The following is a 144179-nucleotide window of genomic DNA, read 5'->3' on the forward strand; positions in this document are numbered from 1 at the left end:
GAACAACAACGATTAGAACAACAACGAACACTCATTAAACACAAACAGCACAAAGGCGCACACAAAAAGAAAATAATAAGATCTATGTTTCCTAAGTATTATGAGAATACAATAGATAAACATAAAAATAAAGTGTTTAAATGAGTAGATGAACAAATTGGAAATGTAGTATGAACGATTCTATGGGTAAAACCCGCCATAGGCAAAATAATGAAAATTAAAATAGAGAATTGGAAGTCCTGAACATAATAAATAGTAATCATCTAAGAACAAAACTGTTAAATTTATTCAAGAAAATTAGAAAAAATAGCAATTTAGACAAAATTTAATTCTAAAATAACAATCTACAAGAACATAAACATCGGTAAATAACCTAACTAAACTCATCCTAAAAACACACTAGATAAAAAATTGAAAATTACATACTAAAAAAGTCTCTGATATGTAATCGTCAGAGGTGCATAGAAAACAATCAAAAAAAAAAAAAAAAAAAAAAAAAAAAAAAAAAAAAAAAAAAAAAAAAACCTAACCTAACCTAACCTAACCTAACCTAACCTAACCTAACCTAACCTAACCTAACCTAACCTAACCTAACCTAACCTAACCTAACCTAACCTAACCTAACCTAACCTAACCTAACCTAACCTAACCTAACCTAACCTAACCTAACCTAACCTAACCTAACCTAACCTAACCTAACCTAACCTAACCTAACCTAACCTAACCTAACCTAACCTAACCTAACCTAACCTAACCTAACCTAACCTAACCTAACCTAACCTAACCTAACCTAACCTAACCTAACCTAACCTAACCTAACCTAACCTAACCTAACCTAACCTAACCTAACCTAACCTAACCTAACCTAACCTAACCTAACCTAACCTAACCTAACCTAACCTAACCTAACCTAACCTAACCTAACCTAACCTAACCTAACCTAACCTAACCTAACCTAACCTAACCTAACCTAACCTAACCTAACCTAACCTAACCTAACCTAACCTAACCTAACCTAACCTAACCTAACCTAACCTAACCTAACCTAACCTAACCTAACCTAACCTAACCTAACCTAACCTAACCTAACCTAACCTAACCTAACCTAACCTAACCTAACCTAACCTAACCTAACCTAACCTAACCTAACCTAACCTAACCTAACCTAACCTAACCTAACCTAACCTAACCTAACCTAACCTAACCTAACCTAACCTAACCTAACCTAACCTAACCTAACCTAACCTAACCTAACCTAACCTAACCTAACCTAACCTAACCTAACCTAACCTAACCTAACCTAACCTAACCTAACCTAACCTAACCTAACCTAACCTAACCTAACCTAACCTAACCTAACCTAACCTAACCTAACCTAACCTAACCTAACCTAACCTAACCTAACCTAACCTAACCTAACCCAACTCAAATTTTCTTCAAAATTTAAACGCACCCCTACGTGTCGTGACGTTTGACACGCGAAAAATCGATTTTCGTGGAAATTTTCGACTTTTCAAATTTTTAATATTGACTTAGAATATTTTCATACAAAAATTTACAACTTTGGTATTTTTGGTCCGTTTTTCAAAATTTTTTCGCTTTAATAGACTCACCCCTTTCGGCTTAGCACTCCCCTGACGTTCGATTGATATCGTTCCATACTAGAACTTGCTTTTTTGGCGGATTTTAGGTTTTCGGAAACGGTTTTTGGACGTCTTTTTCAAAATTTTTCAGGGCGACCCCAGGCGTTGACCGTCTTATTTTGTCCGTCTCGACGAGCCCTATCCGTGGACACCTCATTTGTTGCGATCCGACGCATACAAATCGAGGAATTTGCAGGACAGTCGAAATTTTGGGTCATACCGAGGTGATGTGGTAAATCGATTTCCAAACAAAACCAACTCAAATTTTCTTCAAAATTTAAACGCACCCCTACGTGTTATACATCAAATTGTGCGTAATATTTTTAGTAAACACCCTCGTGACGTTTGACACGCGAAAAATCGATTTTCGTGGAAATTTTCGACTTTTCAAATTTTTAATATTGACTTAGAATATTTTCATACAAAAATTTACAACTTTGGTATTTTTGGTCCGTTTTTCAAAATTTTTTCGCTTTAATAGACTCACCCCTTTCGGCTTAGCACTCCCCTGACGTTCGATTGATATCGTTCCATACTAGAACTTGCTTTTTTGGCGGATTTTAGGTTTTCGGAAACGGTTTTTGGACGTCTTTTTCAAAATTTTTCAGGGCGACCCCAGGCGTTGACCGTCTTATTTTGTCCGTCTCGACGAGCCCTATCCGTGGACACCTCATTTGTTGCGATCCGACGCATACAAATCGAAAAATTTGCCCACCCACCCACCCTTTGGTCATTTACTAAGTAGACTTTTTGGATTTGACCAAAAATTATTATTTTCGTTTTGGGTTGTATTGGCCAGGGTCATCACTGAGGGACAGTTTGACGAAATTTGAGTTTAGTTTAAGGTTCAATTTAGGTCTTATTTGACAAATAATTTAATTTATACATTTTATAATTTTATTGTGACCGCTCCTGACTGCGACGTTGTGGCTCCCGGTATCTGAAAAGTAAATTAACGCATTATAATATATTTTAAGAAGACAAACTTAGTAACTTACCGGGTGCTGCGACGGCTGCATACTTGCTCGGGATCTGAAACGGAAAAAGCACTTTTTAACAAATTTTATATTATTTAATTTATATACAACTTTATACAACTTTTACAAACCTTTATTTTAACTAGTATTTTTACTTTACGCGGTCATAAAGACCTGAATTGTTTTATTTTACTCACTGACGCGTACCTCTAGCGAAATTATGTTTGGATTCAGAACACCAGCCAAGAGGGTCAGTGACACCAACCAACAGAAGTCTCCTGATTCCCCGCCAATCAGAAGACCGGGTAAGGTGAGACGCAGCGTCGGGGAGTGGGAGGCGGGGAAAGCTGGGCTTTCTTCCGCATCCGACTCAACCCCGCCGCGAGCTGAACCACCGAAGGCTCCAAAGAAGCCCGCGCCGTTGCGCCGAGCTTCTGTGGAGGCTTCGGTGAACTCACCTAAAACCCCCACTGCCACTGTCACCAGAGACAGGACAGCCGAAGCCAGAGCCTCCCTTCAGAAGGCCAAGGTGAGCCTTGGCACCGCTCGCAACCTGAGGGGCGACATCAAGACCACCGTCGTAGAGGCTCTGGATCGGCTGTACCAGCTCGTTAAGGAGTCGGAAACGGACAGGAAGGGGAAGGCTCCCAGCAAGAGCATGGTTGAGCCTGAACCTGAAAAGGAGAAGGAAAAGGATAGGGAAGAGGAAAAGAGAGTGGACGAGGATCGGATAGTGGCAGAAATACGGGAAAACAGGAGACTTTTGTTGGAAAGTAACATTAAAATAGAAGCTATGAAGGAAGAGATCGAAAAGCAGCGGAGTTCCTTAGAAAAGACATCATATGCTAGCGTGGCGGCTTCCGTGCCCAACCAGCAGCGTCCAGTCAGGTCGGCCCTCCACTCCGTCGTCGTCTCATCAAAGGATGTGATGGAGACGGGAGAGGAGGTGCTGCGGAAGGTCAGGGAAGCCGTCAACGCTAAGGAAGGATGGGTCCGAGTGGAAAAAATACGCAAAGCTAAAAATGCCAAGATTATCATGGGCTGTGGAAGCGAGGAAGAGAGACAGAAAGTTAAGGAAAGGATTGCGGGCACGGGTGGCCTCCTCATCGCGGAGGACATGAAAAATAAAGACCCGCTCCTGGTGCTCAAGGACGTCCTGTTGCTGAATAGCGATGCGGACGTTCTGAAGGCACTAAGGATGCAGAACGGGAGTATTTTCCGTGACCTCCGCGAGGGGGAGGACCGTGTCACAATCCGGTATAAGAAAAAGGCAAGGAACCCGCACACAAACCATATTGTAGTGAGCGTTTCCCCGATGGTTTGGAAGAGAGCAAACGAGGCGGGATCCGTGCATATCGATCTACAGCACATCAGAGTGGCCGACCAATCACCGCTGGTGCAGTGCACAAAGTGTTTGGGATACGGCCACAGTAGACGATTTTGCACGGAGCCCGCCGACGTTTGCAGCCACTGTGGGGGGCCGCACTTCAGCACCGACTGCGCCGAGAAGCTCGCTGGTGGGGCACCATCGTGCAAGAACTGCCAGCGAGCCAAAGCGGAGCATGTCGCACACAATGCATTTAGCAGCGACTGCCCAGTGCGCAGGCGGTGGGATGCGCTGGCCAGGTCCACAGTGGCATATTGCTAAAGTTGTCCCGGGGATCACCAACCAGCTCACGATCTATCGATCAACAAAATTCCTTTTAAAATACGTTAGGTGGTTAGGTATTAGTTGGTCACTATTAAAATTCAAAATTAAACACTCCAATAAAACTCTTTCGGCAGATAAACCCCCACATAGTATTATTCAAAATTCAAAATTACCACCTCAAGTCATAGCACAAACCGGAGTCAATTTGATGATCAAACTGAACCGTTTTAATGACAAAATTGGATAGCAAAGAAAATGTTGACTCAATATTATGATAATATAGAAAATCAACATTTTAGCACAAAATCCGATAGCAAACAAATTTGGAAATAAAACATTTTAGCAAATTAAAAATATACATTGAACATAATAAAACAGGTAACAAGGAACATATATAAAATAGCAGAAAAATAAATAGCAAACACAAAATTTAGAAACAAGAAAACAGTATTATTTCGAAAATTCAAAACATCTAAATTAAAACAGCACATTGGAGAATCTTTACAAAAGAAAACATAAATTAAAAAGAAAATTAAGAAACGCAAAAACTCACACAACTAACTTTAAAACCCTAAACAACACAGTAAACAAATGAACCAAACATAATACAAAAGGCTCTGATAAGCAAACGTCAGAGGTACAAAGAAAAAAAAAAAAAAAAAAAAAAAAAAAAAAAAAAAAAAAAAAAAAAAAACCTAACCTAACCTAACCTAACCTAACCTAACCTAACCTAACCTAACCTAACCTAACCTAACCTAACCTAACCTAACCTAACCTAACCTAACCTAACCTAACCTAACCTAACCTAACCTAACCTAACCTAACCTAACCTAACCTAACCTAACCTAACCTAACCTAACCTAACCTAACCTAACCTAACCTAACCTAACCTAACCTAACCTAACCTAACCTAACCTAACCTAACCTAACCTAACCTAACCCAACCTAACCTAACCTAACCTAACCTACCTAACCAACCTAACCACCTAACCTAACCAACCTACCTAACCAACCACCTAACCCTACCCAACCAACCCAACCTACCCCAACCTAACCTAACCTAACCTACCACCTAACCTAACCCAACCACACCTAACCTACCACCTAACCTAACCTAACCACACCTAACCTAACCTAACCTAACCTACACCTAACCTAACCTAACCTAACCTAACCTAACCTAACCTAACCTAACCTAACCTAACCTAACCTAACCTAACCTAACCTAACCTAACCTAACCTAACCTAACCTAACCTAACCTAACCTAACCTAACCTAACCTAACCTAACCTAACCTAACCTAACCTAACCTAACCTAACCTAACCTAACCTAACCTAACCTAACCTAACCTAACCTAACCTAACCTAACCTAACCTAACCTAACCTAACCTAACCTAACCTAACCTAACCTAACCTAACCTAACCTAACCTAACCTAACCTAACCTAACCTAACCTAACCTAACCTAACCTAACCTAACCTAACCTAACCTAACCTAACCTAACCTAACCTAACCTAACCTAACCTAACCTAACCTAACCTAACCTAACCTAACCTAACCTAACCTAACCTAACCTAACCTAACCTAACCTAACCTAACCTAACCTAACCTAACCTAACCTAACCTAACCTAACCTAACCTAACCTAACCTAACCTAACCTAACCTAACCTAACCTAACCTAACCTAACCTAACCTAACCTAACCTAACCTAACCTAACCTAACCTAACCTAACCTAACCTAACCTAACCTAACCTAACCTAACCTAACCTAACCTAACCTAACCTAACCTAACCTAACCTAACCTAACCTAACCTAACCTAACCTAACCTAACCTAACCTAACCTAACCTAACCTAACCTAACCTAACCTAACCTAACCTAACCTAACCTAACCTAACCTAACCTAACCTAACCTAACCTAACCTAACCTAACCTAACCTAACCTAACCTAACCTAACCTAACCTAACCTAACCTAACCTAACCTAACCTAACCTAACCTAACCTAACCTAACCTAACCTAACCTAACCTAACCTAACCTAACCTAACCTAACCTAACCTAACCTAACCTAACCTAACCTAACCTAACCTAACCTAACCTAACCTAACCTAACCTAACCTAACCTAACCTAACCTAACCTAACCTAACCTAACCTAACCTAACCTAACCTAACCTAACCTAACCTAACCTAACCTAACCTAACCTAACCTAACCTAACCTAACCTAACCTAACCTAACCTAACCTAACCTAACCTAACCTAACCTAACCTAACCTAACCTAACCTAACCTAACCTAACCTAACCTAACCTAACCTAACCTAACCTAACCTAACCTAACCTAACCTAACCTAACCTAACCTAACCTAACCTAACCTAACCTAACCTAACCTAACCTAACCTAACCTAACCTAACCTAACCTAACCTAACCTAACCTAACCTAACCTAACCTAACCTAACCTAACCTAACCTAACCTAACCTAACCTAACCTAACCTAACCTAACCTAACCTAACCTAACCTAACCTAACCTAACCTAACCTAACCTAACCTAACCTAACCTAACCTAACCTAACCTAACCTAACCTAACCTAACCTAACCTAACCTAACCTAACCTAACCTAACCTAACCTAACCTAACCTAACCTAACCTAACCTAACCTAACCTAACCTAACCTAACCTAACCTAACCTAACCTAACCTAACCTAACCTAACCTAACCTAACCTAACCTAACCTAACCTAACCTAACCTAACCTAACCTAACCTAACCTAACCTAACCTAACCTAACCTAACCTAACCTAACCTAACCTAACCTAACCTAACCTAACCTAACCTAACCTAACCTAACCTAACCTAACCTAACCTAACCTAACCTAACCTAACCTAACCTAACCTAACCTAACCTAACCTAACCTAACCTAACCTAACCTAACCTAACCTAACCTAACCTAACCTAACCTAACCTAACCTAACCTAACCTAACCTAACCTAACCTAACCTAACCTAACCTAACCTAACCTAACCTAACCTAACCTAACCTAACCTAACCTAACCTAACCTAACCTAACCTAACCTAACCTAACCTAACCTAACCTAACCTAACCTAACCTAACCTAACCTAACCTAACCTAACCTAACCTAACCTAACCTAACCTAACCTAACCTAACCTAACCTAACCTAACCTAACCTAACCTAACCTAACCTAACCTAACCTAACCTAACCTAACCTAACCTAACCTAACCTAACCTAACCTAACCTAACCTAACCTAACCTAACCTAACCTAACCTAACCTAACCTAACCTAACCTAACCTAACCTAACCTAACCTAACCTAACCTAACCTAACCTAACCTAACCTAACCTAACCTAACCTAACCTAACCTAACCTAACCTAACCTAACCTAACCTAACCTAACCTAACCTAACCTAACCTAACCTAACCTAACCTAACCTAACCTAACCTAACCTAACCTAACCTAACCTAACCTAACCTAACCTAACCTAACCTAACCTAACCTAACCTAACCTAACCTAACCTAACCTAACCTAACCTAACCTAACCTAACCTAACCTAACCTAACCTAACCTAACCTAACCTAACCTAACCTAACCTAACCTAACCTAACCTAACCTAACCTAACCTAACCTAACCTAACCTAACCTAACCTAACCTAACCTAACCTAACCTAACCTAACCTAACCTAACCTAACCTAACCTAACCTAACCTAACCTAACCTAACCTAACCTAACCTAACCTAACCTAACCTAACCTAACCTAACCTAACCTAACCTAACCTAACCTAACCTAACCTAACCTAACCTAACCTAACCTAACCTAACCTAACCTAACCTAACCTAACCTAACCTAACCTAACCTAACCTAACCTAACCTAACCTAACCTAACCTAACCTAACCTAACCTAACCTAACCTAACCTAACCTAACCTAACCTAACCTAACCTAACCTAACCTAACCTAACCTAACCTAACCTAACCTAACCTAACCAGGTGGAGAACTGGCGACTGGACGCCGATCTCACAGTTTCCGACCACAAGGCAATCCTTTTCGATGTTAGACTAGAAAAATCCAAGGGAGTAGACATAAAAAGAACGACAAGGAAATATAACACACGGAAGGCTAACTGGATAGAGTTTCGACAGGAATTAACACTCAGCTGGGAAAGAGAAGGGGTAAATTTAGAGAGAGTTAGGGAAGTAAATAGTGCAGAAGATCTTGAAGCTAAAATAGGAAAGTACACAAAAGCTATAGAGGAGGCATGTGAAAAACACATACCTAAAGTGTCGGATAAAAAACGAAAGGGATTGCCTTGGTGGACGGAGGAGCTGACACAGAAGAAGGCGGAGGTGAAGAGACTGAGACGGCGAATCTCGACTGCTGCCCAGGTTAGAAGGGAGACGGTTCTCCAAGAGTACCTCAGTGCAAGGGGTGAATACGCGCAGCTCGTTAGGACCACCAAAACGGAGAGCTGGAAGAGCTTCTGCGGAAAGCAAGAAAGGGAAAGTATGTGGGACGGGATATACAGAGTGATAGGTCGGACAACCAACAGGCGAGAGGAGGTACCCCTGATCAAGAATGGAAGAGTCCTGGAGGGTGGAGAGTCCGCGAGGTTTCTGCTGGAGACCTTCTACCCCAGTGATGATGTCGGTGAGGATACTGAAGTTCACAGGCAAGTCAGAGGGAAAGCCGAGGCAGTGAATGGTGGAGAAGATGATGGATCATCCGATCCATCATTTACAGCTGAGGAACTACTCTTCGCGGCGAACAGCTTCAATCCCAAAAAGGCGCCTGGGGTGGACGGTCTGACGGCGGACATTTGTAGAGCGGCGATCAACCACAATCCAGAGTTATTCCTGGGATTGGTCAACAAATGTCTCAGTTTTTCCCACTTCCCTACAGCATGGAAGGAGGCGGTGGTAGTAATTTTGCCCAAACCCGGCAAAGATGACTACGCAACTCCCAAGTCATACCGGCCGATTGGTCTTTTGCCGGTGCTCGGCAAGATATGGGAGAAGATGTTGATCCGGCGGATAAGATGGCACACAGCGGACAGTTTGTGCAAAAGGCAATATGGCTTCACGCCGCAGCGCAGCACCGAGGACTCCCTCTATGACATGATGGCACACATCAAGGTCGGCCTGCAACAGAAGAAGATTGTAGTGATGGTGTCGTTGGACATAGAGGGAGCCTTCGATAGCGCATGGTGGCCCGCCATAAGATGCCGATTAGCGGAAACAAACTGTCCACTGAATATTCGTCGGGTCATCGATAGTTACCTCAGCAATCGCAGGGTGAGGGTGAGATATGCTGGAGCGGAGTACGCCTCCGAAACAACCAAAGGGTGCGTCCAAGGATCGATAGGAGGGCCGACATTTTGGAATGTCTTATTGGACCCACTACTGAAGGGACTTGAGGCAAGGGGGGATTATTGTCAGGCTTTTGCGGATGATGTCGTCTTGATTTTCTCCGGTGAGACAGCTCTGGAAATCCAGAGACGGGCCAATGAAGCTCTGGCCTATGTGTGGGAGTGGGGTGTCGAGAACAAGCTTAAGTTCGCTCCACACAAGACAAACGCGATGGTTCTAACGAGGAAGCTGAAGTACGACACGCCACTCCTACGCATGGGCGGGAGGGACATTGCCATGTCCAGGGAAATAAAAGTGTTGGGCCTTACGATAGACGACAGGCTCACGTTTAATACACATGTAGCTGGCGTCTGTCGGAAGGCTCTCAACATTTACAAACAACTGGCCAGAGCCGCCAAGGTAGAGTGGGGGCTCTCGCCGGAGATAATCAGGACGATATATATAGCGGTTATAGAGCCGATAATCTTGTATGCGGCAAGTGTGTGGTCACCAGCAGCGGAAAAGATAGGCGTTCGTAAGCACCTAAACGAGGTTCAAAGAGGGTTTGCTCAGAAGATGGTAAAGGCGTACAGGACAACATCGCTCAACTCGGCTCTAATACTCTCCGGGCTGCTTCCCCTGGACCTCAGGATCAGGGAGGCAGCCTCTCTTTACGAAGTAAAGAAAGGGCACTCCCGGAGAGTAGTAGAAGACCGAGAGATGGAGTTACCTGTGCCCTATGCACGGGCACCGCATCCAGCGACACAGATGCACCTGGAGTTTGGGCAGATCGAGAGCAGTGCGGAGCTCTCCCAGTTAGACGACAATAGCATCCAAATTTACACCGATGGGAGTAAAATAGAGGGGAAGGTTGGCGCGGCGATATCCTTTTGGGATAACGGCGCGGAAATCTCCTCTAAAAAGTTGAAGCTGGGAGAGTTCTGCACTGTTTTTCAGGCTGAACTACTGGCTCTAACCAGAGCAACCAGGGACATCGCGAAACGGGCACCAGGTAGAGTCTACACCATCCTCAGCGACTCCAGATCATCGCTTGAGACGATCACCCGCGGCGTTTCTCTCCATCCCCTCGTGGTCGAGACCAGAAATAACATCAGAGAGGCAACCGAAAACGGAACTACCATCCACTTGTTCTGGATCAGGGCCCACGCGGGGATGGAGGGGAACGAGCGGGCGGACGTGCTCGCGAAAGAGGCAGCGCTGAGGATGAAGACGAAACCGGATTACGACGACTGCCCCGTGTCATTTGTAAAGCGCATTCTACGCCAGGATACGTTGAGCAAATGGGAGAATAGGTACCAAACTGAGCAGACCGCAAAGATTACGAAAATCTTCTTTCCAAGCGCGACACAAGCATACAGGGTAGTGAGGAGCATTCAACCCTACGGCAAACTCACACAGGTCCTCACGGGGCACGGTGGGTTCGCCCAATACTTGAATCGCTTCAAGTGTCGGGAGAGCCCATCGTGTGTGTGTGATGACGAGGTGGAAGAAACAGTCCCCCATTTGCTGGTGGAATGTCCAGTTTACGCGAAGTCGAGGTTCGACCTGGAACAAAAATTACAAAAGCAGTTAAAAATAGATAATCTTCATGAGTTCATACTAGATAAAAGTAAAAGGAGCAAGTTCCTAGATTTCAGTATAAAAATATGCGAAAAAGTAAATAATAAAAATAAGTAGAGCAAATATTATTTCTTTTATATTTGGAATATAAAATGTAAGTAATAAAAGATAAATATGTATAAGTAAAATAGGATAAGCTTAAAATTAAGTAAAAAAGGAAACTGTAGCAAACCGTAAAATGTAAGTAAAAACTAGATAAGAAAAAAGGAAAGAATAGAGATAAGATTGGAATGTATAGTAGCACCCGATAGATAGAAAGATAGTTTATCAATGTATAAGATAAGATATATAGTATTAGAATAAACTAGATAAGATAAATAGATAAAATATGTAATAGATAAGATATATAGATAAAAATATGAAGTAGATATAAGAAAATTGTATTAGAAAATAAAGATAAGTTGCATTTTTGAAAAGAAAATAGAAAACAAAAAAGAAAAGAACAAAAAGATAAAAACCCCAGAAAAAACAAAATCCCTGAAAAATAAATATCAGGGGAAAGCTGAAAAAAAAAAAAAAAAAAAAAAAAAAAAAAAAAAAAAAAAAAAAAAAAAAAAAAAAAACCTAACCTAACCTAACCTAACCTAACCTAACCTAACCTAACCTAACCTAACCTAACCTAACCTAACCTAACCTAACCTAACCTAACCTAACCTAACCTAACCTAACCTAACCTAACCTAACCTAACCTAACCTAACCTAACCTAACCTAACCTAACCTAACCTAACCTAACCTAACCTAACCTAACCTAACCTAACCTAACCTAACCTAACCTAACCTAACCTAACCTAACCTAACCTAACCTAACCTAACCTAACCTAACCTAACCTAACCTAACCTAACCTAACCTAACCTAACCTAACCTAACCTAACCTAACCTAACCTAACCTAACCTAACCTAACCTAACCTAACCTAACCTAACCTAACCTAACCTAACCTAACCTAACCTAACCTAACCTAACCTAACCTAACCTAACCTAACCTAACCTAACCTAACCTAACCTAACCTAACCTAACCTAACCTAACCTAACCTAACCTAACCTAACCTAACCTAACCTAACCTAACCTAACCTAACCTAACCTAACCTAACCTAACCTAACCTAACCTAACCTAACCTAACCTAACCTAACCTAACCTAACCTAACCTAACCTAACCTAACCTAACCTAACCTAACCTAACCTAACCTAACCTAACCTAACCTAACCTAACCTAACCTAACCTAACCTAACCTAACCTAACCTAACCTAACCTAACCTAACCTAACCTAACCTAACCTAACCTAACCTAACCTAACCTAACCTAACCTAACCTAACCTAACCTAACCTAACCTAACCTAACCTAACCTAACCTAACCTAACCTAACCTAACCTAACCTAACCTAACCTAACCTAACCTATCGCACCCACTAGAGACAGAACATCCGAGGCCAGAGCCTCTCTTCAAAAGGCCAAAATGAGCCTCGGCACCGCCAGAAATTTGAGAGGTGACATTAAGACCACCGTCACCGAGGCTCTGGATCGGATGTTCCAGCTCATCAAGGAGTCTGAAATGGAAAGGAAGGGGAAGGCTCCCGGAAAGACAGTGGTAGAGCCGGAACCTGAGAGAGGACAGGAAAAGGATAGGGAAGAGAGAGTGGAACAGGACAGGATAGTGGAGGAATTAAGGGAAAACAGAAGACTTTTGCTGGAAAACAATAAAAAGATTGACGAACTTAAGGAACAGGTAGTGAAGCAGCAGGACACAGCCAACACGATAACCTACGCCAGCGTGGCGGCGGCCCGGACTGTCCAGCAGCCGACCAGGTCGGCCCTGCACTCCATTGTCGTCTCGTCTAAGGACGCAATGGAGACAGGAGAGGAGGTGCTGCGGAGAGTCAGGGACGCCGTCAACGCCAAGGAGGGCTGGGTGAAAGTAGATAGAATAAGGAAGGCTAAAAATCAAAAGATCATAATGGGCTGTGCGACTGAAGATGAAAGAAGAAAGGTCAAAGAGAGGATCGAGGGTACGGGAGGCCTCCTCATCGCGGAGGACATGAAGAATAAGGACCCGCTCCTCGTGATGAAGGACGTCCTCCTGCTTAACAGCGACGAGGACGTCCTGAAGGCACTGAGGAAGCAGAACGGGGATATTTTTCGTGACCTCCGCGAAGGGGAGGACCGTATCGTCGTCCGATATAAGAAAAAGTCTAGAAACCTGCACACGAATCACGTTGTCGTTAGTGTTTCCCCGGCAATCTACCAACGGGCAATCGCGGCGGGATCTGTGCATATCGACCTGCAGCACATCCGCGTGGCCGACCAGTCACCGCTGGTGCAGTGTACCAAGTGTCTGGGATACGGCCACAGCAAGCGATTTTGCACAGAGTCCGCCGACGTCTGTAGCCACTGTGGGGGGCCGCACATGAGCACCGACTGCGCCGAGAAGCTCGCTGGCGGGGCACCTTCGTGCCGCAACTGTCAGCGAGCCAAAGCGGAGCACGTCGCGCACAACGCCTTCAGCAGCGACTGCCCAGTGCGCAGGCGGTGGGATGCGCTGGCCAGGTCCACAGTGGCATACAGCTGAGATTTCCGGGGATTACCATCCAGCTCGCGGCAACGTGTCACTACCGAAGATTCCTTGTACCAGGAAAGTTAGGTGGTTAGGTGACTAAATTTAGGTCCTCAAAACTTCTAAATTCAAATCGACTCCAAATGCACATCAAAAATTTGGCAGAAAATTAAAAAATTCAAAAATTTAAATTAACATCTATAATAATAAATTGGAGTCAATTTGTTGAACAAATTGAACAATTTAACAAGTAAATTTGCTTCTAGTATTTCAGGAAAACGGCACAAATAGCAAAATGTTAATACTATATTGTCATAATATAGTCACAACACTTTGAGTGTAATGTTACCTGCAAATAAAACAATAGAAAAATAGGTTATTAGTACAAATAGAAAATAAATAGTAAATTCATTTTGGCCAAAACAAAACATGTAAAAATAGATAAAATATAAAAACAATAGATTAAACAAAAATTTGAAATAAAACTTATAGAAAATTAGTAGCAAAATAAGTATAAAATTAAAAAGCAAATGGAGGTAATTTTTTCAAATGCAAAAATATTAACGAAACCAAACAAAGAAATAAAAATAAAAACAACTAACTTTAATCTCTAAAACCAATAGCAAATAATTGAAATCAAAATAATAAAAAAGGCTCTGGTTATGCTAGAGGTAAATAGAAAAAAAAAAAAAAAAAAAAAAAAAAAAAAAAACCTAACTTAATGAAACCTAACAAAAACCGGTTAGGTTACAAAAAACCGGTAACCGGAAATTCCTGAAAAATTACGGTTAGGTTCCTGAGGACATTCTGAAAACCGGTTAGGTTCGTTTCAGAACCTAACTTAATGAAACCTAACAAAAACCGGTTAGGTTACAAAAAACCGGTAACCGGAAATTCCTGAAAAATTACGGTTAGGTTCCTGAGGACATTCTGAAAACCGGTTAGGTTCGTTTCAGAACCTAACTTAATGAAACCTAACAAAAACCGGTTAGGTTACAAAAAACCGGTAACCGGAAATTCCTGAAAAATTACGGTTAGGTTCCTGAGGACATTCTGAAAACCGGTTAGGTTCGTTTCAGAACCTAACTTAATTAAACCTAACAAAAACCGGTTAGGTTACAAAAAACCGGTAACCGGAAATTCCTGAAAAATTACGGTTAGGTTCCTGAGGACATTCTGAAAACCGGTTAGGTTCGTTTCAGAACCTAACTTAATGAAACCTAACAAAAACCGGTTAGGTTACAAAAAACCGGTAACCGGAAATTCCTGAAAAATTACGGTTAGGTTCCTGAGGACATTCTGAAAACCGGTTAGGTTCGTTTCAGAACCTAACTTAATGAAACCTAACAAAAACCGGTTAGGTTACAAAAAACCGGTAACCGGAAATTCCTGAAAAATTACGGTTAGGTTCCTGAGGACATTCTGAAAACCGGTTAGGTTCGTTTCAGAACCTAACTTAATGAAACCTAACAAAAACCGGTTAGGTTACAAAAAACCGGTAACCGGAAATTCCTGAAAAATTACGGTTAGGTTCCTGAGGACATTCTGAAAACCGGTTAGGTTCGTTTCAGAACCTAACTTAATGAAACCTAACAAAAACCGGTTAGGTTACAAAAAACCGGTAACCGGAAATTCCTGAAAAATTACGGTTAGGTTCCTGAGGACATTCTGAAAACCGGTTAGGTTCGTTTCAGAACCTAACTTAATGAAACCTAACAAAAACCGGTTAGGTTACAAAAAACCGGTAACCGGAAATTCCTGAAAAATTACGGTTAGGTTCCTGAGGACATTCTGAAAACCGGTTAGGTTCGTTTCAGTACCTAACTTAATGAAACCTAACAAAAACCGGTTAGGTTACAAAAAACCGGTAACCGGAAATTCCTGAAAAATTACGGTTAGGTTCCTGAGGACATTCTGAAAACCGGTTAGGTTCGTTTCAGAACCTAACTTAATGAAACCTAACAAAAACCGGTTAGGTTACAAAAAACCGGTAACCGGAAATTCCTGTAAAATTACGGTTAGGTTCCTGAGGACATTCTGAAAACCGGTTAGGTTCGTTTCAGAACCTAACTTAATGAAACCTAACAAAAACCGGTTAGGTTACAAAAAACCGGTAACCGGAAATTCCTGAAAAATTACGGTTAGGTTCCTGAGGACATTCTGAAAACCGGTTAGGTTCGTTTCAGAACCTAACTTAATGAAACCTAACAAAAACCGGTTAGGTTACAAAAAACCGGTAACCGGAAATTCCTGAAAAATTACGGTTAGGTTCCTGAGGACATTCTGAAAACCGGTTAGGTTCGTTTCAGAACCTAACTTAATGAAACCTAACAAAAACCGGTTAGGTTACAAAAAACCGGTAACCGGAAATTCCTGAAAAATTACGGTTAGGTTCCTGAGGACATTCTGAAAACCGGTTAGGTTCGTTTCAGAACCTAACTTAATGAAACCTAACAAAAACCGGTTAGGTTACAAAAAACCGGTAACCGGAAATTCCTGAAAAATTACGGTTAGGTTCCTGAGGACATTCTGAAAACCGGTTAGGTTCGTTTCAGAACCTAACTTAATGAAACCTAACAAAAACCGGTTAGGTTACAAAAAACCGGTAACCGGAAATTCCTGAAAAATTACGGTTAGGTTCCTGAGGACATTCTGAAAACCGGTTAGGTTCGTTTCAGAACCTAACTTAATGAAACCTAACAAAAACCTTAACTTTTATTTTGAAACGGTTTTTGGGCGTTAACTTTAAAATATTCTAGGGTCACCCCCAACGTGAACCGGCTTGTTTTGTTCGTCTCTGCGAGCCCTATCCATAGACACCCCATTTGTAGAAATCCGACGTCATCGAATTCAAAAATTCGCCCTCCCACCTACCCTTTTGTGTCTAGGCAGGTAGACTTTTTCGCTGGGCCAAACAATTATTTTTCGTGATTCGATCGGTTAATGCAAGAACTATATTAGGGTGACTAATCAGTGTAATTGAGGTAATTTTAAGGGTCGTATTGGACAATTTTTGACTAGTTTACAAATTTAACTTCGTCGAAAATAAATATTATTTACCTTTGACCGCTTACAGTCATGACGCTACTTCAACCGGCACGATCACTATACAGTTATTTGTATAATACTCACCCGACTAGCGCAGGGTGCCACTCAGCTACGACCTGGAATAGGGATGATGACTGGGTAATGAAATCGAAATTCTATTTAGTCCGTCTGATAGAGAATTAGAAAATATTAGACCCATATTTTTTATTTTTTTCCATAATCGAACAATTAATTACTATGTCTGTCTACCACAGATTAGTTAGCTATTTAATAATGCCATTGCTATGTCCACAGAGTTAATTATGTCCGTACGTGGCCCGCCCCCCACCTGTTTTTAACACGGTTTTATTAGGTCGTCTTGTATGTAACTAAGTAACTATGTAATCTGAATGACACGCACTTCTAATTCTTGTATCATCATGAAACTTGGCAGTTATAAAATATATGTAGATCAGACTCTAAGAGATCAGATGACAATACAATATTATGGTACCATCGAGCTGGTCTGATGATGAAACTGGAAGGTGGCCATAGGAACTCCTAAACGAAACGGCGGAATCGCATCGAGTTTGGGTTTATTAAATGGCAATGCCAGATTTTGTATGGAAAGTGGCGTCTTTTTTTTTCGCGCGGCCATCGACCAAACTTTGTTTTTTGATTACAAAATAGTGTAATAAACCAAACTTACTATGGCATGTATACCTCTAAACTCAGTCTGAACTGAGTTACGAGTATTAGAAGTTTGATGATTTTCATACTACACTCGACATCAAATAAATCGCACCTCCCGCGACAAGCATTTTCAAACATAATAATATGCATCCCCACTTCCCACCAATATTGGCACCATTTAAAAGCCTAGTTCTAACGTTCATTTAATTAAAGGAAAGGTTTTTACCTCAAAAATGTGTCTTTAGAAGGATCCAGAGTCACTTCTTCAAAAAATAGGTAGTTACGCTAGAGCCAACTTTTATGGCTATAAAACTGTTAAGTTGGGATTAATCGCTATACATCTGGTAAAGAGGACACGTGAGATCATTATTTGGTTTTATAACCATAAAAATTGGTCTAATTGATCCCATAGGTGGGCCCAAAGTGAGGTATTTTTTCAAGTCACATTTATGGTATATGTTAATCATTTATTAAGAAATTAAATGTGTCTTTCTTTAAGGATATTTATTGGGCTTTCAAATAACACCAATATTGTTGGGGCACCATGATTGTGTCAGAAGAAAATCGTTAAAGTTCGCGTCACGGAAGGTGCGGTTTATTTGATGTTGAGTTTAGATTTGCTTTTTGTGCGCAAGTTGTGTAAGAAAATGCAACAAAATATTGCGCTATTTTTTTATTGCGCTGATTCTGCTCCATACTGATGTCTGGAGCCTTTAATGGATGGTATTGTTTGTTTACACATACAATCTCACTATTTTGTTGCAATTTCTTACAAAACTTTGCGCGAAAAAAGCAAATCTAGTATGAAAATCATCAAACTTCTAATGCTCGTAACTCAGTTCAGACTGAGTTTAGAGGTACATGTCATAGTAAGTTTGGTTTATTACACTATTTTGTAATCAAAAAACAAAGTTTGGTCGATGGCCGCGCGAAAAAAAAAAGACGCCAATTTCCGGCATTGTCTTTTGTCCTTTCGAGCAATTTAGTGCTAGATAATGTCCAGTATCCTGCCTTTTAATGCAGCAGTAAAAAGCGTGTTTTTAATTTTTTAAGCATTTTTCTTTTAATTCTGATTTTGCCACACTGGACAACCTTATAACATTTACAGGAGGGCGCTAACCGTCACTAGGTTATTAGTTCTGACTTGAGCGCCACGGTCTTCTTTAGAAGACAACACCAACGCGCTCGACGCACGTTTTCTATAGAAAACAATATTATTTTAATCACAACATAGCTTGGCGCCTGGGACAACACGCTTTTGAAGGGCGACTAATAGGAAGTTTCAAATTAGGAAAATTTCATAATATTGGGTCTTTAACTATCAGGGTTGGAAAAAAAACAGTTTTAACTAAGATAGTAAGACACGGGTCTTAACGCGACGTTTACATAAGTACTCACGGCTTGACGTTTAGGCTGCTATCCCTTCTATGATCTGAGGCTGCTATGCTGCAGCCGTAGTCACAAGCAGACTGGCGGCTCGCGTTGTGGTTCGGGCGGGCTTGAACATTTTCAACTACCCTCATATTGTCATTTGTTACACTACAAATATTGATGTTAACACGATACACGAACCCTCACAGTATCCGTCTTCGTACTTCTTGACGGCAAAATTCGCGGTTGCATAATTTATTAATCAGCGGATTCCACACTGGTGAAAATTTAAATCCGTCCTCCCGATTGAAATTTTTATGATTCTTAATTTCAATCGCTTCTTGAACTATCCTTGTGTGTTAATGCCGATCAGTGGAGAGGATTTTTGGACTGTGTAACTCCATCCAGTGATTAACTCCTGTTTCAAGCCGCGGCGGATTTGCTCCTCTGTCGATTTATAACAGCTGCGATGTGTTCTTATACGTAGGTACGTATAAAATGTTTAAAAAAATATATTTTTTCAATTAGAATTTAATCTTCAGGCTCTTCCGAAGTGACATCCATTTCAGTTACAAAATTAAATATATTGTTACAGATATCCATTTTCTAAAATTTTCTTAGCATATCCTATAGCTTAGGGAGCGCGGGGCGACAGATTTAATCATTGTATGCAACTACCTCAGTTTGTATAGAAAACACGCGCGGCACTTCACACTGACAACGCGTCCGCGCGCGTGATTTTTTATAAGAAAATCACGCGCTCCGCGGCGGAGCGCGGCGCAGTGTGATAACCGCCTTATAGCCCGACCAGGAACATAAAAACCCTGGCATAGAGGCGCGTCAATTGCATTTGATAGTGCAACACTGAGTACAGTCGTACCTGTGTTAAATTAATAGGCTAACTTTATGTATCAGGATTTAGGATTACGGGCTAATTTGATATTTTCATAAATTAACGAAAAAATATTATTAAAGGTAACCTGGTTTAAATAAATTAAATGAAACCATCAATCGAGCTAGTAGGATTTATTTTATTATTCATCAATAATCAAATTCAGAACTTGAATATTCAACTGCAATGTCTGCTCATGAACGCTTCAAACTCGGTACTTCTTTCCCAATTCCTTAAAATTCAACACTTAGAAAGTGACAAAAAAAATTAAAATAGGTAGTTGAAACAAACCACAGCTAATTTTCATAGTGGACTGTACTATACGATAAACATGTCAGTCAATTTGACAACCTTTGTCGGAAACATTATTCAATAAAAATATTGTCCGAACCCTTAGTATTTCTCTTCGACAAATACTTTAACACATTGTGAACCACTTTTCTTTCACGACTATAAAAAGATTTTAGCAATTTAATTCACAAAAGCAATTGCGCACATTTAAAATAAAGTTTGTTTACACTTTGACAGCAATAGACTGACATGCAAGGTGACATGTCAATGAAGTTTTCAGTTACTGTTGCCATTAAAAGAAATTAGTACCATTAGTTTTCCGCAACATGGCGAGGGTTTTTATGTTCCTGGTCAGGCTATAATGTTGTTTTAAATTAATCTACCTACAAAATTTCATAAATATTTGAATGTGTGTTTCCTTAAAAAACGATAGTATGGAAAAATTAATGTTCGTGAAATTCTCCATATAAAACGCTAATTTCATAGATAAAGGAGGACCTAATATTTCAATAGAAAAATATAAGTATAGCCTGACCAGGAACATAAAAACCCTGGCATAGAGGCGCGTCAATTGCAATTGATAGTGCAACACTGAGTACAGTCGTACCTGTGTTAAATTAACAGGCTAACTTTATGTATCAGGATTCAGAATTGCGGGCTAATTTGATGTTTTTATAAATTAACGAAAAAATATTATTATAGGTAACCTGGTTTAAATAAATTAAATGAAACCATCAATCGAGCTAGTAGGATTTATTTTATTATTCATCAATAATCAAATTCAGAACTTGAATATTCAACTGCAATGTCTGCTCATGAACGCTTCAAACTCGGTACTTCTTTCCCAATTCCATAAAATTCAACACTTAGAAAGTGACAAAAAACTTTAAAATAGGTAGTTGAAACAAACCACAGCTAATTTTTCATAGCGGACTGTACTATACGATAAACATGTCAGACAATTTGACAACCTCTGTCGTAAACATTATTCAATGAAAATATTGTCCGAACCCTTAATATTTCTCTTCGACAAATACTTTAACACATTGTGAACCACTTTTCTTTCACGACTATAAGAAGATTTTAGCAATTTAATTCACAAAATCAATTCACACATTTAAAATAAAGTTTGTTTACACTTTGACAGCAATAGACAGCTTGATTATTGACATGTAAATGAAGTTTTCAGTTACTGTTGCCATTAAAAGAAATTAGTACCATTAGTTTTCCGCAACATGGCGAGGGTTTTTATGTTCCTGGTCAGGCTATATATACTTAAGTTGTCTAATCGATATGAACAAAACTACTTATTAGGTAGATAGGGAGACAAAAACAATGTATCAGGGCAATCTACAACGTGGACAGTCTAACGTCATGTAGACCCATGATTTGGTAAATGTGGTAAATTTTCCTACGAAAACTACCAGTGTACAGTAAAAAATGCTTACTGTATGGCCATAAAAAATTATAACAGGTTAGATGAAACAACAAAGTCTCTTCCTTTGCAACCATTTAAAAATTTACTAAAAACATGGTTGGTATAGATGACCCACGCTGAACTGTCCCACCAAACTCAATGACAGGGGGGCGCTACCATCGTTCAACTATATGGTTTCCAACATGGCAAAAATCGGAACCAGCGATCCGGTATTGACGGTGGCGCCCCACTGTCAATGTCATGATTTAAACTATGAGTATTTTGTCCTGTGTAATAGATTTTGTAACCTTTGAAATTGCCATGAATACCTACTTATTTACATACTAATTAAATTACGTATTTTTAATTAAATTAAATTGACACTAAAATTATTAATTAAATACCAAAATGTAATTTATTAAATTTTAATGTATTCAATAATTAAATATAATGTTAACAATATTTGCATGTCAGCTTCTGGTGGACTGTGCGGACATTTTAATATTGTAAGAACTTGTAGACCACTTTTCACGAAAATAAATTGATTTGATTTTGATTTGACAATGAAAACACAAATTATATAACGTAATTTTTTTATTAATTTAATCGTACAAATAAATAACGTAACATAACTTACTGTAAAGCTTCAACCAAACCAACGCGTGCAGATCGCCATCGCCGGCGCGATCGTTCTGCACGCGTTGGTTTGATTGCTTGCCAATCTACCTATCACACTCTTTATTTTAATTCAATGTAAGTCACAATCACGACCGCGCGAGAGGATATTACCAAGACGTTTTTACGATTCGTATTACTTATACAGGCTGTCCTAGGAAGTATGGATCTAACAAAAACAATATCAAAATTCTCAAAAAAAAATGTCAGTTGGTAGGTACTTACTAATTTAGAAATAAAAGTAACATAATAATCATGTAAATGTAAAACAAACATATTTAGCGTGTCGAAAAATCGAATACAAAACTTCTCTTCGATTCGATTCGACGGAACTGACTCGATTCATCCCGCTCGCGCAGTCGGAATCGGCACCGGCGAACTCTCGTCATCAGCGAACACGCTTCGCGGAGCCGGGCCGCGCTCGCGCGAGGCGGCGGCGGGCGAAGTAGGCGGCGAGCGCGGCCGCGGCCAGCAGCAGCGCGGCGGCGGCGGCGGCGGCGGCGGCCGTGCGCAGGCGCGCGTAGGCCGGCACCTGCAGCGCCGCGCCGCCCGCGCCGCCCTGCGCGCACTCCACGCGCGCCCAGTACGACGCGCCCTCCTCGATCTCGCTCACTGGAAGAACACCCGGCGATCAATCGATCGACGCTCCGAAGCGCTCCGTACGAAAATGCGAAAAAATATCAAGCGGCTCGATGCGAACGATCCGAGAGTCGACGAGCTCGCGACAAAAGTCGCGGTGACGTCATACACGATACGGCGAGACGAGTCGTACCCACCGAGCATGTAATCGTGATGCGTGTGCGCCGTGGCCAGCAGGCGCTCGCCGGGCGCCGGGCCCGCGTACCAGCGCAGCGTGCAGCGCTCGGCCGCGCCCGCGCCGCGCCAGCGCACCAGCGCGCCCTCGTCCAGCAGGCGCGCCCACACCTGCAGCTCGCCCGCCGCCGCCGCCCCCGCCGCCGCCGTCGCCTCCGTGGCCGCCGCGAACGCCGTCGCGCCCGTCTCCGCCGTCTCGGGGTCTGGAACGCGTTCAAATTACGTACGCACACGATGAGTTAAACGAGGCGAACGTCTGTTAAAAGGAAAAAATAATATTACCAATTTACCAGTAGGCCTAAGATGCGCGCCGCGATATAAGCGGTTATCACGTCATTTTATCGATTTTGCCCATACATTTTGACGTCGATAAAAGTTATCACGGTGCGCATCTTAGGCCTAATGATCTACTCTTTCGTCAAAAATACTGTGTTTTAAAAACTCACCCAAAGTTCGCACGAAGATAGGTTTGCTGAAGAGTCCATCGCCGATGTGGTCCTGCGAGAGCACGCGCACCTCGTAGTCGGCGCCGGGCCGCAGCCCCACCAGCGTGGCGTCCGTCACGCCGCGCGACAGGATGCGCATGGTGCGCCACTCGCTCACCGCGCGCTCGCGGTACCACACCGTGTAGTCCACCTCCAGGCCGTTGTGACCTGGAATCGTTTTCGCTTTACTGGCGCAACTCTATAAATTGATTCCTGAACCGACGACCGCTTATTTATTTCTTAATTAAAACTCGATACAGTAGGAAATACACAACGAGGAAGCTCTTGGCCTGTATCTCACCTGATGGTAAGTGACAATCAGGCCGAAGGTGGAAGTGAGCTTCACCCTTAATCGCAAAGTTAACCTAACTAAATAGGTACGAGTACTTATGTATATCGGCAAGCAACACTCACCTGGCACCCAACAAAGGTGCACCGAGTCGAGCGCGGGCGCCGCGGTGAGGTTGTAGGGCGCCCGCGGCGGCACGTTCTCGACGAGGATCTCGGCCTCCACGGCCACGGCGGCGGCGTCGTTGCGCGCGGAGCACACGTACACGCCGCGGTCTTCCTCCGCGATGTCCGATATCGTCAGGTTACCGTCCGTGATCGAATAACGGCCCACGGGCAACTCGCTTCCGTCTTTCTGAAAAAAACGGAGACTCGAAATGTGACGTCATATTATAATTTTATCAATTATTTGGCAGCGAAGAATCTCTCACCCTGGTCCAGCGGAGCGTGGCGGGGAGGTCGTGCGGGCGCGCCTCGAGCGCGCAGGGCAGCGTGAGCGCGTCGCCGAGGCGCGCCACGTACAGCGGGCGCGGGCGCGCGGCCAGCGCGGGCGGGCGCTGCACGCGCACGCGCACGCCCGGCGACGCGCCCTCCGAGCCCAGCGCGTTGTACGGCGTGCACGAGTACTCGCCCTCGTGCGACTCGTCCACCTGCCCGGGTCGAAGGTGCCATTAGACGCTTTAAAGGTATTATGATAAGAGCTAGGTTCGCTACGTATGTAAAGGTTCGGCCAAACCGACGCGTGCAGCCAGCGTGCGCGATGACGATGACGATGGCGATCAGATGTCGAGTACCTATGAATTTGAGTTCACATCAACGCGTCCTGTCATCGGTTGCGGCGATCTATGGACGCGTTAGTTCGGTCGAAGCTTAATAAAATGTAAAAACCTAACTGAAAGAAAAATTTGATCTCTTGAAAGTTTCGAGCGAACGATACATAAGTAATAACACTAGGGAGGCTATCTATCAAGGAGGCGGATGCCGTGAGGCCGACCACCACTTCTGATACTTCGCAACGAGTCACCTGGTTGAAGAGCAAGCTGCCGTTGCGGCTGTAGAACACGCCGGGCACGTTGTAGGGGTCGAAGAGGAAGCCGTCCTTCTCCCAGCGCAGGTTGGTGAGCGGCGGGTTGGCGCTGAAGTGGCAGTCCAGGCTGGCCGGCTTGCCGTACGGGAGGTACTGCTCCTTCGGCGAGTACACCACCTTCGCTTTGTCTGTGAACACGGTGATCATTCAAATTTTACTTTCCATAATACTTATGTGAGTTTTAGTTTTTATTTTATTCAAGCAGCAGTAGCGGCGTAAGGGGGGGCAGTGGGGGCGATCCGCCCCGGGTGCCAAGCATCAGGGGGTGATAACAGTCGCGCAAATAAGTACTTAACTACTGGCGCATCTACATGACAAAGACGGTCATGAAATGTCATGATACTGGCGATTGGTCATTCGTACTAACATCTTTCATCTTTAAGTCTTGGGGGGCACCAGACCATTCTGGGGTGCCTTAGCCTTGGACTTATGACAGGGGTTGGGGGGGGGGGGGGGGATCGCCCCGGATGCCAAGGTGCCTCACCACACACGGATAGGATCTCGATGGAGACACTGAAGCATTTTTTTTTTCAAATAAAGATTAGCTAGTAGGTATGTACAGGGCCACCCTAGCCGCCTCGCTCACTACGCGACTTTTTCTTGTGGGGATGATATCTCAAGTCAAAAGTTTACAGCATCAATCCTCAAACAATTCAGGTTCTGTAAGAAAACATCCGCCATGAAGGGAAATCACCAGCGCACTTTGCTCTCGCGTAGTTGCGAATTTAAGGGTCCGGCTGTAAGAGTGCTTGGAGTAAAACGGGCGTCATTTAGACGACATCCACATTGTAAACTGCAGTTTGCATTAATAATTAAAAAAATAGTTGTATTTTTATTCATTTTGAGTTTGAAAAATTCCCACTGGTTGGACATGGACACCCTTTACTTACCTTTGATGAACTTATCTACTTTTCACCACCTTAGACCAGACCAGACCACCTTTTTTCTACCTTAGACCAGATTTCTGAATTTAGATTTTTAACCAAACGTGCTCAACTTGCTATAGCTTGTGCTATTGCTACTAAGTTTAAATGAGTGGTATGAGCAAAAATATTTTAGCTGATTTTTTAAATTCGCCAGAGACGAGACGGCATCATTGCGAAGTTCTATTTCACTTCTTCTAGTAACAGGTACCTACCTAAGTACCTTCTGTATAAAATGGTATCGGAGTTTACTTAATTTTCTGGGTAGGTAAGTGATTCGACGGTGAAGAGGTCATTCGCCTGACCTGACTGACGTGCTGACGGCAAGACTGACTCACACTGCACGTCGAGGTAGGCGCTGGCGACCTGCTGCTGGCCGGCGGCGTCGCGCACGCGGCACTCGTAGCGGCCGGGGTCGGCGCTGGCGGCGGCGCGCAGCACCAGGCTGCCGTTGGGCGCCAGCTGCGCGCGCGCCGCCAGCTCGGGCAGGCGCTCCACGGGCGCGCCGTCGCGGAACCACGCCACCTCCCACGCGCGGCTCTTGGGCAGGCACTCCAGCTCCGCGCGCGCGCCCTCCAGCACCGTCACGTTCATCGGCGGCGTCACGATCAGGTTCCCGCCTGCGACGCGAGGGGTGCGCATTCATTCTGTGATGATTCGATTACTTTGCACCGAATATTATTATTAAATAAGTATCACAAATAATTAGATTTTTTGTATATAGCTAGTGCACTTTACAGGTGCTTTAATACTAGTAAGAAGCCACGTACACGACTAAAGTGAGTTTTGCTAGCGGTGTTACATTCTTCTTGTGTTAACTGAGGTAAGTAGGCCTTACGAAAATGCATACTTACATGACAGATGAAAATGCAGTAATAACAAAAGAATAAAAGTAGCAGATAAGAAAGAACGGTGACAGTACATAAGTGTGCAGGGGGTACGAGAGAGAGAGCGAGCGCGTCAGACCGTCGACGTCGAGGCGGTAGAAGGTGCCGTTGTTGCGCTCGGGCGGCGTGCGGTTGGGGAAGGCGACGCGGCAGCGGTACAGGCCGGCGTCGGTCTCGCGCACGGCGCTGACGTTGATGGAGCCGCGGCCCAGCCCCAGCCGGCCGTCCGCCACGCGCCGCACGCGCCCGCCCCAGCGGTCCGCCACGCGCGCCGCGCCTTCGCCGCTGTACCACGAGAAGATCGTCTCGCCCTAGAACACCGCAACAACCGTCATTCTAAGCATTACGATAACAAAATACCCACACTCACGTACCAGGCATAAGTAGGCAGACGTCACATATACATAACTACGTACATACGACATAAGATTGATTGCGTTAAGAATGAACTTTTCTTTCAATGAGGTAGAAGTGTCGTTAACGTAATGAAGAATGTTCACTAATTTTGTTTTTTAGCTTTCTGTATTCTCTGTTAAAAATAAAAAATACACGTGAAAGAATTATTTTGATACGTCAATTAGTTTCCAAGATATTGAATTTTAAAAGTGCGGGCGGCGGCCGGCCCGCCATTTTATGCGCGTGACGTCATATTACAGTGACTGGCTCATATTTGTATGGGTGGAATCTTGCAAGCTGAATTAAGACCCACTTCCAGGCAACCGATTAAGCTGAAATTTCGCAAACACATGTGATTTGGATGACCATGCAATATTATGATGACATGGAGCTGATCTGATGATGGAGCTGGAAGGTGGCCATAGGAACTCTATAATAAAACGACTTAAATCCATCAAGTTTGGGTTCGTTCGTTTTGTATTGACGAGTACTTTAATTCTATACAGGGTGTTGATTTCAATCCTCGCCATATTTATTTAGGTGATCTATTATGACTTATATAAACGCATTATCCACCAAAAAAAAAATTACAAACTAAAGTAGAATTTTTAGCGAATATTTTCCGTGCGACATCAACTGTACTGTGGCTCGTAATACTGCAATACGTTTCAACTGCGGCACCCATCGAGCTACGCGGATCGCTCGCTTATCATGTCTGATAGTCTACTGAAGGAAGCCACGTAAAATAGGTAGTGTAAATAGGTACTTTTGTTTGACTAACTAAAGTTAAAGTTCGTTTTAAATTAGTTTGCTGTTTCCTATGTGTGTGTGTGTGTGTGTGTATTGGAGCGTACCTACGCGCTTTCCGCCACTACCTACCGCAATCGCGGGAGTATTTTGTACACAAAATTACCAGAGTATTTACTCCCTACATTAAAAAAAACACATTCCTTTAAGTTTAGAACTAGGTACCTACTCACCGATGCGACTTCAGATGCGTTTCCACGTGCCCTCCCGTAACAGTAAACCATGTTTACGTACTCACGAGCACTGTACGTATGGTTTGGCATCTTCCTAACACTCACTCACTATTATTACACTCACTATCACACTTTCACACACTAAATACTCAAAACCGCACGAGAAAACAATAAAAAATCAAATTAGAAAAGTGCATTCGATGAAATACGTCCATCGAATGTCGTCGTGAATCGGTAGTTATCGTTATTCTTCATTTTCAACTACTTTACGTAATTTTTAACATCAGAAAAGTTTAATTTCGTCAGTTTAGTACAGGAAGTCTATCAACGAATGAGAATGTAAAAGCGGCGGGAAAAATACTTTGTTTAATCTTTGTGAACTAAAGATTCGTCCTATCATTAATGCTCTTAAAGCAAGCTTTCAAAACACTCAAATGCAAATGATTTGTAGATCTTTAATTACTAATCGTTATTATTAAAACGATAAGAATATCAATAAATTTTGGTAGTTATTTCGTGTAATGAAATTACATTCATTTAAAATAATCCCGAACATGATGATGAATTATTTTATGTAAGTTATGAAGAATGGAAGTCTAACCTGAACCTAACTAACATTCGTTCAGGGTATTTAAATTAAACGCCGATAGAAATGAAATTACGTTAGTAGGAAGTAATAAGTACTAGAAAACAGTTATCAAGCAGAGAGGAAGAGAAAAGTTGAAGTTACAAGGCAAGAAATAAGAAAATAGCGATTGAGTACTAGGTATTCTAAATACGAGCTAGATTTCGCGGAGCGTGCGCGCGGCCTCTCTGCGTGGATAGCAAAATCGGACTGATGAACAGAGAAAATCGATGATCCACGATTGAGCGCCGGCCGCCCGATGACGCCCGAAACACGAAGATGGGGAAGTACCTATTCCGTGCGAGCCCGATGTCCGTGCCGCGCGCAAGGCGGTTGGTATTATTGTATTCAATTACAAGTCACCGCTCCAAATTAAAGATATGAAATTTTCTTTTAAGATATGAAATTTTGTTTAGGTACTGAAATCAATCGAGTTTAAAAACAAAATCTTGTCTTATCTCCTATCGAAAGTGAAGGAACAAGAGTTTGCCAGTGTGTTATTTCTAGGTGTTCAGTTTGCGGTATTAAGTAAGTTAAGTTTTATTTTAATAATTACTATCGTAAAGACGTAAAAGTTATTAAGGTAGAGAGCTGGAAATGTAAGGAATAACGAACCTGTATGAAAGAGCATTATTGTCATCTGTTTACAGTACTTTTGAATGATAAGTAGGTAGGTACAAGCTTTTATCACACACATAAAAGCATGGTTTAATTAAAAAACAATAATAATGTAGGTTCTGTAAAAAAAAATTATTTTGCGGAAGGAAGCAAATTCGTGTAAAAGGTTTTTTTATTAATTAAAGAGTACTTAATTAATTAGTTTTTAGAACAACAAATAAACTCGTAACATGATAAGGTGTAAGTAACTAATTTACTCATTACATTTTTAGGGTAGATTTGGATTAAGCTCTGTCCAGTCGTCTTTGAACTCACAGCTGATTGTGGCTGATAGTTGACTGACTCATGGGCGAGCGCGGGTAGTGGGGCGCGGGACGGGGGGCGCAGCGCTTGCTCGGGTCACCGGGTGAGCGCCGCGCGCCGTTTGCGTTGGGGGACTATTCTGCACTGTAGTGGTCGATTATGGAAATCGTAGATATTTAAAAAATAATAATAAAAAATTTGGAAGTCAGTTTTTTTGCTGATTCGTGATCAGAATAAGCTACTTAATCTACTCCCTAAATATGGCGGGTATTGAAATCAACACCCTGTATAGTAATCAGGGTCTAATGATGGAGCTGGAAGGTAATTCGCAATAAAACGACACAATCGCATCAAGTTTGGGTTTGGTTCAATTTTAATTTCTGTGATGGGTCTGGGTGTTAATATGTATAATAAGTTTGTATTTACAAAAAAAAATGTATTTAAGTATGTTTATATCCGTTTTCTAGTGAGCGGATACTGTGAATGTACGTCACGCGGGGTCACGTGACCGTCGGCGGCACTCAATATTTAAGCGAACTTTGAATGCCTATAAAATCATAACTACTGGGTATTTTTGAATGAAATAAAAACTAATGTATTTGTAAATGTAAAAGCCTAACTGTAACATAGGTTTCAAGTGATTTTGCATACCTAGTAACATTCTCAATTGTACCAAATAAACGGCCGTTTGTCCCGAGCTAAAGCATAAAGCTGTGGTATTTAGATCCATCAGGCGGGTGCTCGCGCAGGCGTTGCATCAGCGCTGCGCAGGCGTCCGCCCGCAGCGCGCAGCCGCGGCCGCCGCTCGCTGAGTCTCGTTTATTGGCAGGAAGACGACACTTGCTCGCGGTGCCATATTCTAATTACTTGAGAATGAGACAAACAGCACGAGGCGCGGGCGGCCCACTTTATAAATTAAATCGGGTGTTTCTGACACATAAAAATCTAATTAAAACGACTATACCTAGTTAAGGCCGTTTCGAGTTTCTCCCAGGAGAAATTTAAATAGCTCCTCGTGCATTAACTACAGACTACTACCTTGTTAGCCTAGTTGTACCTTGTGTGTTCCTTTTCTTTCTGTTCTTATCTTTGGTGTGCAATAAAGTGTATTTATTATTATTATTATTATTACTACCAAATTAAGGATGATTAGGTACATGTGCGATGTAAGTTGTTATAAGATAAAATAAGACGTCACCGTCATCCTTATTATTACTTCCGACAGCAGATAAGCGAGCCGTTGGAGGAGCAGCAGACCACTACCCCATGCATATCCAGGCCGAGGCCGTGGGAGGCGCAGAAGCAGGCCGACTCCGCGCATTAGCAGTCCTCGACGTCGAGACGGAGTCGAGTGGTGCGCGACGCTCCCACGCACACGCGACCATCATATTGAAAGATTCCACTTCATTGAGTAAATTGCCTGGCAGAAACTATCTCATAACGTCTAGTAAACACAACATTACTCTTCGAAACCTACCTACCTTATTTATATTCATTTATTCACTTCGCAATGTTACAGGAGTTCCAACAATAAAGGGTAGTAGGTAGATGATCAAAATGTTACATTGCTACCTCCTAGAGGATTTGAACGATTATTATTTGTCGCGATAACTAAAAAATTCATCAAGTGAGTAGAAGCAGTTTGAGAACAAAATTAATCTTGAAGTTTATTACTAAACGGTCTTAATTTATTTTCCAATTTTGATATGTTTCGGTATTTTATTTAAAAAAATTACTGCCATATAAAAAGGACTACAATTTAGCATTTTGATTCTGGAAGGTGGTAAGTATAGCCTATATTTTTTAAGATATTGTGGATTCTAGATTTAGAAGATACCTAGGTAGTTGATTTAGATTAGAGTAGTTATCATCAATCTAGTTTTTTTTTTTTCAAAATTGTCACCTAGTCTTTTTGTGCAGACTTTTTATTGATAAGTGTATGTAAATTATGAATTATTTCAGTGAAAAATTAAGTTTTTAAATAATTTCGTATGAAAAAATAAGTCGAAAAAAATTTAACAAAAAATGTAATGCCATTCCATTCTTTGAAGTGGTCTTATTAATACCTTAGAGTTCCAGAAAATCAAAAAGAACACGTTGTATAAAATATGTTTATTTTATACAATGTTTAGGATTTTTTAATTTGTTTATAGACATGTTTTTTTTTTGGAAAGTTTCCCGCAATGTTATACCTACCTACTGTCAGCAAACTGAACAAGGCAGATTAAGCAAGGGAGGGCCCTACGACAGAATAGGTAAGTAGGTACTTATACCTACCTAGGTACATTATAACTGGACGCCTTTATTACTCAAAGAAACCCCAAACACAGATAACATAGTACTAATTACATTTATACTATCCCCGAAAAAAACCCTCTACCTACAAGCTAAAAATCTTAATTCAGAAACCGAGTGTAAGGGTTTTATTTACATAAGTAGGTATCTACTGATTTGCGTCACAAGCTGCAGCTGCATCATATCAAATTGTAATCAAATACTAGCACATACTAGGTTAGTTCTTTACCACAATCATGAACAGACTACTACATACTCGCATTACGGGCCTGTAGAGCTAGAATACAAAAGACCTAAAATCTTATATTACAAAAGACCTATCCTGACAACCTACCCATAATATTATTTGATGTCGACTTAGTTAACTCCGTATAATTTTTTTTTCTAAGTGACTACATTTTTTATACAGGTTGTTGATTTCAACCCTCGCCATATTTAAGTAGGGAGTTGATTAAGTACCTACTATTCTGATTAAAGATCCCCCCCCCCCCCTCTAAAAACTAAACAGTTAGCTTGAAAAATCTGGAAAAAATCATAATAATATGTAGTACATTTCATGAAATTTCAAGGAAAACTAGCTATATCGTTTAAGGAAAATTTCTTACCTAATAAAAAATCCTTATGCTGCTTTTACACTATGCGGAAATTAGCCGAGTCAAGTCAAAAAAACAGAGGAGTGGGGATGCAATTCATTCATAATTAATCCCCACTCCACTGTTTTTTTTACTTGACTTGGCTAATTTCCGCGCAGTGTAAACGCAGCATTAGAAGAAAACATTAAAAGTGACTTTAGTAAAAGTAAAAGTACTAATTGCTTGTTTCTAAAATATTACTGTGTTAACGACGTACAACTAACGGTACCCTACACTGCGCGTGGCACGACAGGCACTTGGCTAATTTTTCTGTATCTCAAAATTTATTGAGAAACCTACGTAGTCTCTACGAACCACTACTATGTAGGCTATAGATCGTTTCATCCACGAAGACGCGCCCCAACATTCTTCCGCTAATGTTTGATGAATTTTATCGGTAGCTACACGCTAAATTCGTCGTGTGATGGTGGTTCCACATTGATGTCGAGCAGCCTAGGTGGTGTAGAGGTGTGCTGCGGTGGCTCAGGCGTGGTGGTGGCTGTAATCAGGGTAGGGCGGAAGACCTCCTGAAAGTGTTCACGCCATCGTTGCAGTTGCCCTTCAGACGACACAATAAGCTCTCCGAAGTGACCAAAGCTATCCTGTCCCTCAAGATTGGCAAGGCCCCAGGACTCGACCTTATCACCGCAGAAATGCTGAGAGTCGACGTAAACTCCGCCGCCGACGTTCATCTGGATGGAAGAGGAACTCCCAGACGACTGGAATAAGGGGCTTTTAATTACTGTGCCAAAGAAAGGGGATCTAAGCCAGTGTAGCAATTGGAGAGGTATCACTTTGCTCTCGATACCGTCAAAGGTTTTCTGCAAGATTATCTTGGATAGGTTATCGGGGGCCGTTGAACCTCTTTTGCGTAGGGAACAGGCTGGCTTCCGCCCGAACCGCTCGTGTACCGACCAGATCAATACTTTGCGTATCATTTTGGAGCAGGCATCAGAATGGCAAAGGGAAGTCTACCTAACCTTTGTAGACTTTGAAACAGCCTTTGATACGCTGAAGTGGGCAAGTATATGGTCGCGACTCGCTGACATTGGTGTCCCGCCGAAAATCATCGACCTACTGAAGGCCATCTACAGGAAATATTCTTGTACGGTGACTCACGACGGCCTCATCTCCAAAGACATCGAGGTGCATGCGGGCGTCGGGCAAGGCTGCCTGCTTTCGCCCCTTCTCTTTCTGGTTGTCTTGGATGGAGTCATGAATCGCGCATATCAAGACCAACGGCGTGGAATAGAGTGGGGTATAATCGGAGTCTTAGAAGACTTAGATTATGCCGATGACCTCTGTTTGCTGAGCCACACGCATCACGATATGCAGTCCAAACTTGATGACCTACATCGAGAAGCGAGTATCACAGGGCTCAAAATTAACTGCCGGAAGACCCAAGAGATGCGATCTGGTGTGAGAAATTGCACGCCATTACGGATTGGTGCAGAGGATGTGGCACGAGTCCACAATTTCACCTACCTCGGGAGCGTCGTGTCAGAAACTGGAGGTACCGAAGAGGACATCACTTCGCGCATTGCCAAGGCCAGAGCTACCTTCGCATAACTTGGCCCCATATGGCAGTCACGGAAATTGACCCGAAGGGTCAAGATCAAAACATTCGGGTCCAACGTTAAATCAGTTCTGCTCTATGCAGTGGCGTAGCTTGGGGGGGGCAGGGGGGGCCATGGCCCCGGGCGGCATATGAAAGGGGGCGGCGGATAAGAAAAAAAACATTGCATGAACAAGAAAAAAAAAGGTCGACTATGTCTACGTTGAGACTAACAAATCTAGCTATACCTACTGGCAATTGAAAATGAGATACAATTTGATATCGACGATTGTGTAAAAGATTTTGCTTTGAAAAAAGCACGAAGAGTACATTTTTAATCTATTTTTTTAAGTAATAGCAGGCCTGTTCATCTCCGCGAGTTTACATCGAAAACAAAACACGCACGATTGCCCCCTACAAGAGTACCTACTATTCGACAAGGCCTCACATACGAGCGAACATTGACTCACGCACGCGTATTCTTGTGTATGATGGAAAAAAATAAAGAAAATGGTGTACTAAATACTGTGCAGTATTTAACTGCCTAAATAATAATAAAAACACAGAATGTACTTTTTTAAGTTGCCTCAAGACACTGAGAGGTAAATAAGTCATCATCATTTCATCATTTCAGCCATAGGACGTCCACTGCTGAACATAGGCCTCCCCCAATGCTTTCCATGTTGATCGATTGGCAGCGGTCTGCGTCCAGCGCTTCCCTGCTACCTTTACGATGTCGTCGGTCCACCTTGTAGGTGGACGTCCCACGCTGCGTTTTCCGGTACGCGGCCTCCATTCCAGAACCTTTCTGCCCCATCGGCCGTCAGTTCTGCGTACTATGTGCCCTGCCCATTGCCACTTCAGCTTGCTAATACGTCGGGCTATGTCAGCGACTTTGGTTCGTTTACGGATCTCCTCATTTCTGATTCGATCTCGCAAAGAAACACCAAGCATAGCCCTCTCCATAGCACGCTGTGCAACTTTGAGCTTCTGTATAAGGCCTATAGTGAGAGGCCACGTTTCCGAGCCATAAGTTATCACTGGTAACACACATTGGTTATACACTCTAGTCTTCAGGCATTGAGGTATTTTGGACGAAAAGATGTTGCGTAGTTTCCCGAACGCTGCCCAGCCGAGTTGGATTCGACGATTGACCTCCTTCTCGAAATTGGACCTACCTAGCTGAATCGTTTGTCCGAGGTAGACATACTTGTCGACACTCTCGAGAATTGAGCTCCCAACTGAAACTGGGTAGGGTGTAACATGGACATTCGACATAAGCTTCGTTTTGTCCATGTTCATCCTCAGGCCTACCTGTTGGGAAACTCGATTAAGGTCTTCGAGCATTGTGCCAAGATCTTCCAACGATTCTGCCATGACCACAATATCGTCGGCAAACCGAAGGTGAGTGATGTACTCGCCATTAATGTTTATGCCGAATCCTTTCCATTCCAGGAGTTTGAAAGCGTCTTCCAATGCAGCGGTGAACAGTTTCGGAGATATAACATCTCCCTGCCTAACGCCTCGCTGCAGTGGAATCGCCCTCGTGCTCTGCTCCTGTACTCGGACCGACATGGTGGCGTTTTTGTACAAGCACTTCAGCACCTCGATATACCGATAGTCAATACGGCACCGCTGGAGAGATTGTAACACTGCCCAAGTCTCAATCGAATCGAAGGCCTTCTCATAGTCCACGAACGCCAAGCATAGTGGCAAGTTATACTCCTCAGTCTTCTGTATAACCTGCCGCAGCGTATGGATGTGGTCTATGGTACTATAACCTTTTCGGAATCCGGCTTGTTCGGGAGGCTGGAAGTCATCGAACCTACGCGCGAGACGGTTCGTGATGACTCTCGAAAACAGTTTGTAGACATGACTCAGAAGCGAGATGGGTCTGTAATTCTTCAGCAAGGTCTTATCACCTTTCTTGAAGAAGAGCACCACCACGCTTCTGTTCCATGCCTCTGGCGTAGTTCCCTGGAGTAGGACGGAGTTAAAGAGTCTCTGAAGGACTTTCAGTATCGGTGTTCCACCCGCATTCAGAAGCTCCGATGTTATTCCGTCATCACCCGGTGCCTTGTTGTTCTTTAGCTGTTTGAGAGCCATCCTAATCTCGTATAGGCTGATGTCCGGGATATCTTCGGTATAGTGTCGAGTTAGCTTAGCTCTTGGATCTGAAGTTGAGCTATCAACGGGTTTGGTGACCGAGGTATATAGCTGTCCATAAAACCTCTCGATCTCACCCAGAACCTCGGCTGTTGTTGACGTTACACTACCGTCCGCCGTCGTTAGCTTCGTCAGCTGGCTTTGCCCAATAGAGTTGTCTCTTGCGAACACTTTGGAGCCTTGGTTCCGCTCTATCGCCTCTTTAATACTGTTAGTATTAAAGTTGCGAATATCATGTCGCAAGGACTTCCTTATCTGTCTATTGAGCTGCCTATATGCCGTAGCGTCAACGAAGGACTGCAGCGTCATTGCACGTCGTTCTGCCATGAGGTTGAGGGTGTGGTCGGTGAGCTTTTGCGGCTTGTCTTTACGACGAGGTCTAAAGAATTTAAGCCCAGCCGCCTGGACAGTTTCTACGAACCCGTTATTGATCTCATCCACTGACTCGCAGTTTTCCAGGCATGCAAAGCGATTTGTCAACTCGAGCTGAAAGCTCTCGGGGCAGTGGATATGGGAATTGTAGGGTCGGAGCGTAGACTTCATCAGACGGGACCTTTCTAGCTTGACGTTAATATTTAGTATGCCTCTGACCATTCGGTGATCACTACCGGTTTTCACCCTGTTGATCACGGAGACATCACTAAATATTCGTCGCTTTGTGGTCATGATGAAGTCAATCTCATTTTTCGTAGAACCATCGGGACTTTTAGTTCAAATTAAAATTGTCCCTACCTGTAGCGGAGAATAATGTTGTGGCAGGCCTTTGTTCAAACGATCCTAGCAAATGTTGTGATAGGTAATACGATAGAGAATAATACAAAGTAATAAAAACTACCTGTTATAGGGGCATTTTTTGGAGAAATTTATCAAATAACCAAAAAGGTGAATAGTGTACCTGAAGCACAGAATAAGTAATAGTACAGGTACAGAAGGATTACTCCGCAAGACGATTTAAATAAATGCGAGTCTTGCTGCGACGCGATACAGTGGAATTCAGCTCGCACAGCACTACGTACCTACAATTTTATTCACCTACAAGTTTTGTCTCTTTCTATCGCGTGCCTCTGAACTCTTCTTACGCTGTTAGGGTTGCTGTCTAGTAGTGTCTAGTAAAAAATATTTAATCTAATTATTTGTAATGAGGTACGTATGTAGGTAAGTTTCACTATGGAAAACGCATTCATTATGGAAAACCTTGGGAGAGGCCTTTGTCCAGCAGTGGACGTCATTTTTGGCTGAAACGAACGAACGCATTCTGAGCAATAGTCATGGTAGGTTAGGTTCCTATACTATCCTAAGAATTATTGATTACCTACATGGCCAACATACCTTTCAGCATCTTTGGGAAGCGAAAAAAAGATAAGTCCGGTAGATTTCTTTTCGAATTTAAACACCCGAACGCCGCACAATAATATTTCTTTCTCTTTATGTCCATTTTTAAATAATACTTCGATCATAGAATTAGGTACTACAACGCACGCCAGCGGTCCTGACGGGCGCGCGCGTGACACTCGACTGATATAATACCCGCCGGCGGGGCGCTTCGCTGTAGGTAATTATCGGATGTACCGCGCGGAGTGAGCCAGGCCTGCCTGAAGTCCATTCAATATAATATTCAATAATTATAAAAAAAATATTTTGGGTAGTTTTAAAATAAAGGGCGGCGGATTTCCGGACGGCCCCGGGCGGCGAAAAGCCACGCTACGCCACTGGCTCTATGGGTGTGAAACGTGGAAGGTCACCAAGGTTATCTCGCACCAGCTGCAGGTCTTCATCAACCGCTGCCTTCGCCGAATTCTCGGCATATACTGGCCCGAGAAAATCTCCAACGTCGAGCTATTGGAACGCTGCCACGAAATTCCGATCGACCAGCAGATCAAGCGCCGCAAGTGGAACTGGATTGGCCGCACTCTCCGAAGGGACCCCGATCACATCCCTAAGCAGGCTCTGGATTGGAATCCCCAAGGAAAACGCAAACGTGGTCGACCCAGGCAAACTTGGCGGCGCACTGTAGCGGACGAGGCGAAGAAGATCGGCAAAACCTGGAGCGAGATCAAGCGAGAAGCTCAAGACCGAACGAGATGGAGGACTGTTGTGGACGCCCTCTGCCCCATCTAGGGGACATAGGACCATAAGTCAAGACACGCTAAATTATCCATGAGTGCACACGCACACTATTAATGACGCTCGGATTTCCCTCACACCCCGCGCTTCCCTCGACCAAAAATTGGTGGGGCGCGTCTTCGTGGATGAAACGATCTACAATCCGTTCGCTTTAAGTTTGCCGCTGGCAATATGACGTCACTCGAAGGGAAACGTCTATAACTTTATCAAACTATATTTAAAATATTTTTTATTTATTATTATTGATAAAAATTGTGTACCTATTTGCGTAAAATGCGTTTAATCGCAGTTAAGGGGAGGGGACGCGCATTCCACGGACCGGCAAACTTAGCGCGAACGGGTAGTAATAGTAGTTGGTACCTCGACCATCACATCACAACTCCGCAAATTGTTTGTGTTCAAGGTAGGTATGTAGGTAGGTACATTGTGCCGGTATGCACAATACTAAATCTCTTCATATCTTATCTTGATCACGTTCACAGTGTCAGCACATTTATCACGTATAGTGCTGATGCTGTGACGTCATTTACCTTTGATCTATATCGTATAAATAGTCGCGCTGTTCACATTAATAAACAGACTTTAAGCAGAGATTAACAACAACTCTTGTATCATTCATACGGTCTCCCAACATGGCACATACATCTAGAAAACGGTATAAGAGGCAGGTTACTTACACTACAAATCTCATGCACCTACCTAATAAAATATATGTTAAATTATGATGTATAAATCAACGAAACAATGTTTATTATTATTAATCGACAAACCTAAGCATTACATTGCAGAAAAGGTACCTAATATAAGTATTTTTCTTACCCATAATTACTTTCTAAAAATAAGTTTATACTTAGATAACCTTATTTTTCCTCTACATAATGACCACGGTACACCAGTGTGCCGCAGCCCGCAGTACACACTTTACGGAAAACAGATGTAAGTAGACTACTTTATACCTAGTAGAAACTTTCATCTCAGGGAGAGCAAATAGGGTAATAAGGTCATCAGGCAAATGAAATAAGCACGACTATTTAGACGCTCGTGCCCAATCAGGCGGTAAATGGGATGTGCCGATTAGTGTAGTAACCCAGTGGGCCTGCTGCACATAAAGAAAGATGAACAATGTGCAGATTCACATACATTGTGACAAAAGATCCGCTCGCTCATGCGCAGGTCACCACAGCGCACAGGTGGCGCCCCTTTGTGCTCGCTCAGGGCGCAGCCGCGATTACAGCGAGTAGCAGCTTAGTAATACCTACTCTGATGACGGAATAATAGTGTACGTACAGTACAGTGTGAGTGTATTATGTATAGTTATGTAAAATACCTTCTTAAAGGCTGAAAAGCGGTCTGCCTTGACATTACGCACCGCAACCGCAGACACATTACCATGCGTGAAATGCGACAACACTGGTACCTATAGTACGCACAATCATTTCGATAAAAAATAGCTGACTGCATCTAAGGTATGGCCCTGTATAATCTTGTTTAGGTATTACAATTTTAAAGAAAATTTAATGAAAATTTTTAAATTTACCTTTTTTAAATACATCGTCCAAGTGATTTCCTTGACACGGTTACAACAACATTCTTCCAATCTGGCATCAACATTTTGAAAAGCTTTCGTTAAAGTTACCTACCTCAAAATGAATAGGTACATACACTCGAAAAACATAACCCCTCCTTCTGGCGCAGTCGGGTAAAAACTGCTGCATTCATCTATCCATACTCCATTAAACGAGGTCAGTGTAACGAGTTTTCCAAAATGTTGATGGTAGATTGGTCGAATGTTGTTGTAACCGTCAAGGGAATCATTTGGAAGATGTGATTTGTAAAATAAATTTTATTTCATTTTCTTTAAATTGCAATAATTAGTTCCACAAAATTACCTAGGTATACCTACCTACCTACAGTTTTCGTTCAAAAGAACATTTCTTTACTAATCAAGAAAGGTTCAGATTCTTTACTTACACTGTATTAAAAATCTTGTAATGGACTATAGTAGGTAGGTAGGATATGGTAATGTTTGAAACGTTAGGTACCGCAGCAAAATCTGTTTTTCCTAATAAACTTAGATGCAACTCAAAAGTGACTAGAAGTTGCAGTTTCGTTTCAGTTGCGTTTCACCGTGTGTTCTGGGCCTTAGTAGACAACTCACAATCACGATGGACTAATTATAATTATCTGCTCTCGACTCTCTAAAGCACAACATTTATAAAAATTTTGCTGGGGTAATGCACACGTCGCCGGCCCTCGCCGGTAGGTATAGAAAATCTGGTGTTTTTTTGTGTGCGGCGGGTTGTCGTGTGAACAACTTGCTTTGGACCCGATGGCGAAACTTTTATAAGATCTAATCCCAATCGCGCCCAGTTTGTGAAATCTTGCGTGAATCTTATCAAAAACAAATATTTTTAAGGATGAAGCACACTTATCAGCTCTGAAACGAATCGCAACCGTAGCAACTCGATCGAAGCGGTCAGTATTCGTATGAAACTCAGTAGGTACTGCAATGCACTGCACACTTATCCGCACCGTAACAACGTAAACACCTCGCCTCGGGGTTGACAGGGCGGGCAAGGTGATACGGTGTTGATCCCTTTCCGGGTTGATACCTACCTAAGTGTGCTATTATGACCTTAATACAGCCCTATGGCAACACATGCGGGAAAATTAATATTTTTTCTAAGGTTCCCAATAAACAAATACTTCAGCATGTCACTCACATCTTTATCCCACTGCAAATGATAAGGTATTTCATTCCCGAAGGGAAAGTCGAGGTGGCAGTTCATAACAGCGAACCCTCCGACGCTGGCGCGCAACTGCTCCGCCTCCAGCGGCAGCAGCGAGCCGCCGGCGCCCGCCCACAGCCACAGCGCGCCCGCGCACGCCCACGCCGCCCACGCCCGCATCGCACTAGCACTCGCGCCTCGCTGCTCGCTGCTCGCGAACCACCACGACCGACCGAGATCGGTGCGCGAGATCAATTGACCGTTTCTAACTCTAATAGAGTTAACCTCACGGATTAGGCGCGGAGTGAGTGAGTAATGTCCGCGCGTCCCCCGCGGCCGCAAACAAAGGCACGCGCTGGGAGTCGCGGCAGGAAGCGCCCGCGGCCCCCGCGCCTTCGCTCGCATCGCCGCATACTGCGTCTTTTATTCTTGTCTAATCACTGTCCTTAACTCACGTAATTTCCTATTTGCAGAGCAGGCGGTACACACGCGCATCACCAGATGAGTGCCGTACCGTACCCACACAATGTTAATAGCTCTTCCGTTCACGGGGGCAACGGGAGTCTTTAAGAATAGGTACCTCAAAGCCCAAACTTAGTTCACTCTTAACGCGTGCGCGCTCGAGTGACTTTTGTTGCTTTTGTTTTGTCACGGACCACAGTGTTTCCTGAAACCTCAAAATTGGCCTTCCCCTTTTTTTTTCAATAATTGGAAAGAGTTAAATATTACAAATGCAAGAGTAAAACTCCCGTGTTTCAATATCGCTCCACTGCTGAACATAGGCCTCCCCCAATGCTTTCCATGTTGATCAATTGGTAGCGGCCTGCGTCCAGCGCTTCCCTGCTACCTTTACGATGTCGTCGGTCCACCTTGTGGGTGGACGTCTCACGCTGCGATTCCCGGTACGCGGCCTCCATTCCAGAACCTTGCTGCCCCATCGGCCGTCAGTTCTGCGTACTATGTGCCCTGCCCATTGCCACTTCAGCTTGCTAATCCGTCGGGCTATGTCAGCGACTTTAGTTCATTTACGAATCTCCTCATTTCTGAGTCGATCTCGCAATGAAACACCGAGCATAGCCTTCTCCATAACACGCTGTGCAACTTTGATTTGTAATTATTAATTGTAAATATTCTTTTTTATAGGAATTGCTTCTAAAAGTAATTTTTGATAAGAAGAAAACTTATAAATATGTATAATGAACAGGCAGAATATTATCCCTAAAGAATCAAAGTTCTTAATAAAAGCTCTATTATAATACGTCGGATGATAATGCCCCAGATGATGATGATGATGATAATTCTTTGAATTATTTGTAATATTTAGTGTTATAAAATGTTTATTTGATTTTTCATCATCATCATCATCAGGTCATCTCTCCACTGCAGGAGCACGGCCCTCTCTAATTTACCAGAGGGAAATGGAGGATATGGCCTACACTCCCCACGCTGGCCAGACAGGTTGGGGAGGCATCTGATTTTTATAATATGATACATTTTTTTTTTTTAACTTTTTGATTAAAAAAATCTTTGAAATTATAACTTTAAGAAAAATTATTTTATTATAAAATAATAAACACATAACTGAACATAGTGTGTTTTGATAAAGTGCACACATATGCGTGAATAGTGAACAAAAAGTTCACTAATCTCCGTTGACAGGGATCGTCAACTGGGAATAAGCCTTTTTATCGACGGAAAAAATGTCAAAAATTATCTTAGATTTTTTTTAATTTTTTAGACTTTTTTATCGAAATTTTATTTAACATGAATCACTCAATGCAGCCTAAGTAATTAATAATTAATATGCTGTAGGTGCCTACAAAAAAAAATACAACTCCCGAGAACGATAAAAATTACCGATCGATTAATACAATATTATTGTTAGCCATGGTTTCAGTTCCATTTATTGCTCCAGTTTTTCGCTTAGGCCCAGAACACACGGTGAAACGCAACTGCAACTTCTAGTTACTTTTGAGTTGCATCTAAGTTTCTGCCATAACGTTCGTTGAGAGACCACACATTGCAAAGCGTTTCAAACCGGTTTCAAACTGGTCGCGTCATGTGTGGTCTCTCAACGGAATCTATGGCAGAAAGTAGAAACTTAGATGCAACTCAAAAGTAACTAGAAGTTGAAGTTTCGTTGCAGTTGCGTTTCACCGTGTGTTCTGGGCCTTAGTGAGCGTTTTAAAGGCCTCCCTCAATAAAAAGTGAAAAAAAAAAAATATAATTTTCGACCTCAAATATAAATTTATTTCAGTTCCTTATCCATAATCATAACACGTACTCTCCTGTACATTATCTTACTATACATAATATAAAACTTCTTAATGCTAATAGATTTTGGAATAATATGTTTTTAAATGGAAATAATAGGGAATTATAAAAGTTGGCATAAATAATTAAATCAAAATACAAAATACGGAAGTGAATTAAATGCGTGCGAAGTCAGCCCTGCATGATGAGGTGCACGAAGTTCTCGTAGTTGATGTTGCCCTGCGAGTCCTCCTGGCCCTGCAGCAGCTGCTCCACCTGCGCACACGCGGGTCACACAGATCAGCGACGCTCCCCGCTCCCCGCGTCGCTCTCGGGCGAGCTGCGAGCTGATGCCGATACACAAGGTGTCTCAAAACATTTTTTTTATTTAGTGGATCGCTTAAAAAATTAAGCCGTGTATCGAAAAAATGTTTTAACATTACATTTAAAGAGTTTTCTTAAAAATAATATCGTCCAAATGTAGGCCCTCGTGTTCATGGCAGGTAGACTCAGTGATGGCTGCCATTTCGTGACAAATATTTTCTTTCAAATGCGCAAGGGAAGTCGGTTTAGTGGCTTAAACTTTAGATTTAAGATAACCCATAGGAAAGGTCCATAGGGATTAAATCAGGACTGCATGGAGGCCAATAATTATTGTTATCTTTGTGCAAAATGCGGTGTAACTTCACTGCACTTCCGAATTGAAAGTTCGGGTCGTCATGAAGAGACTGATAAACACTCCACGTTTTCTACTGTTCTTGACAAACTTGGTCACCCGGATATAGGGTTTTCCAGCGTTGAACTGGTTTTTTAAAACCATTTGACCCATTTTCGAATAAGAAGAATGCTTGGCACATCATTTAAGTGGCGAATTCTACGCGCTACAGACGCCGAATCACCATTTTTGTAAAATTCTCGCAAACACAACGCGCAGTCTGCTTCCGAAAAACACTCCATAGCACCTAAATTCCCAAGACCAGGCTACTGATTGACATGACCCCCGCACCCCTCGGATTTATTACATTCAAGCAATAGGCTAATTATACTTTCTTTTGAGACACCTTGTACAATACAACCCGATCGAGCTAACTGCTCGCCTCGCCTCGCTGGCATGCGACTCTCCCTCGCACACCTCCCCGTATTCGCCCGGTCCGTACCAGAGCGTCGATGTAACGTCGCGTCTTTCCGTTCTATACATAGCCAGAACGCAAGGGTGTGAAACTAATCGAGTATAGTTTGGAGATGACTTTTTTTACTAAGCTCCTCCAAACTATACACGATCAGTACGCAAAATTCGTGTATAGTTTGGAGTCACAGATTTACAAACAGGCACTACAAAATATACACGAGCAGTTTCCTATGGGTGCGTTCTGGCCATGTATAGAACGGAAAGACGCTGTAACGTCATGGCTACCAGGTGCGCAATTACCTCGATCAGGTTGTTACACTCAAAAAGACTTTTGACTGCAATTACAATTCAGTAAAATAAAGTATTTACGGTGAATAGGTTATATCGATTAAATAATATATAAAAATGGTTTTGACTTAGAATGTTAGTCAAAAGTATGTTCTTACTGACTGTGAATATTTGATTTTAAAAAATCATACGTATTACGCGTTTTTATTTCAAACTAACTTTTGCCCAGTTTTGCCCGCGTGAAACGGGATACGCGAGTACGAACTTACGGGCGGCCGCTAGTATTATATAAAAGCGAAATACACACTGATTAATCACGAAATCTCAGAAATTTTAACACCTACGAACTTGAAATCTAGCAGGTAGGTTCCTTATAGGGTGTAGACATCTGCGAAGAACCAATTTTACGAAGCTCCACCCCTAAGGGAGTAAATCGGAGTCCACGCATTCGAAGTCGCGATTTAACTTCCAATCAACATGAAAACTCGAAATGTTGTCCACAGTCAGCATGTGAAGGAGACCACACCAATAAAATAATGCATGCATGCAGGATTGTGACGCAGCCTATGGCATGACTTATAGAACTCATTACCTCATCGTCACTCAGCTTTTCTCCAAGAGTTGACAGAAGGTGGCGAAGCTCAGCAGAAGAAATGAACCCATTCCCATCTTTATCAAAATGGCGCAGTCCTTCAATGAAGTCATTGGCTGTGTCTCCACTACGAGCCTTTGATATTGCCTGTAAACAACATGACATTAGTGTTCTGTAGCAGTAGCTGCAAAAAACAAGATGTCTGCAAGGGAAACAGCCCTAAGTATTAAAATGAACACTTTCTGAAGTTTACTGTTAATTATTACATAATAAGTGTAGAGAAGATAGTGTAAGTGATTTCATGCAACCGCTTAGGGGTTTGATGGATTAAGCATTTAATAAAAAAGATTTACAAGTAAAAGAAATAATTCACACAACATTATGTGCATGTAAAACACGTTAAATAAATTATTAAAATTTGTATTATTAATAATTTTATAATGGACACAGCTACTTTTGACTGTATTGTAAGGTTATCTTTTTAAAAAGCTTTGAGACTACAAGGTAGGCTACTAACAGAACCTTCAGTTTAGTCTGGCAAAACATTTTATCACTCCAGAGTTGTCACTTTTATGTGAAGAATTTAAATGCAACTTTACCTGCTTAACAATTGCAACTACCCAGCATTTTACATTTTAAAACTGTTTATTAGTACATTTGGTTAAACATGGATAGTCATGCAAAAGAATCACCACTAACCAGACACAAGAGATTGTGAAATACTCAAACTATAAGGGTGCTCACTTGATATATCGGCAAAAAGACTTCAAATGATATCCTTTCATCAGGCTTCAAATGCAGTGTACACTTCTTGACATCAGATTCAGTAGGGTTTTGGCCCAAGGCCCTAAGAGCATCTCCAATTTGTGCCACATGAATCTTGCCGTCGCCGCGAGAGTCGAATAGTTGGAATGCCTCCTGAAACTCTATTAAAAGATTATTTCCGTGCATGTTATCACATCAACACAAGATTTTAGGGCTATGCTTATGAAATACCTTCAACAGAAGTGAGTCTGAGCTTAGTTGGGGGATCATAGACGAACATGTTGCGATCACAGAGAGTTCCAGCGCACTGCGGCAAGCCGAGGACGACGGCCGCCGTCCCGACCAGAATGGTTTTAAAATACCTACCATATAAGGAAACTAGGGCGCGTGCAATAGCCACCGCTTTCGGTAAAGACGTTGATTGACATGACTCAGCCCGACACACCTCACCTTGCGTATGTACCTACGTAGTAGCACATGCATGTTGCATGACCAGTTTGGTCATCGCTCAAAAAGTAGTTAGTGCACTACTCTTATCGAAGGCGAACGAAATTTAGTAAATTGATTACCTGCTAATTGATCTTCTGAATATCCGGCCTGGAACAAAGAATACATTTGGCAATACAGGGAATAAGTTTTACCTACTCATTGACTACATAGTGTAATGTTTAATCTCACCATTATAACATGAGCAGTAAAACCTGTAAATTACACAAAACTACCAAAACAAACGTTTGATCTTAATTTCTGTTGATTCAGAAAAAATACCAGCAAAAGACTCAACAATCATCAACATCCGCCTAGTTTAAGCACAGACAAAACATACCAAAAAAAATATCGAACTGGTCCAGCAGATGGCGCTGGCGCTGGTGATTTTGAAACGTCAAATGGCTAAAAATCGGAATCCAGTGGGTCTATAGTCTAATTTTTTAGAAATCAGCAGAAATGTCATCAAAAATGGCCAACTGACATAAAAATATTTTTAGTCTGTGAACTAGTGATGCGACAAAACTTCTCGTTAATCGCGCAGTGAAATTATTGTAGAACTTGCGTATCATCGCCGGGTGATCGTCAAAATACTAAAAATATGCAACAAAGTCGCAATATTGAATGTGAACTGATTATGAAATTTTCGAGAACAGGAAACAAACTGTATGCACATATGTACCTAATCAAAAAACACACTGGACAGTAAAACAATCAATGATATCCGTAAAGTTATTAAACTTCAAATAGTCAAAAGTTCTGTTTGACAGTGTTGCTACTAGTGACATTTCGCTTGCTCAGTTCTTTGTTGCTCTATTCCGATTGGGAGGTAATTTAAGATGCTATCAATGAGGGTTTTCGCGATTGAAAAATCCGCGAGGTCCAAATGCTGCATGATTGGTTATTTTTGACATGACATTGACAGATATGTCAAAATACACCAATCACACAGCATTTGGACCTCGCGTCTACGTATTGCCATCTGGCGAATTTTTCAATAGCAAAAACCCTCATTGAAAGGAGATTTTTATTTTCTTTTATTTTATTTACTTATATAGGAAAATAAGCCATGGAACAATACGTAAGCATAATTGCATAAAAAAGTAAAATAATTTCGTTTAAATAAAACCGACTAAACTAAACTCCGAAAAAGTATACACTAAAAGTAGAAAAATAATTTTACGTTATCTCCAATATTGTCGAAGTTATCGCTGGAAAACTAAACAAGGTATCGTATATTTTTTATTTAAAATTAATCAGTAATCGGAATAAGTGAATACTTAAAATAATATCGATTAAATTTACAGATTATTGTCTATGACTCACATGTTACAGCACTGATGTGTCAGAGACAAGTCATAGACAATATGGAGATAACACATGATTTTAAACGTCAAGTCAATTTGACAAGTCTCACATCCACGTATAATGCTAAAATAATTTGTTTCAAAGATTGATTTCAAACTTGTATAAACGTGAAAATAAAGTTGGTTTCATGGGCTTGTTAAATAATGTGTATGATATTATGAACACGTAAGTGATTATGGTGTAATTGTGTATGAAAGTGTTTGTTTACATCTCTGCTGGATTCTAAAAAATCAAGGTATAGTCAAAACGCACTTTAAAATCGCAAACCAGTCGCAAACAAATAAACAAATCGCAAAAGAGGTCGATAACAAAATAGGCTTAGTCAAACGGCAAAAAATCGAATCGCAAAGCCCTACCTATCGATAATCGAAAGACTGGATTGAAATTTCCCATACAAAGCATAGGGTTAATAACTCTATGATACAAAGGCTTAGCCAACATGCATTTAAGACTCAATCAAAATCGAATCGAATCGCAACACCCGCCATTTTCATTGCGATTACTAAAACCCCGGTGATAAGCTTCGATTCGATCGAAAACCAATAGGGTGAGTTGCATTGCACCACCTAACTTTGACCGTAACAATGACGTTAACAGGTGTTTTTTGTATGGAGTTTGACAGATTTTAGACGTTTGTCAAAGTTAAACTAAGATGGTGCAACCCACCCTAAGGCTGTTTTGACAAATCCGTATTTTTTGCCGTTTGGCTAAGCCTTTTTTGTTATCGACCTCTTTTGCTATTTGTTTATTTGTTTGCGACTGGTTTGCGATGGGATTGCGATTTTAAAGTGCGTTTTGACTAGACCCACTGATGTGGTATCGCGGTAAAGTTCACGCGTCAAAACACAAATTATACAACGGATTTATGCACTTTTCATTAAAGGTGAAACCTTTTTTTTTTTTTTATTATAACAACAAATATTCGTGAAGCGTTTGAATTGCGTGTGAGAAAAAGTATACCTTGATTTTTTAGAATCCAGCAGAGATGTAAACAAACACTTTTATACACAATTACACCTTAATCACTTACGTGTTCATACTAACATACACATTATTTAACAAGCCCATGAAACCAACTTTATTTTCACGTTTATATAAGTTTGAAATCAATCTTTGAAACAAATTATTTTAGCAAAATACGTGGACGATGAACATTTGTGAGACTTGTCAAATTGACTTGACGTTTAAAATCATGTGTTATCTCCAAATTGTCTATGACTTGTCTCTGACACATCAGTGCTGTAACCTGTGAGCCATAGACAATAATCTGTAAGTTTAATCGATATTATTTTAAGTATTCACTTATTCCGATTACTGATTAATTTTAAATAAAAAATATACGATACTTTGTTTAGTTTTCCAGCGATAACTTAGACAATATTGGAGATAACGTAAAAATATTTTTCTACTTTTAGTGTATACTTTTTCGGAGTCAGTTTAATTTTTAGTCGGTTTTATTTAAACGAAATTATTTTACTTTTTTATGCAGTTATGCTTACGTATTGTTCCATTACTTATTTTCCTATATAAGTAAATAAAATAAAAGAAAATAAAAATCTTCTTTCAATTGATAGCATCTTAAATTACCTCCCTAGCGGAAAAGAGCAACAAAGAACTGAGCGAGCAAGATGTCACTAGTAGCAACACTGTCAAAAATAGGTCGATAAGTTCGCTTAGTCTTGTAGAAAAAAATCTTTTTTTTTTATTTTATTTTATTTGATTCTATGATTCTATCACTGTGTAAAAGCTGCGCACGTGACATTGGCGGAACAGTGGCGAAAAAGCACAAGTTCATCGCCATCAATAAAAGAAGAAGAAGAAGAACTTTTTGCAACTATTTGAAGTTTATTAACTTTACGGATATCATTGATTGTTTTACTGTCCAGTGTTTTTTTGATTACATCTGTGCATACAGTTTGTTTCCTGTTCTCGAAAATTTCATAATCAGTTCACATTCAATGTTGCGACTTTGTTGCATATTTAGTATTTTGACGATCACCCGGCGATGATACGCAAGTACTACAATAATTTCACTTCGCGATTAACGAGAGGTTTTGTCGCATCACTAGTTCACAGACTAAAAATATTTTTATGTCAGTTGGCCATTTTTGATGACATTTCTGCTGATTTCTAAAAAATTAGACTGTAGGTTTCTGTCAGCTTTTATTTAAAGGCGCAGTTGCGCATCGTTTACGTTACAGCATCAATATAGCTTAATTGATTGATTTGTCAATACAGCTGAACTTCGTTTGTCGTCTAGTCATTTTGCATTGCAGTTGAAAATATTACAGTTGATTAATAATAAATCAAACTAATATTTTTTCCTTGCTAATGAGGGTTTTCACGATTGAAAAATCCGCTAGGATGGCAATACGTAGACGCGAGGTCCAAATGCTGCATGATTTTTGATATGACATTGACAGATATGTCGAAATCCACCAATCATGCACCGGATTTTTAAATCGAGAAAACCCTCATTAATAACCGCGTAACATAAAAACATAAACAGAATTTCTGAAAAACAAAATAATCATTTTGACAAAGGTTAAACATACTAAAATTATACACAGTGGCCTAGAACCACAATCTGTGCCTAGAACACTATGACAGGGGGGCGCTACCATCGTTCAACTATATGGTTTCCAACATGGCAAAAATCGGAACCAGCGATCCGGTATTGACGGTGGCGCCCCACTGTCAATGTCATGCATAGGACATAGCCCCGATTACGGTAACTTTTAACGTTTCCAATCCAGACGCGCTTCTGATTCTGCGATACGATTGGTCAAAACAGCTGACGTACGCTGTTGAACGACCAATCGTATCGCAGAATCGAGAAGCGTGTCTGGATTGTTGACGTTAAAAATTACCGTAATCGGGGCTCAGTTCAGTATTTTGGAACTATATTACTTTTTCTCTATGCCGCCATCTAGCGGATCTTTCATACGCGAAAACCAGTGAAAACCCTCATTGTGCGAGCGTATTTCATCAAAGTGTAGTTAAATTCATTTTATTTTAAATAAATCGTGATAATTCAAAGAGAGTACAAAAAACTTCAGAAAAAAATTAACATGAGTGGAAATGGATTACTGCTGGCGCCATCTGTGAGTAGCTTTGCGCGTGGAATCCCAGCGCCGGCGCGGCGCGGCGACACAGACAAAAATATTAATCTCTGCGTTTAGTTACAGCCGTTTTGGTGGATGAAATGAATGAACAAAACGCAAACCCGCTCGTTCGTTCCTCGCCTGCAGAAAGAAAAATGGCAAAATGGTGCTTGGTGTCTAGAAAGGTTAGTGCTGCTTTTACGTTTTTAATTTTACTGTTAGTATTTAATTTAGATATATCAATCAATAATGTTCTCAGCATATTGTTTCAATGCATCGTATTTTGATGAAACACGACTAATCGATAAAGAAACGTAATTTGAAGAACGGGCGCGACCCTGCGATGGCAATGTTCGGCAATCGCTTTGTTCGCCAATCTCCACGTGCCTTCCGCCATTTAAAGGCTGTTGAAAAATTGATTTCTTCCAATACCGTAGTGTTCTCTCGCAATTAATATCGATTAACGGTAAGGGATAATTAATTTGGATATATTTTGCGAGATTTCGTGAAGATGTAATGTAAAATGGTGGTGTCGGTAATGGCATGGCGGCGTGGTGCGATCGTGTCGGGCGGAGGCTGGACGTGGGTCGTGGACATGGGATTGACCCGACGGCGCTCTGTTGCAGGCTTGCAGGTGACCTGACCTCGCGGCCGGCGACATGGCGGCCGGCGGAGAGTTCGTCGAGGGATGGCTCGTGGCGCAAGTGCTCGGTGAAGGTGCCTATGGAGAGTAAGTATTTTTACTTGCAGTCACGTTTTATAGATCTTTTGAAAGGCATATTCAGATATTTTGGAGATGAATATTATTAAATACGTACAATAGCATCGCCATTTCTCCAAATGCTTTTTAGATTACATATTTATTTTTTTAATTACAAACAAACATGGGTTGTTTGTTTATTTAATGTGGTTTTGGCAAGAAATCGCAAAACTATATTTTAATAGTAACAAACGTACCTATATGAACTTAAATCAATAATAATCAAAGCAATAATAATTTATTATAACACAGCTTTCATTATTATGTACCACTAGCTTTCCGCCCGCGGCTTCGCCCGCGTGGAATTTTGTCTGTCACAGAAAAACTTTATCGCGCGCGTCCCTGTTTCAAAAACCGGGATAAAAACTATCCTATGTTCTTTCCCGGGACTCAAACTATCTCTATGCCAAATTTCATCAAAATCGGTTGCGAGGTTTAAGCGGGAAAGCGTAACAGACAGACAGACAGACAGACAGACAGACAGACAGACAGACAGACAGACAGACAGACAGAGTTACTTTCGCATTTATAATATTAGTTGGGATTAGTTGGGATAGAATCAGTAGAATCCCGATTATCCGGATCAATTAATAAAACCAGGGTTATTCCAGATAATGAAAATCCGGATAATCGATTTTAAAGTAAAATCAAACAATAATTAACTTGTTACTGTAGAAAGGGTTCTATATAATACATAATTTAGTTAGACCATTGGGTGAATCCATTTCTTTTGATGATACCAAGACGACGTCAGAACGTGTTACGGTGGCGGCGCCGAGCCGTATCACAGGTGGCACCGTGCTGTATTGATGGGTCCAGGCTAAATCGGGAATTAAAGCCGTAAAGAATAAGTCCAGATAATTGAGATTCTACTGTACCTACATATTTTATACTAGCTTTCCGCCCGCGGCTTCGCCCGCGTGGAATTTTGTCTGTCACAGAAAAACTTTATCGCGCGCGTCCCTGTTTCAAAAACCGGGATAAAAACTATCCTATGTTCTTTCCCGGGACTCAAACTATCTCTATGCCAAATTTCATCAAAATCGGTTGCGAGGTTTAAGCGGGAAAGCGTAACAGACAGACAGACAGACAGAGTTACTTTCGCATTTATAATATTAGTTGGGATATTATAATATTATATTATATAGTTGGGATATTAGTTGGGATTTAGGCCATAGCTACTTCCAAAAAAAAACAGTGGGTGAAGAATATTTTTTTTTACATAATGACTGTCTTGGGTAACTTAATTTCATCGTAACTTTCAAAATAGAAAATCAATGCACAAAATACAGTAGCTACATACATTTTTCAAAATTACCTGAATTTATATTGCCAGAGCAACTATGAAGTACTTAGAACAGTAAAAAAATTGTGCATTAGTGCATAATTTTTACCGTTCAATGTTACTCAAGATGCCTGTATTTTTATGAGCTAAATTTACATATAAACATTTATTTCATCACTAGCTTTTGCCTGCGGCTTTATCAGTGTGAAATTTAGTTTGTCACATATTGTCATAAATTATAGTGTAATAAAATGTGTTATTCTGGGTTATAAACATACTGTAGTTTTTGCGTGAAATAGTAAAAAACAAAATGTATTAAAATACAGGGACGTGCTATTTTTTTTTTTTTATATGACAGGAGGCAAACGAGCAAATGGATCATCTGATGTATGTATTAGGTATTGACATAATGAAGAATGTTCACTAATTTTGTTTTTTAGCTTTCTGTATTCTCTGTTAAAAATAAAAAATACACGTGAAAGAATTATTTCGATATGTCAATTAGTTTCTAAGATATTGAATTTTAAAAGTGCGGGCGGCGGCCGGCCCGCCATTTTATGCGCGTGACGTCATATTACAGTGACTGGCTCATATTTGTATGGGTGGAATCTTGCAAGCTGAATTAATACCAACTTCCAGACAACCAATTAAGCTGAAATTTCGCAAACACATGTGATTTGGATGACCATGCAATATTATGGTGACATGGAGCTGATCTGATGATGGAGCTGGAAGGTGGCCATAGGAACTCTATAATAAAACGACTTAAATGCATCGAGTTTGGGCTCGTTCGTTTTGTATTGATGAGTATTTTAATTATATATAGTAATCGGGGTCTAATGATGAAGCTGGGATGTAATTCGCAATAAAACGACACAATCGCATCAAGTTTGGGTTTGGTTCAATTTTAATTTCTGTGATGGGTCTGGGTGTTAATCCCAACTAATATTATAAATGCGAAAGTAACTCTGTCTGTCTGTCTGTCTGTCTGTCTGTCTGTCTGTCTGTCTGTCTGTCTGTTACGCTTTCCCGCTTAAACCTCGCAACCGATTTTGATGAAATTTGGCATAGAGATAGTTTGAGTCCCGGGAAAGAACATAGGATAGTTTTTATCCCGGTTTTTGAAACAGGGACGCGCGCGATAAAGTTTTTCTGTGACAGACAAAATTCCACGCGGGCGAAGCCGCGGGCGGAAAGCTAGTATGTATGATAAGTTTGTATTTACAAAAAAAAATGTATTTAAGTATGTTTATATCCGTTTTCTAGTGAGCGGACACTGTGAATGTACGTCACGCGGGGTCACGTGACCGTCGGCGGGACTCAATATTTAAGCGAACTTTGAATGCCTATAAAATCATAACTACTGGGTATTTTTGAATGAAATAAAAACTAATGTATTTGTAAATGTAAAAGCTTAACTGTAACATAGGTTTCAAGTGATTTTGCATACCTAGTAACATTCTCAATTAGGTATCTAAAATATTTGAGCTCGAAACTGATTTGTTCTGTTTGTGTTAATGAGTATGGCTGTATAGTATGCCTTTATATTTATAATCTTAATCCAGCGGCGCTTTGATTTTCCCCGTCGCGGTATACAAGACTTAGTGTATTCGAAGGAATGGCATGTTTATGGGCAACATTACAAAATGAGATAATGCCCTTGCTAGGTACCACAATAAATTGTTTTTATTATCAGTTGACCACTCCTTTGGAACAAAAAAAAACCCATTGTGGGTTCAATTCCCGCCTTAGGCAGTTCAATTTTTTCTAGTTATTTATTATTTTCAAATTAGTTTGAGATGCAACTCTTAACGCTAAAAATTAAATAACTAAAAATAAATATAATATAAACCCTAAATTATAAGAGAAATTTAAAAGATCCTCGTGTTGTAAGAGCCGCCGGGCGCTGGGAGCGGCGGGCGCTGGGCGGCGCTCGGAGCGGCGTGACGGTTAATTTTCGTAGATGGACGCGGAACTAGATCGAGACTGCAGTTTGTGTAGAAAAAACGCTTATGATTGGAGCTCGCGGCTCGCGCGGCGCATCCTTGAAAGTTTAACCACCCCGCGCGGTCACTGCCGCCGGGCCCGCCGCGGCGGCGGCTTGTTTTTCTACGACTTTATATTTTCGGCTCACACCTTTGCATAATAGCACTAAGTTTGCACTCATAGCCTTGTCACATTCGTTTTGCAATATCTCTCATTCTCAGACTCATTTGCCTCTCACTATGGATTTTGGTATGATTGCAAACTATTAGCGAGATCACTTCATGTTGCGTGTATCAATCGATGTCCTTACAAATACAAAACGAGTCCATAAATAACCCAACATGGTGACATTAAATAAATGCTATGAACACTGAAAATCATTTACTAAATAAATATTTTTTTAATATTAATAAATTTTACTTTATGCAATCTGCATTAATAGGCCAGTAGAATTAGATTTTAAATCGGAAATAAGGCATTGGAGTCGAACCTTGGACCAGGCATACGGCTAATGCAGTCGTGCAGGAGGGTGCAGCCATAGTAGATAACACAGTCGTTCAGGAGAGTGCAAGTAAGAGGTGCAGCAACCGTACTTAAGGATCGGCTGGGACGAACAAGGATAGCTGGTGAATCCAACTCGCGAGCCATGACAGGGATACGCTGGTTAAGGTGGCCCTTTATAAGGCTTGGGAGCCTGCGGGTGACGAGCTATTGGACGTAAAGAGGATTATTAATTATACGTACATTTTCTACTTTGTCGAAGATAAGCACGAGAACGGTTTGTCCAAAACATGAATTTGGTCTTATTTAATGCAGGATTAAGTGCTCTTCAACCGTCATGAAGAACACTTTTCGATAGGGTAAGTCCTTTACGCGGTATAACCGGAAAACCGAAAAAACGCCTCTTTCGGGGGCCCCCACCACTTAAGCACAACTATGTCGAAGTCGAAAACCTAGGAGAGTCTTTATGGGCAACTAATGAAGCCATTAAAGCAAAAAAATCTTTTGTAGGAATTATTTCCGATTTAATTCATTTTTGTGAATTCTACTGGCCTATAAAGGTGCGCACCGAGTTAAAAAAAATACTAATGGCGGCGCACCCTCTAAATTTTGACCGGCGCCGGCGTGAGATTTAGTAGGTTTCGATGAAGTCTACGCTCCATCCAGCGCCCATCCAGCTAAGTCCACTCAACAAAGCAGGTGTAGAATGGGTGAGCTGGTACCTAAGCAATTTCTTCAAAACTTGTAGGGGGAGGGGAATTAAAGTTTCCACTTTTGAGTTTTTCGCTATTAACCATAAATGGTACTTTGTTTCTAAAGTACGAAAAATCGTAGAACATTATATGGGGATGAAATCTTTTATTTCTGAGGATTACGTAAGTTTTGGGCAAGCGCTTTTTTTAAAATGATCTCTAATCTTTCAGCTTTCAAAAAGTATCAATTCAATTCAATGTTTTAGAGTGGAGTAGTTCACAATTAATGGTTTTTGGTAACAAGTCAGAAATTTCTAAAAAAATCTAATAACTTAGTAATCATCCAGTTTTGACCCCTGGTTCACTGGACGTAATTTGTTGCTAATGACCTTTAGTATAATCCCTTTCAAGGAATAGGTTGAGTTTCCCTGTCACCGTGTATACATATTCTTAGAAATAACATCCGCTACGTCAGCGTGACGTCATATCGTTCGGTCCTGTTGTCTCTGTCTTAGAGTGGGAATGCACGAGAAACCGGCCGCCCGGCGCGCCGCGACACTTCGCTCGAGCGCTTGGCTGTGACGGACGTTCTCTCGGTTCAGGGACTGTGATATTTGTGACCTAGATCATTATTTCTGGCATAGGCATATTTCTTATTACGTTAATTTGATTTGTGGAATTATTGTTTTCGGTTATTTTATAAATCGATATTTGCTGGTGCCGCTCATTACTTTTAAAAAAGCACTCTCACCTCTGATCCTTAAGATCAGAAGTGGGATAGACCACGCGTTCTAACCGTTTTTGCCATCTATTGTTGCCTTAGTTTGTGATTATCAGTGCAGTGTTAAAAGTTAAGATGACCAGGCGTTCGTCTAGATTAAAAAAAGAACGTGATTATTCTCGTAGGCAGTGTCGTGATAAAAGTTAGTTAAACGTCGGGTTTGTTTGAATATCGAATGCCGCCGTTAAATGAACGTGTGCATCGATCGAGTATTGAGTATCGAGGTAGGTCACCACCTAGGCGATGTGTACGCACTCCGCGTCGTAGTCCTATTGGGAATCGTGAATATTCACGTAGCCCTCATAGTGATTTTTGTAGGCGCTGTGACAGTTCGTACGGCCGCCGCCATAGCTCGCGCGACGATGTGTTTGGGAAAATTTTGTCGCGAATTGACTCGTTTGAGGGTGGATTGCAATTGTAAGTGACACCGTCCAATATTATTTTTCTGGAGCTTCTCATTTGCGGCAGTATGGGCCATAAAAAGGGTGGCGCTGCCCAAAGGAAACTAAATACGGAGAGTGCGGTCCTACAGCGCGACGCGACTGCGAAACCATCACCGTCGACACCGGATGATGGGAGGAGTAATAAATAGGCTTGTGTAGTACATGTACTATGTACTAATAGGAAGCAATTCCTTTAGTTCACTTTAGTACAGCCGATCACGAATAAATAGGTGTGAACGACACGTTAAATTGGTGACAAGCGCAGGCGTGCGAGATGGATTCGGCTCTGTGAGTGTGTTGCGAGTATTTTGCGACATTGTACTTAAAGGTGATAGTAATAAAGACGTTTTTCGTTCGATCTGATTAAAAAAAAATCGGTGTACGAAAATGAACTAACTACATTTGACCAATTGTACTAGTTCGGAGCGATCTGTCACAGATCCGTTCAGTGTCCGAGTAAGAACAAGCCTAGTAATAAATATTGCACGTTTTGTATTGGTCATTTTGTCGATTCTTACTTTCAAAAGCAGAGTTGGGGAATTCGAGTGGGAGGCGGTCTTCAAGTGTGTTTTTGCTTAGAGTCGAATCCCAGCTCAGTGGCATAATACCCGCAATATTAGTGTAAAAAGTACCCGTTAATATTTTGATTGACAGCGGGTCATACATTTCGTTAATGTCCTAATCAGTTTTGAAGCGTTGTAATTTTATTTTAATAGAATCCCGACTTATCGTGTGATGCGAGGAATCGGAAGTCAGGAGGTTGAATCAACTACGTACGTGACAACTTTTCAAAATCTTGTAAGCAACGCGATAGTTCTTGTGGTTTTCGTGATGGATCACAAGACGATGTCTTAGTAAAAATTTTGGTTTGACCAAACAAAATAATTATGTAGTGGGTAACCTTCCCACGTCTTCGTCAGTAGTACTACCGTCGACTCCAAATCAAATCAAATCATTTATTGCATTACATGTGTGGTTTGACAATTTCGAGCCCTGACCCTGAGTGTCGTGCGCTGCTTTTGCTGGATTCCGAGAGGCGCATTCCTGTGGATGCGGTGGCCCTGGGGGCATGGAGCAAGAGCACCAGCGCGACCCGCGCAACTACCAGGGAGGACGTAGTGAACAGGAATATTGGCGCTTTGTCTGGTTTGCTACAAACAAGGTCCTGTCACTTTTGTATTTCTTTTCTTATCTACCCTTGTATACTCACGGACATTGCCCGGGTGCGGCGTGACCGGAGGGAGCGGCGAGCGTTCGGCGAACGAACGAGCAATGTTTGGTTCGCAAGCGAACATCGAAGAATACGATCCTGACGAATATGTGCATAATTTTTGATATTTGATGTGCAGAGGAAGGCCGAGCGTGTATTTTGAAGTGAACGTGCTGCCCATACAAGTTTAAACGGGCACTGGCGCATCACCGCTATGACTTGGAGTTGCTGGCTGGGTTCTGCATCGAAAAACCCAGGAGGCCGCCGAGCACACGGGCTTGTGGCGCGGCGAGTGGACTCCAGGGGCTTGCGGAGCATTCTTGGAGGATGGCGAATCTTCACTTGACATGCAAATACGGCCTCTGTCAGTTTCTGGCTTTGTCCAGGCAGACGCTGACTGGTTTTTAATACCTGAAGCGTAGTGTTGATTTTGACATGCAAATACGGCCTCTGTCAGTTTCTGGCTTTGTCCAGGCAGACGCTGACTGGTTTTTAATACCTGAAGCGTAGTGTTGATTTTGACATGCAAATACGGCCTCTGTCAGTTTCTGGCTTTGTCCAGGCAGACGCTGACTGGTTTTTAATACCTGAAGCGTAGTGTTGATTTTGACATGCAAATACGGCCTCTGTCAGTTTCTGGCTTTGTCCAGGCAGACGCTGACTGGTTTTTAATACCTGAAGCGTAGTGTTGACTTTGACATGCAAATACGGCCTATGTCAGTTTCTGGCTTTGTCCAGGTAGATGCTGACTGGTTTTTAATACCTGAAGCGTAGTGTTGACTTTGACATGCAAATACGGCCTCTGTCAGTTTCTGGCTCTGTCCAGGCAGACGTTGATGGTTTTTAATACCTGATGCGTAGTTTTGATTTTGACATGCAAATATGGCCTCTGTCAGTTTCTGGCTCTGTCCAGGCAGACGTTGATGGTTTTTAATACCTGATGCGTAGTTTTGATTTTGACATGCAAATAGGGCCTCTGTCAGTTTCTGGCTCTGTCCAGGCAGACGTTGATGGTTTTTAATACCTGAAGCGTAGTGTTGGTTTTGACATGCAAATACGGCCTCTGTCAGTTTCTGGCTCTGTCCAGGCAGACGCCGCGGGTTTTTAATACCCAAGGCGTAGTGTTGGCATGCAAATATGGCCTCTGCTGACGGCAACGGGGTAGTAAGCACATTATGCAAACTTTGGGCCTCTTTTTGTGCTTACTGTTCTAACTTGTCTACGGAAAATAGCATTCTAGAGCTAAATATTATTCGTAGGACTAGTCATTTATTTCCCACATTTGTAATTTTATTTTCACTAATTGATTTTTTATTATTCACCGTCTGAGTTTAGTTATTTTTAACATCAATTTTGGATCTCTTATCGCAATCACATGAGTGCACGCATGGGATTGTGCTAAAAGGCTGTGATCTTCCTAATATTTGTGAATTTTAACTTCAAGAAACGACGGTTTCACTTCGGTTCCTTGTAACTGTCATACATTGAACATACACCACTGACATTCCAGATAACCATGGAACCGAACATGGGTGAACCAACCTGGTGAGGGTCAGCCTCAAGCTGCACCTCAGGGCTCCAAGCATCAGCTTCCTGCGGACCAGGGCTGCGATGACCAGCCTTTGGCGGGACCGAGCTGCGCAGACCAGTTTTCAAACGTTGGCGAGGTTATGCTACGCGCGGAAGAAGCCGTGGCTGATGGGGAGCAGGCAGGCAGCGGTCGAGGACGCCGCACGATCAGGAACGGCCGTCTTAGAAATAACATCCGCTACGTCAGCGTGACGTCATATCGTTCGGTCCTGTTGTCTCTGTCTTAGAGTGGGAATGCACGAGAAACCGGCCGCCCGGCGCGCCGCGACACTTCGCTCGAGCGCTTGGCTGTGACGGACGTTCTCTCGGTTCAGGGACTGTGATATTTGTGACCTAGATCATTATTTCTGGCATAGGCATATTTCTTATTACGTTAATTTGATTTGTGGAATTATTGTTTTCGGTTATTTTATAAATCGATATTTGCTGGTGCCGCTCATTACTTTTAAAAAAGCACTCTCACCTCTGATCCTTAAGAATATAGTTTAAAATTATTAATTTGTATAATTAATTATTTTAAAATATATTGTAAATAATGTAAACACCTGTTCTATAAATAATAAAAAAACGTTATTTAAGCTGAAGAGTTCGTTTGCTTGAACGCGCTAGTCTCGGGCACTACTGGTCCGATTTGATCAATCCTTTTTGTGTTGGATAGCCTATTCGTCGAAGAATAACATCCCCATACAGTCAATAGGGTTAGGAGCAGTAAAGAAAAATTATGCAAAAACGGGAAATATTAAAGTCGCGGGCACAGCTAGTGTTAAAAAAATGGAATAAGAGTAGGCGCACATAGTTGATTTTTCGTCGGCCGATAGTTGTCGGGCTGTTGATCAGTATGGGTATGTATGGGAGTGCGCACACTGCGCCGATTCAATTTGGCCGATTCTTCATACAATTTGAAATCGGGCACAACTATCGGCCAACTAAAAATCAACGGTGTGCGCCTACTCTAAAGCACGCGGGGCTTCCGTGAAGGCGCCGCTAATGGCCGCTTGTGGTGCAGGGTGCGGCTGCTGGTGCACGCGCGCAGCGGCGCGGCCGTGGCGCTGAAGGCGGTGCGCGCGGAGCCGGCGGCGGCGGGGGGGGCGGCGGGCGAGGCGTGCCGCGAGGCCGCGCTGCACCGCGCGCTGCGGCACCCGCACGTGCTGCGCTGCCTGGGCGAGCGCGCGCACCAGGGCCTGCACTACATGTTCCTGGAGTACGCGCAGGGCGGCGAGCTGTTCGACCGCATCGGTGAGCCCCTGTCGATTGACATTCCCGATAAACTTCGTCCCGGTTTCGAGTGCTCTGATCCGCCCAGGGTTGTTACGGAAGCAAAAATGTTGACATCCGCAGATGTGGATTTATAAGATTCACGTCCATACAGATATCATTATATCACATTTCAATTTCATGTACCCCCCATCTACCTAATTGTATAAATTAGAAGTAGTCCTTACATTTAGAAAATAAAAAAAATAATCTCTAGAGCTTCATTATGAAAAACATTTCAATTATGAAATATCCGTAAAAGCTCCACATTACTAGTTGGTAATGCGGATGAAGATGACTTTGAATTTCGTATCCATATCCGTAACACCCCTGTTTTGTTAGGAGCATAAGCATGATTCTAGGTAGCGGATTTTTAAGAATAATTATCAACATTTGTATTAGGAAAACAACAACATTTAATCTGGTCAACCGATCAGTCCTAAATCCGTATTCACGTGTCATTTCGATAGAACGATTATTCGATAGGATCGCAACTCGGCATAAGTCATTTGACCTGTCATCCAATTAAACCAAACTTCAAAATAGGTAATAGGTGAATACCGCGGAGGCAACGATTGAATGAATACGTTTATAAACAAAATCGGGCGATTAAAACGTGAATATGAAAAGTGACTCCAGCGATCAAATCGCTTGGATGTCGTTGAAGTTTTATTACGTGAATCAGGCTACTGGTCAAAGTGAGCACAGCCAGCACACATCAGGTTTGAACATTTTCGGTCTCTATACATTTTATTTCTTTATTTAAAATCTTTATTGCACACATAATAAACAGTGGTACAACAGGCGAGCTTAATGCCATGTGGCATTCTCTTCCAGTTAACCAGAAAATTAGACAAAACAGAATTTAAGTAGGCGGTGCAAAATTGTACAAATACATAAAATGTATACTAATATAATACATAAAATATTATAATATACAGAGTGTTAGGTAAATGGGTATATGAGCCGACACTAGCCCATGTTAACATGGGCATATAAATGGTATGGTGAAGTCAGAAAATTGATATCTTCATTTTAATTATTTTAATTTTCATACAAATCGGATTTTATAAAATTTATTTGTATGAAAATTAAAAAAATTAAAATGATGATATCAAATTTCTGACTTCACCATTATATGCCCATGTTAACATGGGCTAGTGTCGGCTCATATACCCATTTACCTAACACCCTGTATATTAATACAAAATTATACCTACATAAATACATACATTTTGTGTTGATGCGATCTGACCGTGCGTGCGTGCCCGCTGAGAACGCAAAGATTGTATTGTCACGACTGCTGACAAAGCCATAAATTCGTAGACTTCTGACCGTTGTAGTTGAACTGACCGACACTGTCGTTCATACATGATCGGGCTGCATTCACTTTGACCTGACCGCAGACTAGTGTTGCGAAAAAACCTAAGCTTAGCTAAGAATTGCTAAAATTCACATAGTCTTCATTCAATTCGCGCGCTGTTTTCCTTCTGAGTAGAAAGATGAAAGATCGTGAGACTTTAATGTGCAAGGACGATCAACACCTCGAAATCTGGAAAGTACTCGTGTTATGTTATATTAACCCGTAATCAAGAATCCTTTCGCGACTGATTGCGAAAAAGTTGGTTGCTTTGTTTGTAGATAGAATATTGGGAGAAATGACAAACTCAAATATCATTTCACAGCATCACCCTTGCATACAATTTATTTTTTCGTATTAGATTGTTATTAAAATATATTTTCGTAATAATTTTTTGTGGTAATTAAAAGAAAGATGATAAGTAGGTACATAACAAATAATTTTCTTTTGGCACATATAAGTTATTATCTCAGCCCATGATATTACATTATGTCAGCGTCCTTATATCTCGTAACACTTCAGTCTCCATCCTAGCTCTAGTCATAAATATAAAACCTTCGTAACGAAGACGACCGGTTATACATAGTGATTTTTTTTCGCAACCAGGCGTGAAGTGGGCGAAAGCATGCTTGGTATCGGGTTAGTGGGAGTGGGCGATGCGGCGATGGTATGGGGCGCGCGTTGCAGAGCCGGACGTGGGCATGCGGCCGGCGGCGGCGCGGCGCTACTGGCGCCAGCTGCTGGCCGGGCTGCGCTACCTGCACGCGCGCGGCGTGGCGCACCGCGACCTCAAGCCCGAGAACATCCTGCTGGACCACCACGACAACGTCAAGATCTCCGACTTCGGGATGGCTACGCTGTTCAGGTGAGAGCCGGCCGTTGTTTTACTAAACCACAGCCTGTATTATGGACACTCATATGCAAAAGTGAAGCATTATTGAAAAAAAAACAGACCTTTTACACCTTTAATATTGGATAATAAAGAAGAAAACTCAGTATCTTTTAATTTTTGTTTTCTTGATATTACAAGTAATCTGCGGTCATCGCGCGCTGACATATACCTTAATTCCCCACTTCTTGGTCTTCTTGTGTAAAGGGCGATCTGATCATGCCTTTTTAATGCATTATCCTAAGTTTGTACACGATAAATTGAAAGTTTCAGCCATCTCCCGCTGCATGTGTCTTTGACTTCTAAGCAACACTATTTGAGCAACTTGAGCTGGAGTAATGGGCATTATTCTCAAATTATGGAAATGAGAATAACCTAAGATTAATTTAAAAAGAAAACGCTAAACGTATAGATAGAACGTTTAATATCGAATTTAAACTTACACGTACTCTTTGCGCTCCAACAATGAAATGCGTTTTTAGAATCACAAAAGTTAAACAGACGCATTTTTTTTATTAATCTTGCCTCTTAAATTACCAAAAACAAAACTAAATGTTCTTTTAACATGTCACACGAAACTTAGGTATACAACACCTATTTGGCCTCATATGTGGTTGTTTAGGCTTGGGCCAAATTCCGTGCCGCTGAGTGTATTAAATACCAATCAAATTTGTGATTAAGTCATCGCACAAAACGGGGTGTCAATGTCTCCCGTCGAACTGTTCATATCGGTCACGACGTTCCCGTCTCTGTGTCTGACGCGCCGGGCTCGTTGCAGGCACGGCGCGCGCGAGCGGCTGCTGGCGCGCGTGTGCGGCACGCTGCCCTACGCCGCGCCCGAGGTGCTGGCGGCGGCCGCGCGCCCCTACCGCGCCGCGCCCGCCGACCTGTGGGCCGCCGCGCTCGTGCTGCTCGCCATGCTCGTCGGCGGTCAGTACCCTCCTCCCCGCGCCCCTCCCGCGCCGCGCCCGCCGACCTGTGGGCCGCCGCGCTCGTGCTGCTCGCCATGCTCGTCGGCGGTCAGTACCCTCCTCCCCGCGCCCCTCCCGCGCCGCGCCCGCCGACCTGTGGGCCGCCGCGCTCGTGCTGCTCGCCATGCTCGTCGGCGGTCAGTACCCTCCTCCCCGCGCCCCTCCCGCGCCGCGCCCGCCGACCTGTGGGCCGCCGCGCTCGTGCTGCTCGCCATGCTCGTCGGCGGTCAGTACCCTCCTCCCCGCGCCCCTCCCGCGCCGCGCCCGCCGACCTGTGGGCCGCCGCGCTGGTGCTGCTCGCCATGCTCGTCGGCGGTCAGTACCCTCCTCCCCGCGCCCCTCCCGCGCCGCGCCCGCCGACCTGTGGGCCGCCGCGCTCGTGCTGCTCGCCATGCTCGTCGGCGGTCAGTACCCTCCTCCCCGCGCCCCTCCCGCGCCGCGCCCGCCGACCTGTGGGCCGCCGCGCTGGTGCTGCTCGCCATGCTCGTCGGCGGTCAGTATCCTCCTCCCCGCCGCCCCGCCGCGCCCGCCGACGGAGTCCTCGGTCAAGATCGCGGCGCGGCTCGTCTCTTTGGTATCCTAGCTGTAGGCGTGTTCGCAATCCCTAAAGTTATGGTACCGAAGTTACGCGTCGCGCCGCTCGCAACGAAACGAACTCGAGTCTGCGGTCGGGTGAGTCGCGAAGTCGTCGATTTTTACGAACGTTTAACATTTTTAAAACGTGTATGCGATCGTCGCCTCCGCGTGACGCGGGCGAGACTCGCCGCGAGCTGACCGTGCCCTCCCCGCAGAGCTGCCGTGGGAGCGCGCGGCGGCGGCGGACGCGCGCTGGGCGGCGTGGGAGGCGTGGGCGGCGGCGGGCGCGGGCGCGGCGCCTCTGCCGTTCGCGCGGCTGGCGGCGGACGCGCTGGCGCTGCTGCGGCGCGCGCTGCAGCCGGCGCCCGAGGCGCGCCCGGCGCTGGAGCGGCTGCTGCGCATGCGCTGGCTCGAGCAAAAAGGTCGGTTCTCTCCTGTGACTGTGGGAAAGTGGTGTTCTCTCGACCTTTTGAGGGGCGTTGAACTGATCGCTCCTTTTCGTTCTCCGATTTTGCTTTCGAACTGTACGCGTGACGTCGCAAGGTGTTGCCGAATTTTTATAATGAGCTCTGTAAAAAAATACTTTTACTGAAAAAAAGGGGTTGCCGATTCTGAGTCGCTAATAAAAATTTGGCACGCCGCACACTGGTTCAAGAAACGATAAAAATGGAATTAGCGATTTATTAACTTTTTTCGATGGAATCATGTGTAGAATGTTATAAAAAACGTTTTGTTTAAGTTCTATTTTTCTGAGAAATGCGTAGTTTTTGCTATATTACATATTTTGTGTTTTATTTGTATGAAACGTTTCCTTCACGAGGCTCTTATTCAAAATGTTAAAATTTGTTAAAGATGACTACTTATAGGTTTTAAAGAGTTATACTAATAGAAGCTAATACAGTAACAACTTTGTCCCAGTGCGTCCCCGTTTAGGATATAAGTGATATTTTCTAAGGTACGAAAAAGTATACAAAATATATGGATATAAGGCAACTTAATGATAATTTATTGATTTTCTAAAATAAAAAGAAGCTAACAATCATTCCAATCTTAATCTTTTAGTATTCAACATCATCATCAACGTCTATAAATTCAAAAGTTTCATCATTATTTGAAGCTAGTTCATTAGGAAGAGATTTTGTACTCGCACTCATTTTTGGTCTTATTGTTGACAAAAAATGATCCGAAGAAATAAGTTTATTATTTAAATTATCACGATTGGACACTTTTCGGTTAAATTTACGCGTATGAATCTCTCTGATCTTTCTAAAATCTTTATTCCGCGATTCTGCAGCTTCTTCCGATAGTGCTCCTATTGGCAAAATATCTAAGTGCAAAGCAAAATCAACTGACATGAATAATTTAACAAAATTAAAACTGATCCCTAAATATCAATATGTACAAGTATGGCCTATCTTCATTGCACGCATGGATAGGGGCTATGGAGACTAAATTACACATTGCTTATAGACTAGAATTTAAAACTTGGACAGTAAGAGGAAATAAAAAAGCAATTATGGAGAAACGAAAAGCTGAAATACAATAACGGTTTCGCGATGAAACTGGATTGCTAATAGATATTGTGCAGCAAGGGGCTGGAACAACAAACAACGGAAATACTACGCGTAGATTTTTTGCAGATCCAGAAAAAACATCCAACATCACTGGAGTTAGTCAAGATCTGATCGCTAGGTTGTCTGTATTATTATGGGCTATGGCTTCCGGTGAGCAAATAAACCACCAAAACCTTAATCAATATGGATGGAAAACCGCTGAGTTGTTCGTCAGTTTATACGGTTGGTATTACATACCATCCTGCATGCATAAGCTTCTTATACATGGAGGTGACATCATAAAGCACTTAGATATTATGCTTATAGGAGCACTATCGGAAGAAGCTGCAGAATCGCAGAATAAAGATTTTAGAAAGATCAGAGAGAATCATACGCGTAAATTTAACCGAAAAGTGACCAATCGTGATATTTTAAATAATAAACTTATTTCTTCGGATCATTTTTTGTCAACAATAAGACCTAAAAATGAGTGCGAGTCCATAATCTCCTCTTCCTAATGAACTAGCTTCAAATAATGATGAAACTTTTGAATTTATAGACGTTGATGATGATGTTGAATACTAAAAGATTAAGATTGGAATGATTGTTAGCTTCTTTTTATTTTAGAAAATCAATAAATTATCATTAAGTTGCCTTATATCCATATATTTTGTATACTTTTTCGTACCTTAGAAAATATCACTTATATCCTAAACGGGGACGCACTGGGACAAAGTTGTTACTGTATTAGCTTCTATTAGTATAACTCTTTAAAACCTATAAGTAGTCATCTTTAACAAATTTTAACATTTTGAATAAGAGCCTCGTGAAGGAAACGTTTCATACAAATAAAACACAAAATATGTAATATAGCAAAAACTACGCATTTCTCAGAAAAATAGAACTTAAACAAAACGTTTTTTATAACATTCTACACATGATTCCATCGAAAAAAGTTAATAAATCGCTAATTCCATTTTTATCGTTTCTTGAACCAGTGTGCGCCGTTGCTATTTTATTATATTGCACAAAATATGGACTGCTTTGTCTGAAAACAAATATTTTTTATAACACACCCAAATAATGTAATTATTAAAACTAAAAGTAAGGTTTAAAACTCGATGAACGCCGTCTGCTAGCGTTCATTTCATTGTGATGCCTTAAATTGGAAATGTGTACGTGTTACTTATTTTCGTGCTAGCATATCACTCCAGGGAGAAACTAGCGATCGACGAAGACCTGCGGATACAAAAGGAGCGAAGCCGTGCCAGGTACTAGGTGACTCTGAGTGGCGCGGTCTCAGAGCCGCCTCGTGCCTCCGCACGGCGCGCGTCCGCCCGGCGCCGGCGCGCGTCGCGGCGCTTTGGCGATTTAGCTCCGTGACGTGTGCAAGGCTCATAAAGCTAGATTACCAAAGCACCGCGGCGTCGCGCGACCATCGGTCAGCGACCATCAGTCGACGCGCAGCACCCGCCGATAGCAAGAATTCGCCGTCATCTCAAGATCCGTCACTTTTTTAATATTTATGCTCATTCGTTTTTTTTTTGTTTTACGGCTGTCTAGCTAGAATGCTCGACGTCGGAACTAGCACTCGAGCGAGACTGCTTTACTACTAATGTCTAATGTTTCAGCCGTTAATAACTGGTATTGCATCTCTGCTAAATTGTGTTATTTTAGTTGTGTACTTGAAAACAAATTCTTTATGTGCTGTTAATGCACCAATGTTTATGCTAAACTTAATTATTAATCTTAATTAATTATACAGCATATTGTAAACCAACTCATTAGTCTTCTTGGATTTATAGAAATCAAGTACCCAATTAATTATTCGAAGTGTGACAAATTACATTAGTATGTTTTTGTATTTTATTGTTGTAATAAGAAAGATCATCTACAAATGCAAATTCGATCGGAAAAGTTCATTTTATTCATCTTATATTTTTGTGTTCATACTTCATAGTTTTATTTGTGTACTAACTAATAATGCATAATGTCATCCGTCAGATTACAATATAACGCATGAGTTTGTAACTTGGACGAATAAACCACTGGACACGAAACCTACAAGATTTCTAAGGAAACACGATCAACCACTTTGCGGGGGGAGAGGTTTGACAGTTGTCAAATGATGATATTTAGTGCTGGGAAAAGATCGTAAATTTTTATCGATAGTTATGTAAATGAATGAATGAATGAACCTAACGAGATAAATGAATTATGGATTGATTTAATATTGAAAGTTTCTTTAATTGAAAGACTAATTATTTTTTGTATCGTGTTTATTATAGTGCCATTGGTAAATCATAGGTACAAATAATATTACAAATTATTCATATAGGTAGGTAACTAGGTGAAATATTTTTTTGCTGTGTTATCATTATCAAATTCGTAAAACAATAAACAAGTAATATTCTGTTACGATCGACTGCTAACTAGCTTTTGGTCTCAACAAAAAATGTTATAATCTGTCTCACGTCACGGACAAAAGTTTCATCAATAGCCTATTTCTATACATTTCATGAAACACAATTTGATAACATTATGACAATGTATTGCTTTGTAGCGCTTGCAGTAGGTACGGATGCACTATCTGAGATTATTTAATTCTTATCTAATGTTGTTGATATTCTTATGTTTAGGTCATTCGAGAAGACACCTCCCTGTACTTATTTCGGTTTTGAAGACGTCGGTATATCCTAACTTCATTGATTCCAGAGCAATTTCGCGTTTCCGCTGAAAGCTGGATATTATCTTTGGTCGAAGATGTGTACACAGGGTACCTATCCTGTTGATGAGGGGTATTTCTTTTAGGGTTTTGTGCAGAATCGCGGAATATACTGTCTCCTTGTTTTGCTTTCATAGATTGTTTCCTTTAAGTCTTAGAGTGGGTGCTTGTGCTTCCTCCTGAATAATGAGGTCTAAATGTCTGAGATTCAGAAAGAAGTCAAGTGATGCCGATAGAGTGGTTCTCATACAACCCGTGGCCGCTATGCTTGCTAGGCACTATGCATGTTGTCGATATGACTCGCCCAGTTCAATTTGTTGTCAAGGGAGATGCTCAGATATTTCACCTGTGTTGGTTTTGTTTTGAAGAGTTCAGTGGCCTAATTCCACGTATCTTGACAGTCAAGATCTCTCTGATGTTCAGAAGTCGTCCCATTGAAAAACAGTTGATGACAGGATGGACCAAATCAAGTTCCAACCACCCCGGTATTTCACTAAACGTGACGGATGACACAGATCTAAAAGGTTCCACCTCTGTATTGCATACCGAAAATAAAACCTGTTAATAAAATAAAAAATAATAATATGTAATCGTAGTCATTTGGCGTATTTTTGTGATGATATTATTAATATTTAGATGCAATGAAAAGTTTAAATGTAAAATAAAATAAAGTTTCAGTTTGTTTGGTATATCGATAAACTTATCGACATTTTTCAAGCCCTTTACGTCATAAAAAATGAGATGTGAATGAATGAATGAAACCTATAATCCAACCAAATTAAATATGCTACATGTTTTAAGCATTTACATGTACAATGAGTACTTTTTAAAATGACGTAATCATATTTTGTTTACATATCAAATTTTATTTATTTTACGAAAAAATAGCTACTATAATAGATTTAAAATGTACTTACGCGTGATAAGAAACATTTCTTGTGTGACCGGAATAATTTTTGCAATAAAGTACGGCGCATTTACCCATTTTTCGTGATATTTTTACTCTTCGAGAGATCGCGTCATACTGACAAAGTGACAACCTGACAACATTTACCATGGCTAATTTAGCCTTGGCAAGTGCTAGCGGGGTAAAGACGAAAACGTCACTCGTTACGCGTCCAGTGGTTTATTCGTCCAAGGTTTGTAAACTAAATAATCCACTAATTTTTTTTGTAGACTAAGTAATTCAACAAATTCACAAAATTTTACCTTCAAACCTCTATTTTTATTTATTTTATTTTTATTGTTTATTCGTTAAACATATTTATTTATTTTGAGAAGACTAGGGTTTACGTAATAACTGTAAGTTATGCTACAATTAAAAACACGTTTTAATAATGTAAAATAATACGTAAGTAATAGAGCCTATTCACTGTTTAAGGTTAACTTCCTAAACATCCGCAAAATATGATATGAATTAAAAAAAAACATACTTACCTTTGTCCTTTCCATTATTAGTATTTAATTAGATTAATTATATTTGGGATGATCTGAAACTTCTAATGCTGCGGTTTCACGGCGAAGTTTCATCCGAAGGTAAATATTTTGCGGATGATTCGACACCTAACAATTTGACGCTGGTTCAGATCCGGCTCGAAGGACCACTATGTACGCGAGATAGTGTTTTATTTGTATTGTACTTTATTGTTTATTTACGATAATTAAAATTTAAATCTTGACAATTGTGTGCACACTAAGAAATAGGTTGAAAACTTGTGTAGAACTGATCGGCGAGTGATTCAATTTAATAAAATGAAATATTGCAGCGTTTGCATGACCTACATAATCACTCGTGACATTACTTTGTACATTATATCATTGGCATCGATTTATCTCATATATTTTGGGAATGTGCTGTGTATCATGAATAGTGTTAATTTAAAAGGAAGCCAACGATTTGATTTTCACTGTGTATATTAGCAATGGATTTAGAATATGTGTGGGGAAACTAAAAATATTATCTCGCGTGGCGCAGAGGAGGAGGTGCGCGCCTGGCGCTCGCAGCCCTGCGCCGCCGACGCCGACGCGCCCGACGCCGAGCTGTCGGCCGCCGACATGGACGCGCTGCTCAGCCACTCGCAGCCCGCGCAGCCCGACGACCTGCTGCTGGCCTCGCAGCACGACTCGCCCGGCGCGCAGGTACCGACCGCCCCGAGCCCCGCCCGCGCCCTGCGCCCGTCGGCGGTCGACGGAACCTTTAACCCTCGCTGTACCAGGAGGGGTGTGACACACCCCAGTCCTTTAAAAATCACCATAATTTTAAAAATTTGCAAGTGCTGAATTTGAAATTCTCAGTAGCTGGAATTATGGCGCTGCTGCTTCAAAAATAATCAAAAAGTTTTGGTATAATTTATATATTTTTAGCTTTGTTAATTGAATAAAATTCAATACAAATAATATTTTTCATGATTTTCACGGAATCTGAAATTTTCAAGCACTTTTAGTCAAATGAGATGACTTTTAGTGCGAATCTGGAAGTTTAGTACTGAGATCCGAAGATGTATGTGAACATACACTTATGGGCTACAATTTATACTTGGTGATACAATTTATGGGCTACTGAAATGGAATAGCATATTTTATAAATAAATAAAATTGTTACGCTCCCATTTTATGCATTGAGCATACTCATTTTCTTTCATCAGAATTGTAGTAAATTGAAAACCTATAATCAAAATAAATTTATACCCTTCCAGATTTTATTTTACTTTTTAAATTATAAGTACATATCTTGTACTTTGTTATATAAAACGGTTGTCATAATTGAAGGCACTAATTAAAAATTATACATAAGAAACTGATTCCTACTTGTAGTACAACGGAAATAGTGTCTTTTTGTTATTTTATGATAAAAATGTTATAATAATACATAAATAAATATTTTCAGCTCAGGGCTTTTCTTACACCTAATTAGCATACGTAAATAATCAATATTTAATATTTAATTCCACCTAAAAATGTTCAATGAAAATTTTATCACTTTGTATATTGGGGTATGTCATACCCCACCTGGTACGGGACGTAACTTTTAGTCACCTCGTACACGGAGGGTTAATGCTGATGACGTGTTCCTTCCACAGAATGAGCTGATAATGCAGCGGCTGGTGCGGCGCATGACGCGCGTGCGCCTGCGCTGCGACGAGGCGACCGCGCTGCGCGCGCTGTGCGACGCCGCGCGCGCGCTCGGTTACACCACGCGCCGCCTCGACCACAGCCGGGTGAGTCTACGATCGCGACGGATCTACGATTCTTTGTAACGCTGAGTCATTTTTTTTTATTGTGCCGCCCCCTCGCAGCGTTCGTGGTGCCTAAAAAAACCAACTAGGTGTTTCAAAGTAACTAATCGATAGATTTTTTTTAATTAATCACATCTATCGCTTAAACCCTTTTTTTTTAAGATCTTGCCCACCCGGTCAAAATCCACCCTTTCACTTACGCCATTTTTTATAAGTAATCTGTACCTCATTGTAAATATTGATTGAAAGCTGTTTTAAATATTTAATAAAACATGGCCAGTATGCAGGTTCTGTATTGCGATAAAATTCGCAATGGATAAAGTGGGATCGACCCGCTCTATCATAATCATTCTGTGTAATTTGTTACCAGACGTGTATTTTTTAAAAGAAATAGAACTGCATTCAAAAATTTGCTTGCCACACCCGGGAATCGAACCAACTATAGGAGTATTATTAACCAACTATTAGCCAGTGTGAGGAGGCGGAATGAAACAACCGTTTTCGAGTGCGATCTAAATGCGACTGTTTATTGTACCAACAGAATGACATGAATGAATGAGAACGAATGTGAATGAATGTGAACCCCTACACAACTAAAATCTGTTAAAAATTACACCCTGTATTTTTATTACATCGATCGTTAGGGTTAAGTATAAGGATGAAATCTCTCTAACATACTTGATAAATCATACTACCGTCTACGTATTGCCATCTGGCGGATTTTTCGATTGCAAACACCCCTCATTAAAAGAAAACCATGAAATCTTAAATAATTTTAATTATTTTATAGAAAATCGTATGGTAGTGAATTTTCGAAAAAAAAATCGAAAATCTTTGAATGCAGTTCTCTTTCTTTTCAAAAATAAAGGAATGTTTTCTTTCAGTAAAATTTTCTATCTGCAGGATTAAGATTACTTTCCCTCCAGTAGGCCTAAGACGCGCGCCGTGATAACTTTTATCGACGTCAAAATGTATGGGCTAAATCAATAAAATGGCATGATAAACGCTTGTCGCGGCGCGCATCTTAGGCCTACAGGTGGCATTTCAAAATTCCACCATGTTTCGTTTGCCTCCTATCACATAAAAAAAAAAAAAAAAAATGTATATCGTCATAGTTACGGTCAAAGTTAGGTGGTGCAACGTGTGGTCTTACAAACGCGTGGCAAACGTCCGGCACGAAACGTTTAAATTGAAAGCGCCCATAGTGTCGACTGACAATTTTACTATCGATATTAAAGGGATGTTTCTTGGTTAATAAAGCAAGTTTATTAGTCCGTCAGTTAATTTATCAAAAGTACTCGACACGTATATTTCATTTTTTCAAACTAATGAAAATTTAAAGAGAACACGCGATAAAGCGCGCCAAATTTTATGAGAAGAGGCCCGTGACGTCAATGAGTGCTTAAAAGTGCAGCACGTGACGTCGCGCGGAACTCAATGCACCATAACTTTGTAATTATTTGTTTGATTGACAATTAAAAATATACGTGTCCGATACTTTTTGATATTAAAATTGACGGATTAAAAAAAATTTTTTTAGGATCGTAGCCTATTCAGGCGAATTTCCGTTATTCCCCGTTGAGGCTTATTCCACTATTCCCCGTTGGCAATCCCCGTCAACGGGGATTAGTGAACTTTTTGTTCACTATTCCCCGTTATATTAGGATTTTATTTTAAACATTATAAGCTCCAATTGGCGTTAACGCATATCTGTCAATGGGGAATAGTGGAATAAGCCGTTTTTTCTTTCATTTACCAGCCCTGTTAAGATTCTTGACTTAAAAATTTGGTCGCCTCGGGTTCGGGTGCAGAGTTCCACCTGAAGCGCCGTCACTCATGACGCTATGGTTGCAGGTGGCCATCGAGTGCGACGCGGAGGTGCGCATGCGCGCGTGGGCGGCGCGCGCGGCGGGCGGCGCGCTGCTGGAGCTGCGGCGCTCGCGCGGCTGCGGGCTGCAGTTCAAGCGCCGCTACCTGCGCCTGCGCGACGCGCTGCGCCCGCTCGCCGAGCCCGACGACTGATTGTGTTAATATTATAGCTAGCGATATCACACTATTTTTGTACTGATTTTTTATAATAAACTCCTTTAAAATTAAATCGATTTTATTTTCACATAATGGCACCTGTCTTATCCTCGTAAGACCGAGGTTAAATTTTTTAAGGAGGTAAGACCGAAGGTCCTTCAAAAAGTACTAAAATTTTATACCCTGTCAGTCCCAGCACTTCAAGTTAAAATTTTCATATGATAAAGTTATCCCACTGATGTCAGTTACTGGAGCTCTATGTTATGATGTATAGAGATGATCTACCGAAAAAAAAAACGCATTGTTTTGGTCCTTCCTAAGGAACTTACGGTTTTACTAACTAAAAAGTTAAAATTGAAATTTCACATTTACAGTTTTGGCAAGAATAACTCATCGATTTATATAATTTACAAAATGTATTTAAATATACAATATGTCGATGAGTCGTTTTATTTGAAGTTTTTGTTTTATTAAACATTTTTCCAACCAACAGGGCCAATTATTATCGTCCGAAGGTCCTCTGTAGTGTACTATAAATTTGAATGTTCATAGATATTGGAACATTCGATGAAAACAAAAAAAAATTGTCTCGCGACATCAATCATAATTTCTAATTAAGGATTCTGGCATATTAATAAGTAAAAACACTCAAAGGTTTCACAAGTAACTAAAGATTTTCTTAACACATCGGCGCGGTCGCTCCATTTTGTCAAAGTGAGTGACATTTATTGACGTGAGTGACATTTATTGACAGCTGTCAATGCGTTCAGGAATCCAAGCTCGTTTGGATACCCAATAAAACAATTACCATTTGGCGCGAAAATTTGAACAAAAACGGATGATGAAGTTTTGGGTCATTAGAAAGGACCTTCGGTCATACCTACTAGATTGATTTTCAAATGTTCAGGACGGAATGACTTTGTGAATTTGGTTCTTTTAAAGGGACCGACGGTCTTACGAAGTTATAGATGAACTATAGAGACCCAATACACTGAACTGTCCTATCCGTGACATTGACAGGGGGGCCCTGCCGTCAATACCGGATCGCTGGTTCCAATTTTTGCCACGTTGGAAACTACACTCGCGAGCAAAAATATGGAATCACCCTTTTTGTTTCGAGCGAACAAATTAAATTTAATGTGTTTGGTGGGACAGTTCAGTGTAGTTCATCTATTAGCACGCTCACAGATGTGAAAGGTGTCTGCCTCGAACCGTGTCTGACACACTCGATGTCTGTAGATATAGGGACCTTAACGTGCGCACTTACATATACCACTGAAGAAATAGTTGGCCGTAGCGACCTTTATTAAAACTTATAACTAACCGAGTGGGGCATCTGGTAAACGCATGATTTTTTGCAGGAAAAATACATAATTCATTAAAGTTCTAATGCTGCGTTTACACTGCGCGGAAATTAGCCAAGTCAAGTCAAAAAAACAGGAGTGGGGATGAATTATGAATGAATTTCATCCCCACTCCTGTTTTTTTGATAACGCAGCGTAATATAGGTATCGCTGGGGCCAACTATTAGTGAGCTGCCACACTGGCGGATTGCAACGAGGCGGAAACATTGCGCACCCGTCGCGCAAACGCTAGGCGTGTTCGCTGCGTCGCCGTTCCGCTTTGAAATCGCTTGCAATCCGCCAGTGTGGCAGCTCACTTAATGGTGGTTCGATAAATCAAACAAAACCCAACTTTTTATTACAATGTTTAATACAAAATTGCCTTAATTTTCACGGCGCCGACAATATTTAGGTCGAGACTAGAGTGGCGTTATCAGTCTCAACGCTCGACTCTTAGATACATCAAAATATACTACAAAATTAAACCACGTCTGGGACTCCTGACTCAAAACTTATCCAACCTGAAGCGTAAGTTCATTCTATCACGCACACAACTTAATTAAAATTATTACATTAGTTCCTGTGATTCTGTCCCTATTACAGATGATGTAGACTAGAAAATGAGACAAGCCGTGGTTCAATTTTAAGCGGGTTTTCCACCGCGAGCGGAGCGAACCCGTTAAATGACTCGCATTAATCTCGAAATACAATATGCATAACATCTGTTTCCACCAACAGTCGAGCGAAAATGACAGAGGGCAAAAAGAGTAAAAAAAAATCACTACCCACATTCTCGAACTCATTTCAGTGGAAAAGCAATTCTATTTTATACGCACGAAGTCCGCTCCGCTAGATATACCTAGTTCATTCCTCTTTGGCGGTGGAAAACGAGCTTTACTGTTTGCTACAAAATGAGGGTGTCCCAGAAGGATAGAACTCGAAAAATAACTCCTTTACAAAGGAATTAACACAATCGACCAATAATTCCAAGATGACGCGTAATTTTTAATTTTATTTTAGTAGATAGCTTGAACTTGAAATCAATAGTTTACAGTTCATACTATAATACTGGGCGGTGTAGTTTGGCGACGCGCAGTGGGACGGATTTCAGATTTGTGGACATAGCACTTTTTTGTTACACATATTTTTTTTATTATGCCAATCGATAGCCCTAAATATGGTGATCAGCCGGGCTAGGATGCGCGCCGTCATATTATTATAATTTATCGACGTCAAAAATGGGCAAAATCGCTAAAATGACGTGAGTGCACATCCTAGGCCTACAAATATTAATTCTGAGTATTTTTTCGTAAACATAATACATAAGAGAAAAATTTAATATCAATAAAAAGGTATGGAAAGATACCCAAATTGTTCCATAAGTACCAAGTCTTGGAAAATCTCGGCTTGATAAATTTATAGTAGGACGTGTAAAAATGCTTTTTTTTAAGCCTATTTACAGAAATAAATGAGTTTTATGAGTTAGTATAATGAGCATTTATGAGTAACGCCACATACACACTATTCTCCTGATATGAGAAGTTTTTGTCAAAAAATATTTCAAGTACTAAAAAGAACAACATGAATATTATGGTTTTTAGGTTTTAATTTACAAAATTGCTTTTCTGTGTCACGCTAATGTCCGCTAATATCACTTAAACATTATGTATATCGATATCGAAAGTGCTATGTCCGTAAATCTGAAATCCGTCCTACTGTGCGCCGTGCTTAGCTTTGCGTGTGGAACTGTAGTGTGAACTACTCTATCGCGGTGGTTAGCGATTCAAGAATAATAAGTCTTAAAATCTCCTTTTAGGACTTGAGTTCGTAACATTGTTTTATTTGTATGACAAACGAGATTCGCATTTTCTTATACTTAATTAGTTAGTCGAATACTAAAGCTTTAGAACTACCGACTCTAGGCAGTTAGATGGGTTCTGAAAGATCCCCCAATTTATCTTGCCTGTCTGAAACACCCTTTTACTATAGCTATACACACATTAGTTTCAAAGATTAAAATCTGCGATATATTAGTATAAATACCCGTACCGTAACAAAATTGGACGAAAACATAGTTACTGTATCGCTAGGTACAAATAAGGTTATTCGTGTTTGGAGTCCGTATTGAATCATCGACGTTTGACATACCCGCCATAACTAAGATTTATTTAAGTAAAAACTAATGAGAAAGGGCAGTTCATGAAAAATATGTCGTGCCAAAATCATTTCACATATTTGGCAGGTCATAATGTCGTCACACACCGCAAGTGAATATGACGCAGATGCACGGGAGGTCAGCTATAAGTCAGTCTGTCAACCACCATGGATTTGATGTGTAGTTTACTTACCTTAACACGTCGACGCGCAATTAATATTGGCAGATAACAGCACAAATTAAATTTGAAAGGGATTTTATTTACTTAGCTTAAAGCTCAGGTATTAAAATATTAATCAATTCAACGAGAGAACATAACTTATTAGACAATATTGCTAGTTTATTGCACGTCGATGAGCAAACCGACTTCGACAGCGTCACAAGCGGCCAGCTTTAGGCCGTCACCCACTGCTATATCGATGTTAAAATATTAGGGGTATGTAGGTACAGGATGCAGTTGGGTTGATTCGGAATTTCTACCGAGACTTCACAGACATTGTGGAGCAGACGAGGGCTCGGCGCAGCCCGCGCAGTTTTTAAAGGATTTCAAAATCGTAATGGCTGTCAGCGCCTCCCCTCGCATGCTAAAACAAGCGACCGATCTTAACAGTCGCGGTTTCAGATAGCGTTGTTTACTGATGATTTATAAACGCGCGGAAAAGTCGCGGCAAGTCGCCCCGGTATCGCCCTCTTCGTTGATATGTTTATTGCACTTTCGATTCACATCATCTCACTGAAAATTTAATCGATCGACGTCAGTTATTACGTCATTAAAATAATAAATAGATATCAAATCGACACGAATAGTATAGTAACCCTTAACTACTTATCTACTTAGACTATAAATACCTAGCCGGTTACAATCGGAACTCGGCGCCCGCAGCGAGTCGCGCCGCGCGCTCGGCGACGTCGCAACGTCGTCGACGACGTCTCAAGAGTTAGTTCCGCTCGTGGGCAACTTACAGAGTCTTCGCCTTTTCTAACAGTTCGTTGATAAATTTCTGAAATAAGTAAAAGACTAGTCATTTGAGGACTTTCAAAGGAAATCATAATTTAACTTACAATCACAATAACTTACATTTACATCTTTTTGAGGTTTTTTGGCATCGGATAGTAAGGTCTGTAACAATAACAGTAACAATAAATAGAAACAGAAAAAAACTTTATTGACACAGTAATAGTCCAGTCATTTGGTACAAAATAATGGGGTTACCTAGAAAGTTTTCCGGGAGTAATGAAAATTGGTATTTATATAGATTTTGATATGCTCTTTCCGATTCTAGTGGTAAGCCTTTAGACACAGAGGTCCTGGGTTCGATTTGCCAAACGGCTAACCTGGAAATCATTTGGGGAAATAAATTCTTTGTCAAAACGCATATTGAAGCATACTTTGCGGGCACTCCCACGACAAAATTATTGATTTCACAAAAAGGTTATGTAGATATCAAAAATAGGAAATTTTCTCTAGATTTGGTTTCCCTAAGCGTGTTTTATCAAAAAATTTATCGCGAAAGAAAATATAAAAAAAAAAACTGCTACTAGGCAGCATTTTACCAATATGGCGGCGTGAGCGGCAACCATACGAGGTCGTAAAGTTGAAAATCGGAAAGAGCATATCAAAATCTATATAAATACCAATTTTCATTACTCCAGGAAAACTTTCTAGGTAACCCCATTATTTTGTACCAAATGACTGAACTATAAGTAATTAATACATAATAAACAACAACACATCTAAAATAAATATAATAGGGTCCCCCGCTCAGCATTTATCTAAGCAAAGGGCCTAGTGTGAGTTTACGTCAAAAAATGACATAAAAATGTATGACGGATTATACAGCGCCCCTAGCGGAAACGTTCAGGAACTAAAATTTTCATACATAGTGAGCGCGTTTAATGTAAACTCCCACTCAGCCCACTGGTCTTCCGCGGACGCCCTTGCTATCGGCATCGCGCATCCCCCTGAGGCAGTAAGCCAAATGCAAACATTTTCTAGACGTCACGTCCATTTATTTTTCTCAATCAAATTGCGCAAGTACACTATGCGGATAATTTAGACGATTATCACACTGCACCGCGGTCCGCGTGATTACATATAAAAAATCCCGCGCGCAGACGCGTTGTCAGTGTGTTGTGCCGCGCGTGTTTTCAATACAAACTGAGGTACTTGCATACAATGATTAAATCTGTCGTCCCGCGTACGGCGGCGGAGCGCGGTGCAGTGTTATAATCGCCTTACCGAGACGAAGCGCCAGCGTATTCACACTAAGTACCTATACGTCTCGGTAAATATGCATAATGTATTTGCGCCGAAACAAAACGTAGTGACGTCACACACGTGACGTCAGTGTCTCACCGCGAGGTGGCGGCGCCGCAGCTCGTCGCCGTCCATGTCCAGCAGCTCGTCCACGTCCACCTCCACCTCCGCGCCCGCGCCCCCCGCGGCCCCCGCGGCCCCCGCGCCGCTGCTCTCCTGGAACGAACACACGATTGGCAAACGACAGATCCTGGAATGTTGTAAAGCCCGGTCTGTGAGCACGTAGAATTTTGTCCAATGACCCCAAGCTACCCATCCTTATCACTCGCGCGTTGCTGTCGCGACTGTGCGACGGGCGCCCGCAGTGAGTGTGCGAGCGCGACAGCAACATAATTACGCGCGAGCGATAAGGATGGGTAGCTTGGGGTCATTGGACAAAATTCTACGTGCCCACGGACCAGGCTTTAGTAACAAAGTACAGATAAAAAGGATAATTTGTAAACTTTTAGTGTTATAACTTGCTTCTGATTCGTTTTACCTATGACTCTTTAAAGTTGGGTGGGTTATAAACCGCAACTCCCCGATAATCCACGCTAAATTTTGTCAGTGTGTGCGTGCGCGCCGCATACGTATTGGCGCGCTCACATACAAACCGCGCTCGGTGCGTTTCTATGAAGATAACCTACTCATTTGTATTTACTCTGCTTCAGGCAACTTAAAAAAGTATATTTTGTGTTTCTATTATTAATATTAGTTTATAACCCACCCAACTTTAAGTCTGTCACTCATGCAAGGTTAGCGAAAAAAGAGACAAATGTTTTATAATTCCATTCCATCCGATACATCCCATCGGAATTCTTTTGGCGGCTTTTGGCGCATCCTAGAACCAGTTCATTATTCTACGAGTACATACGGAAAAACTTAAGTAAAGAACGATGGGAATCCGGACAAAGCTTACCGGGAAGCGCGGTGCGGCAATGTTTCGCCGGGATGGCGTGGGGCGGACGGGGTAGACAGCATCATCACACACACTATCTACAGAAACTGCCCGTCCCTGCCTCATTAATTATCCCTAGCGCTCTTCTCACTTTCTTGCGTGGCAAATGCATGGCTCAAATGGCGGTTACGACAATGTCGTGGTCCCATGTACTTGATTAATATTTGGTAATTAGTGGGTAGTTGTTTTCTGTGAATCCGAGGGTAATGCTGCCGACACACTATGCGCCTCGACATTACGACTAGTAAGTCAACCCTAAGTCAAGTCGCGTGTTTCCACCCTTGGACAACCTGGCAAGTAAAGTTCGTCAAGTCACACGCGACATGACACCACCACTGACAGTGTTGCCAAGTCTCAAAAATGTCAGAAATAAAAGAGGTTGAAGTAGTACGAAATTGCCTATTTTTTTAATAAATATTCATTAATATATTTCTATACAATAGCTATATCCATTCTTCATGTTTATTTCAGGTTTTGTCGCATCATTAGTACATAGTCTAAAAATACGTCAATGTCAGTTGGCCATATTTGTTTACATTTTTGGAAATTTCTAAAGAATTGGACTGTTAAGTTCACTCGCCTTCGTGAGTCGCGTGAACTACACCTACTCAGAGCCAATCTTTTAACTACACGCCCTAATTATTCTACAAAACCTAACAGGTCCCAATAGATATAAATTCCTAAATAAATGCATCATTCAGGACGCGGAGGCTTAATTCATTAGGTCAGTTGATGTCCTCATGATTACCAAATGACATTCAGTAGGTTCTCGTAGGTCACAACCACAACGACACAGTCATGTAGCAGGCCGGGAGCACTCGCGCCTTGGTCGTTTCTAGTACCCAAGGCGCCGACCACTATGCGGCAGAGGGAACACCCCAGGTTTTTAGTGGGTTTGAGCTCCACATAACCTGCCGTCCCCCGGCGGTAGGTATGGATAGGCCATTTTCCTGGGTAAAAAAAAAAGCCCGACAGCACTCACCGGCGCCTCGAAGAGCTTCTGCAGCTCGTCGTAGAGCCACATCTCCACGGCCAGGCGCTTGCGGATCAGCGCCATCTGGTGGCTGCCGTACTTCGCCGTCAGGAACTTCTCGCGGCGCTCCTTCACCTGCGGCGACAGTGAAACTTATTGTTTATTTTATAATCATAATATTTTTAATTATTTATGTTTTCTTTTCGAGACATCTAAGACTACCATTCTTTCTTCATTATTTTAGAGTTTGAGCGGAACCCGTTGCCGATATCGCCGGCGGTTTATACAGGGTGTCCCAGAATGGGTGAATCAAACTGCTAGGGGAGGTAGCTCTACTAATGTACTATCCCTAAAAAATATTAAAAAATATTTTGAGTTCGGATTTTTTTTTTAAATTAAGTGCTCTAAACTCAAAATCTTGTCATTATTTTCAAAAGTTTGTTTACAGATAAACGAAGCGATCATGTACATTGCCCAAGTAACACGCAATCTGTATATTCACTGAAGTTAAGATTGATTTACGTTTTAAAGTCAGACTATCACTTTAAATCAGTTTTGACTTAGTTTAAATGCTTTTGAGTAGAATGCGGTAAAATTTACAATGCATGAAGCTATTATATGGTCTAAAAAAATTAAGTTAATTGGCTTATAATCATACTAAAACATTAATTACTTTTAATATACAGCACCTTTAACAGCATTTACACTAACACAAAGGTTAAAACCGTATATTAGTAAATAAGAAAACCTAATGCATTAAATAAACGTTGTCGAAATATTCTATAGTGCATTCAGATATATTAACACATTTTACAGATTGAACGCATTTTTATGATCTTTTCTTATGCTTATTTACTGCTCAGCATTAGCCAAACATTTACTAAAGTTTTAGCTCTGTTATCTTCTTATTTTATTGTTACTTTAAAGCTTTTAGCACTATTTAGATAAATAAAAAAATATTTTATTACTTTAGGTCATAATTTGGCCATAAAACTACGAGCCGTATGATTATATTCATTTGTGCGTTAGTAGGTCCTGTATATTCATTAGAAAATTTATGTCGAACGTGTCACGTTATTGACATGAATAAACAGTGGAAAAAGACTTAAGGCCGGGTTGCACCAACTTACTTTAACAAACGTCAAAAATCTGTCAAACCCCATACAAAAAACATCGGTTATCGTCATAGTTACGGTCAAAGTTAGGTGGTGCAACTCAGCCTAAGAGAACAGGTGGAGTAAAGAGAAAGATAAAGACGGAATATTCAAACTTTATATTTGGTTTAAGAAATGCAAAACGTGTTCCAAAAAATGATACACCTCATACACAAAATACAGTACAATCGGTTGTTGTGTGAGTCAAGAAGTTCCGTAGAACATTCCTTCATCCCTTTCGGTCGTTTGCACTATTTTAAAAGGCATCTGAAAAAAAAACAAATAAGCTTATTTATGACTTAATAGAGAAGTAGTTACCTGAAAACTAAATAATTACCCGTATAACGCATACCCTTAAAAAAACGACTACAGCAACACTACTAACTAGTTACAAAAAGTTCCTTTAAATTATTACTATTACAATGAGCGAAAAATAAGATAGGTAGCTATATCGTGTTTCATTACAAATTACATTTGTAGTGATAATGATTTTATACTTAACACTTGTCAAACTAGGTACCTACCTAATTGGAGACAGATAAAATTGAAAGACGTGGAGTAGGGGATCATGACGTGATTAAAGGATTCTAAATTATTGTTTCGGTACCCTGATTAACACTAAAGCAATCCATTTTTATGACGTTTAAACCTAATGAACATTATAACATACCTAAAAAGTGTTACAGTAATGCTAAAGATATCACTTAGATATTTTATATGTAGGTTGAATGACTTAACCATTTTCTTTTTACTATAATAAGACTGACAACATTAAAAGACACTAGTTGAAAGTTTAAAACATTAATATTATCTGACGCCATTTGCTATCTGTTTTCTCTAACATAGAAAATAAAATTATAATACACATATGCATGAAATACTACTTATTATCCTTTTCTTACAAGCGGAGTATCGATAGAAGCAATTTTATAAGTTAAAATTAATCAAATCGTTAAAAAAATCACAAAAAGTGTCATATGTCGATTCTAAATTTGTCCCTATTTTATTAAAAAAAGGATTTCTGTGAGGGCGCGTGAATTATAAACCACAAACATATATATATTTTCACATAAGACTAATACTCCCAGCTCATTTTCATTCTTGAAACAAAAAAAAAAAGATACTTACCTTATGATAAATTATTTTAAATAAAGACATTAAAACATCTCCTCACAACACCATTGCACTGCAATACTCTAAACGAAAAATAATCAAATCGGACAATAAAATGCGATAAGTTTTTTCGAATACTTTCAAACAAACAAAATAAAACGTTCAGCCTTAGAATAAAACGTAACTTTGGCATTGTAATTCTGAAAGCTGTTTCAAAGCTGTACTAACATCTAATAAAATGCTTTTTACATTAGAATATGCTGTCTAACAACTTTACTAATGTCTGTCTTCAATAACATTATAAGCGCTGGTTAGCAGCACTAATAATATTTAATAATGCTCAAAGCCGTATTATTTGGGGCCCAAATTGCGCTTACAAGACACTTATAGACTTTTATACGGCTGATATAGTGCTACATATGCTGCTCATATACTGCTCTGCACGTAGGTTCATGCTGTTGTACGCTTCTTATAATTGTGTTTTGTGTTACTTGGGTGGTCAATTAATATAAGTAAGAAAAATTACAAAATAAACTCCAAACGCAGCAATTATAGCCAGATACTTAGGCAAAGCTGATTTATTTTAATTTTTCAAAAAAAAAAATTTTTTTTGTTTCCTTATGCGCTTTATTTTTTTTTTTTTTTTAATTTTTTTTAGCGATAGTACATTAGTAGAGCTACCTCCCCTATCAGTTTGATTCACCCATTCTGGGACACCCTGTATTTGTCAGCGTAATCGTGCGCATCAGCTTTTGTAATGCTGCGTTTACACTGCGCGGAAATTAGCCAAGTCAAGTCAAAAAAACAGTGGAGTGGGGATGAATTATGGATGAATTATGAATGAATTTCATCCCCACTCCTCTGTTTTTTTTACTTGACACTGCTAATTTCCGCATAGTGTAAAAGCAGCATAAAGCACCAGCACCCAGCGTCGACGGCTCACCTCGCCCTTGTCGCTGAAGTTGACGTGCAGGCCGGACTTGGCCGGCGAGCGCTCCGTGGGCGAGAGCGCGGGGTGCGGGGCGCGCGCGGGGAAGGCGCCGGCCGCCACGCCGCACTCCATGCCGCACGCCGCGCCCGCTGCGCCCGCGCCGCCGCCCGCGCTGCCCCTCTGCTAACACAACAACGAACGATCTCAGTCCGACTTATTCTTGTTTGACAAAACTTCACTCACACGTAATATTATGACATAAAGGGTAGGTAAGAAGTACACGGACATCCGCGATTCCTATGGAACGAATCAAATCAATCAATGCAGTAATTAAGCCCTTTCCAGGGCACGAAGCTACACGTCTTAAATATCTAAATAAAGCTTGCTCTACGACCACTTCGGGACAACAATGGGCTGGTGCTGAGAAGGGGCGGATGTACCTACCTACTACTGACTTAATCACCTTTGCTAGCGAGCCTCTTCAAAAGATAACGTACCTACGTTAGTGAGTTCTCCTATTTTTCGGCGATTTTCATGACTTCGAATTATTTCATGTTTAAATTTTTTTTAAATGGGTCGGATAAATAAAAACATACTTAATCCAAATCTTGAACAAACAATGTTCAAGAGTTACTATGTTTGTGCAAAACATTGCGCAGCGGACGAGCCTTTAGAACCCAGATTAGACTTGGGACTTCCTTGAACCACAAAATATAATTTTGTACTTGAACACATAAGCAATTAAATGTTTTTTTCTTTTTTTTCTGTCTTTCAATATTTTTGGGAAATTATAAGTTAAGCCGCAGATATATTTTTTGCCACGGTATTTATATCTGATTTTATAACTAAGCCACGTGAATATTAAAAGGCTTCTAATATACTAGGCTTCTAATATTCACCTTCTTTTATATGCCACCTAAATAATTCCAAAGAAAGCGACAAATAAAGAGCAACAATTATTATGACTTTTCCCCTTGGACGAATCCAAGCTTGTCCCCCTGCACCTGATTTATATTATACTTATACATCACCACCTAATTTATTAACTCAGGAGTGGAGTTAAGTATGCCCATAAGCAGGTTTCAAGACGCCACCGGGTCCAAAGCGGGTTGTTCATACGACAACCCACAGATCGACCATGCTTCCCGTTCAACTACCCTCCACGGAATCCCTAATTTAACTTGATACGTTTTTTAGTCAAATTCGATATCTGCTTTAAACTTTTGTAAAACATTATGTCATCTAATAGTAAATTATGGAAATAGTTGCCAAAATTTACTATTATACATTTATACCTGGATGGTAGTATTAGTTGGTACTAAGTAGTATGTAAGTATTCTTCTGCTGACTTATAAGTCGACCTACCTACCTACATATTATTCTATGTATGTATAGGTATGTAGGTATGGCTTCGCTCGCAGCAACGAAACATTTAAGGCCGGGTAGCAGAGAAAATGGCGAAAATGAGGTTTTCATTTTTCATTTTTGAGGTACTAAACAGTAAAATTAAAGGCTAAGATTTTTTTTGGGCATAGTTGAGGATATTTTCTAGGGCTATTAACGGATGGAAACACGATTTGATGAAGTTGACTCGATAGAATAAATTCCCAAAGTTACCTCTATTCGTTTTCTAAATATGGTTTTATTTTTAAAATAAGCGATTTAAGATTCTGAATCTTTTACTAAACTAAAGTTCAGAAATAACTTGAGGGCTTTTAACGGATGAAATTTTTATATTGCGTCTTATTTAGTTACTATGTTAAAAAATGTGGAAAAAATCGCCCATGACGGCTTGGACAATCTCAATCAGTCGCGCGGTGGCGCTTACGGAGGACGGACGCGTGTCAGTTTTTTGGCTGTGACAGTTCGCGATTTGTCAATATTTTTGACAATGATGACTTTGATGAGTCACAGTATAATAATATCAGTGTTAGGTACTGAAGAAAGCTAAAATGTTTGATAATTAAGAATTATTAATTTTGTCTACCTATTGAAATTTAAATCGTTGGCATCCTTTTAAACTAAGACTCTACTCATGATACATAGTACATTCCTTAAATATGAGACAAAACCAAAGAGTTAAAATTACATTTTAATAGTACCTACCTACATACACTCTTTAGAAGAGCACACTGACACAAATAAATAATAAAAAATTAGGTCAGTGGGTCAAATATAGGGGCAGCACGTCACTGAAAGACGATTCTGTTTACTCGGCATCTGGGCTGGAGAATATGAATCCTTGCTTACAGATGCAGATGTAAGTAGAGTTATAACTGGACAAATTTTACATGAAATGTTCAACAGAAATCAGTTAAAAGACACATACATGGAATACCAATAAGGTTGCGAAGGGAAAGCTACCTATTATAAACTAGCGGCCGCCCGCGACCTCGTTCGCGTGGACCTCGTTTTGCCCCCGTTAGATATGATGTTTTACCTCGTTTTACCCATGTTGATAGATGGCGTTTCACGGCTTCTCCCGAATGAATATTTACGAACGTCTTACCGTAGTTTGTCCAGTGCTGTAGATTTTAACCAATGACTATAGATGGCGCTTTTTAGACACGTCTTATTTATTTATTGAAATTTATTTGCCACATATCGTCATAATGTTAATCTGGGTTATATACAATAATACTGTAAAGTTTCAACAAAATCCGTTCAGTAGTTTTTGCGTGAAAGTGTAACAAACATCCAGACATCATGACATCCAGACATCCAAACTTTCACCTTTATAATATTAGTAGGATATTTCACAATCCAAACTAATATTTACTATTTAGCATTTACTTACAGTAAATATTACTTTGGATTGTGAAAGATTTAAAATAAAAAAAGGAATAAAACAAAATAGGGTTTCAAATTACCTATCTATATCTAATATTATAAAGAGGTTAAATTGTGTGTTTGTATATGTGTTAAATTGTAAGGGGTAATCTACTGAACCGATTTAAAAAATCTTTTACCAATAGAAAGCCATATTATATCTGAGTGTAATAGGTTATATAAAAACCGAAAAATTCCACGCGGGCAAAGCGGCGGGCAGAAAGCTAGTTTATTTATAATTATGTAAGAGCATAATTATTAAAGTCGAAGTCAAACATTCTTTATTTGTGTGGACCTATATTAACGAGAGATTACAAGGCGTCAAATATTTCAAGAAAAAAATTAAAAACTATTATAAAGCTAAATTTTGCTCTCATGGAGCCTTTACCTATTCTAACAAATTAAGACTTAGAGAAGAAACTAATAATAAAACTATTTAACTGTCCTGCAATGAAAAGCTTGATCGGGTACAACACCTCAAGTTATTTCAGAACTTGATTTCATTAAAAGACTCCGAATATCAAATCGCTTAGGTATCTAAAGTCAAACGATTCTGAAATGTCAAGTGGCATAAAGTTGGGACTAATGAATAACCCATTAAGATAGTAGCGCCCTCCTGTCAATGACATACCTGGAACGATAGGGTATTGGACAACTAATAAAAATGCGTTGTCCTAAATGACTGACGGATATCGTAGAGACCTGAAAGTTGGAAGTAGGGTTGCCAGGTCCAAAATCACAAAAGCCGGACTTTGTGTTTCATTTGGCCGGACATTTTACCCTAAAAGCCGGACATGTGACGGGGGGGGTGCAATTAGTGTCAGCTCATGAGTGAGTACTATCATCATCGGTTGCTAACCAACATCCTGATGCGTGCGCTTCATTATGATTTTGTAGCTCGACTTTCGCCTGGCGCGGTAACCAAATCAAAAGCCGGACAGGCCGGACAACGCAATATTTGGCCGGACAAGACCCTAAAAAGCCAAACATGTCCGGCTAAAGCCGGACGCCTGGCAACCCTAGTTGGAAGGTGTGTTCTTTGTATGACGTAGGCATCTCATGTGAAAAGATTTTCCGAAATGGGGTCATGAAATGAAGGGGGTGAAAAAAGGGGGAAAAGTTTGTATGGGACAAAGTGATTCCTTGGTTCAATCTACTTGAAATTTAGCTTAACAATTCCTTAATATAATTCATCAAAGACGTGTGGAACGGGTAGAAAGAAATTTTGGCAGTCATTTTCTTCGAAGTTGATATCAATACTACTTAGTGCCTTTGATTTAATTACTTTTTATTTTTACAAGTGTTTGAAAACTCCATGTCAGATTGTGTACAATGTCAAGTGAAATCTCAAATTGAAATGTCTCAATCTCAATGAGGAGACTCTGTATTTATTCCTAGAATTCCCCTAACACCCTTGCAAATTCAAGACAGTGCAGTTTCCCATCAGTCTGCTTCGTAATGACTATAAACAAAGCACAAAGTCAAACTCTAGGGACCTCTGCTTAAACTCCCATGAGTGCACAGAGGTACGCAGGTAACCGCGTGTGATGCTCATAGTAATTTTCGATACAGAACCCCGTACATACGTCATACATATTATAGAAAGAAAACACCCAGACCAATACAAACAAATATGTTTCTGCAAAATTTTAGTATGATATTTTTATTTATTAATAAACAAAGAGACTGCACAAAATTGATGCGTGTACTGATTAATGTTATTAACCACATGCAAAGCTTCGTGAATTGCAACAACTATAATTTATTATCCAAGCTCTAAATAATCGCTACTAAGAGTAACTTATCATAAAATGTTTTTCCAATCGCTCAAGCTCCCAAGGGCCTACCGATAGATCGGGTGACGTAATCTTGAAATTCTTTAAGCCGGCGCAGAACTTCCAGAAGGTCGGGCGACGCCACGGCCACTTTGAACCGTGTTTACTTCTGCAGTTATATTTTATATTTATTCGATTCTAGAATATATTTCCAAAAACTCTGAAAGTTGTTTTAATTTGTATCACTTGGATATGATTTGTATTAGAAAGTGTTGTGAGTGTGACGCTTGAAGGGAAGGAAGTCAACCTAACCTAACCAACTGCGTATTTCTATACTGTGTAGCTGGAAATTGTGGCGGGAGCTCTTTGGCGCGCTGTCTTCGGCGAAGAATTGCGCGCGCAGATTTTGACAGCGCGAAATACCTACTTTAGCAGAAATACCAAGCCTTAATAAGTGGTTAGGAAGGTGGTACGTATTGAAAAGGCTCTGTCGAGAAGCCACGAGGCGAAAAGATACTATCAAACACAACCAAGCGTGTTTCCTCTGCGTAGGCATTATTATTTGTACTACAAAGATAATTTTTACTGTACTAATAATAGACAAATCTGGTGTTATTTTGTGCTCTTAAGTGTAGTGAATTGATTTAGTAAAAATGTCGAGAATCTGAATTTGAAAAAAGAAAACAATACGAAAACTATATCTACACATCGCGCGCACACAGCGAATCTGGTCGTGGGCGTAACGTTGGATTGGCCACATCGTGATGTGCCCGAGCATATCGTGATACGCCGACACTTCATGATCTGCCTAACTTACACGGAAACGAAAAGTGATCTCACTCGATTAAGACCAACACATTTTACGATTTATTTTTATATTACAGACTAGCTTTCCGTCCGCGGCTTCGCCCGCGTGGAATTTTGTCTGTCACAGAAAACTTTATCGCGCACATCCCTGTTTCAAAAACCGGGATAAAAGCTATCCTATGTCCTTTCCCGGGACTCAAGCTATCTCAAAATCGGTTCAGTGGTTTAGGCGTGAAAGCAAGACAGACAGACAGGCAGACAGAGTTACTTTCGCATTTATAATATTAGTATAGATAGAAGTAAATATAGATAAAAATATTTACACATCTAATATCGTGTTGTTATTGGCATACTGAAGTTATACATATTGAAGTTAGAAACATTGAATTAAAACTCGTACACCTCAATTTTTTAAAATAGGCTTTTAAAAGCATTTTTCGGATAGATCCAGTTTATTCTGTAATATTGGTACCGTTGTGAAGCACTTTCAGGATCAGTAAGCAATTTTTCGATGTCTTGTATAGTTTAGAAATACATAATCGAGTGAGAACTTATCGTTTCCACCCTGTATACTTGGGTTTTGCGAAAACCGTTCGAGGAAAGGGCGCGAGAAGGCGACTGGAAACTTTTCATAGCTTCTTCATGCAATTTTAGTCACTTTAGGAAACAACATTGTGCTTTTTATTTATTTATTTTTGTGAGAGCTTTACGAAACAACATTGTGCTTTTTGTGTATTTTTTTTTTACTCTTATCTCGTTTAGAACGGCTTTTTATTATTTTAGTAGGTAGGTAGTTTAATTTGATTCAACACGAGCGGATCTTTTACACGTATTGAAATAAGTTGATCACTTATCTTTGCTGTCTGGCTGGCGTCAGAAACAGATTTAGTTATTCTAGCTAGTGTATTCACCCGCCGCGCCAGGAGGGGGCGGCGGCGCGTGGCTGGCGCGACGGCGCGAGCAGGGGCGGGCGGGCCGTCAAAGGGCTTTTGTCCCGCTGAAAGCGTTTTGTTCCTTCAAGTTCCGGCAGCGTCAGGTGCGTGCGACAAAGATAAAGCACGAAAAACTGATAATAACGATAGGTAGATAATTCGCTTGCTTCAGCCGAATGACGCCACTGCTGGATTTCGGATTTGGAAGATTTCAACAACGACCGGCCCTGCGCCGCCCGCATCCAGGCATCTCCCGTGACCTTCAGCAGATCGTCGTCGGTCCACCTAAAGGGGGGCCTGCCCACACTACGTCTTCCGGCTCGTGTTCTACTCGAGAACTTTTCTGCCCCAGCGACCATGAGCTCTGCGAGCTATGTGCCCCGCCCACTGCCACTTGATTTTAGCGATTCTGCGGGCTATGTCAGTCACTCTGGTTCTCCTGCGGATCTCCCCACTTCTGATTCGATTCCGCAGGGAAACTCCGAGCTCGCTCCGTCGCCCTTTGGGTGACCTTGAACCTTCTTATGAGGCCCATAGTAAGCGACTACGTCTCAGAGAGAGATATGAAAACTGTCAACCATGATCATTAAAAAAAAAAGATTTAATTTATCAACAAGCTTTTACAATTCTTTAGTTTACGCAGTCTCACACGCAAGTTTTTGTTGTTTTAAAATCCAATAATTTTAGATTTCATTCAGATTCTATAGTTATCAGTCAGTGGGTAGGTTAGGTATAGCTAATACATGTCAGCTGCTTGGTGTCCTTATTAAGTTTTAATGGAACAATATTGTTATAGCGATAATATTGATAAGATAACTCGATACGTTATCAGGCCCAGGAGCTGCTTACGCCACAAAACAAGTATGGTGAGGAGGACTGAGGGCCTCTTTTAATTATTAAAAGAATCAATAAATACATTATGTATAGTGTTATTTACTTATGTATACGAGTTATATTTATTTAGCACATGATAGGGCTAAAGTGTGCGTGGCACAAGAACGTTTTTCTTACTTTCATGGTTAACATAAAAAATAAAGCGACTATGTTTTAATTAATTGCATTATGTTTAACTACATAATATATTTTATATTAAACTTGCAAAATGATTAGCTTTATTGCCATCAATTAAATAAAATAAAATGTCTATTTTTTAAATAATATTTAAAAAAAATACCCGACTGTTAATATTTGAGGGATGGAGTTAGTAATAAAGGGTCTAACTATTAGAAATCTAAAAATTATTTGAATTGATTTTCAAGAAAAAATATATCTTTTATATTCAACTATAGTAATCCCAAATTAAACAATCAGCGATCTCCAATAGTGTCTTGTACCAAAGCCGTGAACGAATCGTTAAGAACGATGGTTTTTCTTTTTTCAGAGAGGAGTTTTCGCGATATACGTAGGTACCTACTGTTTGTTTCGTGTCACAAACGATGAACAATATACAACTTACTTAAGTACAATACAAACTTATGAATTACGTACACTACATACACAATCGTAAATATGCATTACCTATCGATTTTTTTCACATGCGCGTGAAATCACCGAAAACCAACGAATTAGCCTTCACAATAAAGGTGGTATACTATTGTAGCAACAGACCGGCAAAGTGCGGGTCTCGCTCCGCCGCGCGCGCTCCGTCATACATCGGCTGCGCCGGCGCTGCTAGCTAGCGCAACTGAAGGAGTAAGCTAGGTATGTACATCATGAAGTCGCTTCCTTCTGAACTAACCTGCGTTATCAAATAGCGCTGCCATACGGAACGGCTGCGACTGGTTTCTTAATAGCTTATTTTATGAAATGTGATTTGTAATGTGAAGTCCTAGGTATATCATATAGTCTTAATGTCATCGTTATCATCGACACAAAACAGACAGATGTTAATCATGTCATGATGTGATGTCGAAAGTTGGAAACTGCTATATTAAGTAAGAATATAGCATTTTATGTATTTTAGGTATGATAGGTTACGTTATTCTGATAAATAAATTGTTTTTTCTCTGATAGCTTGGCTGGAAAAAATATTTTCCTATCTCATCGATACATACAGGGTGTCCTAGAATGGGTGAATCAAACTGCTAGGGGAGGTAGCTCTACTAATGTACTATCCCTAAAAATATGAAGAAAAAAATTATGAGTTCGGATTTTTTTTTTTCAAATAAAGTGCTCTAAAATCGAAATCTAGTCATTATTTTCAAAAGTTTGTTTACAGATAAACGAAGCGATCATGTACAATCAATATTAGTAAGAAAAAAGTACAAATAAACTCCAAACGCAGCAATTATAGCCATACCTGGGCAAAGCTGATTTATTTTCACTTTTTCAAAAAATATATTTTAGGGATAGTACATTAGTAGAACTGCCTCGCCTAGCAGTTTGATTCGCCCATTCTGGGACACCCTGTAGAACGAATGAAATAGAAAGTGGTCCATTTCGATTAAGTTTTGGCAGATGTTGCTTTAAAACTACTCGAGCCTTATTCTGTAGCTTGTTGACTATAATCCTACTCTATCAGGGCGCACCCAAAGTTGCCTGTTCAGGAGTTATGAGGTTTCAAAAAATGTAGAAAAAAACCGGCCAAGTGCGAGTCGGACTCGCGCACAAAGAGTCCCGTACTTTCGTATGACAATATTGTTGTTGTATGGGATTTAAGGGGGGATTTAAATAGCGACAACAGTGAATCATCTGTGAAAATTTCAAATGTCTAGCTATCACGGTTCATATACAGCCTGGTGAGTAATATTGTAATATCGAGCAAAAAACATATTTTTTAAAAACAAAAGCTCGTTATATGATTTGATTACATAATTGTGATTGGTCATATAAAATGATGTAAGTGTCGTATCTATCTTTTACCTGATGAATGAATACCTAGATTTCTTAAAAATATGAGAAAAAATAAAAAGCAACATTACCATAGTACTTACTTAAAATAGGTAAGAACATTTTGCATGCACAAATCACATACATAAACTTTACAATTTAAAATAGTTTTAGAACACATTTTTTATCAACATATTAAGCAAATTAACATTTTAAAAATAGTTTTCTTAAGAAGTATAAAATATTCAAATACCTACTTAAATTGTAAATTCCATGCATAGCTTAACGCCACTCAACTGCGGCCCGACCTTTAGATAACATATCGGCCCGTTGCGATTGCGTGCGTGTGGACTGCATGCAGGCACATGCACTCTGATCATTGCAGTCGATCCATTAAACCAAAATTTTGATATTATGTATAGAATTTTTTTCCACTGGGAACATAAAGATAGACATTTTAAAATCAGATACATATTAACTCAGTAGTGACCTAGACTTGTTGATGAAACTTTGTATGGATAATTTTTGTATTATTAGTCCATTTCCTTCCATATATGTACTTAGAATTTTTGACGAATTTCAATATCTAATCACTACATGCGATATATCATTGGAAAGAAAAGAAGCTAGAGATGTTTTCAAGATCATTGGCAATCCATTATCACCTTTAATATTTTTTAAATCAAAATCTAAGTTGAATTTTTTATCATGGTTTGTACTTTTGTCAAACTTTGGCGGCTCGTAACTAGCTATCCAATCATTATCTGGATCTGAAATTTATTTTATTTGACTAAAAACATATTCGATATTAATATCCAATAAAAAATGCGGTTGAAAATACGCAGTTTCTAGGTCAAATTTTAGAAAAAATTAAACAAAATCAAAAATATCAATTAAAAAAAAAGTTGCTCACTTTGGGTCAAATGGCCGAAATTGTATTCTTAAAATGACCTTACCTATACACCCACGAAGTTTGTCTAACCTTCCGCCAAACACCCTGTATAATTGTATTTCATATTAACTAATTATTTATCATGTCAATTTAAAAATTTTAATTTTTCTCTGGAATCCAACAATAGCAAAATTGTCGTACGAATCCCTTCGTGCGTGAGTCCGACTTGCATTTTATTTATTTATTTATTGACAAAGATCTGCCAACAACACATCTTTACACAAACAAGTAATTTTTACGGTTTTTTATAATTCGAGGGCCTAGTGTGAGTTTACATCAAACGTGAGCGCGTCAAAAAATGACATTAAATGTATGACGGATTGTACAGCGCCCCTGGCGGGAAACGTTCAAAAACTAAAATTTTCATACATTTTTTTATGTAAACTCACACTCAGCCCACTGTAAAGATATCGAAGCTTCAAGCTCAATGTTGAATCATCCATTGACTTCCATTTGTAACCGACTTCAACAAAAGGAGGAGGGGTGGGTTTTTTATTTTTTGTATGTAGGTAGGTACCTACTACACCGATTACGCCAACTCCGAGAATATCAATCATGGTCTTAAATATGTGTCCTAATAAATAACGTAATATGTTTTATACTTTTTAGTGTACTTTTTGGAGGCGGTTTAGTTTTTGAAGTTGGTTTCTTTAAACGCAGTTTTTTTATTAAAATTGTTTGCCTTTGTGGTTCAGGTATTACTGTTGACCGGAATAAAATTAATGATTAGGAGCTTCCTACTAGGCATAGGTACTACTACCTACCTATCTACATTCGCATTCCTGCTACCTACTGGCTTACTGAAGTAACAAGATTAAATGGATTCTATTTCATTCTACAGGGAGGTATTAGGTACCTACCTATTTATTTAATTAGATAGGCTAATGAGTTATAAAACTATGTGTACCGATCATAAGGGGATGATTTTAATATTCCATCCTAAAAAAGCTTAAGTAGGTACCTACTTAAGTATGTATTACAGTCAGCGTTAGATAGATGGAAGCATTTAAGATGTAACCAGTCAAAGTAAGCTTTGTTTGAAGCACCCAAAGTAGTCAATATATTATAGTTCCAAAATACTGAACTGTCCTATCCCTGACATTGACAGCGGGGCGCCACCGTCAATACCGGGTCGCTAGTTCCAATTTTTGCCATGTTGGAAACCATATAGTTGAACGATGGTAGCGCCCCCCTGTCATTGAGTTTGGTGGGACAGTTCAGCGTGGGTCATCTATATCTTAGCAACACTGTTCTCAATTTTATATGAGCTGTCAGGATGTTCAAAAATATGTATGCAGCAGACATACCTACAAGCTGTCATGATTTTTTTATAATCCATTTCAAACGCCTGACTTCAAAAAGGTCATAACAAAAATATCTTAAAACTTTATTAAAAATATGTTAATCAAAATAAACCCTATCACTACTAGAGATTAAGAAAATAATCATTTTCCTATTAAGAAAAAGTAAGTACTTATGACGACTACGCCTGCTTAGATACGATTGAACTACACTCGACGTCAAATAAATCGCACCTCCCGCGACAAGCATTTTCAAACGTATGCATCCCCACTTCCCACCAATATTGTTACCATTTAAAAGCCTAGTTCTAACCTTCATTTCATTAAAGGAAAGGTTTTTACCCCAAAAATGTGTCTTTAGAAGGATCCAGAGTCACTTCTTCAAAAAATAGGTAGTTACGCTAGAGCCAACTTTTATGGCTATAAAACTGTTAAGTTGGGTTTAATTGCTATCCATCTGTTAAAGAGGACACGTGAAATCATTATTTGGTTTTATAACCATAAAAATTGGTCTAATTGATCCCATAGGTGGGCCCAAAGTGAGGTATTTTTTCAAGTCACATTTATGGTATATGTTAATCATTTATTAAGAAATCAAATGTGTTTTTCTTTAAGGATATTTATTGGGCTTTCAAATAACACCAATATTGTTGGGGTACCATGATTGTGTCAGAAGAAAATCGTTAAAGTTCGCGTCGCGGAAGGTGCGGTTTATTTGATGTTGAGTATAGTATTTATCTGCATACATATTTTTGAACATCCATCCTCCTGACAGCTCATATAATATGGAGAACAATGTTGCTAAGATATATTGTTTTGAACGAAATGGTTGGAGCACCTTTGAACTTTATTAATTTCCTTTTTTAAGTGGTATTATGATACTCTAACTTTTCTAATACTTCGTAGAAGGTTCTTACATAAAAAATAAGCTTCTATCTAGGAAGAAGAAGAATGAAATCAGTCAAATTTAGAAGATATTTAATTAGGTATGAAATCTCCCCTAGGTAGGCACAGAATAAATACTAGAGTAAGTAGGTACCTACTTTACTACACGTCAGTTTATCTTGCTTACGCTGATAATAGGAAGGAATAATACATACATACATAACCTACTTAACCTTAGGCCTTTGATGCGAGAGCAACACAAAATATCTATCAATTATGTGTTTATCCTACTTCCACACTATGTTGTTTACACGAAACATTCACCTTGCAAAACCTAACTTACTTTAAAATGCCTACTACCTTTAATAAGAATGAATTTTGACATGACATTGCAGCAACTTCATCATAATTTGATAGGTAGGTACATACCTAGCTACTCACAGCAGGTAGGTATTCAATAACTTAATTTTTTTATAGTAATTATGTTGCTACCAACAACAAATTAATATGTTATCATCAAAAACAACAAAATAGGTTCGGTACTTCGGTATCGGTACCGATACCTACCTTTCCCTAACGACCAGATTACCATAAATCATAGTTTGCACCTGGCCGAGTTAGTTTATAACTTACTACCAACTTACTTATGTGTTATTTTCCTGTTCCTTATTAATACTTATTATACAAACTTATTAGGAAAATATATAAATAAAATAATGAATGACAATAATGAGGGTAGATTTCAGCTGGGCAACTAAGGAATTTAAACATTTATAGGTGTAATTATAATATTCAAAGTGGGATAATGTAATGGACAAATAAGACAAGACATGCGAAACGTGCGCGTTATGCGCCCACATTTCATCTCACAATACCGAGATCGCGACGGCGGTCAGTGGCCCCGAGAGGCCGCGGGAGCAATCCGCTGTCGCACACCGCGCCTTGCAGCCGACGAGTGGGCACCGACACAGAACACTGATACAGCGCACGCCACGAATCGGTCACACTGTCACACAGCACTGAGGCACGTTCGACGGACACCAGCGAGCGACGCCGCACGCTGCTGGCACTGTACTGCGCCCCGCCTGCGCCGGCCGCCGGGGCTCCGCCGAGAGCGCGGCGGGCGGGGGGCGGTGACCGCGCACAGCTGATAGCCATTCCGACATCTCCGCTGTATTTTGTGTCCGCTGTTACTAAAGTCATCACCCGAACTGCAAGCAGTGCATCAAAGACATAACACCTTGTTGCATTTCACGAGTTCGAATGTTAAACACGCAAGCTACAACCTACACATCAAGTAGGTACGAGAGCAACATAATCAACTTCAACAGTTCCACAGACTGGTGAAACAATTTGATCGCATAATGTGACTCAGGGACAGAACGCCCGGCTAGAATTTTACTAAATATCCCAACTGTAAGAGGACTTTGTTAGTAAGATCGACCCATGTTCAAGAATTATTTCATCGAAACAGTTCAGAAATTCCAATCAAATCGCAAACCTATACAAGTAACCCGAATTGATCAAATGAACAAAATAGGTTAAAGTTTGCAATCGAGACACAGTTACATTCGAGACAGCTATTTCAACTTTCCATGTACCGCAAAGCAAGCCACAGACATTCTACCTGCCAAATGAGTCAGTCACGAGACATGGGCATCGATCATGTCTCTAACAGTTGAGCTGAGGAGGAAGTATACAACAAAACTGACTGAAACTGTGTGAATGGAACTTGATAAAGATACACACAATACACACAACATCTAGATGTACAACACACACTCTTGTACATATCTATCAAATCATGCAATAGAAGAAGAGAGAGAAACCAACCGCATAGAGTAGTTTATAACTCGAAACTAATGCGAATCAATTCCGAGATATCCGTTGTTTTGTCTTTGTTTGAGCATGAACTTTACCACAATACCGAATTGCACATCAGCTGGAATGAAAATGGAGTGCAACTGGTAAGGAGACTGGAATTGAAGCGCTAATCCCGCTAATGAATTGGAGACAGTACAAATTAGCTCAGCCCTGGATATAACAAACAAAATCATTATCCTAGATGAGAAAAGAACAAAAAAACGAGAGAAACCTGCGCAAGGAGTTCCAGCCAGATACCTACACCTCTTGAGAAACAAAATATGAAAGCGAGTGATGCACGAAGCTTTGTCCCTTACCTACCAGAGATAATAATTAGGACATTGTCCTTTGGCGGAGAATATTATTTGATACGTACTATGCCTACTATGCCTCCATTGACTATTGTTTAGTATTGTCAAAAGTATTATTTTTGTGGAGGTCAATAAATAACGGGTTATCGAAAGGAAACATGCATGAGTTTTACATAACAAGAAAATAAAATAATAACGTATATACTTCAAACAGTTAGGTGATTGTAAAATATACATATTAGATATCTAAGATTAGCACTGACGACGCCACACATTTCAGACGCAATTTGACGCTACCTACATTAGTAATGAATGAATTCTGACTTTGATCATCAACTTTTGCTGTTGAAAGTCAACGTACTTACACACTGAGCAATAAATGATTGGGTATTGTTGATTGATTTAAATTCATTTTGCAGATAAGTATTAGTGAAACAGACGGAGTTGGTCGTTTGGTGGTACCACAGGTGGTACTATTAAATTAACATTATGTAGTGTACTATGCAAAAGCATCACTGGACTCCAGCCAAGGCGTGGGTGGTGGGCACTAATTCTTTAGATTAATTCTGTCCGCTTAGAAAGAACTAAAGAAAAAAACTCCAGCTATGTATGCTCCACACTCTGTGTAAGCTAAATATCTCAGATAGACGACTTACATGGAAAAAAGATCAATATTTTTAACTTTCCGCTCAACAAGCACACGTCATAATTTGACAAAAGGATTCATTCGCTCTAACCAGTTATTCCCTAAATTTTTACCCTCATAAAATGCTGTATGTACCTCACTTTCGCATGTTAGTAAAATTTAATAATATGTATTTAAACCCATTATTAAAAGACACAAGATTACGATAATTTTAAATGTTTTTTTTTTTGTTGAATAGATATTACTTATTATATTAACACACCGATTCATAGGCTGATATTACTTGTATTAACACACAGATTCATGGGCTTGATGGATAAAAAAACACGTCAAATCAACAAGCCATCTTCATACATTTTCATCGATTCTTGTTCAGGTTACAAAGATAAATATGGCAAATTCCTATTGATATTAATTATGATTAGTAGGTATTTTTGGGGATGTTTTTTTATTTTAATTGTGCTACTTTATTTTAAAAAAAAAACATAAAAATAAATGAAGTATAGAATGCAGGTAGAGGCAATTTAAACTTCAGCATAATTCGAGGGCGTGTCAGGGGCAGGGGTCAAGAAGAAAGGCAGGAGGCGGCCGAGCCTGCCGCGGGCCCGGGCCCGCCTCGGCCGCGCACCAGGCAGCCATTAGTAATGTTGTGTACTCACGCCGCTCCTGAACTTGAAGAACAGCGACATGAGGCGCGCAGTGCTGGGGCTGGGTGCGGGCCGCGGTCGCGCCGACACTGCCGCGCCCGCCGCCGCCGCGAGCCCCGCTCTACGACGCGGACGATACGCGCCGCTTCAGCAGCCGGCTACCCTTTTCCCGCACGGGGATGGTCAATTGTGGCCGCTCGAAACTCGCTGAAAATTACATTAACATATCAGAAAAGCCGGGCTGCGGTGCACGGCGAAACATAATTAAAGGCGAGAGTGAATAGGCACTTACAGGGCAGATATGTATCATCCTAGACTGCATCTCACTTAACACCAGGTGCGATTGCGGTCAAATACCTGCCTTGTCTAGCATAAAAAAAAAAATTCTATTGAGCCGATTTAAGAAAAAATTTCACCATTAAAATCCTACATTATTTCATATAAGATGAGCTTAGGCGGTACAAACTTCGCCGGGTCAACTATATCGTTAGTTTAGTCGGCGAATCCACCGATTAGTACATCAGCGGCGGGGCACGAGGCGCAGACGCGTTTGTATCGATCGGCGGCCGACTCGAGCCGTCCGGACGGGGCCGGTCAGGTGCGCGCAGCTCGCCGGAGCGGCCGCGCGTAGACAGCAAGCAGCACCCGGCTGGAAGCGACATGCGCGTGCGGGCGGCGCTGTGGTGGCTGGCGCTGGCGGGCGCGGTGGCGCGCGCGCGCGAGCTGGACCCGGCGGCGTGCGGCGCGCGCTTCGACGTGCAGCGCGACAAGATCATCCGCACGGAGGAGTCGCGCGAGATGGGTGCGCGCTACCTGTCCGAGCTGGACGTGGGCGCGCGCCACGAGTGCCTGCGCCTCTGCTGCGAGACGGACTCCTGTGACGTTTTTGTTTATGAGGAAAAGGTATCCAAACTGGTGAAATGAAAAGTGATCGATATACCTACATTGGGTTCAGTTCAGAAACGTAGGAAATAAAAAACTACATATTATATTGGGGCGACGACACAAGGGGCTATGACGCAGTTTCATACTGTATCTAACCGTTTGTTTACTCAAAGACTAGCCGTTACATTAACACTTGAGTGCGCTGCGCAAATAGTACTGTGCATACACGTACACAGAGACCATGCGTGATGTCTAATTTACTTATTGAATAACACACTACCACCGTGTGCTCATTCAAGTGTCACAAATTAAGGTAAGTGCCCCCTACTTCGGTATATTAAGGCTCTTACGACTTTAACATTTTATTTAGAAATAACCAATCATGATATCAGTATGAAAGCTTTTGTATGCTAAACTTTGGTCTTTTGACAGTAAGTTAATACATAATTTATAGTTATATAGTTTGAACTTTTTTTTATATTAATTGTTCTGCGGACCTCTAGTTTGGATCCTGTTTCGTGACAAAATTTTGCTCTGTTTCTAAGTTCGTGAACTCATGTCCCCTATTTCGGTATAAGGTTTTATGCATCCAGTTAGGATATTTTAATAATGATTAAGTGTTTAATAAATTTAAAAACGATAATAAAAATTTAGAATAAAATAATTATGTGAAATTGTCGATATTACTTACCTGAAATATTCATAAGAAATAATGTGAGTCTAGTATAATACAATTTTTATTTGTTATTTCTAACAATATGTGGAAATATTTATATAACCATTAGAAATGTAGAGGGGGGGGGAAACTTACCCCCCCCCCTTCGTACGCATAAAATATTTCTAGCGATATGTGAAAATATTTATATAAGGTGTTATTTTTTGTACTGATCATACTTTACCAACGCATCTAATAAAATCATACAAATACAACCCAAGTGTTTTTAAAAAAAAATTCAGGCTAGTTTTTGTTTTTACTTTTCCTAACAAAAAAAAGATATTATTTTTACAACCATCCTGTCTTCACTCACTGCCTCTCTCTCTTTCTTTACTCATTTCATTCATACGAGTACGAACAATGGCCGCGCGCATTCATTCAACGTTCACACACATAAAGGTTAGATTACACTAAACCTACGTTACCAAAAATTATCACTCGTGAGTATGTACGATGTTACGTCATGTTAATAGGTACTACGCGCTGGGAGAAACTAAATCTAGCTACATAAGTAGGTAAATAAGTGTATTTTCATTAGTGTAATAGCGGGGGACTTTTCCAACGAACCGAGGCGAATCATCCGCGTTAAACTAGAAATTTAAAAAAGGATAGAAATTGGAATTCAATATCTACGGTTTCGTAATGCCTACGCAATTTATTTAGAGACGTAATAAAAAATTGATAGGTACATACCTATTACTACTTCGCTTCGCTTCAGTGGAAATGCACCCTAATATTGAATATGAATAGATGTTGTAAATAAAACTCACTGATCAATTTTCCTGGTTTTAATTCCTAAATTATGATTTGCCATCACACTTTAGATTCATTGATTTTACTTATTCACACATTTACCTATTTTGAATGTTGTTATTTAAAGTTCCTAGGTTATTATTACACTAATCACAATACATTTTGAACGTCAAGCCTTTGTTGAATGTTCACGTAAACACTGTCTTGCACTGTCTAATCTAGCCACGATCGAATTGAGGTAATGCTTTCGGGCTGCACACTTGCTTGCTGTTCACTAGACACCACGTCGGATGTTGTATTCACAATTCGCGCACTAACTTTTTTACGGAAAAAGTCCCTTTCGCGTAAACAAGCACTCATCTGTCCAAATCACACTGTAGGTATGTACCTAGGTAGACTTCCGCAATAACCATCGATAGAACTAGGTCGCGGTCGTGGCCCTTTGGCAACAACTCCTTGATAAGGCATTCCTCGCATGGCATGGCTCGCATCTGGGTACCGCCAGCACTGTGCCGGTGATTGAAATTGAAATCCAGAACTTCGTCCTCGAAGCGCACGGAATCTCGTCAAGTCAGGATACGGCTGCGCTCCCTGAAGCGCTGCGCGGCTCCAAACAAGCAATGAAGGTTTTCGACTCGTCAATGTTTCTCGTCGGCCAGTTAAGTGTGCCCGAAACATAATTTCACCTGCGTTTTGTTATTGATCAAGCGCGGCATTGTAATAAATCACACATACACTGCAATACGTTTGGGCGCATTGGACGGACTGGGACGATTATTTATGTTGTTGCGCTCCCGCATGCCGATCGGCGGCTCGGCGCGGGCTGTGGGCGCGGAGCGACTGGCATGGCAGCGAGCGATATCAATATGGCCGACTCACGCGGCGCGGCACGTGGCAGGTCGTTGCCCTCGGCCGGCTACTACGATAGTGCGTACAAACGAATACTCACCGCGCTCAAAGGATGATTTATTTTTTATTTTTTTCGAAACATTCTTTGTCGTTTTACTCGAAAACTAGCCTGAATTTTTTTTTAAAAACACTTGGGTTGTATTTGTATGATTTTATTAGATGCGTTGGTAAAGTATGATCAGTACAAAAAATAACACCTTATATAACCATTAGAAATGTGGGGGGGACTTAACCCCCCCCGCCTTCGTACACATAAAATTTTGATTTGTAACCCCCCCCCCCCCACCCTTCTCCCCATAATCCCACCCCTGGAGCTGTTTCAAGTGAGGGTAGCCCCCCCCCCTGAAAATAATCCCAGATACGCCAATGACTCATAATAAAAAGTAAGTAATTAATTTCTTAGGTAGGTAAGTATTAAAAACTAAAAAATATGTCGATTTATTTGATGGTATGTGTCATAAAAGTACCTAACACCATACATTTATATATCACGAACTTGGAAAAAAGTAACAATAATACGGTTCCTTGTTTCGTGATACTGATTATTCCAAATTCCCCAAGTAAAATTAATGGATTATTATCAAAATGTGTCAATTAACTATTATCTATCACATATACAATACAAATAAACAAAGATAAATAAAACAAATCGAAATAAAACCAAAATTATGCTGGTACTACTTATGCTAATTTATCTTAAAATTGGTCATATATGTGAACTTCAAACTCGTGTCATATAAATTCTAGTGAACGAAACATATACCGAATTTAGGTCATGAGAAACTTAAATAAATGCATTATTTGTTTCATAACTTACATTTAAATTATCATAAATAATTATTTAAAAACCAAGCATCAAAATGTTATCCATAATATCCTTGAATCGGTAGTGTCACGAAATAGGGGACACCCGAAAAATAATATGTACGCTATTTCGTGAGTCAATTAATAGCAATTTTAAAGGAATTCTACGTTTTCATATAACTTTTTTCTAAGCCAAATCAATTGTCAAGGAACACATGAAACCACTATTACAAGTTTTATTTAAATGGACGTTCCTTCGCCTTTTTATAAGCTTAAGAAGTTGGAGCGCTAACCTTACGGTGAGAGCAACCTTTGCACGCCACACGGCTGTTTTTGGCTCTCTGAGAGTTTGAAGCTTCGTATTTCTCTCATTTTTGGCGCCACAATGTTGGTACTTGGTTTTTTAGATAGCTTAAATAATAGAGTTTTTGTAGTAATGAAGAATTTTTATAAATAATATTCCATTTGCTTATTATTTGAGCTAGAAAAAAAACTTACGAACTTACGTACTATCACGAACTAGTAGCCGTTTACCTTAATTGATTTAAGTATACGGAGCAAATGTGCCGATTTACAGTGTTATAAACGTGACTATGACTGTTTATGACGAGGCAGGCCGGCAGCGCGCGGAGCTCATGCGGGCGCGAGTAGACGCCATCGATCGGACACGTGACCGTCGTACTACATTTTATGAGGTCCTAGCCTCATGTAACCCATTTAAATTACCTACACCCCAACTGAACATGGTTGTGTGTATGATCTGTAGCTGCTGTGCATGCTGCACCTTCTCAAAACCAACTTACCTAGTAGGTAAGTACCTTACTACATACGGAACGGCTAAATCGATTTGGTATACCTACTAAACTACTTAGGCATTGGTTTTTCAAGTATTTGATGAATTTTTTTTCTCTGCATCTCCACCTAAGTCGGAAGAATGTTTATTTTTGTAAAGAATATGTCGTTGTTAACAATTGAAGGAGTCGCCAATTTGCCTTCGATTTTTTTTAAAACAGAGAGCGCTTTTAACCGGACTGCGCCGTTTGTAAAACGCGGAATCATACTCATCATTTGCACTACTAATCACTTTGCACTGTTGAGATCAACAAAATTGGCCCTCGGGTTCGGCCAAGGAACAATTGCTAGTCTTTCGCATAACATACATGCGAGTAGGCATACAGACTGATAAACAAACGTCATTATTACCTTTGTTTGTGTCACGCACGCAGTTTCGGTATTGGATAATGAGTCCCACTTAACTCGAGTGGCGTCTTCCAGAGCCCGGGCAGCTGCTACCTGTTCAACTGCGGGCCGCCCGAGGACTTCCGCTGCAAGTTCACGGCGCACGGCAACTTCAGCAGCGGCGTGCTGGCGCTCAGCCGGCGCCTGGCCGAGCTGCAGGACCAGGAGCGCCTGGCGCGCCACGAGACCGCGCTGGCCGGCCTGAGGTGAGCCGCAGTTCCACTTACCGCACCCCATAGTGAAAACAGAAAACTGTGATATTGATGGCGCTTTGCCTCCGCAGAGGCGCGACGAGCTCGACGAGCACCAGCAGCACGACGACGACGCCGGCGCCCGCGCCCGCGCCCGCCGCGCCGCCTGCGCCGCCCGGCCCTCCTCGTACGTATACACATGCTGCCCTTTCACACTGAACAAGTGGACACTCGGGCCACGGGGTTCCCTACGTAGTTTCGAATGCCGTTGTTGCGACGAACGACGCTGTTTCGCAAAACGTGTACATTTTCATTTCCTCATAATTACGTTCGAATGCTTGTGACTTTGATTTTAAGATCTGTACTAATAGTACGGTTCTTAAAAACGTTGTTTGTTGCAATGAAACATCAAACAGAGCTTTCAAAAGTATGAGGCAGTGGAAAAAAAATTTGCTCCAGCGTTCGTCGCTCCAGCGACATTCGAAACTGCACAGGGACCCCTGCCCGGGTCGGGTCCCGATTTCCGAAATCAAATCAAATCCGGATTATTTTCCTCATTTTTTAAAGGACTTATGTGCCTCTTGATCCTTAAATTCCCAGTAGGTTAGATTAGGCCCTGTGCACACCCGCGGAGCGAGAGCGTAAAGATGATCCAAACGTGCCCTCGCTCCGGCGAAGGCGGAGTGGTCAGAGGAGACGACAATATGATCGCCTCCAGTTTCCTCTCCTCGGTGATGGCCAGCGGGCCGGGGGCGTGGGGGCGCCCCCGTCCACCGTTGGACGGGATCAGCTGTGTGCTCCTAGCTGCTCCCGTCGCCCCCCGTCCTAGGGGACCTGTAGGGCCCGCCGTGTAGGCGGGCAATCGCCGTGAGGGACTGTGGTAGTGGCTTTGTCCGGAATCTCACAGTTCCTTCCCACTTAAGGCAAATGACGGAGCACCAAGGTCTTTTTACTGGGTATGCCTTGTCCTTCTGACTTGGTGAGCCCCACAAAACCCTGTCCCCGCAGGGTAGGTATGCAATTCAATGCATTTTTTCCCCGATAAAAAAAGCCCTGTGCATATGACCGTGCGTTGTAGATCAAACATAATCGTAGGTAGGTAGGTCCTTCAATATCTTCAATCACATCACATGCTACTCGAAATAGGCAGGATAAGATTATACTCGAAAACAGGCCAAGGAAGTAGAAAGATGCTGGTAAGTAGGTACTACACTGTTAGTGTGATGGCTACTAACCTGTTGTCGCAAAAGGAACATGGAAATAAAGTATGTAGGTACATAAGTATGTGCTGTGCATTGTAGCTACCTCGGTAATAATATTAAACTGGTTTTAATTTAACTATCGGTCTGCGAATTTCATCGAAACTTCAGCGTGTATTCGTAAATTGTTATAATTTGGTGACAGGACAGGAATAGATTGCGTCTGTGTAGGTACCGTGTACCGTTTCTGTGATGAGTCACGAGTTATGGTTGGATGATTACTACGCAATCTGACCTGCGTCGTGTGCTAGAAACAGGTCATTTCACTACATTACAGGGTTTAACATTACTTTAGTTTAACCAGTTTAACTTAGTAACTTCATTTTTTTTAAGGTTTTTATCGGGGGTTTCAAAGAATTAGTTTATATGACAGTACCTAATATAGTTTACCTGAGAGAAGTGCTAACGATCGCGTCGTGAGTCAGCCAGGGCGCAGGTTCGGGCCTCGGGCGCGATGGCCCCGTGTCTCGCTAATGACGCTGACTCACCGCTCGCGGCAGCGCAGCCTCGTAACGGCATCAGCATCGCGCATTGTACTTGAACACTGAGACGCCACGCCACTACCTTTTTGGGCTATCTCCGTAGTTCCGTACACTTATTTTAGCTTTTTAAACAACTTATGATACCTACCACGAGTTAGGTAGTTTGCCCAACCTCCGCAATAATTAACGATTCAGTTCAGTGGTACTCACTTAAGCACTTATAGCAAAAACAAACAATGGCGTACACAGTGCAGCGCACACAATGGACACTGGGTAAGCATTGGGTTAATATTAAGTAAATTATGTGTACCTAAGTGAGCATCGAATAATTATGTTTTGAAATCTTGACAACTTCTTTAAAGTATTCCATTGTAGAGGCGCGAATTCGCCCTCAAGTAAGGGCGTGTGCACTGTGCAGTGTGCAGGGTTCGAAAGGATAACTTTATCAATGATAATTTACGATAACTATCGTGGTAATAACAGATGAATAATTATCCCACTAATATTATAATCCTACTAATGTTACCATAAATGCGAAAGCTTGTATGGATGTCTGGATGATTGTTACTCTTTCACGCAAAACTACTGAACGGATTTTTTTGATGAAAAAAAAAAATACTCGGTCCTCGCGATATTTAGAGAGATAGTTTGTTCGCCAAGGTGATCAAAGTAGAGCTCCTGAGATTTTAGGAGAAGCCCGAGTATTCATTACAACAACGTGGCACGGTGTACGGTTCCGAAGCAGGGCGGTGCAGTCGCTACCAGTTCGAGTGCCGGCGCGGCGGCGAGTGCATCGCCGTGTACAACGCGTGCGACGGCGTGCCGCAGTGCGCCGACGGCAGCGACGAGGCGCCCGAGCTGGGCTGCCCCGCGCCCGCGCCGCCCGCGCCCACCGCGCCGCCGACCACCGCGCCGCCGCCGCCGCCGCCGCCGCAGGCACCACTGAAGCCCATGCAGGTGAGCCATCTACACTGGTCATCACAAAAATCGGCCCACCTACGTTTTACAGGAAAACTCGTTTCTACTGACACAATCATGGTGCCCCAACAATATTGGTGTTATTTGAAAGCCCAATAAATATCCTTAAAGTAAAACATTTAATTTCCTAATAAACGATTAACATATACAATAAATGTGACTTGAAAAACTTGAAAAAAGACCTCACTTTGGGCTCACCTCTGGCTCTGGGATCAATTAGACCAATTTTTATGGTTATAAAACCAAATAATGATCTCACGTGTCCTCTTTAACAGATGGATAGCGATTAATCCCAACTTAACAGTTTTATAGCCATAAAAGTTGGCTCAAGCGTAACTACCTATTTTTTGAAGAAGTGACTCTGGATTCTTCTACAGATACATTTTTGGGGGTAAAAACCTTTCCTTTAATGAAATGAAGTTTAGAACTAGGCTTTTAAATGGTAATATAGTAGAGTAATATTGGTGGGAAGTGGGGATGCATACGTTTGAAAGTGCTTGGCGCGGGTGGGTCGATTTTTATGATGACCAGTGTATATCTTTCAATGGTTGATCCTTGACCCGCCTTGGGTCAGTCCGCCATCGGACGCGTCCCCGAGTAGCGATAGCGAACAAGGGAATCCCTCCAGACTTGGGGGGTACAGGTTTGCCGGCGCGGGCTAAAACCCCGCCGGGCCGCGTTGACCTGGACGGCGGGCCTGTCGGGATTTCGGGCCATTTTCCCGAGTCGCCTTGCAGGGAACATTTTAAGGAACCCCCACAGGCGGGATTGGCGTATCGGAGCCCCTTGTTTGGAAGGCCGATCTCGGTACTTTTTGATTAGCAGTGCTGAAGCAAATCGCAACTCGCAATGTTGCACCATGGTCCTGTTTCACCACTACTACAAGGAGAAAACCAACACGCAACCCACTGGTCGTCTAAAAAAAGGCAAACGGTCGATAAAGCGAAATCAATCTTGAGATCTCAATTCTGATCTCAGAATTGTTGGATTTTTACAATAACCAAGATGGCAACCGTGACGATTTGTTTGCTAGGTGTTGGGCGACGGCGCGGAGGGCGCGGAGGGCGCGGCGGGCGAGGGCGCCGAGCTGGCCGAGCGCTGGCCGCACCGCCTGACGCAGGCGCAGCCGCCGCGCCGCTACAATGGTACGCGACTGACATACTACATTATTATTCTGATACCCCCGTATACTCGACAGAGTAGGAAGTGGGAGCCTTTCATTTTGAAAAGCGAGTGTAATAAATGAGATTCTAGAAAAATAATAATATCTTCATAAAAATACATAGCCCAAATCCTTCCTGTGATGTGAATCTATAATTTTTAGCTGTTGGAATAAATTTGTGTTATTGAGAATGGGCGTTATTTGACTCACCTCGAGCACGTCGGTGTCCGCAGAGGCGGCGCGCGGCTCGCACATCTTCAGCCACAAGGGCGGGCTGCTGCAGGAGGGCGCGCAGTACGCCGCCTTCGAGCCGCCCTGGCGCCGGCCCTGGGGCCAGCCGCAGGCGGGTGCGTGTGTCCGAATAATATCCACACCTATAAAATTAAAATCACTGTACCATACCTGTTATGATATCTTTCAATAGCAGCTATTACAATTACTTATAATTAAACATGTTCATGATTAACGCGAAACTTGAATGCACGGGATTTTTTCAACAGAAACATGATAGATATTTAAGGAAAAGAACTGTCACCAAGAACTGGCATGTTGTGAACACCGCTCAGAGGGCTAAGTGTGACAACTGTAACAACGCACACTGAGCCTTCTGAAACATTTTGAGTACATATTTCTATCAATATACCTACAATACCTACATGACACATAATGAAGTGGTGCCTACTAGATAGACGCCAACTTCAAAAGCTTTTCTGGGCTTGTGTGAGAGAGTAAATGCACGCAGACTTACCACCTAAAGGCAGTTCCCTTGCGTTGTGGTTGAGTGTGGAGACCGCTGTGTTGCAGGCGGCGAGTGGGGCGCCTGGGCCGAGGACCCGCGGCGCGCGTGGCCCGTGCCGCAGCCTCCGCCTGACCCGGTACGTCAAACTAATAAGTCAATTGTACACATCATTATTTTCTTAACCTTAGTTGCACCACTGCACCACACTGTAACCAGTGACGATAATGGTATTTTCACGAAACTATGGTAGTGTGGTTTGGTACTGCGGGGAGTCAGAAAGGACGGTTTTATTTAGAACGTGGGTACCTCGAGTCCAATAAACTTCTGGTACCACAAATCATCGTATTCTCTATAAATTAACACACGGGATTTGGCAACAAAACACTTTTAAAGAGGTAAACAGATATTTACCTCCCGACGTTTCAAATCGGTTGCACGAGTCATGGTCGCGGGCAGACTGAAGAGATGCGGCGTCGTCTGCTCCGGCGCGATGAATTTTCTTCACTCACCCGCATTTGCTCAATATTTTTGTCCGTGATAATTACAGTCAGTTCATGACTCGTGCAAACGAGTTGAAACGTCGGGAGGGTAAATATCTGTTTACCTTTATACTATCCGTTCGCTTAAGTTTGCCGCTGGCGATATGACGTCACTCGAAGAGAAGCGTCTATAACTTTAACAAACTTTAGTTAAAATATTTTTTATTTATTATTATTGTTAAAAATTGTGTATTTGCGTAAAATAAGACACATTAATTGCGTTTAATCACTAACTAATTGCGGTTAATCGCGGTTGGGGGAGGGGACGCGCATTCCACGGACCAGCAAACTTAGCGCGAACGGGTAGTAAAAATTGTTTTGTTGCCAAATCGTGATAATTTGTAGTGAAAATGCAACATAATCATCACCATTTCAGCCATAGGACGTCTATGGGAGGCCTAATATGCCTCCCCCAATGCTTTCCATGTTGATCGATTGGTAGCGGCCTGCGTCCAGCGCTAAAAATCTAAATATACATATCAAAGAGCATAAAAGAGTAAGAGACGGCACTCCATAGATATTTTTTGAGCTCACGCACACATATGCATTTTAGAGAACGACCCGCAAATCTTTACCAACCGCACAAACTACAGGCGGAGCTACCAACATAATGCCTTATTTTCTGACAGTATTAGTGACGTTCGTAATAACTTATCGATTATCGATACTTTGCTAGGGTTGTAATTGCATATCGATATCTAGTATAGGAACCTTCAATATTTTAATGATTACTATTTTTATTTTATACTATGTGTAAGTAAAACGAAGTTTTGTAACGTAAATTATTTATTTCGAAATAAAATAGGTATATTACAATAAGTATTGAACATGACATAGCAGTTGTAGGCATGAGGAATTATTGAAAATTATAACAAAGTACAGAAATGATAATTTTGTAAACTTTTATTTTCACAACTTTTTCTAAGAAAAAATAGGATTTTTATTTATAAACATCTTTAATTTTCTTATCAGCTGATCGAACCTCAGCCTCAAGATTACTTTTCAATGCTTTGTTGCTGTGCTTTTTTACTTTTGTCAGCAAAATTGTTTTCACTTTTTATGAAGCTGTCATTAATGATTTTACAACTTTTTCTTAGAAAAAGGTAACTTAATATTTTAAACATCTTATCATAAATTTCTTTATTATGTTGTTGACATTTAAACCAACTAAAATTACAATTTGTACTCAACATTAAGAAAATGAATTTTCCAACATTTTCCATATACAGGGTGACTTTTGTATCAGTATCCAAATTTTTTCCTGACATTAGGTATCGTTTATAGATGACATTTTTAATAAAAAATAGGTAGGTCAAATTTTAACATCAACTATTTTTTTCCTAACCAATTAATCACGTAGTGTGGTTACCGCGCTTAGCGCGTAAACATTTTGCGGGAGAGCTGGTCGAGCGGAGAGCTGGCAACGTGTGGCAACGCTCGACCGGCCGGCCTGGCCGCGCGGCGCTTCAATCAGTCGCCCGCGCAACCCATTACGAGACGCGCGTATCGCTGCGCGCGCCGATCGTTCCGTCGTGCTGTCAACGTAACGATGTATTCGCAGCGCGAGTGTTATGAAATGATTCGGTGCTACATTTTAAGTGGAGAGAGTTTGAACCGGGCCCAGAGGAATACCTCGACTTCGTAACCAAGGACTAAACCCAACAGTGCCAAACCGGTGAACGATTTTAGCGGCAAACTGAAGCGAGATCCGCGAGCAAGTAGGTAAGTACCTACACGAGACGCGAAGTGCGAAATGACACTGTAGTTTTAAATAAACTCAAAGACAATGTACAAAAGCGTGCAAGTCTGTCTGGAGAAAAATGGTATGCACTTTGGGCAATTATTAAAATAACTACTCATAATTTGTTAGTTTGTTGTTAGGTTAGGTAGGTTTGGTAAGCAATCTCAATTATTGCACATGAAAATAACGATAAATACCCCCGAATAGGTACACAAGAAAAGTAGTGTTACCGCTCTCGGTGATTTTATTTTCTTTTTGATAGCGTAATTATTGTCGTAGGTATTTAATTTTTCTACCATAAATTAGTAAGTCTGTTTAATTAAAACTAATTACCACTTTGAAATCTTTTGCATTTTGACGGTCCTAAGCCCGTGAAAGTATGAAGGGAAAATCGACAACTTATAAATCGTATCGCAATGAATGAAATGCGGCGCGGGGAGGCGCGTACGTGTGTGCATGCGTAAGCGAGTGAGCCGTGACCACGGTGTAAGTGTTTTTTCAGACTGTTTCTGGGTGCTTTATTTTGACATTTTTGTACTGGACGATACAAAAATAAAAAATACGTGTTTTGTCTTTCGCTTCATAGATTATTATATTAAAATTTGGATACTGATACAAAAGTCACCCTGTATATCTGGTCGGTAATATGGTCATGATAAAATTGTTTAGCTTCATTTACGGTGGTACATAATTGAATTGTTGGATAAACGAGACTTTTTTTATCATGCCACCATTCGCGAAGAGATATATATGCATACAAATCATTGTCAACAGGAGTTTTCACGCTCAAACACTCTTCACAAATTAAACAAGAACTGTTCTGTAATAGTTTGGCAGCTAAATACCCGCTTACATATACTACTGGTTGGTTTTCAAGGCTACACAAATTATCAATGGGCTGTTCTAAGTTTTCAGGGTCCGGGATAGACAACACAGGATAAAATTCAGTGTCTGTGGAATCTTGAACATTAATTTTTATTTCTGTTGTTTTTAAATTAGTTTTTAAAATGTCTTTATATTCCAGCATATGTTTATTGTTGTCTGCTTCACAATTAGCACTTCTGCTATGAGGCACTTTCAGCCCAGTAACCATGCTTGTTTTAAGCGCTGCAGTAAAGTGCGTGATAGTGGGATTTCTATTGGTTACACTGTGTTGCCTAATGATTCCAAATAAGTTTTCCAGAGAGTCTTGGTTAAACTGTCTAAGGTTCATATATTTAAACCCTTCATTCTTTAACTTTTCCCAAATATCGTTTAAGGATTTGATAGATATTTGATATCCCTTTACGCATTTAACATTTTTTAGTATCGTGTTTTCTGCTGTTATAAATTTTATGGTTTTTAACTTATCAGTATAAAAGGTCCAAGACTCAATGTGATTACTTAATGTGGAAACATTTTCCCGGATCCCTTTCTTTACGTCATTTAAAGATGATGGACCATTTGTACAATCAAATAGTTTATCTAACTGTTCAATCACAAATGCTGTATCATTGCAATCAGAAACTTCTTTCCATGCCATCATTTTTAAAATAGCTGCCACGGTATTACTCAGAGCATGCGCAGCATACTTCACCCTCATCTTAGTTTTGAATGTTGGATTTACAATGGTACTATTCAGTTTTTTAAAATTTAAAAAATTTCTGTTGTGTTCTTCTGCAACTACCAAATGCCTCCATTGTGCAATTTTTCCATCGAAAGACATATTTCCACTTTTAAAGAAATTGTTTCGTAATGATTTGAACAAGTGAGGGATGTCATAGATTATAAAAATTTTGTCATTATTTACAGAGAAAAAGTTGCTATCTATGCCTTGTCCACAGTTTCTTTTTAACATGTTAAGAGCTCCTATATTTGTAGATCCCTGATCACAAACTGTTGTTAGAACCATAAATCCGATTTCTTTTAATTTTTTGATGATGTCCGATATAATTTTTGCCAGTTTTGCTGTTGATATTGTGCCTTCCACAAAATAGTGCGCAATATATTGTTTGTATTTATGTTTAGCACCCTGTATCATAAACACTAACGCATGGTCTGCAATTTTCTTTTCTCGTCCCATGTTCTCGCCCTCTCCATAATCCACGTAGCCATCCACTTTATCAGCAATTTCGTTATAAATTATCCGTTTCTTTAACGCCATCTCGTCAAATATTAACGAGCAATATTTATTATCCTTTGGCATACTTGATGCTTTTGCCTCTAACATATCAATTATATTTTTATTTATACCAGGCTCCATTGGTATATTTTTTAAAATCCTTTGGAGCGTTTTAGTGCTTGGTAGCGTAAACAGCTTTTGCATATAGCGGTATGCTTTAGGGGACCGTTTAAATATAGCCAAAGCATATATTTTGTTGGCTAAAGTCCACCTTTTTCCTTGTGACTTTTTTTTGTTATTCTGCACTACATCCTTTACTAACGATGTCAGCACTTCCGAATCTAACTTGTCTAAATTCACTCTTGACTTCGCTATATTCCTTATTGTTTTTTTTGCATTTTGTAACTGTCGCCAAAGCCTCTTCTCTTTAATAATAATTGTAAATGTTGATGAAGTGTCTGTAATAAAAACATTTCCATTAGTAAAAAAAACAACATTAAAGCAAATTGAATTGAATATTGGTTAATTAATCAGCAATTTTACTTAGTTTTTTAAATTAGGTATGTTTTATCTTACCTTTCATTTCAATGTTTTTCTTAGGTCTTTTATAACTGTGGACTAATATTTCTGCCTGTGCATCTTGATGGCAAATGTTTTTATCATCTGAAATATTATAAATATGCAAATAAGTTTAAAATTTATTTTGTTGTTTTATGAAACATATTATTTCCAAATCAATCAATCATTATCAAGTTTTAAAAAAATGCAAAGACAGGATAATGATAGCTCTTCTCATAAAATATGAAGCGTGGGCCCACCTTCAATAACAATGACATAATATTAAATTAAAGGCATTTAGAGGTTTTAATGTTCTGCATTCTGGATGCGGTCTGCGGGTATGTCAAGACAATCTGTAAGTGGTCGTGATAAGGCAATCAGTCACGTGTGCTTTGCGTTCTTTGTTCGTATCCGCACGGTCAAATCGCATTAATATAAAATGTACAGAAACCTAGAATGTTGTACATATAAGTTCATTTTGACCTGACTGCAGACTGCAGAACGCATCCAGGGTGGCATTCTTTAGTTTGAGGGAAGGCATATTTTAGAAGGTTAGTTTGTACACTTACCATGAGTAATGGGTTTATAGGTCATATGTTCTGGTGCATTGGAAGTAGAAGGAAGAGGTTCAAAAGTTGTTTTCGCAGAAATACCAGAATCTGGTATATCCACAGCTCCCAAACATGTTGAATTTAGTTGTTTGGTTGTAGTTGTAAGGGGAACTGAAAGCAGATAATGAAATGTGAATTGGGTAATAAAATGTCATGTTCTTTTCTTACCCAACTTTAGGGTACAATCAGTCTAGTACATGTCTTGCTCACATTAAAAATTACTAGCTTATAAATATTATTAAACTAGCTGACCTGGCTAATTAATGTAGATTGCCTAAAATTTTTCAAATTGGTCCGGTACTTTTTTTGAAGAATTTGTATTACACAAATTATTAAAGTCCCTCTAACTCAACACACATTCTAAGCTAAATTGTGTTACGAGTGGGTTTACTACAATATTCAAACTGTGGGGTTCTAACCCGCACTTTAGGCTATCTTAGCTTCGAGTTACGGAGCCGATCAAATACAAACAAACAATTAAATATTTCCTTTTTATATTATTAGTATAATTTTAGATAAACATACCTCGTTCAACTGGATTTGACTTCTTTGGAATGCAATATGAATGATCATAAAGAACTGTAACAAAGTATAGATATAATTAATAATTGAAATTATATATTATTTATTGATAAGCATACAACACATGTTTGTGGTTACAAAGAAAGAACCTTGTTAAATTGCAATCGGTTGGTTTGTTTTGGAAACCAAAGAAAATTAATTAAGACATCTAAATAATTCAGAAAAATTGATAGATAGTAAATTAAATTTTAAAAAAATAATTGAAGTCATCATCATACCTGTCTTGAGGTTTTCTTTATTGGAGTCTTTTACATGAAGAGGAAACTCTGTCAAAACTTCATCTGGCAAGATGGGATTGCTCAATTCCAGTGTTGGAATAGCTGAGTTCTTCAGCCGAGTTCCTTTGGCATTGAAGGATTCAGGAGTGAAGTGCCCACCACAAACAAACTTCAGTTGGTGTAACTTTTCAATAGGTACATATGCTAAGTCTTCTATGCCAGCATTTTTAACCCACATTCGACAACTGAAATAAGAAATACCTATTAGAAAAGAAAAAGAATAACAAACTGAAATTTATTCATCAACTAATTTCTTTTAGTATTGTTATGCAATTCATTTACAGAGTACGAAACAAAATACTGAAATTAAAAATTGGTTATGGTTATTTACTGTATGATTAAAAATATTAATCCCAGCCTTTAAGTTTACACAATCAGTAAAATTATCTTGTAATAAATGAGTGTTATTAGAAACTTACCGGTCAGAATCCAGAGGAAACCTACTCAAAAGTAAGGGTGATCCACCACGACTTCGCCTCTTATTACAAATAACGCACTTCTTGTTGTTTCTACTCTCCATTATCAGTAGAAGCCTAAAATGAAATAGGTATTAATTAAACAAAGCCTATAATTTCTCTCCAACCAGTGTCAATGCCCTGGTTCATGCATTTACCAGTTTTGAAAGTACATTTACATTTTCATCACGGTTGTTTTTAATGAAAAATAGATTTGTAATAGATCTAATATTTCAAGTAAGTAGATAACATACCCATTAAACAGAAAAGTAAATAAGAGTTTAAACTTCTGTAGAAGTTGAAACACAGCTTATTTAAAAGAGTCTTTATCTCACAAAAAACATAACACTGAACAGCAAACTTTATCACGCCCGATACGGAGGAACTTAATCAACTCAACGTAAACGACAGAAAAGTTTATTTACAGTAATATTGCACCAAATCTGAGAAAATAACTTCACACGAATCAATTCGCCGGTTAAAAACTCAAACTCAATTGACTGACAGACATTTTTTTTCATTTGTCAAACTAACAATACTACCAACATAAGGACACTAACAATTATTTTTAGTATGGTGGTATTGATCCGCGGGTTCCCCTGCTATAGTGAAATCAATCCAAAATGCACTTTATTACTTAAGGGATAAGGTTGTATATCTGTTTGCGTGTTCAGAGTGTGTTCCTAGGCTTCTAATTTCTAGCTATTGTCTGTGACTCCTAATCTTCTTGTGTGTATGGATCAACACGGGTAAATCAGGCGACTTTGAAGATATACTGGGATTTATTACTTTACAATAAAGCGTTTACAATATTTCAGTTGAAAGTTCAAATGAGAATGAGAGACGTTAAGCGTCCGTGCAATCGTTTATATAGGTGTGCTTCAGCGCCATCTGTTGTGGTTTCTTGACATCGCGTGACGTAATCGATGCGGTGTGCTCGGTGATAGTATTGCCATTGATCTTTGGTTGGAGCTTCTCACGCGCTCCAATAGATGGCTCTTCTTAACATTCCGGCGGGCCTTGAGAGACTCCCTCTCAACATCTCAGCTCACGTCGTGTCACGCGCCGAGCCTCGAACCTGGCACCTCAGCGACCGGAAGTGGGCATATCTTTGAGAATGCCCTGTGTATGACGCCCGTGGCCGTCCGAATGACAGCAACCCTTGGTACGCCGTCACTGCCTGAAATCAGAGTTATTATGCGTCCTAACCGCCATTTCAGCGGCGGAAGGTTATCGTCCTTTATGACAACCAATGTTCCAGTTTGCAAGTCTTCAGTTTTCTGTTGCCATTTAGTACGTTTCTGAAGCTCTGATATGTACTCTGTAGACCATCTCCTCCAAAATGTCTGCCTCAGCTGTTCAACTCGCTGGTAACGATTGAGTGTGTTCGTGGTTGCAGCGGTAATATCACTCTCTGCAGGTGCAGTCAGCGGCCGACCAATAGTAAAGTGGGCAGGAGTGAGTGGAGAGTAGTCGTTGGGGTCTGAGGATAAAGGATACATAGGGCGGGAATTCAGGACAGCTTCAATTTGTACCAAAACTGTGCTGAATTCCTCATAAGTCATGTTTACATTTCCTACCACACGTGTTATATGGTGCTTACAGGACTTGATCCCAGCTTCCCATAAACCGGCAAAATGAGGCGCGTAAGGGGGAATGAATTTAAATTTAATGTGATTATCTGAAGCGTAATCAATGATAGACTGAGAATTAGTCTTTAAAAAATCTGAAAATTCACGAGCTGTTCCTACAAAGTTACGTCCATTATCGGAAAATATTTGATAAGGTTTTCCTCTCCGGGAAATAAATCGTTTCAGTGCTAAAATATAACTTTGTGAAGACAAACTAGTTACTAGTTCCAAGTGTATCGCTCGAGTTGAAAAACATATAAACAGACATAAATAACATTTTTCTAGTCTGGAACCCCTACCTTTCTTATTTAAAATAAATAAAGGTCCAGCATAGTCTACTCCACAGTTTATGAAAGGAAAATTTGCAGTTACTCGTTCAGTTGGTAAGTTACCCATGATTGGTTGTACTATTTTACCTTTCAAACGACAACATATGACACACTGGTTAACGACTTTTTTTGCTAAGTTTCTACCGCCTAGTGGCCACCAATTGTCTCTGATATGAGATAAAATTAATTGAGGCCCAGCGTGCAATAATTTTAAATGTTGACTTTGAAATAATAAATAGGTAAAGATATGTTTACTACACAATAAAATGGGGTGCTTTTTGTCATATGAAAATTCAGAATTAACTAATCTGCCCCCGACTCTTATGATTTTGTCAGCATCTAAAAATATATTTAAACTGGAAATATTACGTTTTGATTTATTTATAGAAAGATTATTATAAAGCGCATTGTATTCTTCAGGAAACGATTCCTTTTGTGCCTGTCTAACTATAAACAATAAGGATTTATCAAGTTCTTCTACTGAAAACGGCCCGTGTAACCGCTCATCAATAGATTTTGTTCGTATGTTATGTATAAAACGCATTACATAAGCACAAGTTCTTTGTAATCGATTTAGTTTAGAAAATCGGCTGAAATCAATGATAGGTAAATTAGAATCGCTACTACACAACAAGTTTGTAGTAGGAAGTTTTAACTCAGGTAAATCATTTAAGTTCTGTAAAATATTATTTTGATTTTGTGACCATTTTATGCTATCTTCAAATAAAAAGGTGGGTCCGTTCCACCATAAAGTTGATGAACTCAATTCATTTAAAAGTACTCCACGGGAAACCAGGTCAGCTGGATTATTTGACGAGTTTACATGCAGCCAAATTGTGTTGCTTGTCAACTCATTTATCTCAACAACGCGATTCTGAACAAAAGTCTTTAACTGATGTGGTGACATTTGCAACCATCTGAGAACTATAGTAGAATCTGTCCAAAAAACAACTTTGTCAAAGTTCAATCGAAGTGATTTAATTATTTTATCATACAATCTAGCTCCCAATAGTGCACCGCATAACTCGAGCCGTGGAATGCTAACCGGTTTCACTGGCGCGACGCGGCTCTTCGAACATAATAATCTCACCGTGATGACGTCATCATTACTATTGCACGTCCGAACATAAGCGCACGCACCGTATGCAGCCTCGCTCGCATCCGTAAATATGTGTAATTCGATCCTAGAATGGTCACACGTTCCTACAACATGACGTGGTACGCGAATATTATGTAAATAAGTTAATGCTTCAATAAACTTTTCCCAATTCTTTAAAATATTAATAGGTACTTCATCGTCCCAATCAAGTTTACATAACCATAACTTTTGTAATATCATTTTGCCAATAATTATAAACGGGCTTAACAAACCGAGAGGGTCATAAATCTGTGAAACAATTGATAGAATTTGTCGTTTACTAACATTATTACATTCAAAATTGACTTTTGATGTGAAATGAAATTCGTCACTTTTGTTAAACCAACCTAAACCAAGAGTATTACTGGAATAATTTTCATCTAAAGAAAAATTTTTGGAATTATCAAAAGTTATGTTATTATTCAAAATATTTTCAGGCGAATTAAATGTCCATTTCCTTAAGGGAAAACAACCAGATAGACAAGTTTCAGATACACCCTTACATATGTGTGATAACTTCTCAATACAATCTGAACCAGTTATAAGGTCATCTACATAAAAATCTGTTAATATTGTACGTGAAATGTCTTCGTCCGTACAGTCAAAGCCTAGTTGTTTAATGCAACGATTGCTCAAGTACGGTGCAGACGCCGTACCGTATGTTACAGTATTAAGCCGGTACACACTGATAGGCTGTGATGGATTTTCTCGCCATAATATTAACTGTAAATCTCTTTGATCTTCATGAATTAATATTTGCCTGAACATTTTCTCGATATCCGCGCAAGCGACAAATTTATATTGACGAAAACGCAAAATTATAGAAAACAATTCGTTTTGCAATGCAGGCCCTGGCATTTGGACATCATTTAAAGATTTGCCAGTTGATGTTTTTTGGCTTGCATTGAAAACTACTCTTAGTTTTGTAGTAGTACTTTGCTCTCTTAAGACACCGTGATGCGGTAGAAAATAATGAGGTGAAGTGTAGTTTTCAATACGTGTCATGTGACCTAGGTCTAAGTACTCTTGCATAAAATCACTATACATTTTTTTATACTCTTGAGACCGTTCTAACCTGCGTTCTAATGACAAAAATCTATTTTTTGCAATGTCGTAACTATTACCTAATTCATCAAGTACTAATTCATTTCGTACTGGAATGCGAACCGAAAAACGACCATCAACTGCACGTTTTGTAGTTTCAGTAAACAGCTGTTCACAATGGCGTTCTTCCTCTGTAAGATATGGTTTATGTCTATAATTTTCTTCTAATTCCCAAAATTTACGTAACTGCTCATCTAATTGTAAAGATTGCAAATGATGACATTGTATTTTATTATTTATTGATTTTGAATTATAAACAATGCCTGAAATAATCCAACCTAGCGTAGTGTTTTGTAGGTAAGGACCTGCCTGTAAACGCATTTTACCTTCTATCAACAATTCCCAAAACACGTCAGCCCCGATCAATAAGTCAATTTTTGACGGTAAATAAAATAACGAATCGGCTAACTGAATATTATTCGGAATGTCTAAAGAGTTATAATGTAATGGAACTGTTGGTAAATTTGAAGTTATATGTTTCAAAACTATACATTTACAGCGAGTATTATAATCACCGTTTAATGACCTGACCTTAATTTCGCACAACTCTGTTGACTGAGTGTGTGAATGCCCTATTCCTGTGATATTATATGTGGACTGTATCGAATCGACTTTTAATTTTTTACGTAAATTTTCTGTAATTAAACAGTGTTGACTGCCGCTATCTAACAAAGCGCGAGCCTTATGATATACATTGTCATTACCTGCTATCTCCACTAAAGCTGTGGATAATAAAACAGTTTCTGACGCCTGCGTATACAAACTATTGTTCGAATTCTCGTTTCGTGTCGGTTCGGCTGTATGTAACACTGCCGACGAGTGCAGTACGGGGTTCGAATCCGGTTGGCACTCCACGACTGATACTAATGCGTTTTCTACTTTATCATTATTGTTACTGTGCAATAAACTGTTGTGTTTTCTACTGCACTGTTTACACGGACCAAAATAACAATTTGAAGCGAAATGTCCAGCTCGTAAACAATTAACACATAACCTTTTATTATTAACGAATTCTAATCTCTCTTTAACGTTTAAATCCAAAAACTTAGTACAAGAATAAAGCGAATGATTTCCGCTGCATAATGAACATGTGCGGGTACTTTTGGAATTCACATTATTTTTTGTTGAAGCGAAAATATGTGATTTTTGTTGCGATTGTTGTTGAGGTTTTTTATTGTTATCAAAAGGGACTTTACTATTAGAAAATGATGAAGAATTATGCGCTTTAATCATTTCTAAAGTGTCTGCCTTATTTTTCAAGAATGTAATGAGATCGTCTAACTTAATGCGTTTATGATGCTGCGTAAATGTAAATAAATTATTTTTATGTTCCTCCCACTCTTTCTCAACTATTGCGTCTAATTTGGAGGTAATGATATAAATAATAAGTGTATCCCAATATTCTACAGGTTCCCCGAGTGTCTTTAAGGCACGTAAATTCTTTGAAACTATATCAATTAATTTCCTTAAATGAAATGAAGTCTCTTTATTTAGATTTTGAATGGTAAATAAAGACTTCACATGATTATGTACCAGTAACTTGACGTTATTATACCTCTCATTGAGCAAATCCCAAGCTATTGTGTAGTTTTCTGATGTGCATTCTATTGATTTAATAACTTGAGCTGCCTGACTAGTTAGCGATGTACGCAAATAATGGAATTTACGAATGTCATCAAGCTGGGTGGAGTTGTGAATCATAGAAAGGTAGGTATCCCTGAACTCTAACCAATTTTCAAACGACCCGTCAAAGGAGGGTAGTGAAATAGTAGGAAGCTTAATATTTATCGAAGCTTCACACCTAGAACTAGCACTAGTTGAATCAGAAAGGCTAAAACGTTTTATTAAACCTTCTGCTTCTGCCATGGTTTCGTAATAAATATTTTCAAATGATTCACGATGTTCTAACTGAATTGCAGTTTCACTATCTAACACCATGAGCATTTCGATGGAGCTTTGAATGCTATTAAATTCACTAAATAATGATTTGGCTAATTCACTACGCAATTTTAATTCGGTTAATTGTTTATCGCTAGGACGAGAGTGGCTATGAAAAGAATTTACAAATTTTACGAATAACGTCAGTCTACCCTTGATTGAACCGCGTTTTTTATTTAATTCTCTAATTACAGTATCATCAGAATCTACGCACAAATTAGGAGATTTACAACGAACGGTTACGTTTTCAACACTCATTTTGACGATTTATAAAAGTGGGTACTCACCAAATTCCTGTAAACTGCGTACGTGACTCGTGAGGAAGCACAACACGGTACCTAGAGGAACAAGCACAGCTTTAGTAAAATTGAAATGGGATAAGATGGGGGAAAAAAGGAACGATTTGGCCAGACCCTTTGCTGATCCCTCGATGTGATGATGGATGATGCGGCTCTGAAGGTCCAATGTTTGCGTGTTCAGAGTGTGTTCCTAGGCTTCTAATTTCTAGCTATTGTCTGTGACTCCTAATCTTCTTGTGTGTATGGATCAACACGGGTAAATCAGGCGACTTTGAAGATATACTGGGATTTATTACTTTACAATAAAGCGTTTACAATATTTCAGTTGAAAGTTCAAATGAGAATGAGAGACGTTAAGCGTCCGTGCAATCGTTTATATAGGTGTGCTTCAGCGCCATCTGTTGTGGTTTCTTGACATCGCGTGACGTAATCGATGCGGTGTGCTCGGTGATAGTATTGCCATTGATCTTTGGTTGGAGCTTCTCACGCGCTCCAATAGATGGCTCTTCTTAACAATATCAATTGCTACATATAGAGACTAGTTTTTGTATGAGAAGTGTCTACCCACTGATACATATAATGGGAGAAACTGACTGACAGTGGGTAGACACTTCTCATTCAAAAACTAGTCTCTATATGTAGCAATTGATATACAACCTTATCCCTTAAGCAATAAAGTGCATTTTGGATTGATTTCACTACAGCAGGGGAACCCGCGGATCAATACCACCATACTAAAAATAATTGTTAGTGTCCTTATGTTGGTAGTATTGTTAGTTTGACAAATGAAAAAAAATGTCTGTCAATTGAGTTTGAGTTTTTAACCGGCGAATTGATTCGTGTGAAGTTATTTTCTCAGATTTGGTGCAATATTACTGTAAATAAACTTTTCTGTCGTTTACGTTGAGTTGATTAAGTTCCTCCGTATCGGGCGTGATAAAGTTTGCTGTTCAGTGTTATGTTTTTTGTGAGATAGAGACTCTTTTAAATAAGCTGTGTTTCAACTTCTACAGAAGTTTAAACTCTTATTTACTTTTCTGTTTAATGGGTATGTTATCTACTTACTTGAAATATTAGATCTATTACAAATCTATTATTCATTAAAAACAACCCTATGTGATGAAAATGTAAATGTACTTTCAAAACTGGTAAATGCATGAACCAGGGCATTGACACTGGTTGGAGAGAAATTATAGGCTTTGTTTAATTAATACCTATTTCATTTTAGGCTTCTACTGATAATGGAGAGTAGAAACAACAAGAAGTGCGTTATTTGTAATAAGAGGCGAAGTCGTGGTGGATCACCCTTACTTTTGAGTAGGTTTCCTCTGGATTCTGACCGGTAAGTTTCTAATAACACTCATTTATTACAAGATAATTTTACTGATTGTGTAAACTTAAAGGCTGGGATTAATATTTTTAATCATACAGTAAATAACCATAACCAATTTTTAATTTCAGTATTTTGTTTCGTACTCTGTAAATGAATTGCATAACAATACTAAAAGAAATTAGTTGATGAATAAATTTCAGTTTGTTATTCTTTTTCTTTTCTAATAGGTATTTCTTATTTCAGTTGTCGAATGTGGGTTAAAAATGCTGGCATAGAAGACTTAGCATATGTACCTATTGAAAAGTTACACCAACTGAAGTTTGTTTGTGGTGGGCACTTCACTCCTGAATCCTTCAATGCCAAAGGAACTCGGCTGAAGAACTCAGCTATTCCAACACTGGAATTGAGCAATCCCATCTTGCCAGATGAAGTTTTGACAGAGTTTCCTCTTCATGTAAAAGACTCCAATAAAGAAAACCTCAAGACAGGTATGATGATGACTTCAATTATTTTTTAAAATTTAATTTACTATCAATTTTTCTGAATTATTTAGATGTCTTAATTAATTTTCTTTGGTTTCCAAAACAAACCAACCGAATGCAATTTAACAAGGTTCTTTCTTTGTAACCACAAACATGTGTTGTATGCTTATCAATAAATAATATATAATTTCAATTATTAATTATATCTATACTTTGTTACAGTTCTTTATGATCATTCATATTGCATTCCAAAGAAGTCAAATCCAGTTGAACGAGGTATGTTTATCTAAAATTATACTAATAATATAAAAAGGAAATATTTAATTGTTTGTTTGTATTTGATCGGCTCCGTAACTCGAAGCCAAGATAGCCTAAAGTGCGGGTTAGAACCCCACAGCTTGAATATTGTAGTAAACCCACTCGTAACACAATTTAGCTTAGAATGTGTGTTGAGTTAGAGGGACTTTAGTAATTTGTGTAATACAAATTCTTCAAAAAAAGTACCGGACCAATTTGAAAAATTTTAGGCAATCTACATTAATTAGCCAGGTCAGCTAGTTTAATAATATTTATAAGCTAGTAATTTTTAATGTGAGCAAGACATGTACTAGACTGATTGTACCCTAAAGTTGGGTAAGAACATGCCATTTTATTACCCAATTCACATTTCATTATCTGCTTTCAGTTCCCCTTACAACTACAACCAAACAACTAAATTCAACATGTTTGGGAGCTGTGGATATACCAGATTCTGGTATTTCTGCGAAAACAACTTTTGAACCTCTTCCTTCTACTTCCAATGCACCAGAACATATGACCTATAAACCCATTACTCATGGTAAGTGTACAAACTAATTATTTACCTTCTAAAATATGCCTTCCCTCAAACTAAAGAATGCCACCCTGGATGCGTTCTGCAGTCTGCAGTCAGGTCAAAATGAACTTATATGTACAACATTCTAGGTTTCTGTACATTTTATATTAATGCTATTTGACCGTGCGGATACGAACAAAGAACGCAAAGCACACGTGACTGATTGCCTTATCACGACCACTTACAGATTGTCTTGACATACCCGCAGACCGCATCCAGAATGCAGAACATTAAAACCTCTAAATGCCTTTAATTTAATATTATGTCATTGTTATTGAAGGTGGGCCCACGCTTCATATTTTATGAGAAGAGCTATCATTATCCTGTCTTTGCATTTTTTTAAAACTTGATAATGATTGATTGATTTGGAAATAATATGTTTCATAAAACAACAAAATAAATTTTAAACTAATTTGCATATTTATAATATTTCAGATGATAAAAACATTTGCCATCAAGATGCACAGGCAGAAATATTAGTCCACAGTTATAAAAGACCTAAGAAAAACATTGAAATGAAAGGTAAGATAAAACATCCTAATTTAAAAAACTAAGTAAAATTGCTGATTAATTAACCAATATTCAATTCAATTTGCTTTAATGTTGTTTTTTTTACTAATGGAAATGTTTTTATTACAGACACTTCATCAACATTTACAATTAAAGAGAAGAGGCTTTGGCGACAGTTACAAAATGCAAAAAAAACAATAAGGAATATAGCGAAGTCAAGAGTGAATTTAGACAAGTTAGATTCGGAAGTGCTGACATCGTTAGTAAAGGATGTAGTGCAGAATAACAAAAAAAAGTCACAAGGAAAAAGGTGGACTTTAGCCAACAAAATATATGCTTTGGCTATATTTAAACGGTCCCCTAAAGCATACCGCTATATGCAAAAGCTGTTTACGCTACCAAGCACTAAAACGCTCCAAAGGATTTTAAAAAATATACCAATGGAGCCTGGTATAAATAAAAATATAATTGATATGTTAGAGGCAAAAGCATCAAGTATGCCAAAGGAAAATAAATATTGCTCGTTAATATTTGACGAGATGGCGTTAAAGAAACGGATAATTTATAACGAAATTGCTGATAAAGTGGATGGCTACGTGGATTATGGAGAGGGCGAGAACATGGGACGAGAAAAGAAAATTGCAGACCATGCGTTAGTGTTTATGATACAGGGTGCTAAACATAAATACAAACAATATATTGCGCACTATTTTGTGGAAGGCACAATATCAACAGCAAAACTGGCAAAAATTATATCGGACATCATCAAAAAATTAAAAGAAATCGGATTTATGGTTCTAACAACAGTTTGTGATCAGGGATCTACAAATATAGGAGCTCTTAACATGTTAAAAAGAAACTGTGGACAAGGCATAGATAGCAACTTTTTCTCTGTAAATAATGACAAAATTTTTATAATCTATGACATCCCTCACTTGTTCAAATCATTACGAAACAATTTCTTTAAAAGTGGAAATATGTCTTTCGATGGAAAAATTGCACAATGGAGGCATTTGGTAGTTGCAGAAGAACACAACAGAAATTTTTTAAATTTTAAAAAACTGAATAGTACCATTGTAAATCCAACATTCAAAACTAAGATGAGGGTGAAGTATGCTGCGCATGCTCTGAGTAATACCGTGGCAGCTATTTTAAAAATGATGGCATGGAAAGAAGTTTCTGATTGCAATGATACAGCATTTGTGATTGAACAGTTAGATAAACTATTTGATTGTACAAATGGTCCATCATCTTTAAATGACGTAAAGAAAGGGATCCGGGAAAATGTTTCCACATCAAGTAATCACATTGAGTCTTGGACCTTTTATACTGATAAGTTAAAAACCATAAAATTTATAACAGCAGAAAACACGATACTAAAAAATGTTAAATGCGTAAAGGGATATCAAATATCTATCAAATCCTTAAACGATATTTGGGAAAAGTTAAAGAATGAAGGGTTTAAATATATGAACCTTAGACAGTTTAACCAAGACTCTCTGGAAAACTTATTTGGAATCATTAGGCAACACAGTGTAACCAATAGAAATCCCACTATCACGCACTTTACTGCAGCGCTTAAAACAAGCATGGTTACTGGGCTGAAAGTGCCTCATAGCAGAAGTGCTAATTGTGAAGCAGACAACAATAAACATATGCTGGAATATAAAGACATTTTAAAAACTAATTTAAAAACAACAGAAATAAAAATTAATGTTCAAGATTCCACAGACACTGAATTTTATCCTGTGTTGTCTATCCCGGACCCTGAAAACTTAGAACAGCCCATTAGAAATTTGTGTAGCCTTGAAAACCAACCAGTAGTATATGTAAGCGGGTATTTAGCTGCCAAACTATTACAGAACAGTTCTTGTTTAATTTGTGAAGAGTGTTTGAGCGTGAAAACTCCTGTTGACAATGATTTGTATGCATATATATCTCTTCGCGAATGGTGGCATGATAAAAAAAGTCTCGTTTATCCAACAATTCAATTATGTACCACCGTAAATGAAGCTAAACAATTTTATCATGACCATATTGCCGACCAGATATATATGGAAAATGTTGGAAAATTCATTTTCTTAATGTTGAGTACAAATTGTAATTTTAGTTGGTTTAAATGTCAACAACATAATAAAGAAATTTATGATAAGATGTTTAAAATATTAAGTTACCTTTTTCTAAGAAAAAGTTGTAAAATCATTAATGACAGCTTCATAAAAAGTGAAAACAATTTTGCTGACAAAAGTAAAAAAGCACAGCAACAAAGCATTGAAAAGTAATCTTGAGGCTGAGGTTCGATCAGCTGATAAGAAAATTAAAGATGTTTATAAATAAAAATCCTATTTTTTCTTAGAAAAAGTTGTGAAAATAAAAGTTTACAAAATTATCATTTCTGTACTTTGTTATAATTTTCAATAATTCCTCATGCCTACAACTGCTATGTCATGTTCAATACTTATTGTAATATACCTATTTTATTTCGAAATAAATAATTTACGTTACAAAACTTCGTTTTACTTACACATAGTATAAAATAAAAATAGTAATCATTAAAATATTGAAGGTTCCTATACTAGATATCGATATGCAATTACAACCCTAGCAAAGTATCGATAATCGATAAGTTATTACGAACGTCACTAATACTGTCAGAAAATAAGGCATTATGTTGGTAGCTCCGCCTGTAGTTTGTGCGGTTGGTAAAGATTTGCGGGTCGTTCTCTAAAATGCATATGTGTGCGTGAGCTCAAAAAATATCTATGGAGTGCCGTCTCTTACTCTTTTATGCTCTTTGCTGACTGACTTAGTGACATATCAACGCACAGCCTAAACGGCTAAAAGTAGGCACTTGAAATTTGGAAGGGACGTACACGTAGCTTAGGTACCGTAGGAATTCCGTGGGAATTAACGGGAAAATCTTTTTGTATGAAAAATCTAAATCGCTTTAGTTAGACGCTTGAAATTTGGCATGTAGGTACCTTAGTAAACTTAAACCTTAGTTACAAGGAATTCCCGAAATTCCCACGGGAACGGGAATTAGTGCGAAAATCCTTTTGTATGAAAAATCTAAACCGCTTAAGTTAGACGCTTGAAAACTTACTTAAAGCTTAGTTACAATAGGATGTTGCAAAAATTCCCATGGGAACGGGAGTTAGCGGGAAAAAACATTTTTATGAAAAAATCTAAACCGCGTAAGATAGATGAAGGGGGTAAAACGGGGTCCACGCGTACGAAGTCGCGGGCGGCTGCTAGTGCAACATAAAATTTTAAAATATTACATCGTATTCTCATGACCCACCAGGAGCTGCCGATGTACGTGCCTCCGAAGACGATGCCGGAGACGGCGCCGGAGTACGCTCGCCAGCAGCACACGCTGCGCGACGGGCCCAAGAAGGGGCCGCCCGCCCCGCCGCCCGCGCCCGCGCCCGCCCCCCCTGCCCCGCCCGCGCCCGTAGAGAACACCACCAAGAAGAAACTCCTCAAGGAAACCGTACGTTACTGCCACATTTATAATATGACTTACCCAGTACTCAGTCGTTCCGCCGCCCGCGCCCGCGCCCGCCCCGCCCGCGCCCGCGCCCGCCCCGCCCGCGCCCGCGCCCGTAGATAACACCACCAAGAAGAAACTCCTCAAGGAAACCGTACGTTACTGCCACGTTTATAATATGACTTCCCAGTACCCAGTCGTTTCATGATATGAAACCTTAGAATGAAATTAATGAGTGTGCTTAGATTATTATGAGTCTTTCTTTAATGTCATAAATTCCTAAAACTTAATAATTAGGCACTAATGATACTTTTAATTTGGTAATAGTTTAATAATATTAAAACTTAGCTCAGAGGAGGCTCATGAATGTATTGCATCTATTGATTTGGGCACTTAAATTGGCTCCCTGTGGACTGCCGACTTATTTTGTCTTACTGGCCATTTATTTATTAGATTGTTTAGGTATTTTTAGCACTTACTGATATTATACAATGAGTTAAAACAATACCTAACAGTCAATGGAGAAGTTTTAGCCCTATACGCCTGTTTCCTCATGGTCATACTAGTTTGTCATGCCAAAATAATCAAATGTTTTCGACCATGCTCTATCTACTCTACTGGCAACAACATACTAATATAGTAATAAGAAGAAAAGACTAAGAACCTTGCCACACTGGCGGATTACAAGCGGTTTCAACGCAGAGCGGCGGCGCGCCGCGGCTTCTTGCAAGCATTTTGTCGACCGCGGCGTCTTGCCCGCCGCGCCGCTTGCAAACTGCTAGTGTGGCAAGGCCCTAAGTGAGCTGCCACACTGGTGGATTACAAGCGTTTTCAAAGCGGAACGGCGACGCAGCGAACACGCCGTCGCGGATGCGCAACGTCCGCCTCGTGTTCGCCGTGGAGACGTGGCGTCTTCGCCGCGTATTCGCTGCGTCGCCGCTCCGCTTTGAAAACCTTTGTAATCTGCCAGTGTGGCAGGCAAGGCTATTAAGCTCGATTTATATTTGTCAACGCAGGACTGGTCGTTGAGGAAATCCTTAGGGGAGGTCCAGCTGTTCAAAAGACGTCCTTTTAGCTGTAACGAACGAACAAATGATATTTGTCTGACGTGTTGTGTCGTAACGCATCAGAACGTACCTAATAGTTTTTACATACTAGCGCCTAGAGTGGTGGCGCGTGTTATGAATTTATGATGACTGACGTGTCGCATAATGTATGAAACCGATTGCGTTCTGCTGATGCATCACGTCAGACAAGTATGTAGGTATAAATCCGGCTCAAGACTTTTCATCTTGCTACAATTATGTTATTGCCAGTAGTCATAGTCGGCTTTACACATACATATGCTTTTACTTAGCAGTCTGATATTTATTTATTTATTTATTAATAGGTACAGTTACAGTACATAGAATACTACTTATTTAGTAAAAAATACAGCTACAAATCACTTACAAATCTATGGACCAATTACAACTGCACACAACTATGCCTAATAACTTAAGTGCTTAGATAAAACAATAAAAACGAATGTTAGCTACAACAACAACTAATCCAACAATCTAATCAGCATTTCTTAATTTATTTTTAAAAACCCTAAATGTATGCTGGAATATGTCCTTGTCAACGTCAAGACTATTGTAGGCCCTGCACATTCTGTAAATAGGGTGATTTACTGAGACATTATTTGTAGCGAGTGGTACATGAAACAGCTGAGGTCGACGCACTGAACGTTTCGGAACCCTAAACAGTATCTTTTGAAGCAGTGAAGAGTCGAGTGCACCATTCACTACTTTATGCAAGGTGCAAAGATCTACCACATCCCATATTCATATTCATATCCATATTCATGTCATGTACCTACCGACCTACCTGTTTGCAGCCGCACGAGGCCACGAATGCGGCGGCGGCGGCAGTGGGTGCGGCGACGGCGGCGGCGGCGGGTGCGGCGGCGGCGGCGGCGGCGGCGCGTCCGGCGGCGCAGCTGGCCGACGAGCACGACGGGCTGAGCGAGCACCCGCCCGCCGCCATATTGCTACTCGTGCTCGGTAACTAGCTACCCACTACAAATCTACATCCGAATTCAAATTCGACCCTCAAGTAAAAAATTCTGCCCTCAAATGAAATAGATTTCAATCTAATAAGAATACCACGAATAATTGTATTGGGTACTGTTAAGAGGCCGGTAGATCTATTCTTATACAAAAACACTGGATACTTAACTCAGCACCAAAAGCGCGCGAGTCGTCCGCGCGCGTCCTTCTGTTCCGACGTTTTTAGTGTGACATTGACATCACGTCAATGTCACTATGACAGCAGCTCATTGCCTATAGAGATATCGATAATTTTAACGTTTTAGATTTTTCACAAATAACGTACCAATTTAAAGCAGTCTATTTTTCATTTTATTCATGCTTTTTATATTTTTTATACATTTTATATTTTTAAACCGGCAGACAGTGGTGACTGAGTTTGTTGCGGCGCTTCTTCTTAGCACTTGCCAAATGTTTGTCTCGAAGCGCTGGTAGGGCAAAAAAGAATGAGAACATTTGACGTGACTCCCACTCGGCATGGGGCACACTGAAAACCAGCGTCGTGGCCTCCCTCACCGGGGGCCATGGCATATGCTGAGTGGGGTCCCATTGCGATGGACATCGCTGTGCGACAGGGTGGCACTGCTCAGTTTTACTTTCACTTTCATTGTATGTTTTATTTTATGTCACCTATGTCTTATTTACTTTTTTTTTTCTATTATTTACATCTTTTGTCTTCTGTGATGTCCATGGCAATAAATGTTTCTTTCTTTCTTTCTTTCCTTCTTAACATTTGACGATTTGTACAAATAAAGATAATTTTGATTTTGCCTATGCTTGAATCTATTCCTGAGTATGGATGGGATGAATTTTAGTGGAATTTCCGAACACTTACATGTTGACCGATGCTTAGCAAAAAAATATTTAAAAAATATAGTAGCTCGGAGACCGGATTTTATAAATAAATACTTATTTTTTATTTGAAATAGCCACTGTAACTATAAGTTTGACTTATCCAGACTGTTGCTGGCGCCATCTGCAACAAGCTTTGCATGTGAAATCCATCCTCTGGCTTGCACTGTACTTTCTGTGCAATTTTTTATTTATTTTTTCTCTCTCATGTGCCGCTTCGTGCTTGCCTGAAAGTATGACAGTGCCTAAATAGCGAACGGGCTTCCCGGTGAAAACCAGTCACCGTATCATGGTTGTTCCGAGTGGCACTGTTTTCTTCCATGATGGCACAAAAGCTAACGTTAAAGATACTTGAGGATCGAATAAGAACTAACTCGTTGTCTTAAGGCAACGACGGAACGCGACAAGAAACGACGCGACGTAATGCGTGTGTGATACGCGACTAAAGCCTGGTCCGTGAGCACGTAGAATCCTGTCCAATGACCCCAAGCTACCCATCCCTATCGCTCGCGTGCAATTATATTGCTGTCGCGACTGTGCGACGGGCGCCCGCAGTGAGTGTGCGAGCGCGACAGCAACATAATTACGCGCGAGCGACAAGGATGGGTAGCTCGGGGTCACCGGACAAAATTCTACGTGCTCACGGACCAGCAACCACGGACGGCTTTACATAATACGAGTATTACACTATTTTAAACAACTACCTACTCGATATTTTCGCATCGGGGCACGTCGCGTCGCGTCGCCGCGTTAGTCGTTCGCGTAGGACAACGGGTCAGGGTCAGGGTTTTGGTTTCTGCAGGCGTGGCGATGACGGGCGTGCTGGGCGCGCTGCTGGGCGTGCGGGCGCGCGCGGCGCGGCGGCGGCTGCGGCGCGGCAAGGCGCCCTTCGCGCACGACGCCGACTACCTCGTCAACGGGATGTACCTGTAGGCGCGGGCCCCGAGGACCTCGCGCCGACTGAGCGGGCGTCGATCGATCGATTCAGTCATCGGACGGTTCTGAACCGCCTGCCCGGAGACGCAGGCGTTGTGGTAAATTGCGCCGGTAACGACGATGAGGTTCGCATTGTAAGCGTCGAACGACACGGCGCGAGATGCTTTAGAAGAAGATGGAACGTTACATACCAAACGTCGGAGTGAAATATGGCAGATCGGGAGATTCAGGAGTTAGAGTGAATGACGCCCGTCGGTTTGTCAAAGCCAGGAGGCCGGTCTTGAGCGGTCCCGGAAACCGGTCGCTCGAGAGGGCGCCTCGTCGCCTCACAGCAGTAAACTTCGATATCACCGCGCGCATCGTCATCATATTGAGCCAAAAAGAGGCAGATTTCTATAAAAAGTGAAAATATCATCATCATCATCAACGTTATAATATAATTTCATAAATTAATGGGCTTATTTTTAAAAATAATAATTTAAGTTAAACCGTGGTTTCTTATTTATAAAGTGAAACTGCGGCGGGATGTTGTTTTGTTATGTTACCATAGATAGATGAATGAAATTTTAAAACCTTATTTTTAAATTAGGCTGATTTATCAGCCGTCGGATATCTTCTAACAAGAATAAAATTGTCATTTTGGCTTGTTTCCCATCACAGACCTGTGTGGTCTGTGTTCCCCATACTGAAACTGATGTGCCAAACTTATTCTTCAGTTATAAGTTATCAGGCGATTGAAAAATCAGCCCTTAGAATACATAGAAACATACATTAGGGTCGAGTATACATAAATGTATATCAGAATCAGAATCATCATTTATTTGCTTTAAATGTGGAAGATCGTTGTATTTTTGACGAAGGCCCCCCCCTTCTCATAGGTCGTTGAAAGAGGCTTTCAAGTTGTGTTTGTAATACATTCCAAACTTATAATAAATAGCTTTGTTTGACGTTAGTGATTAAGTTTCATGACATTAATTTAAATAAATATCTAAAGCCCGCATCATGAAATGACACTAAAACTGGATTATTATTCCCAAGCTTTATAGTATAGTAATTAGTTTAAAGCTTGGGAATATTAGAGAATAGTTTTAGAATAGCTTCATTTCATAATACGGGTCTTAGATTCAAAATATCATTATTATATGTATAAAGTCATATCATTAAGAGTTTACATACATAGCTGAAAAAACTAAATAGACCAAGTTCGTAGAATGAGCCAAATAGACGCACAAGCCGCGTACTCAGACACTGAATTGGTTTGCGGTCACGATCCATTTCTTGTAAGACACCGCATAAATGAACGAACGTTGGATTTTTGTAATTATAATATAACGCATACACATACTTAAGCCATATAATAAATGTAATATGATCTGAAGGAGTTCCCAATTGTACGGTGATACACATACGAATCTCGCACGCAAGATCAGCACAAACGCTGACATGAATAAGTTGCACGACGGCGGTCACAAACGGACATATTGCTTCCGAAGGGCTTAGGCCGCTTGTAGAGACGTCCGTTTTTTTGACCGGACAACGGCCCGATTTTTTCACCGGATTTAGCGGTGGCGTATGGTTTATAATGAACGTGTGCACATGCATCGGACATAGGTCCGGCGAGAAAATTGACAGCAAACAAAGGATATCCGTTTTCTGACGGTCCATCGTCCGGGGAAAAAACGGACGTCTACAAGCGCTCTTAGTGTGAGTTTACATCAAACGTTTAAGTATTCGATATCGAGTGCGTCAAAAATCTATGATTATTTTAAAACTCACACTAAGCCCCAGATCTTATTCTCTCATACGCGTATCCGTAACCATAGGTAAAATGTAGCGCCGCACCCAAAGACCTCAAATAAAATCCGAACAGTTCTGTGAGACTGGAAACATATTTTAAGATGGTACATATTTGTTTGTTGTTATCAAAAGTATGTATTTTCATTATGCCAAATAATGTTACATTATTAAATTATAGCTCAGCTACCCACACTTCATTAATTTACCTAGTGCATATTTTTCAGATTTATTTTTTCTCTGGCAACATAAGTACATACATATTTTATAATCTTTAAGTATGGATGTTCAATAAAGAATTAATTTTTATAATAAATGGCGTCCCACAAAAACTGATGGTTTTCATTGTTCGATGCGAATAATCCAATGTACCCTAAGTAACCAACCACACGATTCTACATGCACTATTGAGCGAGCACCGAGTATGATTTTCTTAAAACTAGGAAATGGCTGATTAATAAAAATAACAGGTATCGTTCAACACTTTAATAATCACAATAATGTATGATATTTTTAACATAAACTATATAGGGCCAGGCCGCAATTTTAAATTAATTCTATCTATGTAGGTAGGTATGTCAATTCGCACCGAGTCGATGGCATAATTAAACCTTAATCACTGGAAACAACCTGAAGCGCGCCACTCGCAGCGGGGCATGGGGCTGCGGCCCGCTTCCACCGGGCCGCGACCTGCTGCCACCGGGCCGCTGCCCCCACCACCGGGCCGCGGCCTCCTACCACCAGGCCGCGGCCTCCTACCACCGGGCCGCGGCCTCCTACCACTCGGGCCGACGCGCGACGGCTGGCGCGCTCCCTCTCCCTCTGACCTACCGCGCTCTTGACAGGTTTGTCCAAACTTGCAAGACCAATTGGTTTGGTTCGTCACAGTACTCATTCTTCACTATACACTTATAAAAATACATATAAATAGTGAAAACGTTACTCTTTTATAACAAAAAGGTAGGCACTGCGATATAGTGAATGTGTAGAATTTAGGATCCATACACGGTTAGACTTAATTCTAAGGTTACGATACATTTAATGCACTGAGGTTCAATGTTGTCGTCTATGGGCAGAAGGCGTGTCTCCCGAACACTCGTCTACGACATGGATTCTAGGAGTCAGTGCAAGTCTAGGCTTATGTATCAAGTCTTACGGATGCGAGAGCAATGCCCAAGCCAGCAAGTTAATATTTATTCATTTTTAAATACTTTTTGTACAAAAAAAATATAATTAATAATTTTAATATAAGAAAGACTCCTTAGTCCAGTAGAATTAGCTTTTAAATCGGAAATAATTCCTACAAAAGATTTTATTGTTTTAATGGCTTCATTGGTTGCCCATTAAGACTCTCCTAAGTTTTCGACTTCGACGGAGTTGTGCTTAAGTGGTGGGGGCCCCCGAAAGAGGCATTTTTTCGGTTTTCCGGTTATACCGCGTAAAGGACTTACCCTATCAAAAAGTGGTCTTCATGACGGTTGAAGGGCACTTAATCCTGCATTGAATAAGACCAAATTCATATGTTTTGGACAAACCGTTCTCGCGCTAATGTTCGGCAAAGTAGAAAATATACGTATAATTAATGACCCTCACCACGTCCAATGGTTTGTTACCCACAGACTTCCAAGTCTTGAAATGGGCCACCTCAACCAGTGTAACCCTATCAAGGCTTACGAGCTTGATGCGCCTATTCTTGTTCGTCCCAGCCGTTCCTTAACTGCGGTTGCTGCACATCTTCCTGGCACTCACCTGAACGACTCTGTGTTACCTACTGTGGCTGCCCCTCTTCCTTGTATCCTCCTGCATGACTACGTTGCCTAGCCATATGCCTGGTCTAAGGTTCGACGCCAAAAATCAACAACAACAAGTTCATATTAAAACGCTGAAGAGTTTTTTGTTTGTTTGAACGCGCTAATCTTAAGAATTACTAGTTTGATTGAAATCATTATTTTTGTGTTGAATAGCTCATACATTGAGGAAAGCTATAGGATATATACAATCACTCTACGACTAATAGAGGCGAAGCAGTAAAGAAAAATGTTGCAAGCACGGAAAATAGTATTTAAACTATTTTCACGCGTACAAAGTTGATTTTGTGGCGTCGAACCTTGGACCAGGCATATAGCTAAGCAATGCAATCGTACAGGAGGGTACAAGGAAGAGAGACAGCCACATTAGGTAACACAGAGTCGTTCAGGAGAGTGTCAGGAAGAGGTGCAGCAACCGCAGTTAAGGAACGGCTGGGACGAACAAGGATAAGCGAATCAAACTCGTGAGCCTTGTTAGGGTTACACTGATTAAGGCGACCCTTTACAAGGTTTGGAAGCATGTGGGTAACAAGCCATTGGACGTGGAGAGGGTCATTAATTATACGTATATTTTCTACTTTGCCGAACTTTAGCGCGAGAACGGTTTGTCCAAAACATATGAATTTGGTCTTATTCAATGCAGGATTAAGTGCCCTTTAACCGTCATGAAGACCGCTTTTCGATAGGGTAAGTCCTTTACGCGGTATAACCGGAAAACCGAAAAAACGCCGCTTTCGGGGGCCCCCACCACTTAAGCACAACTCCGTCGAAGTCGAAAACTTAGGAGAGTCTTAATGGGCAACCAATGAAGCCATTAAAGCAAAAAAATCTTTTGTAGGAATTATTTCCGATTTAATCAATTTTTGTGTTTAATTCTACTGGCCTACCTCAAATTATTACGGTTTGTAAAACTTCACCAATTTAGGGAGGGCCAGTAGCAATCGCTACCGTAAGATTTGACGACAAGTAAACTATTGATATGATGCCTTAAATACAACTGACTTCTTTAATCCATGGGAATTATACCGATATAATAGATATATCAGACGCCAGGAAGAGGCCAACATCATCAGGATCGAAAATGACAGTTAAAACTTCACTACATTTGTTACTTTGCAAGATTTAACATGTAAATGTATGTAAACTTACATAATGTATTTAACACAACAATCAACACATAATAGACATAATATAGTGCTAATCAACTAATCTGGATCTGGATACTCAGTGTAACTCGAATAAGTTTCCACTAAATCATTACTTAATATTCATGAACCAATAAACATACCGTATTTCATTAAAAGCCATTCTAGGGAAGACTCAATACTTGAGTATTGAGTATTGACTGATACTATATCCGAATTCAACGCTCCCTACAAGTGAGTGGTGTACTTCTGTTTGATACATTAAATCCAGTTTCTGTTTCAATGACACAAAAGTCAATTTTATAAAATCAATTCCTTTTCAATTATTAATTAATCTTATCAATTCCAATTAGAAACAATTAACGTTTACCGTATAAATTGTTAACTTTTTGTATACAATTTTTAAGCTATGCCTACTGATGCAGATTTCTGCAACCATTATTGGCGCGAATAATTCGACGTCAGCGAAAATTACGAACACAAGTAAAATTCCTTTGTTGATAAATTATCACCTGATTACATATTTTAATCCTTAATAATTAATTTAATTTGAATTTTATCAATAATGGAATGCGTTAGATGCGAGTATCGCTCGCGCGTTTAATGATAAGTAGAACAAGGCCCCGCCTGACACACTTTTCGAAGAAGTTATCATGGCTCCGCCTTTCGTGACTCTTTCTAATAATACGGTGTGGTCCTGCATAAACTATTACAAATTTTGTAATAAAATGTCTATAGATCTATAGAAATTTGATCAGTTCATATTTTTTTTATTTACAAAAATTGTATTATAAAGAATATGTTTTATCGATAATAATTTATGATGTAGTTTCACCCCCTTCCCGGGTTGTACTTTATGCAAGGCCACACGGTATAATAAGGAAATTGAGACATATTCCGTTACGCTTCTTTATAATATAATCCGTTATCTTTACTAGAGATGAAACGGATAGTTGTTTGGCCGGATACCGGATATCCGGCCAGCTGCTAGGCCGGATAGCCGGATATCCGGCGGCCGGATAGTTGGACCATTATCTCGTTGCATGTTGTGACGAGTTTAGCGCCGCACAGGTGCTTCGAACGCGATCAGTGGGTCTAGTAGACTAGACAAGTCACACTTTTCGAAAATCGAATCTGTTCGAATCCGAATAGAATGTCAGATTTTGCAACTTGTCTAAGGGGCAGATCAATCGGGCGATTCCGGTTGCCATCGTGAGTGTGTGATTGAATACCTAGCGAAAATTAAATTAGTTTACTTGTTGCGTAATCTGATTGATCTACATCATGTCATCAGACTATCAGTAAAAAAAAGATCGCCTTTTTAATTGGCAATATTTCGACATTAACAGATATTTACTATTTATGTATTCGTCATTAGAGTGAATATCCCAGAAAAAGAAATCAGTTTTTTGAAAGGCCTTAATAATATGGCTAACTTTTTGGAGTTTAAATAAAAGCCGTCATTATTATAAGCCATTTTATTGACATTTACCTCAAAGATTAATGCATTTCACTTTATTGTCGTAGTTTTTTAATATCCGGTATCCGGCCGGATAGTGAGTTACTATCCGGTATCCGGCCGGATAGTAAATTTAGGCCGGATATCCGGCCTACCGGATAGTTACCGGATATCCGTTTCATCTCTAATCTTTACTATAAAAAGTAAAGATACTTTTTATAAGTCAGGTTGATAACATTATTTAGCTGAAAATCTTAATTGAAAAAGTGCAAAACATTAATACGAAAGAAGGCACTTTGGGAAAGTGAATTATTTTTTACATGGTGTAATACCTCCAATGAAGATTACAGGTAAAGTTGACATGAAATGATCAAACAAATCAATTCAATACTTGGGACTTGGTATCACATCCCATCATTAGTCAAAAAACTAATCCCAAATGTTTATTTCAAAAGTGAGTTGCACAACGATGAACCATCCCAGCTATGAGATTAACAGGAGGGCGCTACTATCAATGCTGGGTTATTAGTTCTGATTTTTGCCACGTTGGAAAATACTGAAATGTCATTTACAGGAGGACGCTACTATCAATACTGGGTTGTTAGTTCCGATTTTTGCCACTTGACGTTTCAGAATCGTTCAACTATGTATATTGATAAATCAAAATTCACCTTTAAGACTATATTTAATTTTAGACAGTACTGTGGACAACGATTTTATTGTGTCTACGTATTAAAGGTGTATTTTTTACGTTATTTATTTTATCTAAATGTATGTAAGTATATCCACTTTGAAATTTTTGCACAGCCTTAATTTATTTGCCTAACCAATGGTTGGCTGGTAGATAATACATACTATTACGCATTAAGTCTGCCATGTGCAATTTTACGTGCAAGAAGTAATAAATATTTATCATTTTACAAAATATTGATTTTGTAAAGGAATGTTTATTTCACTTGGCTAGGACAGCATGTACTTTTAAAATCACAAATTAAATCAAATTTTTGGGAACACTAAACATTAGAAAAATTTGCAGAATCTGTATTTTGTTAAATGCTATCTATAAAATAAAAAGCTTGCGAAACAAAACAAGGTGTTTGTCAAACAATTAGGGAACCAGTTAGACCATTTTAGGATAGTATGAAATAACATAGAAGTCGCATCCGGGCAAACCTTCAGAGACGAATGCCTGTTTTCACTATCAATCCCTAATTTTTAAGTGACCCCTATGAAAACAAAATGACTGTTACGTGTTACCATAGGGGTCACATAAAAATTAGGGATTGATGGTGAAAACGGACATAAGAATACGAAATACCTATTTTGCGAAATTTTAAGACTACGCCTTGAATGGTCCCCTTTCGGTCTTACGTTGCTCGTCTATAACCATTACTTATGTCAATTTTAATTCCATGTCATGTTTAATTTCTATAAATCTTTTTAATTAACAAACCTAGACGTCTTCGGCCCTCGCAGTGTACAGTAAGAGAGGCTTCATGAATGACTAATGGGAGCAGACGTACGTATCCCAGGCGGTCGTCGACCCGGGCGCGGGCGGCGTCAGGGCGCGCGCGCGTGCGCCAGGTGGCAGTTCTCGACGTACAGGTCCTTGAAAATAACAGAGGTGTTTTAAAAAAAACTGCTCAACATTCAAATTTTGGAGCATTAGAACCATGATTGACTTCCCTGAGGAATGTGGGTGCAAAACCGACAGACGTGTAACTACGATTACCACAGAATAATAGTACAAAAAATTTACTTCGCGAAGGTATTTAAAAAATGTATGCTCAATGTCATTAACAATATGGTGTAATTTAGCTTGTCTCAAGAGTCAAGCACCATTTTGTTGACAAATGTCAGTGATCAGTACTGCGCCGAAGCCATAGGGCTGATTACGGTAAAATGATGTGTGACGTGAGGTGTCAAACTGCGGAAAATGGCGGAGGAAATAAATAAATAAGCATGAAATAAACTGGTCTGACTGACGTCACCACAAGCTCCGCAGTCCGCAGTGTTCGCACATTAAGAAACAGTATGCTTGCGTTCGTACGAAACATGAACCCTCTATGAGGCTATTCATTCATATTCACTGCGAGTGGCCAGCGCTTCGGTATTTTGAGCTTTTAATATCTTAGTTGATATAATATCAGTTTATATAATATAATATAAGTTTTTAAGATAATAAAAAAGTAAAAACACTTCAAATCTTTGGATTTACTTTTATCGAGCCCCTGAGATGCATTTTTTTAATAACAGGCTGGTTTCAGGTAAATTCACTCTCACACGCAGAATCTCATGAGAACGATTTTTGTGAGTTGTGTATAAAAATTTAAATATTTAAAGAGACCAATGCCCGTT

General features: G+C 40.2%; 6 protein-coding genes and 4 long non-coding RNA genes across 12 annotated transcripts in view; 3 read left to right on the plus strand and 7 right to left on the minus strand.

The window, feature by feature from the left end:
- Nucleotides 1-23112: 23112 nt before the first annotated feature.
- On the minus strand, nt 23113-26922 carry LOC135072759 (protein borderless; the record flags this gene model as incomplete). Its single annotated transcript, XM_063966796.1, has 7 exons — nt 23113-23216; nt 23460-23666; nt 23913-24141; nt 24218-24436; nt 24811-25001; nt 26135-26416; nt 26763-26922. Coding segments are annotated over 7 exons (1392 nt in total), but the record flags the coding sequence as incomplete, so codon positions are not given.
- A 16411-nt stretch (nt 26923-43333) lies between these two features.
- LOC135072353 (myosin-2 essential light chain) lies at nt 43334-46936 on the minus strand. Of its 2 annotated transcripts, XM_063966248.1 has the most exons (5): nt 46812-46936; nt 46703-46730; nt 46113-46294; nt 45369-45515; nt 43334-43635 (listed from the first exon to the last, which is right to left on the minus strand). In XM_063966248.1, the coding sequence occupies exons 1-5, from the start codon at nt 46812-46814 to the stop codon at nt 43552-43554; spliced, it is 444 nt and encodes a 147-aa protein (XP_063822318.1). In that variant the 5' UTR covers nt 46815-46936; the 3' UTR covers nt 43334-43551. The 2 variants fall into 2 exon arrangements, with proteins under 2 accessions (XP_063822318.1, XP_063822319.1); XM_063966249.1 differs by lacking the exons at nt 46703-46730; nt 46812-46936 and adding an exon at nt 46365-46521 and having other exon boundaries at nt 43466-43635.
- A 4250-nt stretch (nt 46937-51186) lies between these two features.
- On the plus strand, nt 51187-75001 carry LOC135072760 (serine/threonine-protein kinase grp). The gene is made up of 9 exons (XM_063966797.1): nt 51187-51276; nt 51726-51821; nt 61346-61575; nt 63641-63818; nt 64621-65387; nt 65605-65811; nt 71643-71806; nt 72748-72885; nt 74758-75001. Exons 2-9 carry the CDS (start codon nt 51751-51753, stop codon nt 74923-74925), a joined length of 1923 nt encoding a protein of 640 aa, XP_063822867.1. The 5' UTR covers nt 51187-51276; nt 51726-51750; the 3' UTR covers nt 74926-75001.
- A 4384-nt stretch (nt 75002-79385) lies between these two features.
- LOC135072761 (protein phosphatase 1 regulatory subunit 14B) lies at nt 79386-82878 on the minus strand. The gene is made up of 4 exons (XM_063966798.1): nt 82873-82878; nt 82663-82788; nt 80783-80899; nt 79386-79427 (listed from the first exon to the last, which is right to left on the minus strand). The coding sequence occupies exons 1-4, from the start codon at nt 82876-82878 to the stop codon at nt 79386-79388; spliced, it is 291 nt and encodes a 96-aa protein (XP_063822868.1).
- A 1033-nt stretch (nt 82879-83911) lies between these two features.
- Nucleotides 83912-85414, minus strand: LOC135072857 (uncharacterized). Of its 2 annotated transcripts, none has more exons than XR_010257494.1 (2): nt 84936-85414; nt 83912-84074 (listed from the first exon to the last, which is right to left on the minus strand). It is a non-coding gene; the product is annotated as an uncharacterized LOC135072857 (long non-coding RNA). The 2 variants fall into 2 exon arrangements; XR_010257495.1 differs by lacking the exon at nt 84936-85414 and adding an exon at nt 84160-84638.
- Nucleotides 85415-102288: 16874 nt separating this feature from the next.
- Nucleotides 102289-107343, plus strand: LOC135072762 (low-density lipoprotein receptor-related protein 11). The gene is made up of 3 exons (XM_063966799.1): nt 102289-102531; nt 106970-107139; nt 107217-107343. Exons 1-3 carry the CDS (start codon nt 102289-102291, stop codon nt 107341-107343), a joined length of 540 nt encoding a protein of 179 aa, XP_063822869.1.
- A 12029-nt stretch (nt 107344-119372) lies between these two features.
- Nucleotides 119373-125564, minus strand: LOC135072354 (uncharacterized). Its single transcript, XR_010257413.1, has 3 exons — nt 125163-125564; nt 125037-125087; nt 119373-120092 (listed from the first exon to the last, which is right to left on the minus strand). It is a non-coding gene; the product is annotated as an uncharacterized LOC135072354 (long non-coding RNA).
- Nucleotides 125565-131539: 5975 nt separating this feature from the next.
- On the plus strand, nt 131540-133790 carry LOC135072763 (uncharacterized). Its single transcript, XM_063966800.1, has 3 exons — nt 131540-131740; nt 131778-131891; nt 133617-133790. The coding sequence occupies exons 1-3, from the start codon at nt 131540-131542 to the stop codon at nt 133788-133790; spliced, it is 489 nt and encodes a 162-aa protein (XP_063822870.1).
- Nucleotides 133791-137880: 4090 nt separating this feature from the next.
- Nucleotides 137881-141784, minus strand: LOC135072356 (uncharacterized). The gene is made up of 2 exons (XR_010257414.1): nt 140105-141784; nt 137881-138669 (listed from the first exon to the last, which is right to left on the minus strand). It is a non-coding gene; the product is annotated as an uncharacterized LOC135072356 (long non-coding RNA).
- Nucleotides 141785-141825: 41 nt separating this feature from the next.
- LOC135072358 (uncharacterized) overlaps nt 141826-144179 on the minus strand; it is a 2594-nt gene continuing 240 nt past the window's right edge. The window contains exon 2 of the long non-coding RNA XR_010257415.1: nt 141826-143429. This is a non-coding gene — a long non-coding RNA (uncharacterized LOC135072358). The remainder of the gene's footprint in view (nt 143430-144179) is intronic.

Source organism: Ostrinia nubilalis, chromosome 6 (genome assembly GCF_963855985.1).
Source record: "Ostrinia nubilalis chromosome 6, ilOstNubi1.1, whole genome shotgun sequence".
NCBI lineage: Eukaryota > Metazoa > Arthropoda > Insecta > Lepidoptera > Crambidae > Ostrinia > Ostrinia nubilalis.

Bases quoted from the DNA above. Each gene is read 5' to 3' on its own strand.
- LOC135072762 (XM_063966799.1), top strand. From the start codon at position 102,289: ATGCGCGTGCGGGCGGCGCTGTGGTGGCTGGCGCTGGCGGGCGCGGTG. The intron at 102,532-106,969 runs GTATCCAAACTG...GGCGTCTTCCAG, and splicing joins TTTTTGTTTATGAGGAAAAG to AGCCCGGGCAGCTGCTACCT. The intron at 107,140-107,216 runs GTGAGCCGCAGT...TTGCCTCCGCAG, and splicing joins ACCGCGCTGGCCGGCCTGAG to AGGCGCGACGAGCTCGACGA.
- LOC135072763 (XM_063966800.1), top strand. From the start codon at position 131,540: ATGACCCACCAGGAGCTGCCGATGTACGTGCCTCCGAAGACGATGCCG. The intron at 131,741-131,777 runs GTACGTTACTGC...TGACTTACCCAG, and splicing joins AGAAACTCCTCAAGGAAACC to TACTCAGTCGTTCCGCCGCC. The intron at 131,892-133,616 runs GTACGTTACTGC...ACCTGTTTGCAG, and splicing joins AGAAACTCCTCAAGGAAACC to CCGCACGAGGCCACGAATGC.
- LOC135072353 (XM_063966249.1), bottom strand. From the start codon at position 46,413: ATGTTCGTCTATGATCCCCCAACTAAGCTCAGACTCACTTCTGTTGAA. The intron at 45,516-46,112 runs GTGAGCACCCTT...TGTTGTTTACAG, and splicing joins TCTTTTTGCCGATATATCAA to GCAATATCAAAGGCTCGTAG. The intron at 43,636-45,368 runs GTAATGAGTTCT...GCGTGTGCGCAG, and splicing joins AAAAGCTGAGTGACGATGAG to GTGGAGCAGCTGCTGCAGGG.
- LOC135072760 (XM_063966797.1), top strand. From the start codon at position 51,751: ATGGCGGCCGGCGGAGAGTTCGTCGAGGGATGGCTCGTGGCGCAAGTG. The intron at 65,388-65,604 runs GTATCCTAGCTG...CCCTCCCCGCAG, and splicing joins CGGCGCGGCTCGTCTCTTTG to AGCTGCCGTGGGAGCGCGCG. The intron at 72,886-74,757 runs GTGAGTCTACGA...CTATGGTTGCAG, and splicing joins GCCGCCTCGACCACAGCCGG to GTGGCCATCGAGTGCGACGC.
- LOC135072761 (XM_063966798.1), bottom strand. The intron at 80,900-82,662 runs GTGAGTGCTGTC...TGTTCGTTCCAG, and splicing joins AGAAGCTCTTCGAGGCGCCG to GAGAGCAGCGGCGCGGGGGC. The intron at 79,428-80,782 runs GTGAGACACTGA...TACTTATTTCAG, and splicing joins TGCGGCGCCGCCACCTCGCG to AAATTTATCAACGAACTGTT.